Genomic DNA, 144179 nt, shown 5'->3' with positions numbered 1-144179 from the left:
AAAATATTTCTTTTATCATTACATTTTGTGTAAAATTGACTTGACTTGAGCCCAGTAATCTTAGCTCAGATTACTAAGAATATTGTAGTGGGAGAACTAGAATTAGACGCTAGCACCCTGTTTTTTTATTAATGCCTGTTGTGCAACAAAAATCCGTAATATCCTTTCGTTTTTTCTTATAATCCGGTGCTCCTTATGTATGAACTATACCAGTCAGGTATTAAGGAGCAGTAAAGCCACTCTAACGCTGAAGTACAGAGTTATAAGGGTGAGTTTCAGTGAAGTTTCTCCAGCACTAAGGCTGGAGCAGCAGTACTAGCATTAGCATTAGTCGCTAACCACAGCGCTAGCTCTTTCACCATTGAGAGTATATTGGATGCATGTTTACTGTGTTAAGACAAGCTATGTGGGACAAACCACTAGCTGATAGCATCCTGGGTTACAGGAACACTCAGGGTTTCTTAATGTAATGCTATCGGATAGTATTTGCTAGCGCTAGTGCTGTGGTTAGCGGCTAATTCTGCTGATGCTGCTGCACCCAGCCTTAGTGCTGGAGAAACTTCACTGAAAACTCACCCTTATAACTCTGTACTTCAGCGTTAGAGTGGCTTTACTGCTTTAAAGAGCACCAGATTATAAAGTGTAAAAATGTTACATTTTCCATTTTTTTGGATCCTCAAATAAAAATAAAAAACAAAACAAATATAAAAAAACAAAAATACAATCCATTATTATTATTATTATTATTATTATTATTAATTTATTTTTTTATATTATATTCAAAACCAAAAAAATGAAATAATTAATTATTTTTTTATTTTTGGATTCTTAACCGAATATCAAAAGAAGGAATAATACAGGGATTTTAATTGTCTGTCCATAATTATTCTTAATTTATAAAAATAAGAAAAGCATACTTTACAATAAAAACATCATATTTCTGCATTTGGGTCCTTATTCTTATCATAAGAAAAAAAGTACAAATCACATTAGATTGTAAGCAAAAAAAAAAACAAAACAAAAAGAAAGAAATCCTAATCAATTAATTTGAATATGGTCACGTGACAGTAGGCAGCTTGATGCCACTCACTATATAAAACACTGATTTTAGGGTCCTACAGCTTAACAAACTGTTAAGTTAACTGTTCTGACTCGGTCGGATGGTTTTGGTCATTTACACATTAGGTAAAATAAACTTTCTTAATAATAATAATAATAATAATAATTATAATAATAATTATAATAATAATAATGACACATTAAATACCAATATGTGTTCTTATAACTTACTTTATTTATTATTATTTTTTATTTCAGATTGACAAAAGCAGCAGAAGGATCAGATTTACTGATATCATGAGTGCTTTAAACTCCAGTTTATTGGAAAATCTGTCTTTTGTGCGTCCTGAGTACTTTTACATCACTGGATTTTCAGGAATTCCCTTTATTAATTATTATTTTGTGTGTCTACTCTTAATGTACATCATTGCCGTGTTCGGGAACTCATTCGTTGCTGTTATAATACTGACTGACCGGAGTCTCCATGTTCCTAAATACTTAGGAATATTTAATCTGGCTTTAGCAGATATTGGAGAAACTAATGCTCTGATCCCGAACCTCATTAAGACCTTTCTGTTCGATTCTCAGTTTATTTCTTATGACGCCTGTTTGGTCAACATGTTTTTTGTGTTTTTCTTCAGCAGTGTTCAGGCTTTAACTCTGGTAGTTTTGGCGTATGATCGATTTATTGCTATTTGTTTGCCGTTAAGATATCATGCGATTGTGAATAATTATTTTATGTCTGTAGTTTTAATAGGAGTTTGGTCAGTTTGCTCTGCTTTTAATGGAACAACAGTGGCTTTAATCACTCGACTCTCATTCTGTAAATCTAATGTAGTTAAAAGTTATTTTTGTGATTATGGACCAGTTTATTCTCTCGCCTGTAATGATAAAACTATAAACTCAGTTATGGCCAAACTTTGTTCAACACTATTCATCTATATCCCTTTAATTGCCATTGTTTTATCATATTTAGGTATTTTTCTCGCTTTAAGTAAGATTACAACCTGGGCTGGACGACTTAAAGCACTGAAAACCTGCGTCTCTCATCTTTTAGCAGTGGGAGTATTTTTCCTCCCTATAGTTATTATATATTTTGCTGGATATCTTTCTATGTCTCTGCATCCGAATGCTAAAATAATCATTTCTTCACTCTCAAATGTCATTCCACCCCTGCTAAATCCCATCATTTATGTCCTAAACACAAAGGAATTCAAAGTCTTCATATTGAAAATAGTTAAAAAGAGATCCAGTGTGAATCCTCAGGTTTTAGCAAAGTGAGAACGAACAACTTAACTAAACTTTATTGGTTAATTAGCCACAGCTGGATAAACTGGTTATTTTATTATATTGTATGCGGTACTATTTTAAATGGGAGGTAAATGCTCCCAAAAAATAAAACTAAAATTAAATAAAATTAAATAAAACGATATACATTTTTTTTGACTTTGTAAATATAATTACGTTTATTTAAGTACTATCTGCAAGATAAATCTAGTACAGTCTATAGACTAACTATAGTTAATTAAGAATTTTAATCGTTTAATTAAGAATTTTTCTCACCGAATGCAGCGGAGATTTTCACCGGATGTTCAGCAGTTCAAAATCTATATAAATATATATATATATATATTTTTCCTGCCCTATTTGGCTTGATTGTTTTAGTGTTTTAGTGTTTTTTAGTCCTGTAAAAAATTGCAAAGCATTTGTCATTTTATTTCCATCGTAACATACACGCAAACTTTGTCAGACTCTCTCCATAGAATATATATGGAATATCATGTGGTGCAAACATCAAGATACTACTTCTTTGGGACTTTTATTTTGAAACCAATTTAAAGACAGGAAGTTGCGTTATTTACTAGTTTGCCAAGGACCCATGGAAGCAGCAAGCAAGTTTCTAACTCTCTCTGATATGTAAAAACTATATATATATATATATATATATATATATATATATATATATATATAAGTGGTCTCTTGTTTCTCTAGTTAATTATAGGATTCTAAAATCACCTCACTGTTTCTAATAATCAAAGGGTTCTAAAGTGAGTACTGAAATGCAGCTGGTATTTTATATTGCTATTTATATGTGTATACTGCTTCTGATTTTTACTAATGCTTTGCCTCAGAGTATCTTTGGACTAGGATCTGTTTTCACTAAAATAAAAAAATAAAAAACTAAATTTTACAGACATAAAAGCAACAGATACATGCATACGTTTAATGTTTAATTAGTGGTGAAATAATGCTGCATTATATACTCTATGTGTATACTGAAAGAGTATGTATGTGAAATGTTTTTCCAACACTGTAAAAATCAGTAAATTTTAAAAGTGCTCATTAAAAGTGATCTTTTGTGAATGTCTCTTAATAAAAACAGCAGGTACAGCTCCATATCGTCTGAGTGTGTTTATTTTGTTTAGAAATGTGCATATAAATTTTTAAATATAAACTTTTTTCAACCCTATTTTTAAGTAATGTCAGTTTGAGATTTTTAGTAAAAATGACCAAGAATTATGTGCTAGTTTTATTGAAAAATTTAGTGCAACATTTTTTCAACCGTATTATTAAGTAACATCAGTTACAGTTTTTGTTAAAATGACCCAAACATTTTATGTTTGTTATCCTTAAAAGTACGTTTGCAAAAATGTTAAAATATAAAAACCCACTCTGCGTTCATCACTTGCCACTGTGAGGCTTATGCCGCCACCTACTGTTAGTTGTGTAAAATGTTTTAGAGCTAATTAAATATAATTACAGTGTGAAATAAAATATAAATAGCAAAATCAGAGAAACTGATTCAGAAACTGAAGTGGTCTCTTATTTTTTCCCATATATATATATATATATATATACACACACACCAATAAGAGTCCTTGGGCAAGACTACTAACACTACATTTACCCACCTCTATAGTGAAAATAATATGTTAAATGCCATAAAAATTTGTGAAAAAATAAGCACCTGACCTACAATTTAAAATTCCAGTTAAAAATCTTTTATTAATCCCACAGCATTAATGTTACAGCAGCACAGAGGAAAGAAACAGGTCAGGAAAATATATAAACAAATAATAATAAATATATATGTACAAAAGATTACAGAAAAAAACATATACAATACTTAAAATATAATAAAGAAAAAAAAAACAAAAAATATACATCTAGTGCAGAGGAGATATGATGATGATGATGATGATGGTTGGTTGTGAACAGTATTATTGCACAAGAACTAACAGTAAATAAACAGCAAATAAATAGAGAAAAATAATGCACGTTAAACATATGATGAGGATCCAACATGCAAATAAGATCTGGCAACAGCAATAAGAGACAGTTGTAGCTGGATTGGTGAAGAATACTGTTTGTTATTATTAGGAAGTTAATGTCTGAGAAATTCTCACTGTTATAAAAGCAAAACTTAGTGCAACAAATGTTTTTTTGAATTTTTTATTCAATAAAATTCACTTCAGTCATATTTAGTCAGATTTGTCCTCTACTTGATCTAAAAACTAAATTAAAGACTGGATCTGACAATTATATTATTTTTTTAATATTATTTTCCAATTTTCTTCCTTATTTCTTATTGCTTAGCAATGCATGATAATATGCTATGAATGTGGTTATAGAGTTTACTAGAGATGACATTCATAGAAATATATATAACCACATTCATAATTATTCATATTATAATGCATTCATAAAGCATTATAAGGCATTCCATCATCCAAAAATGAAAAAAAAAAAAATCTATATTGTATTCTATGACTACAAACCTACCTAGACATGGCCATGCTCCACCCGAACTGAAAGATCAAGCAAGAAGAGCACTAGTAAGAGAAGCAGCCAATGAGCTCATGGTCACTCTGGAGGAGCTGCAGAGATCCACAGCTCAGTTATGAGAATCTAGGCTTGTATAGAGAGATGACATTCATTGAAAGTTTTACCGAAATAACTTCCAAGTGCATCAAAATCTATACACATTTACATAAAAATTAAAATATTCCAGCATCTCAATGGATATTTTATCATTTCTATACAATGGTTCAGTAGAAAAAAAATCGGTAACACTTTCTATGAATGTCATCTTTATTAGACTCTATAACTACATTCATAATATATTATAATGTATTCATAAGGCATTATAAACATGGCTATAAATATTTATAAAAATGCATAACCCACTATAGCCATGTTTATTAAGAATTATGACTTGTGATTATAATACATTATAAGCTATGCTTATGATATACATGCTAAAATAGTTAATAATCCAGTCCTGCAATGAAAAAGTATGTCACTTTACTTAGAGCTCACAAAGACCTGTTATAATACATTATAATTGACTATAACTAATATTATATTCATATTAATATGCTTAAAACATATTTATAACATTACTGAGGGTGTGTTTATTTAAGTTGGAAGCTGTTTTAGTCATGATACAAGTCCACAAGCTGGGTATTAACGTTGGTTTTAACGTATAACATGTTATAAACACAGCTATTAATGCATTATAATCACAGTTCATGATGCATAATAAACATGGCTATGCTGAATTATAGAGTTTTATAAATATGTATGGCCATGTTTATAATGCCTTGTGAATGCATTATAATGTGTTATGAATACGTTTATAGAGTCTTATAGAGATGACATTCATAGAAAGTGCTACCAAAAAATCAATGCAACAATGCAATACCAATTTCTTGCTTCACTTTTGTAAAGAATGTGAAGATTCCTGTAAATTTCTAAGTTCCTGTCGATTCTTTCTCTTGTTTTTGAGACTGTGGTGAAATTTTGGATGGGTTAATAAATTTAATCAGCTTTTCTCTCAGTTCCTCGGTCTTTAAGCTGTAGATGATGGGGTTCAGCATGGGTGGAAGGGTGACGCACACCGTCAGAACAGCTGTGTAAAGATCTTTAGATTGAATTAATTTTAGATTCCCCAGGATATAAGCCATAATCACAGGCAGGTAGTAAATGAAGACCAGGGCCAGGTGAGTGACGCAGGTGTTGAAAGCTTTCCAGCGTTGAGCCACGGATGCGATTCGTAACACTGCGAAAACGACAATGATGTACGATAGAACGATGAAAGTCAGGGGGGCGAGTAAGACCACCAGGGACTTCGCAGTTACCAGTTGCTTGTTAAGCGAAGTATCTCCACAAGCTAGAACATAAACTGGGCCATGTTCACAACAACAGCTCTGAACCACTCTGGATCTACAGTACAGAAGATTACTGGCCAGAGTTACTGGAAAAATCTCAAGCAAAAACACCAGAAACCAAAGACCACCAATAATGAAGCTCATCCTGAAATTAGTGTTGATATAGGGGTAGCGTAGAGGAAAGCAGATAGCCACCAATCGATCGTAAGCCAAGAGAGCCAATGAGAAAGACTCCATATCACTGAAAAAGTGCATGAAGAACATCTGAGAGAAACAAGTTCCAAAAGAAATGTGATTGAGATTAAACACAAACACAGGGACCATCTGTGGAACGATAACACTGCTTATAGAAATATCCACCACCGCAAGATTACAAACAGCAAGAAACTTGGGATTCTGTAGACTGGGGTTCATGAAGACCATCACAAGCAGTACAAGATTACAGAACAGAGTGATCAAGTAGATAATCACCAATGCTAATATCAGATAGTTCTTGTTACCCAACGTATCAAAAGCAATCAGATAAAAACCATTATCAGATGGAGCAGTTCCATTGCTGACAAGAGCTGAAAGAGTTGTAACGTTCATTTGGGCAGCTTGTGAATACCTAGAGAGAAACACACATATCACAAATAAAAATTACACATTTAACACCATAAATACACAGGTATTCTAAAAGTACACTGTCTCATGTTTCACTAAAATATTTCTTGAACATAAAATAGCTCTCAATAGTTCTCAAACCAGTCAACCTCAATGTCCACCAGAAGGTTTTTTCAATTTCCCCATAACCTACAAAGAGCGTCTTGAGAATCTAGAGACATCCAGTCTCAAGACCAGTCTGAGAACCTTCGTCTTAAACATGCATAGATAAAAAAAGGCTTAAATCGAACAAGAAAAGCTTAAAAGGAACAAAAAAAACAACACGCTTAGAATTACTAAGATATAACACAATGCAGCATGCAGTGAATATCATGAGCTCTGCTCTAAATGACTTACGAAAGTTCTCCAGTCGCTCCAGTCTTTAGTCAGGCAAATTTAAATCTTCACAAAGGTCACACATATTATATGCATCTAAAAAAGATGCAAAAAGGTGATTTGGGATTAATTAGTCGCAGTGTGTGCAAACATAAAAATCATTAGGTTTGTTAAAGAGCATCTAATTAAACCCATCTTAATGTTTCTCTGGGGTATCTGTTAAGCAACATATTTTGAGTTCATGATTAATGAGATGAATCCAGTGGCTTTGTCACCTTACAACCACAAACGTACACGTATTTTATTATTATTAAGATTATTACGATTTATTTATTAAGATTTTTAATATTAAGTTATAGCTCAACACAAAGTAGCATCAACATAATTGTGAAGTAGAACAAAAATGATAATGATATTTTTCAAAATTTGGAAAGACTTTCTAAGAATGTCATCTCTATTAGACACTAATAGAGTCTTTAATCTCGTTTATAACATATATATTTTGTAATGCATTCATAAGACATTATAAACGTGTTTATTATGCATTATAAATATTGTAATTTTAATAGATTTGAAGTTGTGCTTATAACATTTATGTTAAAATAGAATACAGGATATCTATCATTAATAATCTAGTCCCACAATGAAAGTCCATCACTTTTTTACTTGGAGCACACACAGACCTGTTACAATACTTTATAAGTGCTTATAACTAATATTATGTTTAAGACGTAGTATTATATTTAAGAAGTATAATCAATGAGTGGTTAAATTATATTTAGACTATTAAAAAGGGTGTGTTTATAAGTTTATAAGCAGCTTTATTAGTTAGTATAATGCATAACTCTGCAAGCTGCGACTGAGTTTTTTTTTATATTGATGTATAAACATGTTATAAACACATAATAATAAACATGCATAAAAATAATGGCTATGGTTTATAATCATTAATAAATGCATTATAATGTGTTAAGAGTATGTTTATAGAGTCTTATAAAGAGATGGCATTCATAGACAGTGTTACCCAAAATTTTAATAAAATAAAAATCTGAAAAGTGTGACGTGCAAAACTATTCAACTCACTATTCATACTCTAAAACCTTGAAATAAATCCAATTCAATGGACTATCTTCAGAAATCACTTAATTAGTGGTCTCTACATAAAGTCCAGCTGTGTGTAATTTAGTCTCAGAATAAATACAGCTGTTTTTTGAAGGCCTCAATGGTTGGTTAGAGAACACTAGTAAACAAACAGCATTGTAATAAAGACCAAGGACCAAAGATAAAGGTGTGGAGAAGAGGTTTAAAGCAGGGTTAGGTTATAAAAACATATCCCAAGCTTTTATCAAATTTTATTAAAGAACTTCTTTTCAATCCATCATTGTAGGCCTATCAAGACATGGCCACGGTCCACCCAAACTGACAGACCGAGCAAGGAAAGCACTGAGTCAGAGAAGCAGCCAAGTGGTCCATGGTCACTCTGGAGGAGCTGCAGAGATCCACAACTCAGGTGAATCAGGAGAATTTGTCCACAGGACAACTATAAGTCCTGCACTCCACAAATATGGCCTTTATGGAAAAATAGCAAGAAGAAAACCATTGCAGAAGAGCTGTTTTTGTGTTGCTGAGTTTATATAGACTATATGCTGGCTGGGTCCAGCTGTTATAAGCTTTTATAATTGACAATACAACTGATATTTAATAGTTATAAATTCCCAGTTGCCAGTTGCTAATACATAAATTAACAAACAATCTTGTGTTGTATCCACTACGTAATAATCTAATTTATAAACCATTTATAAACCCTTTATAAGGGTAGTCTTATTTTAAAGTGGTACAATAGTTTGAGTGACTCTGAGAGGGATCTTAAGCTTAAACCACATACGGCAAAACTGCATAAGATAATACCCCCAAAACTGATTTTGTCACAAGGAAACCCAGCTGGATAGAGGTCTAGAAATAGGCTAAAGAAGCCAGACCAGCCTCTGAGAGCAACCCAGGTCCTGGTGGAGTACATTACATTGTGCACAAGTGCTGCCCAACATTTCTGAGGCAACCAAGCTCTCAAAACCTGAGGAAAACAGCAAAACAACAAGAATCAGCCCTTTAATCAGGCATTTAAAAATAATATATAAATAGGAGCGTTTTTCTGAGATTAAAAGCGTAAATTCAGCTGTAACTGGAAATATCTGCACTGATAAACTGTGCTGGACTGAGGAGCCCAGCTTTCCACACGTGCTCACGTTTACAAGCACGTGCCCAACCATGTGGATGGAGGCCATGCATGCGGTTACCTCGTGTTTACTCCCGCCCCTCCCCCTCACGCTTCTCAGGCAGCAGCAGCCTGTCACTCACACAGACACAGAGACAGCGCTGTGTATCTACTTCTTGTGTCAAGAATCAAAACAATCAAAACCATACTGTATGGTTCGCACTATTCAGACAGGCCTAAAACTCTGCTGTTCTTTTAAATGGCAGTGGCAGCATTAGGAGACTTTATTGTTTTAAAGCTAATTCTCATCCAGGTGATGAGCTTATCAAGGCCTTGAAGTATCTAGATGCTACCTGAGACAGATGTTGTGACTGTTACGTCACCATCCGTAAATGCTCTTATCGATGAATGTCGCACTATATTGGGAGGTACAGGGTCTTGGTAACTGGGCTCCTCACAGTCATGTTCATGGCTAGGGCAAAAAAGTATGACTGAGATGGTGCAGCTTGTTATAGTATATTTTTCAAAGATGTGGTTTCAATTGAGGCCTGGATGGATGGATGGATAAATCAAGTTCAAGGCCTAGATTTATTCGCACTCAAGGAAACATCACTTCTTTCTCAAATAACATAATTGGCAGAAAAAGCATTTTAAAATAAAAAATATATATTTTAAAAAGGCCACCCATTGCAATTCACATGCTGTGTTTGTTGTTAGCAACTGGCTCTGGTTGTTATGCTGCTATAATAACAATATACTGCAATAAAAAGGCTTCTGGGTAATGTCTTGTTCTGCTAACAGACTGGGAGGGTTTGGGTTGTCTAACAGTTATATGAACTGCTGCCAAAACTTCTCTATAAAAATGTAAAATTACATTCTTTGAATAAAAGTACTTCATCGTAAGAAGTGATTTTAGTAGTGCATTGTGTTCCAGAGTCACAACCTTGCTGTCTAACATTTCATTTCATTTCAGTTTAGCATTTAATTTGTTAGCATTATCCCACCAAAGAAAAAATACTGAAATACTAATGAACAGCAGTACAGAAAAAAAAAAAAAAAAAAAAAAAAAAAAAAAAAAAAAAAAATATATATATATATATATATATATATATATATATATATATATATTGTTTTTTGTGAGTAACACAGATTAGCAAACATGATTTTTTAAATTTAAGAACTTCCTATGAATGTCACCTCTATTAGACTATTTAATCACAATCATAACATATATATTATAATGCATTCATTAGACATTATAAACATGGCTATAAATGCATATTTATAAAAATGCATAACCCAGTATATAGCCATGTTTATTATGCTTTATGAATATTGTGATTATATAACATACAAAGCACTACTGAAAAAAGAAAAAAAAACTTTTTAATGTACATTTTTTTATAGAGATTTTTGGCAGCAGTTCATTTAAACGTTAATTCCACAAATGTTGTTTTAAGTCACTATAGGGTGGGCCTTGATTCATATTAGCAAATAGTGTCAAAACCACTCCAATGCCCCTCAATAACATTATGAACTTTACACATTTCATAATGTCCTATGTCAACCATAGTATGGTATCATGCTCTCATTCACTTATAGTCTTTCTTTAAACGGGATGCAGTGACGTTGCATGACTGACCTCAGAGAGGAACAAATGGGTAATCTGTGATATTTGTGCTGTCAACCACATGAACTGAGATCAATTGTTCTTCTCAGCAAGTTCTCTGCATTACAGATAATCTGAAATGCTTATACTGCTTATACTGTACCAAACAAGTGTCTAATGTCATGTTCTTCACTAATAACACTGTAAAAGAAGTATATTTATTCAAAAGCCTGGCTGTCACAGGTCATTCTGCCCATCCTCCATGATAGACAGCGTTATTTAAATTTTGCTGCAGGTACCTTATATCAAAGTGATAACTCAAGCCAGTTTATGATTGATTTGTATTTCTCTATGTAGCATTCTATATTTGTTTACAACTGATACCAACTAATAACCTGTGCTTAATTACTGCTGTATCATTATATCATCCCATTAGAGTCAGGCTTCCCTACTGGGAAAACTGGGCAGGGACCCCCTCAGCACACGGCAACCTCATAAACAAACCACCTCATTAACCTAATGAACGGCAGAAGAAACACAGTAGTGCACAGTAGTGATCTGGTTGTTACAGTACACAACTGGTCGTCAGGTGAGACTAACATTTAACAAGTCCCTGAGTGATGAGGATGATGTGGCTCTGATGATGTATTTTAGGAAATAGGGTGTTTAATAGGGCTCTAACAGATGACATCATTCTGTTGACCAGCGGAAGCCTTTTAGGTGACCTTCTCTGATTGGTAGATCTGTTGGAACTGTAGATGTGTACTCAGAGCAGGTTACAGAGTTTAAACTGTAAAAAAACAAACAAACATAATTTACAATATATTAAACTGGTGTCCACCGAATACAAAAAAAAATCAGTGTAACACTTCCTATGAACCCTGTATTCATAATGTATTATAAATGCATGTATGAGCAATGCATTATATGACATGCATAATAACTTATAATGACTGTAATAAGCCTGTATAATAACTTATAAGTACCCACAGCGGCATTCATAACACATTATAAACTACAAGTATAAGGGTTTATAAAGAAAGGGCTTATAATGCCTTATAATATAGGTTCATAAGAACAATGTGCAATGTAGTGTTGTAATGCACTATAACGCAGATTGGTATATTTTGATATAATGCATTATAATATGCAGCTATGATTTCTCAAATAAGCTTTTATATAAGTGCGTAACACATTATAAAGAATTATATACAGTCATTACTCTCAAGACATTATAATGAGGCATAATACAATTTACTTCATGTTTAAAAAGCATATGAAAACTCACTTCACTTAAAGCCATTAATGACTGTATATAAGGCTTTATAATGTGTTACGCACATTATAAATTATCAGTATTTTTTTGTTGCACTTGACAGATAATAAAAATAGTTTTGGGGTTGGTGGTCTGAAGCGCGGTGACTATGATTGGGAGATCGCTGGTTCGAATCCTGGTCATGCAGCTTGCCATCAACTGCCAGAGCCCTGAGAGAGCACAATTGGCCCTGCTTGCTCTCTCTCTGGGTGGGTACAGTACAGTAGATGGCGCTCTTTCTTTCCCCTCATCACCCCTAGGGTGATGTAGATCAGCAGAAGGCAGCGTCTGTGAGCTGATGTATCAGAACCGAGTTGCTGCGCTTTCCTCCGAGCGTTAGCGCTGCTGTGATGCTCCTTGGCAATGCTACAGCATCAGCAGCAGTTCAAAAAGAGGCGGAGTCTGACTTCACATGTGTCGGAGGAGGCGTGTGCTAGTCTTCTTCACCCCCCTGGTGTTGGAGCATCACTAGTGATAGGGGGGGATATACAGATGAGTAGCAGCTGAATGGGTGGGGTAATCGGCCTATAGCTAAATTGGGGAACAAAGCCGGATAAAAAATATTTTTTGCTGCACTCAATTGATACTTTAAATGTAATAAAAATTTATTTTATACAAATTATAACCCATCATAGCCATGCTTATTGTGCATCATTATGAATTGTGATCATAAAGCATTAATAGCTGTGTTTATAACATGTTTATAACATGTTAATACCAAGAAACTCTGTCCAAGCTTGCAGAATTATGCATTATGATGAAAAAAAATCCAACGTCCCTTATAGTGTATTATAACAGGTCTTTGTGTCCTCCAAGTAAATTAAGTGACATTGTATGTCTTAAGTGTTATTGTAGGTTTATAATGTATTACGGTCACAAGTCATAATGCATAATAAACATGGCTATAATGGGTTTCACATATTTATAAATAGTTATAACCATGTTTATAATGCCTTATGAATGCATTATGACAAGTTATAGTTATGAATGTGATTATAGAGTCTAATAGAGATAACATTCATAGAAAATCTTACCAAATAATCTATTTGCTTTTATAAAGTGTCTTTAAAACTAGAAAAAAACATTTAGAGGAATTACAAAAAATGATTTTTAATCATTGAAATAAGATATAAATGAGAATAAAAAAATATATAATGGTATTTTACATAGTAGAGAGTTTATAGAAGTTTATAGAAGTTTATAGAGCACAAGTCACGTGGGTTTCCAAAAATATATATATAAATATATATATATATATAATTAAATCACTCCCCACCCTATTTTATAACTGATCACGTGACAAAAAAAAACGGCATAGTGTCTCTATATATAAAACTTTGATTTTGGAGTACTGACTTTTCCTAGTTCAAAGATCCCATACAGATCCATGTGTGTGTGTCTTTAAATTTATATATAATTAGGTAAAATTAATATTTTTTAACAATAATAAGAATGTGTAAAACAACACATTTTTTAAAAAGAACTTATATAATTTTATAACTAAATATGTCTAAAAATGTATATAATGTTTTTTTTTGTTGTATTTCAGGTTGAAAAGAGCAGCAGAAGGATTTGATCAGATTTAGTGTAATCATGAGCTCTTTAAACTCCAGTTTAATGGAAAATTTGTCGTTTGTGCATCCTGAGTACTTTTATATCAGTGGATTTACTGGAATTCCCTTTATCAATTATTATTTTATCTTTTTAATTTTTACCTACATCATTGCCGTGTTCGGGAACTCATTCGTTGCTGTTATAATACTGACTGACCGGAGTCTCCATGTTCCTAAATACTTAGGAATATTTAATCTGGCTTTAGCAGATATTGGAGAAACTAATGCTCTGATTCCTGCTCTTATTAAAACTTTTTTTGTGGATTCTCAGTACATTTCTTATGACGCCTGTTTGGTCAACATGTTTTTTGTGTTTTTCTTCAGCAGTGTTCAGGCTTTAACTCTGGTAGTTTTGGCGTATGATCGATTTATTGCTATTTGTTTGCCGTTAAGATATTACATGATTGTGAATAATTATTTTATGTCTGTAGTTTTAATAGGAGTTTGGTCAGTTTGCTCTGCTTTTAATGGAACAACAGTGGCTTTAATCACTCGACTTTCATTCTGTAAATCTAATGTAGTTAAAAGCTATTTTTGTGATTATGGACCAGTTTATTCTCTCGCCTGTAATGATAAAACTATAAACTCAGTTATGGCCAAACTTTGTTCAACACTATTCATCTATATCCCTTTAATTTTTATTGTTTTATCATATTTAGGTATTTTTATGGCTTTAAGTAAGATTACAACCTGGGCTGGACGACTTAAAGCACTGAAAACCTGCGTCTCTCATCTTTTAGCAGTGGGAGTATTTTTCCTCCCTATAATAATCACATATTTTGCCACATATGTTTCTATGTCTTTGTCTCCTAATGCTAGAATAATCAATACATCACTATCAAGTGCTATTCCATCAATGCTAAATCCTGTTATTTATGTCTTAAACACAAAGGAATTTAAAGTTTATCTAATGAAAATGATTAAAAAGAGATCCAGTGTAAAGCCTCAGGTTTTAGCAAAGTGTCAACTAACAGTTTAACCATTTCCTTTTAACCTCTTCCTGTCCTAGTTCCAGCTAAATCACCCTGTAGTTTCCTTCGCTTATAGACATACACAGCTGAGACAATTATGGGCTGGATATATAGATAAATACTTCATGAAATTGCTGTATTTATAATGCATTATATCACATGCCAAATACCTTATAACCTTATATAAGTCATAAGCTTATATAATAACTAAGTATAATAACTAGTATAATGTAATAACTGTGTAATAATAAGTACTTCAAATTCCTCAAATAATGCAAAGAAAACAAGTTCATATTCATAAAGTGTTAAGAGTTCAGAAATCAATAACCCTGTTTTTAATCACAGTTTTTTTTGTTCATGCATCTTGGCATCATGTTCTCCTCCTCCACCAGTCTTACACACTGCTTTTGGATAACTTTATGCTGCTTTACTCCTGGTGCAAAAATTCAAGCAGTTCAGTTTGGTGGTTTGATGGTTTGTGATCATCCATCTTCCTCTTGATTATATTTCAAAGGTTTTTAACCCAAAAGTGGGTCTCAGACAGCTTGGAAACAGCTTGGAAAAAACTTAAAAATTATAAATTAAAATTAATTCATGCTCATCTGAGTTTTTACTTGTATTTTATACTGGGAAAAAAGAGACAGACACAGCATTCTTTAGCGTTGTGGTTAGCAGCTAATGCTAATGCTAATGCTGCTGCACCCAGCCTTAGTGCTGGAGAAACTTCACTGAAAACTCACCCTCCGACAAAATTCTGTAAATCTAAGTTTACTGCATATAACAAAAGCTCTTTATTCACCCAAATAAGCTGATTTTCAGGAGAGAATTACAGTTTTGTTTACTTAGAAGCTTCACTCAGCACACTTTATGGTTCGAAAAATATGATACATGTAGAAAAAATATAAAAAACAAAGAAAATCAATTGAATGAGGTACTGGTACTATAATTATATAATTCTGTGGCTAATTTTAGTTCTAATTCAAATGTCACATAGCTGATTAAAATGTTTATATGCACGCTCACCTCCTGTTTATATAAAATATAGCTGTATATTAGCTTTGGCCTGACTTTGGCCTGTTTCCCTTGAATGAAACATATTTTATTTCCTCCAGTTAGAAAAGAAAAGTGTAGATAGATGCTGAAAAGTTTTAAGGGACACTGATATAACACTTATTTATTTATATGAATATTAAACATCTTAATTAATTGTGATGTGAGATGTGAGTGGAAATTGTGTTTAATAAATTAGTCCTATTTTTTGTCCTTTTTTGATTTTTGATTTATGTCACCCTACACACCTGTATCACCTGCATTTGTGGGTCTTTTGCTGCCACCTGGTGTAAACAAAAGACTTTATTTATTTCAGATCAAATAAAGTCTAATAAACACGAGGAAATGAGGACAAAACATCGCAGATGTACTCTGTATTGTGCTTTTTTTTTTGGTAATTTATTTTATTAAATTGCATACGTTTTGGTGTCTTAAAATGAATCTACAATGTCAAACAAATATATTAAAGTATTTACACGCTCCTCAAATTCTGTTTATATGAAAAATGGCAGTATGTTTGCTTTAGTGTATTTATTTGGCTTTGGCTTATTTCAACTATAACAGTATATATTTTTTTCAGTATCTAACTAATAATTCTAGTTTAGTTTAAATATTATTTTTATACACTTTCTGTAAATTATATAAACTTCATTTCACTTCTCATATATCACTGTGTTCATCTGATATATGATATATTTAACTGAAATCGCTGATCTGAACAAACAATGATTTATAATAAAGGAAAATCATTAAAATTATCAGGGGTGAACATACTTTTTCATATCACTGTATTAGGCCCACTATATATAAAATATATATATATATATATATATATATATATATATATATGTGTAAAATATATTTCTAAAAGCTTTTTAAAAATGTATAAAATTGTTTTAAAATATATAAAAATGTAAATAAAGCTTATGTCCATATGTACATTTCCCATGTGTGGATAACAGAAAAGCAGTAAATACTGTAGTTTAATAAAATACATTATTTAAATTGTGACTTGAGCTGTGCAACTGCATAACTCATATGCACAACAAGATCATATATATATATATATATATATATATATATATATATATATATATATATATATATATATATATATATATATATATATATATATATATATATATATATATATATTGCTAAACACATATACACATGCATTACCAGTCAAAAGTTTGGACACAACTTATTATTTATTCAGTGTTTTTCTTTCTTTATTTTTTAAAATGTGTTTTCTACATTGTAGATTATTATTATTATTAAGGACATTAAACAACAGTTAAGGGACACATATGGAATTATTTAGTAAACAGTCAAAAAAGTGTCACAATCCTGTGATATTCAGGCAAAAAAAAAAAATATATATATATATATAGCCAATATAAAAAAAAATGTCCAAAATGTGCAGAAGTATAAGGTTACAATTCTTGTACAAGTCCTGTATGAATCCTTTATGGTGCAGACACAAAAGACATGTTATATTTGTCACGAATGAGGATGGAGGGATGGACGTAAGTGCACAATATTTTTAATTTAAACAAACTAGATTATAAAAACAGAAAACAAAACACGGGTAACGCAATAACTCAAAAAAACAAGATAAGGATATAAATCTAACTAAGACAAAGACTAGAAAAACTGAGGAAACATGAAACTCTAAATATAACTCTAAACATAAAATAACCTGAGAACACAAAGATTACAACCTGAACAAACTTGGACCACTTACATACAGAGGACAAGGATACAAAAGACTCAACACTGAACGCTCAAACAGAGGGGCTTAAATACATGAGGAGAGTGAGGAACACCTGGGCTTGGATAACGAGGGGGCAGGGTTACAAACAAGACACAGGTGAGAACACTAATAGTTAGGGCGGGACTAGGGCGGGCTAGGGCGGAAACAGGTACAAAAACACAACACAAGCACATGGCAGGGAACACATGACAGGTAAACAGAGGGGCAGGAGCACAAGAGACCAAATGAGGGAGACAGACATGGGCTAAACTGTGACAATATTATGTTGAATAATGGTGTCGATGAGGAAATCACAAAAAGGACATTTGTTTTTATATATTTATATATATTAGAAGACAATATTTGTTGTAATTTAAGTTGCATTTGTCTTAATTTGATCAAGATAAAAAAAAAATAGATGCAAAACTTGCTAAAACAAGGGGGGTTGAATAATTTTGAACACAATTGCATATTGATATTGACCCACATGTACAGTACTGTGCAGAAGTTTTAGGCACCAAAGCAAATCACACTAATCCGTTTATCTCAGCAATACAGTGTTTTTTTTCCTGAAAAAAGCACCACATATGATTTAAACAGATGCAAATAAACATTGATACAGTAAAGTGTAAAACAAGGAATTATCATTTTTAACTATAAGTATGTTTTATATGCTGTGAGCCGATTAAGCTGAAAAACAAAGTGTAGAGACTCCTGGAGATTTCTCCTGGATGCTCCTCAGCCAGCATGTGTATATTATATTATGTTCAGTTCCGTCAGCAGCTCACCTGATTTACCACATTTACCAATTTATTAATTTACCAAACCAGGTGTTGATTAATATGATGAGAACTAGAAATAAGACTCTATAACTCTAGGAGAGATGTTATTAGGAGATTTACTCACCCAAATTCTAAAGCTTTTTGTAAAATTGCTTAAGTTTGTATTTATTGTAATGCTGAGATAATGTGTTTTACTGAGATAATTAACAAACACTTACTGCACAGATAAGAAGCTTTTTCTTTACTGAAATTCCCACAGGTGCCTAAAACATTTATACAATACTGAACACACCAAACTCTATACAGTCAAGGATTGAACCCTAAGCTACCTGAACTGCATGAAACATGCAATCAATACCTGTGAAACCACTCTGCAAACCACCTGTAAAAATCAAAAATAAAATTAAAAATACACTACTGGGCATGAGCAAACCTTTGATTGGTGATGTCCATTACACTATTGGGGTACTACACTGAAAACAATGATGAGCAAATTTTACTTTTAGATTTTACTTTTAGACTTTTAGAACTTTTAGTAAACTTTATTTCATTTATTTTTGCTGAATCAATCCTTTCTTTTAGTAATCTTTACCTAATTTCTGCATACAATATTACCTAATTACAATTAATTCAATTGGTTCAATTCACTTATTTACTCTATGTATCATTTAAGTCTAAAAACTGAGTTAAAGTTAGTTAAATTTACCTGAAATTAAATTTACTTTAAAAAAAGCGAATGCAGAAAGTTGTGAAACTTTTTAAAGTAAATTTTACTCATCATTTTTTTTTTTCCCAGTGTAGAATCAAGCGTTATAGTGGACAGTAGAAAACACCTTGTCTTGTGTGTATCATCTCAACACAATGTTTTTTTTGTTTTTTTTTTGTAGACACACAATGCAATACAGTTCTTGATTTTTCCAACAAAAAAAAACAAAACAAAAAAAAGATGTGGAAAGTCCTCTAAAAAACGTTTTTCACCTCACTTCCTCCTGTTTTTGCAGCTGTGTCGTCACTTTGGACGGCTTAAAAGTTTTTATCAGCTTCTCCAGCAGTTCCTCGGTCTTTAAGCTGTAGATGATGGGGTTCAGCATGGGTGGAATCGTGACGCACACCGTCAGAACGGCTGTGAAAAGATCGACTGATTTAACTAAGTTCAGGTTGGCCATTATGTAAGCCATGATCACAGGCAGGTAATAAATGAAGACCAGGGCCAGGTGAGTGACGCAGGTGTTGAAAGCTTTCCAGCGTTGAGCCACGGATGCGATTCGTAACACTGCGAAAACGACAATGATGTACGATAGAACGATGAAAGTCAGGGGGGCGAGTAAGACCACCAGGGACTTCGCAGTTACCAGTTGCCTGTTAAGTGAAGTATCTCCACAAGCAAGAGCGTAAACTGGTCCATGTTCACAACAACAGCTCTGAACCACTCTGGATCTACAGTACAGAAGATTACTGGCCAGAGTTACTGGAAAAATCTCAAGCAAAAACACCAGAAACCAAAGACCACCAATAATAAGGACCATCCTGAAATTAGTGTTGATATAGGGGTAGCGTAGAGGAAAGCAGATAGCCACCAATCGATCGTAAGCCAAGAGAGCCAATGAGAAAGACTCCATATCACTGAAAAAGTGCATGAAGAACATCTGAGAGAAACAAGTTCCAAAAGAAATGTGATTGAGATTAAACACAAACACAGGGACCATCTGTGGAACGATAACACTGCTTATAGAAATATCCACCACCGCAAGATTACAAACAGCAAGAAACTTGGGATTCTGTAGACTGGGGTGCTTTAAAACCATCGAAAGCAGTACAAGATTACAGAACAGAGTGATCAAGTAGATAATCACCAATGCTAATATCAGATAGTTCTTGTTACCCAACGTATCAAAAGCAATCAGATAAAAACCATTATCAGATGGAGCAGTTCCATTGCTGACAAGAGCTGAAAGAGTTGAAACGTTCATTTGGGCAGCTTGTGAATACCTGGAGAAATAAGAAAGAAAAGATATATGATATTTCTTTTACAACGATAAAGTAATAAAATAGAAAAGAAAAGAAAAACACCAATTACTTTGGCTATTACAGTATATAAGTACCTTGTGTTTTTTTTTTAATCTTTGGACTTTTTTGTTTTTATGAAAACCAGTGGTTCTCAAACCAGTCATCAAACCACTTTACGTCAAACCAGTTTAAATGTACAAAATATATATGCAATATATGTTTTACAGTAATCATGGCATGGTATGATCAGATCTCTTTCACGCAAGCAAGATCTACAGTAAGATCAAGAGCAAGACACTTCCAAAAGCACCACAAATAGCCACCACAGAACATGTTATATGTTATAGATATATTAGAGACAACAATATATTGGTAGAATACTCAAGCTCCCCCAGATGGTCCACAATTTTCCTCCATTCACATTCAACCCAACAAAGAGCAAAACTGTGGACTGTCTAGAGGCTCCTGAAGACCAGTCTGAGAACCTTTTTTAAAAAAACAAAAAACAACATGGACATACAATGTACAGTTTCTTCATAATCATAATATACAACAACATGCAATATATGTATATATACAGTATATAATAATATATTTGTTATATTACTTACAAAAGTTCAGTATCCCGCCTTACTCTAGCCTCTGATCTAATCTCTCTCATCTCGATCTCTCGGTCAGGACGATCACACATATAAAAGCATCTGCAAAAAAACACAAAAAGGTGATTTGGGATTAATTAGGCGCTGTGTATGCAAACATAAAAATCATTAATTTTGCCAAAGAGCGTCTAATTAATCCCAAAGTTCCTCTGGGTTCCTGAAACAAACAGCTTTAGTAAATGATTAGTGAGATTAATTGCCTGTTTACTGGCCAATGTTGTATTTAATGATTGACTCAATTACAATTACTATTGTAATTATAATGTAAAAAGGTCTCTGAAGACATTAGCTAAGAATAGCTTAGCAAATAAACTCCAAGGACCTGATCCTGGAATTGGTTTAAACCGACACTAATACAAAATATAAATGTGTACAATGTGCTTTCTGTCAGTGATGACATTGAGGACCCACTTTTGTTCTTATAAAGAACCATGATTGTGATAAAGATGTGTCAGTGTGAACTTTTGGTAACAAAATAATAGATAAATAGACAAAAAGATAACAGATAATAATCAAGAGGAAGATGGATGATCAAAAGCCATCAAGCCAAGCTGAACTGCTGGAATTTTTGCACAAGGAGTAAAGCAGCATAAAGTTATCCAAAAGCAGTGTGTAAGACTGGTGGAGGAAACTGTGATTGAAACCAGGGTTATTCCACCAAATATTAATTTCTGAACTCTTAAAACTTTATAAATATTAACTTGCTTTCTTTGCAGCTACCTACATGTGGATAAAACTCACCTCTGAACGGCAAAGAGCTAACGCTTAGCACTGTTGTTAGTGGCTAATGCTAATACTGCTTCAGTCTCAGTGCTGGAGAACTAAACTGAACAACCTACCAAGAGTCTATTTTCACGCCTTACACCTGCTCCGTTAAAATAACAATTTTATGAGTTTACAAATATATCTACGGCAATGGGTGTGGTGGTGTGGAAGTGAGGTGTATTCAGATAAATTTCGAGTTTATTGCTATTAGCTTGGTGGAGGAAAACATAGGTGCACCACTGATTAATTAAAACCGTGACAACAGTCATCCATCAACCAATGTCCATACGTAGCTTAGCTACACAGGTCCACTGTGCGCATACACCCCTGCTCATAACACATACACAAGGATGAGCTGCAGTATGTAGTGCATAGCCCTGCTCGTTACACTATGAAAATTGTAATAATGAATGAAAAATAAAAAAAACACTCGCCATTCGGAGCCCCATCCCATGAGTACCACACCAGTTGCAGACCTACCTCTCCCAGCAAACCATCCCGAGTAAATTAAAAATGCAAAAGAAAAGTGGAAAATGAATAAGTAAACCACCAGCAGAGAGCGCTAATCTTCCTTTGCGTTTGCCTTTTTATTTTGACACTTAAAGCATCATTCACGTGTTTAATTCTGCAGCCATGCAGCCATTGCCTGTTGCAAAATAAATAAAAACACTACCATTGCATTTTGATTTTAGTTTAGCTATTTATTGTACAGTTCATCAAGAAAATTACATTTTTCTTTTTACAATTAACCGCTTCTGTAAGAAGGCAACCTATAACTCCAACCACCAGCAGAAGGTTTGGACGCTGCAGTAGAAGACCTGGTGGATCTGGGCCAAAAAACTCCAAGTCCCAGAATTCCCTGCAGCAATCAGCACTGACCAGACGCAGCCAAACCTCAGTTCTCTGTCGCACCTTTGTAGATGTGGTGACCGGTAACAGTGGGTTAAAAAGAAAAAAGAAAAAAGACAAAAACGTGACGAAAAGATCTAAAAAAAATAGAAGGCTCACAAAAGAAAGAAAAGAGATCTTAAAATAAGGCCACACAGACTTTCGTAGGTTTCTTTTTTACACAAAATCTTTCCTCAGTTTCTCTAAGTTTGTTTGGTTTTACTTGTGACATGTCCTTTGTTTGACCTTGCTGCCATTGTTCTACCTGACATTTTTAAGGCTTTGTTTTACAGCCTCTGCCCAAATTCCCAGTGGTGCAGTTGTAGTTTGGGAGTTAGCATGCCAAACCTCATAAACCAAGTGCAAAATCTGAAATATGTACAGCTCTGGAAAAAAATATTTAGCACTTGGAAATGATGAGTTTCTTTGGTTTTACCAAATTGAAAACCTCTGGAATATAATCAAGAAGAAGATGGATGATCACAAACCATCAAACCACCAAACTGAACTGCTTGAATTATTTTTTTGCACCAGGTGTAAAGCAGCATAAAGTTATCCAAAAGCAGTGTGTAAGACTGGTGGAGGAGGAGAACATGATGGCAAGATGCATGAACAACAAAAAAAAAACTGTGATTAAAAACCATCAGGGTTATTCCATTAAATATTGATTTCTGAACTCTTTATGAATATGAACTTGTTGTTTTCTTTGCATTATTTGAGGTCTGAAAGCTCTGCATCTTTTTTTTGTTATTTCAGGTGCACTGAGCTCCTGAAAGAGGCCCATTCTTTCACTAATGTTTGTAGAAGCAGTCCCAGCATGCCTAGCTGCTGCTATTATTATATACCTGTGATCATGGAGGTGATTTAAAAACAATCAATTGTTCGAATGGGTGAGTGAAGGTCATATGTAAGTTATATTAAGTTTTTTTTCTTTCTATTTTCTTTAAAGAAAATTAGAAAATTAACAAATTAATTGGAATAGATTTGGGCCTTTTACCTGATGTATGAAGGTAGCCTTACGGCAGAATACTGTCACATTTTCCCATAAGAGTCATTATCCTGACTTACAGTCCTACTGGGAGAACTGGCAGGAACCCCCTCGACACACTTTACCATCATAAACAAACCACTCTCATTAACCTAATGAATGACTAAAGAAACAAAGTGCAATAGTGATCTGGTTGTTACAGTACACAGATCGTTGTCAGGTGAGATTAATGTTTAACAAGCCTCTGGGATTAGCCTGATGGGATTAGACTCTGATGGGGTATTTTAGGAAAACGGTCACTGTTTTTCATAAAAGTGTTCAAGGCCTTTGCTCTGAAAAGGATATATTTAATATGGTGTGCAATGTAAAAGACAAGGAAGCAACAAGACCAGGGCACCAAAAAAGAGAAAAAAATGAGAAGTGTCCTTAAAAATACATATTATGTACTGTGGCGTGAGGAGGCGGGGGAGTTGTGGGTCCGCCCCACGCCAGAGCGCAAAGCCATGCCTGTCTCAGCTGGCCCGCATGAGGGCTGATTGAGCCGCCAGTTGAGACAGGCATATATACTCAGCCTCCGCCATCATTTGAGAACTTTGACTGGGGAGCGGAGGGCTGAGGCTGCGTGGACTCATAGTCAGCACTTTAAAAGTAGTTCTACAGACTTTAGAGCCCCATTGGGCTGGGCTATGTTCTTTTGAGTTGTTTTTGGGTGTGGTGGAGGGCGTTAAAAGCCGAATAAAGGTATGCTTTGAGTTTCATTTACTCCCCGTGTCTGTGTTCTCTGTGTGCTTCCTCCTTCCGGGTCACAGTGGTCACGCCCCTAACCCCAGGGGCCTACCACAGTGGTGGAGAATGCAGGCACCGCCCCATTGGGCTATGTTCTCCGGCGTGGGGCGGACCCACGATTCCCCCACCTCCTCACGCCACAGTACAGTGTTATAAAAATTGGGCACCACTGAAAATTTTCGTGATTTTTCTTTATAAATCATTGGTTGTTGGGATCACCAATGCCTAAATTTCCTTCAGGATAAATAAAGTATCTATCTATCTATCTATCTATCTATCTATCTATCTATCTATCTATCTATCTATCTATCTATCTATCTATCTATCTATCTATCTATCTATCTATCTATCTATCTATCTATCTATCTATCTATCTATCTATCTATCTATCAGTTAAATACTGTATATCCTCTTGAGAACCTGTGTCCTCATACGTGGACATCACATTTCTGCTTCTCTGCAGCACAATACTTTCTTCTTCTTTTTTTAAGTAGAGCCTTTGGCCTTATATGGGGGGACTCCAGAACCATCTAGAGGTTACATGACAACATAATGCTTAAATGATTGAAATCAAGTTGGTGGGAATCCCACTCAAAAAGTTTCTACAGCCAGTCCAGGTAAAAATTCTTGTTGATTTTTTTTGTTTGAAACTTATTACGTATATTCATAGAAAGCTTTTTATTTTTGGAATAATTCGGTCCTTCTGATCCCAGATGGCATGGATAATTTTAAAATGCAAACCAAGCAAATGTCCGGGTCTCAGGAGGATATCATATGTCAGATGAATAAAGTGATATTTGAGAAGTGAAATTAATTTTATAGGATTCACAGAAAGTGTGCAATAATTCTTCAAACTAAACTATGCAGGTACATACATTTAAACACCCTAGTTGTGTTTTATTGATTTAAACACCTTTAGCACTGATTATAATTATTGGAACACAAATTTTGTATGGTAAGCTCATTGACCCTTGATTTACATTCACACAGGTTTGAATTCTGGGATTTTGAGTCTAATAGTGAAAAAGTGCATGGCTGCTTTTACCCTCTGCTGGCAGCTGTAGGAACTGTAGTTATTTCTCTTAAATGAGATCAAATGCATTTTTTATCCTATCAGTAGAATAAACAGACTCTAATAGTTTACATCATACTGCCATCTGCTGTCAGTTATAGAAAAAAAAATATATATCACTTTTTTGTGATCTCCTCATTGACAAAATTATTCAACTCCCTACTAATCAAGATTATCAGCAGGTGTTTTTAATCAGGCATTGAAAGCACCTGTAGATGATGTGGAGAAGGCCTTCATGCCTGATCTCTAAAGCACACACCCCTGCTGACTCTAAAGTATAAGAAGACAGGTTTTGGGTTGCTGTTCTCTGACATACCATAAACTATTTGAGCTTATGGCTCATGGATATGTCTGGGGGATGAAGTCTTATACAGAAAAGAACACCTTTCCTACTGTAAAGCATGGTGGCGGGTCAGTCATGCTCTGGGGCTGTTTCGTTTCTTCAGGTACAAGGAAGAATCTCCACCATGCACACTAAGAAAAGTAAGTACAAATTTGTACTTAAAAGAGTATAAAGCTTGTCTCTGGGGCTGTACCTTATATTGAGTTACAAAAAAAGTACCTTTCAGTAAAAGTCCCTTTTTGTACCCATTATTTTTGTGCCAGTAAAGATTATTAAGATTATAAACATTATCATCAACTGAATATTGCTCAAAAACTTTATATTATAAAACTATATATTAAAATATATATAGTTTGTTACACTGTTAAAAAAAAAACGTATAATTTATGGTAAAATACTGGCAGCTGTGGTTGCCAGAATTTTAAAATGGTTGCCATGTAGAAGATATTACAGTATAATTCTTGGCAACCGTTTATTTTAATTTTAGGGTGAAATTCTGGCAACCACAGCTGCCAGTATTTAACAGTAATTTTTTTTACGGGTTTTTTTTTACAGTGTATATTTCATATGGTAAAACAATTAAAAATAACATTTTTGACAGTTTTTTAATTTATGGTACTTCACTGTTTATTCTACAACAATAAGCCTCTTCTTGCTTTACGGTTTAATTCTGTTGCCATTTCACAGTTTTTCACTGTAATTTTCACTGACATTTTTTACAGTGCACTCTAAAAAACAGAGGTACGATATAAGTACTTTTTTGTACTCAAAGGTACACTCACAATATTGGTCTTTACAGGGTCAGATTTGTTCCCTCTGAAGTACAAAGTCATTCCTAACAGCAATAAGTACAGATTTGTACCATTTACCCAGCCAAAGGGTACATTCAGTATTCTGTACCACTGCACGAAGGAACCATGAACATAAAGAAGGCAGTTGCAACACACAAGCCCGAATAAATACTAAAGAGCTGAAGGCCTTTTCCCAAGAGGAATTGCTAAAACTCTTTACTGCAGTGGCGGTTAAATAATTTCGAACACAACTGTAAAAAGATTCCCCTTAAATGTCATTATTTCTAACCCTGGTCCTGATCTTGAGCCTATACCTTAAACAGCTTAATTCAGTTAAACTCACTTTACTGACTGGTATCAGAAGCAGCTCTAAAATACAGTAAATATAATGAGGTTTGCTGAGATGGTTCGTTGTTGATCTCTTACATCTTTAGTCCTTTGTTAGGTTAAAATCTACAGGAATTAGTTTAGACTCTTTAAATAAAGTGAAAAACAGGAAAACAGCTAAATTCAACACATTTTAAACAGTCGCTAAACATCATGTGTTGGTAACACGTCACTAACTCTCCCTTTAGTGCTTATTTCAATCAAATTATTCAATTAATCAATCAATCAATCAATCCATCAACCTACATTGATGGTGACTTATTTTTTTTTATGTAGATGAGTACTGAAAAGGTTGGCAAATTCCATAAGTAAATGATTGCACACTATCAATAAACGTCTATTTTATTGATAAAAAAGTCAAAGAAGTGCTGGATGTTAATCTACACAGATTTCTCTCCTGAAAACTGTTTCTTTGTGTGAGTAAATTGCTTCTGTTTATTTACAGTAAGCTTAGATTTACAGATTTCCATTAAGGCTGGAGAATTAGCATTAGCATAAGCTGCTAACCGCTAATACAGCTTAACTGCCGCCCAACCTGAGTGTTCCAGTAAACCAGGGTGATATCAGCTAGCGGTTTGTCCCATATAGCTTGTTTTAACACGGTTAACACGCTACAGACTACAGTCCGATATATTCACCTCAGAACAGCTAAATGGCTAGCACTTAGCGAATAATGCTAATGATGCTTCAGCAGTGCTAGCCGGACTTAGAAGCAGATTACAAGACAATAATTCTCCCTTATGAACAGCTGAATGGCTAGCGCTTAGCTAAATACTCCTGCAGTATATAAATTTAAGTATTTTAAGTGAGCCTAATAGTCTGAAAAATATGGTCGTAAACTAAACAAGTATATTTAAAAATATATGCATATTTGATATGTGTTTTCTGTTTTGAATTTGGCAACATTACATTTTTAACTTTTTCCTTTTGACTCCTAAACTTCTAAAGGCAGGGTTAGGGATTTTTTTTTTTTTTTTTGAGTAAAACTTTTGGCCCAAAATGAAATCTTAGTAATATTATGGTACCACTTTAAAATAAGACTACCTTTATAAAGGGTTTATACATGGTTTACAATGAGTTTATTAATGGTTACTAATTAGGTTGTAAATGCCTTAAAAATCATTAATAATCAGTTATAACACATACGTAGAAAGGGCAACAATGACCTGTTGTTTACCAAATAGTGAACTATATTACACAGCCATCTATATTGTTTCCTTTCTAATTATGTGTTATAACTGATTAGTAATGATTTTTAAGGCATTTACAACCTAATTAGTAACCATTAATAAACTAATTGTAAACCATTTATAAACCCTTTATAAAGGTAGTCTTATTTAAAAGTGGTACCAATATTATTTTTTATAAACCCTTATAAAGGAGCTTTATTTTAATGTGGTTGTTTAACACATTTATCAGAAGGTGTAGAGATAGACTAAAGGACTCATTAATCCCAAAAGGGTTAATTCTCTTCTGAGAATTTATCTGAGGGTTTATGAAAAGCTTGAAGGACTGAAGGAGATTATTAGTATTACAGCATTGGTTGTAAGTGTGTTTTGAGCTCCTGATCTGCTTGATATATGCAACATTCAGGTTAGAATTCAGTTTAGAAATGAATGTTCTTGTAAATAGCACTTATTTCTTATTTTACTGATATATAGATTTCCTAAAATCAAGATGCTTACATTGTTTTTTTTGAACTTTTGACCTTTGAGCATATGTATGATATTTTAAATTAATATGTTTTTTAGCTCTATATACATACGTTGACTGGTTGCCTTTTTTGAGCTTTTGAGCTTTGAGCATATAAATTATATTTCAAACTCTGCTGCTTTTATGATTCATAGATTTCCTAAAATCTTAAAATCAAGATCATTGCAAGCTATTTTTTACTTTTTGACTTCTGGCACTGTTTAGTTTTTTTTTTTCAGATTTCCTACAATCCTAAAACAAATCCTAAAACAAATCCTTAAACTTAAACTTAAACTTAATTTTTTTACCATAGTGTATTATATTTCAAGTTTTATATCAAATTATATCAAATTTATATCAATTTTTTTAACTTTTGCACTTTGAGCATATGTATGATATTTTAACTTCTAGTGCTAATGAGCCAAATATTAATGTGCAGCATGATTATATGCAATTCATGCAGCACTCAGGTTAGAATTCAGTTTAGAAATTAATGTTCTTGTAAATAGCACTTTTTTCTTAATTTCTAATTTTTACAAATATGTTTTCAGTACTATATACATAGATAGGTTTACTGGTTGCCTGTTTTAAAATTTTTAGATTTCCTAAAATCCTAAAAACAAGATGCTTTTGTGCTTTGAGCATAATGCATGACATTTTAACTTCTGCCACTAATGAGCCAAATATTAATGTGCAGCATGATTATATGCAACATACAAACATTTAGGTTAGAATTCAGTTTAGAAATAAAATGTTCTTTTATGTAGCACTTTTTTCTTATTTTCTTATGTTCCTAAAATCCTAAATCAATATGCTTACATGGCTTCTTGAGTTTTGTGCATAATTTATGATATTTCAACTTCTGATTCATATATTTCCTAAAATCAAGGTGCTTACCACTTTTTTTTTTTTTTTTACTTTTGCGCTTTGAGCGTATGTATGATATTTTAACTTCTGGTATTTTTAAGCCAAAAATTAATGTGCAGCATGATTATATGCAACATATACAACATTTAAGTTAGAATTCAGTTTAAAAAATAATATTCTTGTATATAGCACTTATTTTTTTTAATTTTTAATTTTAACAAATATGATTTTAGCACTATATACATACATAGGTTGACTGGTTGCCTTTTTTGGGGGGCATATAAATTATATTTTCAATTCTACTGATTTTCTGATTTATAGATTTTCTAAAATTCTAAAATCATGATGCTTACAACATTTTTTTATTTTTTTTATTTTTAAACAACGCAATAGAAGAACTAACTTTGATTCTTTCCTTCATGAAGATTCAAATATATGCTGCAGAATTTACTTGAACTGTCATTTTAAGTTATTCTTAAAAACCTTTGGTCTAATATATATATATATTTTTTTTATTCTTTTTTTCAGGTGGAGTTGATTGACTGAATTGGTCACTGAAGAAGAAAAGCATTCAAACAAATGGCGAATGAGACTAAAGACACGATTTATGATCTGAACACAGTCTTTGTTCTGAAAAGCATGAATTTATCTGGTGAAATTGCGTACATAACTGTGATTATCGCTCTCCCTGCTTATATATTTGCAGTGGTGAGTAATTTACTGATAATCGTCACGGTGATATTTAACCGGGCGATGCATGAGCCCATGTATATACTGCTGTGTAATCTCTCTCTGAATGATATATTCGGGATCAGCGCCATGGTCCCAAGGTCTATTTTTAATATTATGTTTGAGTATGGCCTTGTCACATTCCCAGAATGCATCCTTCAGGCCTGGTTCCTCCACCTGTATGGTGGCACCACGCTGCTCATCCTTTCTGTCATGGCTTTTGATCGATATATCGCCATTTGTCATCCGTTAAGATATCATGCAATCATGTCCAAGACTTTTTTATTAGGTCTTATAGCTTTTTCTTGGCTCACCACCTGTTTCCTGTGTTTTATCCTGTTTTGCCTGACTTTACGGCATCCGTTCTGCAGAAAAGACCTGCCCAGCTATTACTGCGACAACGTGAGCATATTAAGAGTGACCTGCGCCACCGACATCACGGTGAACAACGTCTACGGCCTGTTTATAACCGGGTTCTTCCACGGTGTCGGTCTGTTCTCTGTCATCTTTTCCTACACCTGCATCATAATAACCTGCTGTAAAACCAAAGACTCCGAATCCAAATCCAAAGCCTGGCACACCTGCGGCACTCACCTGGCCGTGTTTTTAATCTACGAGATTTCCAGCTCTGCTGTCGTTCTACTGCACAGATTTCCCAACACCCCCCCTACAGTCCAGAGGATCATGGGATTGGTGTACGTGATCGTGCCCAACTGTTTAAACCCCGTCATCTACGGACTCAAAACCAAAGACGTCAAATCGAAGATGAAATTCTTAAAAAATAGAATTTTTGGCATGAATAAACTAAAACCAGCCAAAAGTGAACAAGTGAAGGCCATAACTACTATGTGATTCATAGAAATCTAAAAAAAAAAAAACATGCCGTCTTAAAATTAAGATGTTTACATTGTTTTTTGTGCTTTTAATCTTAATACTAAAATTAAGGTGCTTAGATTGTTTTTTTGTGCTTTTAATTTTAATACTTAATACTTAATACTAGCTTTTGTGCTTTAATTATTATATGCATATTTCAAATGTATTCATAGATTTCCTAAAATAAAGGTGCTTACATTGTTTTTTGAGCTTTTAAGCTTTTAGCATGTGTATAATATTCTAACTTCTTCTGCTGTTTTGATTCATATATTTCCTAAAATACTAAAATAAAGGTGCTTACATTGTTTTTTTTAGCTTTAAGCATATGTATATTTGCTTTTTCTGATTTATAGATTTCCAAGTTAACTGCATCTTTCAATTAGTTATCTAAAACTATTAAAAACTGAACATGTAAAGTTATTTCTTCAGTTTTATTGAGAGAAACGACTTATATTTGCATGCCATCCTAAAATCAAGATGAAATCAATTTTTTTGAGCTTTTGTGTTTTGAGCAAATGTATATTATTTCAAAATTTGCTTTTCTGATTCATAGAATTCCTTAAAATCCTAAAATCAAGATGCTTACAAAGTTTTTTGATCAATGCTATAGAAAAACTACAATTGATTCCATTAAAAGCATTTTTTAACAGACATACATAAGAGTGAAGAGCCTTTTAAATGTTTAATTGATGTTCACATGTTTTCCCCCCAAATATATTTAAATCCAGCCATTTATGGTCTGAAAATGTTAAATCAGTGATACAATTCTTTAGAAATAGAATTTTTGGTCTGACTCCACCAAATCTATCCATAACTGAATAAGTGAAAGCCATTTCTTCGGTTCATCAAATGTTTTTTGAGCAATTTCAAAATTGTTGTCACTATTTTTTTATTTTCTTTTAACTATATAAAAAAATAATGAGAATCAATTTCTTACATTTTTTATTTTTTTTTTGAGAAATGCCATAATGACATTAAATCTAAGGTAAGATTATATGAACAGTAGTCATAAAATATTTAATTATTTAAATATAAAACATAAAGATGTGAGAGTCTAATGCCCAGAAGATGGAGACATTTCTTTTCTCATAGACAGAAAAAACCCTGCCTGCCTTTTATTTTCACACATTACAGTTCCAGGCATTTCCATGATATTTAAAGGAACAGAACATTAATCACAGAAATAACAAGAATTCTTAAAAAATATAATTTTTGGCATGAATAATCTAAAACCAGCAAAAAGTGAACAAGTGAACTTTGCTCCTTAAAAAAATACAGAAATAAATTAAAAAAAATTAAAAAGGAAAAAAGAACAAAATAAGATTTATTTTCCATTGTAGAAAAAAAAGATCTGAAAGATAAAAATATAATAAACTTTAAATCTAGAAATAATAATGACGTGCATAACACAGCAACATAAATGTATTTATTTATTATTATTTTTTTTTGTTGCAGCATCTATTTCAGTAAACTTTTTTTTTAAATCCTTTTTTTGAGTGTCTTTTTTTATCTATTATTAGTTACATATTGATTTTATTTATTTATTTTTTTTTTTTTATGTTTTGCCATAACATTGAGTCTTGGGAATAGGAATGGGCGTACTCATAAATATACTGGATTTTGAATATTATTTCATAGTATTACACCTTTAATTACACAACAGTACATCTCAATACAACTTTATGCATATATAAAGCATGGTTAAAAGATAGCGCATGTCGACCAACAATTAAAAAAAAAATACAGGAATATTTAGGAATATTCAAAAATTCAAAAATTTCTAAAAAATAAACATAAATGAATAAATAAATAACGTAAAAAAATAAAAAGTCAATAAATAAAAAACAAAATCTGATCAAATAAATAATAATAATAAAAATAAAACATTTTTAAAACAATGCATAACACAGCACCACATATATACGTACATCGTTTTTTATTTTAATATAAATATATTATAAAAATGAAAAATTTATAAAAAAAAAAATAATATAAATAAATATAAAACATAAAGATGTGAGAGTCTAATGCCCAGAAGATGGAGACATTTCTTTTCTCATAGACAGAAAAAAAACCCTGCCTGCCTTTTATTTTCACACATTACAGTTCCAGGCATTTATTTTATTTTTTAAAGGAACAGAACATTTATTTTATTTAATGGATTAATCTTTTCTTGGAGGAATTTGAAAGCTTTAATTCTGATTTCTTTCGTTTTTAAGCCGTAAACCAGAGGGTTTAATGTTGGAGGTACGATCATAGCGATTACGCCGCAGAATCTTCTGAAATGAGGAGAAATATCCGTCAGTCTGTAGGAAATGATGGTGAAAAGGCCCAAACACTCAAAAGTGATGAAGACTATTAAGTGTGTGGCGCAGGTTTGGAGAGCTTTGCTTCGTGTGTCTGATCTTTTATTTCTGAAACAAGCTATAAGGATCTGTATATAAGTAAAGAGGATTAAACTCACACTTAAGGTCTGACACACTGCTACAGTCATCAGTCCGTAGATGTTATTAATGGTGGTGTTTACACAGATCAGCTGGAGTAGTGAGGGGTGATCGCAGTAAGTGTGAGTCAGTAGTGATCTGCACCGCGGTAAACGCAGTAAAAGTATAAAGAGAACGGCTATCATTAGAATATTAGTGACCCAGAAATAAGAGATGATTTTCATTAGATGTGAATTATTCATAATTGTATTATATCTCATAGGTCGACATATAGCCACATATCTGTCATACGCCATAGCAGTTAAAATAAAAACAGCACCGGTTATGTAAATATGAATAAAGAAAGCTTGAGTTACACATGTTGAAAAGGGGATGGTTCTGGTATCCCATAGAAGTTCCTTGATAATGTGTGGAAACAGAGCTGTAGAACCGATAAGGTCATTAATAGGCAGATTTAACAGTAAAATATGCATCGGCTCATGAAGGCTCTTATTCAGTAGGATAGTAGACAAAAGCAGAAGGTTGCAGAAAACAATGAAAATATATCCTAAAGTTGCAAATATAAAAGCAGGGATGACGGTTCCTGGAGGCAAATCATAACCTTGTAGATCCAGAATTGATGAAACATTCGAGATATCATTCATTCTTAGATTCTTCTTTGGCCTGGAAAAAGAAAAGTAAGTCGATTATAATACGTTTCATCAAGTTAACTCATTTATTTATCACAGAAAACTGTCTGCTCACATATATACAGGTCTGGAAATAAAATAAGAGGAAGATGGATGATCATAAAGTTATCCAAAAGCAGTGTGTAAGACTGGTGGAGGAGAACATGATGCCGAGATGCAAAAAAATAAAACTGTGATTAAAAAAACAGGGTTATTCCACCAAATATTGATTATTTCCGAACTCTTAAAACATTATTCGAGGTCTGAAAGCTCTGCATCTTTTTTTTTGTTGTTGTTATTTCAGCCATTTCTCATTTTCTGCAAATAAAAATGCTCAAAATGACAATATTCTCATGATATATCATAGCAATACATTAATACACTCATTCAGTACTCAAGGTATTCCTCAAGCAACTTGTTTTTGATCATCATACATACTTATTTAATTTTTTGAATAAAATCATTTTTTGTATCACTACCCTTCTAATGCACAACCTGTGTAAAAAAAAAAATAAGCTGTATTCGTTTTTTTTATGTAACTTCATGTATGGATGAAGGTTTCTATGAAATATCTTAGCAATAAATTAATTCAGTCATTCAGAATTTAAGGTATTTCTCAAGTAACTTGTTTTTGATCATCATGCATCTTGTCTTACTTTTTTTTTAATAAAAGCCTTTTTTGTATCAATACCCTTTTAATGCACACATTAATCTTCATTTTGATTTTATTTTCTTATTCATGAAGAAGCAGCTTTTGTATTTCTGCATCAGGTTTACACACACATGAAGTTACATAGAAAATATAAATAGGCCATTTTTGACCTATGTTGTGCATTAGAGGGGTAGCGATACAAAACAGGGCTTTTATTTAAAAAGTAAAAAGAAAAAAATATAAAATAAGGATGTGTGATAATCAAAAACATGTTATTGGAGAAATACATTAAATACTGAATTAATTATTTAATTAATATTTGCAATATTTATTGCATTAATTATTGCTGAGATAAATCATAAAAAAAAACACTCAGACATATATGAAGTTACATAGAAAATATTTGTGGGTCATTTTCTACCCATATTACACATTAAACTAGTAATGATACAAAAATGTTTTTTTTTATTTTTTTTTATCAAAAAAGAAAGAAAGGAAAACATAAAATAAGGATGTTCTACAATCAAAAACAAGCTCATTGAGAAATCTTAATCTTAATTACTGAATGACTGAATTAATGTATTGCCAAGATATATCATAGAAACACTGCTATACCTGAAGTTGAATACATATAAAATGAATATGAGCCATTTTTTTTAACCAATTTGGGCACTAAACAGGTTGTGCATATGTTGATAAATATATGGATAAATATATACAAGTACTAAATTGCATTTCTTCTCATGACAATCAATTATTTTACCTGTAACAATAAGATATGATGATGACAGATGAGATTTCTTACTTAAATAAAGATATTAATTAAATATATAAATAAATAAAACATAGAATGCAGGTGCACTAGTAGAAATGCAATGCAAAAATATCTATACTTTACGATTAAATCAATAAAAAAACATGATAACATATGTTAATATAATCTAAAACTCACCATCTGAACCTAGACGTCTAATATCTGGAATAATATCTGCCATTGTAGAAAAGCTTCAGACGTTTTCACTGCAGGTTAATTCTATACAGCATTATTCTGCAAGACCACACAGCCTATCTAAACTTCTTCTTCACTAAATGCATGCACTTTATACCTCTCAGAATGCTGGCTGTGCAGCAAGGGGTTTAAATATATATTTTCTCAGGAGAGTTTGGGGAAAAAGTTTATTATAATGCAACCATAACTCTCCTGATACATCATTTTATACAGCAGCCAAATATAGTATAGCACGAAGACACTCTGTTTGTTTATTCGTTTTTATTATTATTATTATTATTATTAATCATAAGGGAGCACTGTTAGCGTTGTAGTTCTATTAGAGCTTAGATCAGGCCCTAAAAAAAATAACATGAGCCCAAGCAGTGTGTAAGACTGGTGGAGAAAGGGAACATGATGCCAAGATGCATGGAAAAAAAAAACCTGTGATTAAAAACCAACCAGGGTTATTCTCTAAATGAGAATAATTTTATTTGTAATTTGGGAGAAATGTTGTCTGTAGTTTATAGAATAAAACAACAATGTTCATTTTACTCAAACATAAACCTATAAATAGCCAAATCAGAGAATCTGATTCAGAAACTGAAGTGATCTCTTTATGTTGTACAGAGCTGTACTTGGCCAGGCCTAAAGAAACATCAAGCAGGCATTTAGGACTAAGGGCTGATTCCCCAAACAGGTACTAGGCCTAGTCCTGGACTACACTCTTTATTTCAATGGGAAATCTCAATTCAGACTCAGAAGTCCAGGAACTATATTAAAGGCTATTAATTAGGTCGCAAATACTTTAAAACATAATAATAAACAGTTAATAAATACATAACAACACATCAATAAAAAGGGCAACAGTGAGCTAAAAAAATGTTTTAATAACAAATAGTGATTCCACACTTAAACATTTAAACGGTCAAATCTCATATATTTCTAGATACTGATCTTACTTTGTGTTTTCCATCAATCAGCATGTAATCAACCTGTAAAATTCATATATTTTAAGTATGTTTAATTATTTACTATAAATTACTACAAATAACTATGTTGAATTAAATGACTAAGCAAACAACGGATCACAGTTGTGTTATCAATGGATGTGTTGTATCAAATTGCTTATCAATGGTTTTAAGGCCTTTACAACCTAATCAATACTGTTTAATACTTTAATTTATAAACCATTCATAAACTCTTTATAAGGGTAGTCTTATTTTAAAGTAGTACCTAGAAGTTTATAACAAATTTTCCATTATCTGAATTAAGTATTAGTGTTTAATATGGTGTTAATAACAATATAATAACAATACAAGGAGAATCAAGGACAAAAGTACTATTTGTTTTAATTCTTTTGTGAAAGAAATCTCATGTTTTTATATATTATAACTGAAATGCATTGTTTTCATCCTATTTGAAAGTACAGTATCAACTATTTGAAAATTATATGTTGATATAAATTATTATTAAACCACCTGTGTTCCCAAGTTGCTGTATCTCTGCTTAATTGAACTTAATCCATTAGAAATCACACAATCATAGAAAGGTTAATCCATTGTTTTTTTGGACCATAAACATGTTTTAAAATAAAATAAGTTAAAAATAGTTATAGTTATAGTTATAAACAAAACAGCAGGTAATACAAAACTCGTTCCTCAAACTTTTTTCTTCACAATTATTTTAGAATGAAAAAAAAAAACGAGAGACATTTCTTTAAAATACATCATATTTAATAACAAGAACAAGAACAACAACAAAAATAAAGAAAAAAAAATGTAAAACAGTGAAGAAACTGTTTCAAATTCCAACAAAAAATGTCCTGTAAATGAAAAACCTTGTATATCCTTTATACGTACTGTAATTGGGTTGATAAAAGTTACAGAAATCAGAAAAAAGTCATAAAAATCACACTAATTGATACATATTATTTCACGAATACCTTCCTCTTTTTATAGAAGGCGAATATGTTTTTCCGTATTTCCTGTGTTTTCAGCCCGTATATGAGCGGATTCAGAAAAGGAGGAAATACCATCACTGAAACTCCGAAAGCTCTTCTTAGATAAGGAGAAACACTTTGAAACCTGTGAGCAACTAAAGCAAAGAATGCATTAAATTCCAAACACAAGAAAACAATAAGATGAGTACCACAGGTCTGAATGGCTTTACTTTTAGCATCAGTTTGCCTTTTAGCAACAACAGTGATTAAGATTTGGACGTATGTGAACAATACTATCAGTAGGGACAGTCCTTGGAATAAAGCTATTGTAAACAGACCATAAATGTTATTAAACTGCGTATCTCCACATATGAGCCTCACTAAAGAGGGATTATTACAGTACATATCCACTACATTAGTGAAACAGATTTCCCTGCGAAAGGAAAGTGCTAGCAGTAACCCAATGATAGTTATATCTAAGGTCCATATGCTCACTACTATTTTCAGCAGGTTATTTGAAGACATGAGGGTGTTATATTTCAGTGGACAACAAATGGCAATATATCGGTCGTACGCCATAGCAGTGAGAATGAGCAGTGACCCGGCTCCATACAGGTGTGTTAATAACGCCTCCACAAAACAGGCAGAGTAGGTGATCGACCTGTTATTGGACAATATACTGGAAACAAGCTGAGGAAAAAAGGACGTGGCGCCAATTATATCATTGATCGGCAGGTTAAACAACAGAATATACATCGGCTTGTGGAGTTTCCTGTTCAAAGCAATAGTTAGCAGCACAGTCATGTTAAATAAAAGAATAGCGCAGTATGTGAGAGTTCCAAAAATGAATGCTGGGAAAACATCAGACGGCAATAAGTTCAAGGATTCCATAGTCAGGAGAGTTGTATATATTGACAAGTTAGATTCCATTGTTTTAGGTTGAAAATATGTCTGTAGTTGAGAGAAAAAAAAAAGAAATCAAAAACATGGATAGATTAATTGCATATATTATATAAAATGTATTAGTCTATATAAGTGTAGTAGTCTATAAGTAGTGTAGTTACTTACTAAGTAGTAGCTTAGGAAAGTATGTATAAAGTAAGTAAAGACTGCTCTGAATATATTTTTATAAGCAACAAATGAGAAGAGGAGTGTCTAATTCAACTCCCATATGGTGAACCAGGTTCACATTTACATCAAATGCTCCACATGAAAAAAAAGAAAAGAAAAGAAAAGAAAAATGAGTGCTTCTTCATTAAGACTTTTAAAAAAATACAATTTTTAAAATTGTATCCAAATTTTTATCCAATTTTCTCACCTATTTACACAGCCATTTACCCAACTCACTAAATTAGGACTTCCCCTATCACTAGTGATGCCCCAACACACCAGGAGAATAAAGACTAGCACATGCCTCCTCCGATACATGTGAAGTCAGACTCCGCCTCTTTTTGAACTGCTGCTGATGGAGCAGCGCATTTGGAGGAAAGCGCAGTGACTCGGTTCTGATACATCAGCTCACAGACGCAGCCTTGTGCTGATCCACATCACCCTTTTGTAGTGATTTATTATCTACTGCGCTATCTACTGTACTCATCCAGAGAGAGAGCAAGGCCAACTGTGCTGTCTCGGGGCTCCGGCAGCTGATGGCAAGCTGTATAAACAGGATTTGAATCAGCGATCTCCTGATTATAGTGGCAGCGCCTAGCCCATTATAAAATTAGAGTTTATAAATGTCTGATCAGTTTTATACTGTACTGTACTGTAGTCCTCAAAACAGAACTGTAGCACATTTTTCAGAAATAAACTTGTTAATAAACTTTAAACTTGTTTTAAACTACCTGTAGCTCCAGGATCAGGTTGCCAACCAATCAGATCACACTAGCAGTAATGCTAGTGCTTTACAGTGTAAAATCTTTTTTTTTCTGTAGAAAAACTGAAATATTCAGGCACACTTTCTATGCTTTTTTTTTAGTAAAATACATTATTCTACTTTCTACAATTAAATAAACATTTAGATCAAGTAGTTCATTAATATTTTTCTAGTTTTTGGCTTTTAGCTCCATTCACCCCATTTATAAAGGGCTCACTTCAGAGCTCCCTTTAGAGAGATGTGTTTTGGATGCATAATTCTCTTTCTCCATAACTCCCAGTCACAGACTGGGGCAGATATCTAGCATAACAAATGGTGCACTAAGGTAGTTGAATTGCTTCTAAGCAAAGTTTTTGATGTCGACCAATGAAAAACTGTCAGAGACTGAAAAACTGGGCTAAAATCATGTAGTGTGAACCTGGCACTACTTTTGTGTTACTTTACTTGGAATAATATGTACAGTAGAAATGTTTATGGACACTCCTTCTAATAAATATATTAATCTTTGTTAACTTGCACCCATTGCTGACACAAAAGTGCAAATGCACACATAGTATTGCCAATACAACAGGACTTTCTGAAGCAGGTCAAAATGTAATTATTGCAGGTATTCAATCTCAAAAGTAGTGAAAAAGTATGGGTAACACTTTACAACGAGGGTCACAAATAATAGTACTTCTTACAGAAGAAAACATTGTTAAATGGTTAAGTAGATGAACTCTAGATGCACAAAGCTCAAAATACTTGCAGCTGTAAGTGCAGTGAAAGGTTTATAGAGGGCTGAATACTTTTGCATTTTTCTATTATATTAAAATTTGAAAAATCATGCATCATTTTCATTCCACTTCACAATGATGTGCGACTTTTGATGGTCTATCAATTAAAATCTCAATAAAATACAATATATAAGTTTGTGGTTGTAAGGTGAAAATGTTTAAGGGGTATGAATACTTTTGCATACCACTGTATCCCATCATTACTCATCAGAAACAAAAACATCAGAAATAAAATATGATTTCATTTCATTTCTAAAGATGCTCGGGTTACCTTCTATGAATTTTTAGGATCCTTGATCCTGTATCAGAAAAAAGGTTCATGTTTATTATTATGTATTTTTTTTATATTTGCCCAAACACTGTGAGCACAGAAATACAGAAACATAAACAAAACACTGTAATAAAATAGTCTAGGTTCAGACGATAAAGAAAAGAGAGAGAAAAGAAAGAAACCAATAAACATAAAAAAACAGGTTCTGTTTATAAGAACAGCATTATAAAAGCATATACGTGGCCTTTACAAGAAGTGGCCTTTAGGGACAGTAAGAATAAAGTAAGTAAAAATTACTTTTGATTAAATAAACATTGACTTTTGCTTCATTTCTGACAGTGCGTAAGCTGGTAAGAGACAAATCATTTATATTAAAATATATAAACAATGATTTGACTGCAGTGCATAATGTTATGAAACAATTGAATAAATTGATCAGAATTTCAGTGTGTAAAGTATTTTTAAACAATATTTTTATTGCTTTAAACACATAAGGAACATAATATAATACATGTGAAACATTTCTACTCATCTATCAGTAGAATACATATATTATTTTACAAACAATGCATTATTTATACATACAAAAAGGTTCATATTCACATAAACTCAAACTCGACTTTATAGAATGAGTGTGACATTTATGTAGATGTGACCTTGTGCTTTTTCAACACCACAAAGAATGCATTTCTAATATCCCTTGTTTTCATTCCATAAACAATTGGATTTACAACTGGTAGGAAAGTGAAAATCATTATGCCACAAATTTTCTGTGCATTAGGAGATGCGTTTTCAAATCGATATGAAAGTATTGTGAAGGTAGTGGCTATTTCAAAGATACATAATGTTATAATTTGAGCTAAACATGTATTAATAGCCTTAATTCTAGCATCTGGTTGTGAATGGAAAATGCAGGTGATGAGAATTTGGACATAGGACAATAACTGAACAGAAACACTAATTGCCTGAACGAATCCTGTTATGAATAAACCATATACATTGTTCACAGTAGAATCTCCCCCACATGCGAGTTTGAGTAAAGTATTATTACTGCAATAAACATTTGCAATAAACGTCTTGCATTTTGGTAGTCTGGCCTGAAGGGCAAACAAGACAAGGATTAAGGCAGTGGCAAGACCCCAGACTATACCTATAATACAGCCCACAGTTAAAGGTGTCATAATAGAGTTATATCTAAGAGGCTTGCATATGGCTATATATCGATCAAATGCCATGGCTGTCATAGAAAGAAGCACACTGGTTCCATACAAATGCAGCAAAAATGCTTGCAATACACAAGTTGGGTAATAAATATTGTTGGTCTGAGTAATGATATCCACAAGCAATCTGGGAAGAGAACATGTAATTCCTACTAGATCTGTCAGAGGAAGGCTGAAAAATATATAAAACATTGGCTTATGGAGGCTTCGCTGGGTCACAATCAGAGCTAGAATTGTTCCATTGCTCAAAACAGAAAACACATACATAAAAACTCCAATGAAGAAAACAGGGTATATAGCTTCTGTGGGGATATCAAATTTGTCAATTTGAAGATTGAATGAAAAAGTGCTGTTTGAAAATTGCACTTCCATTTTTTTAAAAAGATAAATATTTAAAAAATCATTTCATAGTATGAAAATATGAAAATAGAATGAAATTTTCTTCTGATTATAGTTGCATGTTAAATCTATATCTAAATGTCTTGACGCTTGACATATTCCTCCAAATCTTTGACTATAAAAGTATAAAAAGTCTAGTTTAGCTTTAACATGTAATTTCAGTTAGTTTCAGTTCATTATGTTGCTAAACAAATCTATACAAGATACAGATCTGAAAGATACCCCTTAGTCTGATAACGGAGCAGCGCATGGCAGATTTATGTCTGCATTCAAACCCTCCCAAGACTATGCAAATTACTTACACACAAAGGATTTATTGCGTGACATTGGTTTTTAACTGTAAAAACTGCTGGGGACCAAAAGTGTCCCCCACAACCCCCCCCGCCCCCCCCCCCCCCCCCAAAATACGTCTGTGAATAAGCAGCATAAAGATGGCCGGCGCCTTCATTAAACCAAAAGGTATGATAAAATACTCATAATGGCCTATTTGTTGTGATGAGATGAAGATGGATGTCTGCTTCAGGGCCTCAAAGCCTGTTAAGTTATGAGGGGTAGAAAGTATCGGAAGCTCTCCCAGACTCCCTGAGGGCGCCACAGAGCGTGGAGTCTTTTAAAAGATTATTTGTCTCTGATTTGTGAATTTTTTGTTGTTTTTACCCACTTGTTCCTAAAAGTTTGTTTCTGATTTTATATTCGCTGCAGCACTTTGAGATTTCTTTGAAATGTTAAGTGCAATACAAATAAAATTTATTATTATTATTATTTCTCAGGACGAGACAGGAAAATAGCTGGCATCTTGGAAAACTCGTGCTTTGAAGGAGCTCAATGGTCATGTCAAAGGATCACTGGAATGGCATGAATTTGACATTTTTAATCTGCAGCTGACCCCCTCCCTTGTTGGAGATCGAGAGGGCAGGGCCCTGTCTCTCCTTCACAGGCAGTTTTATCAAAGGTCTGGTGCAGGACTACTGCCATGTACTGGAAGACAATGACTCCCAAACTCAGGCGGCCCAGGCAAGGGCCTATCCTGAGGGAAAAGATATAAAAAAAATAAGATCCCACTTAAAAATGATGAGTTTATTTGATTTGACCAAATTGAAAACCTCTGGAATATAATCAAGAGGAAGATGGATGATCACAAGCCATGAAACCAACCTGAACTGCTTGATTTTTTTTTTTGCACCAGGAGTAAAGCAGCATAAAGTTATCCAAAAGCAGTGTGCAAGATGCATGAAAACTGGGATTGTCCAGGGAATATTGTCTGGGAGGGTCCATGCAACTCAGTAGGGATTTAATCCCTCTTAAAGACCTTTCAATTGGACAAGGCTTGGTCATATCTTCCAATAGCTGCCCCCTGTTGTTAATGGAGGCCTTTACCTGGTCCAAATCAGACCACTGTGCTGGTTCCATGTTATGTAATGGTCACTACTAAATATACTGCAGTTAGCTACAACTGTTGTATTAAAAATTGTATTAAATACAAATTACTATGAAGTTCATATTGTAAGAGCACATCTGATCCATTTAATGACGTTTGCTATTCCCCACCATTGGCAGCCCATTCAGTTTACACTCATTTCTCACTTTAAGTTAGTCACTTTGAGTTATTAGCATAATGGGCTGAAGTGCAGAGCTAAAAAGAAACTATGACACCTATAAACACATATATTATGTTAAATAATGTAAAATAATACATTTATATGCAAGCTATCGATAGTGTTCTGCTATAATGTTGTCATTATAAGACAAAATATAAGAAATTAAGAATGATTTTAACTTCTCTCTACAGACGCCAAGGTTAACTTATGTACAGGCAGAACTTGGCCTTTGGGTACAGTAATGGTAATGCAATGTATTGCAAGTTTAACTTCATTTCAGGCAGTATTAACACATCTTCTGTGTGTTTAACTTAATTTAATTTGTTAATATACATCCATAGCTCCATTTCAGGATGGCATCACATTAAAAAAAACTGAAAAAAGGGGCAGATCAGATTTATTCATGATACTTATAAGGTAAAACAAAATCTAAACAATTATAAGATTTCAAACAGGTGATTATATAACAATTGGAAGGGATTTGCATGTAAAGGGCAAAATACATTTTATATTGCTTCAAACATATAAACAGAACGAAATATAAATTACAACATGCATTTGAAACTTGCATTTGTACTTGACTAGTTATTTGCTTAGAAAGACGAGTTACTTAATGCAATTCATCTTTCTATCATTCTATCATTCAGTAAAATAATCAGTAAAAACATTAAAATGGTCTATGTTATTTTCTACATTAGAATATAGAATAGAATGTTACATTTATGTAGATGTGACCTTGTGCTTTTTTAACACCACAAAGAATGCATTTCTAATATCCCTTGTTTTCATTCCATATATAATTGGATTTACAACAGGAAGGAAAGTGAACATGATCATGCCACAAACCTTTTGTGCAATAGAAGCTGTGTTTTCAAATCTGTATGAGAGGATAGTGAAGGCAGTGACTGTTTCATAGAAAAAGTATGTAATAATCTGTGCTAAACAGGTATTAATAGCCTTAATTCTAGCATCTGGTTGTGAACGGGAAATGCAGGTGATGAGAATTTGGACATAAGACAATAACTGAACAGAAACACTACCTATCTGTAGAAATCCTGTTATAAATAAACCGTATACATTGTTCACAGTAGAATCTCCCCCACATGCGAGTTTGAGTAAAGTATTATTACTGCAATAAACATTTGCAATAAACGTCTTGCATCTTGGTAGTTTGGCCTGAAGGGCAAACAAGACAACAATCAAGACAGTGTCAAGACCCCAAACCAGAGCTATAATACAGCTCACAATTAAAGGTGACATAATAGAGTTATATCTAAGAGGCTTGCATATGGCTATATATCGGTCAAATGACATAGCCATCATATTAAGACATATACTGCCTCCATACAAATGTATCAAAAATCCTTGCAATACACAAGTTGGGTAATAAATATTGTTGGTCTGAGTAATGATATCCACAAGCAATCTGGGAAGAAAACATGTAATTCCTACTAGATCTGTCAGAGGAAGGCTGAAAAATATATAAAACATTGGCTTATGGAGGCTTCGCTGGGTCACAATCAGAGCTAGCATTGTTCCATTGCTCAAAACAGAAAACAAGTACATAAAAACTCCAATGAAAAAGGCAGGGTATATAGCTTCTGGGGGAATATCTAATTTGTCAATTTGCAGGTTGAATGAAAAAGTATTGTTTGAAAATTGCACTTCCATTATTTTAAAAAATAGAAAAAAATTAAAAAATCATTTTAAATCATAAAAATAATGTATCTTCTTCTTATTTCCCAGTTTTGATTATGGTTGCATGTTCAATCTAAATATCTTACGCTTAACTTATTCTTTCAAATATATTTTAAATACAATTCAGCTTAAAAATGTAACTCAGAATAAAAGGCTATAAAAGTTATAGATCTGAAAGCTCTATGAGTCTTGGATAGAGGAGCAGTGCTCTTATTTATATCTGTATTCTAGCTCTCACAAGACTATGCAAATTACTTACAAACACACAAAGGATTGAACGTAGGGAACATAGGATGATGTCGAGCTTATCTGATATTAGCTTTTCTGATATTAGTATTGTAAGACTTTTTTATTGGCAAGGTTCTGTGCACAAACAAAATTTAATATCATTAGCATTTTAGCATTAACTGAAATATATGTATATAACTAAAACTATACACACAAACTAAGAATTATGAGTTAGGATAATTTTATTTGAATACTTGGCTTACTTGAATACTGAGAGCTTGGACCATAACTATTAATGTATTAATGTGACTCCACCTAGCGTCCATCTTAACAGCTTCACTGATCATACAAGAACATATATTTATTCTATAATTAAAAACTACAAACCTCCTGTGTACTGCACAGATGTCTGAGACCTGCTAAGCTACCAGATATATTTGGAATAGAACCTAAATGCTTAGAAATCTGAATATGGAACAAATAATTAGACTTTTTTTAAATAGGATTATAACCCAGGCAAGTAATCTAGTACTCAGCCAAGTAGGAAAAGATTACAACTCAGGTGGTTTATAAAACAATGGACTACAATTACGGCAATGTGAAAGTGAGGCAGGCAACATGAACTGTGGGGTGGACATGCATGGGGACTCATACACCTTTTAAAAGGTAAAATTCAAGCACTTTCAAGCAATACTTTTACTTCATTTCAGATGGTTTGAACACAGCATATTTCATGTTTTGTCTGTTTAACTTAATTTTATTTATTAATACACATCCGTATACACCATCTGTAGATTTCAGTACTGCAGCACATAAAAAAATGGACAAGAGCCAAATAAGCTATTTTGAGCAGGTGTTAAAAGAACAATTGGGAGGGATTTGCATAGTTTCCCCTCAATTTAAAAAGACAGTGTGTAAAGGGCTAAAGTCATTGTATATTGCTTGAAACACACAAGGAACACAGTATACAAAATACACAATATAAAAATACATACATTTAAAAGAGTACTTCATTAGTTACTTGCCTAGAATGATCAGTTATTGTAGTACAATTCACATTTTATAACCATTTTGTATTATTTAACAGTAAATCAGTAAAATATTAAATGCACAACAGTTGTATATGTTGTTTTCCACATTAAAATAATAAAACAAGTCGGGATCCCATAGAATTGACTTTGTAGAGATAATGTGACATTTATGAACATGTGACCTTGTGCTTTTTCACCACCACAAACAATGCATTTCTGATGTCCCTTGTTTTTATTCCATATATAACTGGATTTACAACTGGAAGGAATGTGAACATTACTATGCTGCAAATTTTTTGTGTATTAGAAGATGCATTTTCCAATCGATATGAGATAATATTGAAGGCACTGACTGTTACAAAGATAAAGTATGTTATAATCTGTGCTAAACAGGTATTAATAGCCTTAATTCTAGCATCTGGTTGTGAACGGGAAATGCAGGTGATGAGAATTTGGACATAGGACAATAACTGAACAGAAACACTACCTATCTGTAGAAATCCTGTTATAAATAAACCGTATACATTGTTCACAGTAGAATCTCCCCCACATGTGAGTTGGAGTAAGGAAGGATTATTGCAATAAACATTTGCAATAAATGTCTTGCATTTTGGTAATCTAGCCTGAAGGGCAAACAAGACAAGGATTAAGGCAATGTCAAGACCCCAAACCAGAGCTATAATACAGCTCACAATTAAAGGTGACATAATAGAGTTATACCTGAGTGGCTTGCATATGGCTATATATCGGTCAAATGACATAGCCATCATATTAAGACATATACTGCCTCCATACAAATGTATCAAAAATCCTTGCAATACACAAGTTGGGTAATAAATATTGTTGGTCTGAGTAATGATATCCACAAGCAATCTGGGAAGAGAACATGTAATTCCTACTAGATCTGTCAGAGGAAGGCTGAAAAATATATAAAACATTGGCTTATGGAGGCTTCGCTGGGTCACAATCAGAGCTAGCATTGTTCCATTGCTCAAAACAGAAAACACATACATAAAAACTCCAATGAAGAAAACAGGGTATACAGCTTCTGCAGGGATATCAAATTTGTCAATTTTAAGATTGAATGAAAAAGTATTGTTTAAAAATTGCACTTCCATTTTCAAAAAACTGATTTTTTAAAAATATATAAATTAGAAATTTGAAAAAAAAAACAGTTCTTTCCCAGTATTGATTATAGTTGCATGTCAAATCTTAATATCTTTCTATCTATTCTTTCAAAAAAAAAGCAAATGTTGCTGTACAAAGTCTAGAAAAGTCACAGCTCTGAAAGACACCCCTTGGTCTGGTTAAATGAGCACCGCATGTCAGATTATATCTGTATTCAAGGCCTGTAAAGACTATGCAAATTACTTACACACAAAGGATTTTCAATGACCCTAAAACATAGGATGACGTCTAGCTGATTTTTTGTACGGCAGGTTCTAAATTAAATGTGTTACAACATGAGCTGAGGCCTAGGAAAATAACTGAAACAATACACACAGTTGTAGATTAAAGATATTATCAGTTAAAATATTTATTCGTGCCACTTTACTTTAAGTTTGAATGAGAAAAATGACTTTTATTTGGTTTATTTGAATAAGGCGAGCTTGTTGCATGACTCCATACACACAGTGCAGTCAGAATATTATGACCACCTCCTTGTTACTCCACTTAATGTCCATCATATCAGCTCCACAGTTCACATAGTAGTGCTTTGTAGTTCTATAAGTACAGACTGCAGTCCTTCTTTGCATACCAGCACAGAGCAGCCATTATTATTATTATATGGGTGTTATAACCAGTTATTATTTTGACAGATGTCTAATGAAACACCGGGTGGACCAGTGTTGTGCCAAATTCAACACCCCAGCCAGGAAAATTGGGGAAAAGGGGGTGCTGAATTCGTCACAACACCGGTCATAAGGACGCTGTGTGAAGAGGCTTTGTTCCGATCACAAGTACTTCCCTCATTCGCCAGTCTTTCACATTTTTGTTTAGTTTTTATTATTTGACAAAAAGGGAAAAAAAAAATCGTCATATTTTTTGTTGTCAAGTATTTATTTTTATCTAGTTTTCTTCTCGTTTTCTTCATGAAAAATAGGTCGTCACAGAAGCCTTCAAGTTTGGGCAGAAGCACTATGAGTCTGGACCAGGTAGAGTTTAGGCCATAGGTCTAGTTTATACAGAGTTATGGCACGATAAGCTATATAGCTTAGTGGCACAAGTGTAAGGGTTCAACTTCCACTTCCAGTTGCCAGCTGTAGGGGCAGCAGGGAGAAACTTTTCCTTACTGGGACTCCAAATCCCAGAGTTCCCAGGGGCAATTATTTCCAACTAGCCTCACCTGCAGGTTTCTATATTTTTAAGGCTGTGGTTTCAACTTGTGTTAGTCACTGTCACGTCGCCATGCTCCTTCCACACTCCTGGACTCCATTTCCCAAAAAACAACGGGAAATGATGTCACTGTCAGCCACTCGCCTTCACCCAATCGGGTTACTCTCCTAAAACAGAATAAAGAATAAAATAACATTGCCGTTTCCTTTCCGAGCAAGTCAGTATCCTCTGCTGAGACGCACAAAAGCACCATGTTGTTAAGATATGAACATGCCAAAGTCAGAGCTCACCCGGCTCTTAAAGGGAATGATGAGAAAGTGACTCACTGATTGGTTTATTTCATGTTACGCCCAAAATCAACCACTCCCATGATTCATTAAAATAATTAGTTCATGCTTTTTGCGTACTTAAAGCTGTGAAAGGCTTAATTTTTTGCCCCCTTATGATACCAAGGACACACCAACACACCCTAAATCCAACTGCATTATTCACAATTGCCCGATTCATTATAGATAGATATAGATCGCTAATGTAGGGTGCCAAGTGTTTTCAACACTTTCTACTGATATGATTATTGAATGATTATGTTCTATAAAGGCCCGCAAGGTCATATTTTTGTGTTATTATTTTAAGGAACATTATACTTGTCAATACCCTTGATTTGGATGAAGTTGAGACATTAGACACATTTTATGACAAATCTATGCAGAAATACATGAAATTCCCCTAAGCTTAGGGTTCACCTACTTATTTTTGCCACTGTATGTTCCAACTTCTCCTGAGGAAATACATACACATATTAGTCCCTTGCTGCACAACCGGTACTCTGAATAGTATAAATGCAGGCGGTGAGCGGTGAAGAATTTAGTAAGACTTGTGTGTTTTACTCTTTGAGAGCATGCTGCTCGAACGGGTCGAATACTACAGACTATAATGGCAGATATTAAACCAGATTTTAGAAGTGTAGGTTTAGAGGGTGAGTTTTTGTTTTCCTTGGCAAATGTGAAAGTTATGCACTTGTTTTATGATGTTTAAAGATATTTGGATCTTATTTTTGCTGTAATAGCAAATTAATTAATTAACTAACTAATTGTGCATTTGTATCTATTCGTGCACTTGTTTTCTTTCTTATTATTTCTACAAATTAGGAAAATTCACTTTGTTGTTTTGGTGCTGGTTCAATGTAAACTGTATTATTTCTATATTCTGTATATTCATTTATATTTAATTTCTACTGGAATGATAACCATCTTGTTTCTCTGAAATATGAACATTTCTATTGAATCCTCTTCCACTTTGACATTGCAAGGTTTTAATTTGTCTTCTGAAGCCGCCATCCCTGCAGCCATATTTGCTATTCTAGGATATGTTCTCATTGTTTTCTGCAACCTTGTGCTTTTAACCACCATCATTATGAATAAGAGCCTTCATGAGCCGATGTATATTCTTCTGTTAAACCTGCCTATTAATGATCTTATCGGTTCTACAGCTCTGTTTCCACACATTATCAAGGAACTCCTGTGGGATACCAGAACCATCCACTTTTCAACATGTGTAACTCAAGCTTTCTTTATTCATATTTATGCAACCGGTGCTGTTTTTATTTTAACTGCTATGGCGTATGACAGATATGTGGCTATATGTCGACCTATGAGATATAATACAATTATGAATAATTCAAATGTAATGAAAATCATCTCTTTAGTTTGGCTGTCTAATATATTTATGATAGCCGTTCTCTTTATACTTTTACTGCGTTTACCGCGGTGCAGATCACTACTGACTCACACTTACTGTGATAACCCTTCCCTGCTCCAGCTGGTCTGTGCCAACACCTCCATTAATAACATCTACGGACTGATGACTGTAGCAGTTACTCAAGTCGTAAACGTAGGATTAATCGGTTTTACATACATACAGATCCTTATAGCTTGTTTTAGAAATAAAAGCTCGGACATGCGAAGCAAAGCTCTCCAAACCTGCGCCACACACTTAATAGTGTTTCTGATTTTTGAGTGTTTAGGCCTTTTCACCATCACTTCCTACAGGTTAGCCGATATTTCTCCCCATTTAAGAAAATTCAGTGGAGTAGCAGCTATGATTTTGCCTCCCACATTGAATCCAATCATATATGGCTTGAAAACAAAAGAAATCAGGACTAAAGCTTTAAAGTTTTTTCATCGAATAGTTCATCCCTCATAGGTTTATGCTATAAAACATATATTTATGTATATTTAACATATTTAAATACTTGATCTGTGTGGGCTACTATTTATTTCAAAGTAATCACATGAGTGTCTTTATATTATTACTAGATGTAAAAAGATTGTGTTATTATTCTGGCTTATTTTTCTGTTAGATCTGTCTTTCACAATGGAAAACAAATGGAAAACAAATAATTATATTTATGTACATTATATAATTATGTAAAACATTTTTCAATAAACATGAAGACCTGCTTTATTTCACTTTTCTAAGTTTGTCTCCTTGCAAGCTGACAGTAACTTCTTTTTTCTTTCTTCATATCCATTGAAAGGTTTCTCTAAGAGTTCCCTGTTTTAAATTTCCCCAATTTTCACTTTTAAAAATAGAGGTGCTTCAATAGTTTTTTCTCTTTTGTGTGATGTCATAAAAAGCCATAAGAGACCAGATTCACTTCTGAAAACGTATGCCCATTTTAGAATTTAATTCAGTGAGCACTGAATTCATGTTTTTCTTACTATGGGAACATGACTGTTAATATTTTAAGATTAAAATCTTGATGTAACATAAATGGAACAGCAACAACTTCATATATTGTATTTTAACAGTTTGTTCTATCAATCGTATCAGAACTTAATGAACTTAATGAATGCATTTGAAATGTTAAAGTAGTATCTCAGCAAAGGAGACTTTCTGACTAACACAGATTTAGACCCAATTGTAACATAATTTAAGAGAGAAATGTATTTTATGAACATAGGAAAAGTTTTAGATCTTTGAGTTCAGCTCAGGAAAAAATGGGAGCAAAACCAAAAGTGTTGTGTTTATATTTTTGTTTAGTGTATGTCTTGTGGTAGTTTTATATATGTTATATTTGTTTTTTATAAATCACAGCTGAACTTAGAAAGCCTATGTCATGTTATTGAAAAACGAGATGTAATCAATATTAGTTTCACTGCACTTCAGTGCCAAATGGGACACCAGCCAACCAGCTAAGATTCAATTCTATTCAATTCTATTCAATTCTATTTATATAGCACTTTTTTACAACAAAGGTTGTCACAAAAAGCTGCTTTACAGAGAAAAACAGGTCCACGCCTTTTATGAGCATCACCACGGAGATGCCAATTATTTGTAGCATCATGCTTTTTTTTTTATGTACTCAATGTTAAACTCCTAAAACTGTCTCTACCAGTACATTAATGCCCTTACCTGTACCTCAAAAACCCTGGTCCCATATTTCTGTAGATTTCATCACAGATCACTCAATATTGAATCTGCAATATTGTAGATTGAGTTTATTAATTTTCCTCCTTTTTGCCTACATCATTTTAGACAGCTTAGGTGGTATTTGATCATATTCTTCACAGTCATGGCCTACCAGAGGAGATCCTCTCAGATAGAGGTACTCAATTTACAGCCTGTGTATGGAGGGTATTTTCGAAGCAGTAAAGATTATACAGATTATAAACATTATCATCAACTGAATATGTGTCAAGAACATGATGATCCAAAATTGTCTGGCTTTCACATGAAAAATCTGCAATTAAAATATATATACACTCTAAAAAACAGAGGTACGATATGAGTACTTTTTTGTACTCAAGGGTACACTCTTCATTATTGTACCCTCAAAAGTACAATATTGATCTTTACAGGGTCAGATGTATTATTCCCTCTGAAGTACAAAGTCTTTCCTAACAGCAATAAGTACAAATTTGTACCATTTATTCGGCCAAAAGGTACATTCAGTATTCTGTATCACTGTACTAATAAACAATATATATTTTAATTACACATATTTTATTTGAAAGACAGACAATTTTGTATCATCAAGTTCTTGACACATATTCAGTTGATGATAATGTTTATAATGTTTATAATCTTTACTGGCACAAAAAACATGGGTACAAAAAAGGACTTTCACTGAAAGGTACTTTTTTGTACTTCAATTTAAGGTACAGCCCCAGCGACAAGCTTTGTACTCTTTTAAGTACAAATCTGTACTTACATTTCTTAGAGTGTAGTTTATTAGTGCAGTGGTACAGAATACTGAATGTACCCTTTGGCTGGGTAAATGGTACAAATTTGTACTTATTGTTGTTAGGAATGACTTTGTACTTCAAAGGGAACAAATCTGACTCCGTAAAGACCAATATTGTACCATTGAGGGTACCATTATTAAGAATGTACCTTAGAGTACAAAAAAGTACTCATATCGTACCTCTGTTTCTTAGAGTGTATGTGTGTTGTAGGGTTCCAACCACTGCTGTATCTCTGGAATCTAAGACAAGAGTAGGTACCTTTAGTTAATTAGTAGATTTAGTTAATTAGTAGATTAGTAGTTTTCTCAGGCCTGAAGATGTTCGGGAGGCTACTAATCTGAGACTGGACCAAGCTCTCGGTGGATACAAAGGGAATTATCATCGCAGCAACATTCCCAACTACCAACCTGGAGACAGAGTGTGCTTGTCTTGCATCATCCATGCAGGAAGTTAATTCAAGCAGGTTATACAAAAAGGTTATACAAGGAATTAAACAAAAACATGAAATTAACAGCTTTGTATATTTTAGATAGAATCATGTGTGTGCTTTCTGGGTAATGGGGTCCATGGGTAGTTTGTTTTCAGGAACAGTGTCATTGAAATGTGTCATTAAATGTTTAATTTTTCATATTTTATCTTTTATCAAGTGACAGAGGCAATATTTTGCATTACAGTGTAAAAAAATGCTTTACAGTTTGTCCTGATGAAAGTCTACAAACACTACATTCAAATGCTGTGTATTTTTAACCAATTACAATATATGAAATAAATACAAAAAAAGTAATGCAGAGAGGTTTGGCTTGAAATTGTTTATTGTACAAACAAAACATTATAGACTCTGAATAACTCTTATGTACAGCTGAAAATGTGTTCTTATTTATGCAATAATAAAGAAAAAAGAGAGCTGGATTGTGTTGTTCATGATTTTAGATCCTTAGTCAACAAGACTAGTTGGAAAAGCTGATAAATAAAATTGCTAGAAAAATGTCTCTTGTGGACAAAGACAATGAAAGGTCCTTTTAAACCACCTGGGGTCTACAAACCTTACTGGTTGTACCATTGTACCTTTATATATTTGTGATAATACATTGCAGAAATATGGTTCAAACATGTTCTAACTCTGTAGAATTTACGTTTAGACTCATATTTACATATTTATGAGATTTCCTTCCTTTAGCATGGAAGTAAGAGTACTTGGAAAGCTCCATTGGTCCATTGGTCAGTTTCAGACAACACAAAAAAGGTCAGTGTTCTTTATTTACTGAACTGAATTGTTTTTTGTTAGAGAAACCTTCCTCTTGGAGAGGAATATTAAACAATGTCGTATTTCTTTAGTTTTCAGTCCATAAATTAGCGGGTTAAGTATAGGAGGAAATATCATAACAGAGGCACCTAGGGCCCTTCTTAGGTTTGGTGATGCTGCCTCAAATCTGTGGGCAATCAAGGTAAAGAGTACATTAAATTCCAAGCACAGAAAGACAACCAGATGAGTTCCACAGGTCTGAATTGCCTTACTTTTAGCATCAGACTGCCTTTTATAGACGACGGTAATTAAGATTTGGATGTATGTGAATATCACAATTAGCAGAGGAAGTCCTTGAAAAAATGCTACCGTAAAAAGTCCATAGAAGTTACTCAATCTTGCGTCTCCACATATAAGCTTCATCAAGGACGGGTTATTGCAGAACATATCGACGATTGTTGTGCTGCAAATGTCCTTGCGAAAGTTCAGTGCGAATGCTAAACCGATCATAGTGAAGTCTAGACACCACATTATGATGATTATTTTCCACAGGTTACTGGGAGACATCAAGGTGTTATATTTCAATGGGCAACAAATGGCAATATATCTGTCGTAAGCCATAGCAGTGAGAATAAGAAATGACCCAGCTCCATAGAAATGTATTAGTAAAGCTTGTACAAAACAAGCAGAGTAGGTGATTGATCTATTCTGAGATAATATACTGAACAGCAGATGAGGAAAAAAGGCTGTGGTGCCTACAATGTCATTAATCGGCAAATTAAACAACAGGATACACATTGGCTTATGGAGTTTCCTGTTAAAAGCAATAGTTAGCAATACAGTAAAATTGAAGAACAAGATAGCACAATAGGTAAAAGTTCCAAATAGAAAGGCTGGGATAATGTTAGATGGAAGTATGTCCAGAGACTCCATAGTCAGAAGTGTTGAATATATAGAGAAATTGGGTTCCATAGTTCCAAAGCTTTGCTATAATTCAAGTCATAAATTCTATAAAGAGGAATGTATACATCAATATATTATACAGGAAGAGAACCACTGGTTAAACACGTTTACTATGTGGTCGTATCTTATTATAATAAGCAATAAGAACACTGATTACCCAAAAGAGGTTTTCATGACAAATGCTCTGACTGCAAAAAATAACTACACAAAAAGCAGTATGAAGAATATTGCCTCAAATGTCCTACAATCCAAAGACATGTAAATATATGCAGTGTGTTAGAATGCAACCTTGCTGTCATGGCTGTTTTATACACTTGCTTTGTGGGGCAAATGTTTTTCAAATCCCAGCAGATCACTCTGTCATTTGCAAGGTTTAGGAAGGCAAAAAAGCATATCTGATGCAAGCAATTCAAGCAATTCTGCAATTTAACCATATAATGCTATTTGGCATGATAAACGTAGGCACAATTTTGTTCTAGAACTTTCCAGAAATCATTGGATGTGAACAGAGTTTTCAGTGCTGTCCAAAAAAATAGTATAAAAAGTCAAAGTTGTATCACACAAAGACTAATCCAGGTAATGTCTCTATCAGGTAAAGCCTTGCATATTTCAGTAAGGCAATGCTAAATCACATTCTGCATCCATCACAGCAGCACGGATTTGAAGAAAAAGAAGAAGAAGAAGAAGAAGAAGAAGAAGAAGAAGAAGAAGAAAGCTGCTTAGTTTACCTGTCTGAAGTCCATGAAACAAAAATCTGGTAAATAAGACTGATAAATAAGAACGTGCACTAAGGGCTGCCTTCATGTAATACTAAAAAGAAAGACCAAACAATTATTTGGCCCTATTGGTCAAGACATTTGTTGATGCTGGGTTGGCCCAGACTCTTGGGACGGTCATTGTCTCAGTCCCTTGCCCTTGGTAAACTCTTGGGAAAAGGCCCCTTGGGTCAGGGATGGCTCCTTTGAAGACCCATCCAACCACAATGCAGCCTGAGAAAACACAATCCACTAATTTGATTGTGTTAGGAGCTTTCCCTGCATTCCAGGACCATAAACACCATCTTGACTGGATGGATTTTCTTTCCAATTTTTTTAAGACCCCGAAGGAATCATCTCTTGATTGATGGCTCCTAAACCTTCCAGTCAGGAAAGTTCTGATAATTCTGAATATCCTGAGTCCACAAAGAAAGCAGGAGCCTCCAAGAGGTGTTTGTCTGTAGGCTCCCTACCTCAAACTAGTGCCAGTTTGAGACAGAATTACATTCAGGAGGCATTAGCACTAGGATTTATCCAGCCAGCAATTTCTTAGTGGATTTAAAATTGTGTTGATTATTGGGTATTAAACAAAAAGTCAGGCCAGGGATGTCTCCCATTAATTGTTCATGACCTCAGGATTTGTGCCACTACGGCAGGAATTTAAATTTTGTAGTCCAGTAATGAGTAGAAGAAGGTGTCCATCATTTATCATCATTTTTGAGAATTTGGTCATGCCCTTTGGACTATGTAACCCTCTGTCTGTATTCCAAAAGAAATATCAATGATGCCCCGAAGGAGGTTCTTGAGGTTTGTCTACCTGGATGACATATTGATATACTTTTCCAATAGTATAGGTTCGCAATAGTGCAGCGGCTTCTCACGCTCCTAGTGCTTTGAGCTGTTTTTACGTCAGTTATGAACCCAACGTAATGCACCCTATGCTACGCATGTGAGTTATAGCAAAACTGATTTTTGTAGGATTAGGAACAATTGCTCTTTAGGTGTAAACTGGACCGTGAGATCACAATTTTGTTCATGTGTGATGTGAATGACAATAAAGTCTCTTTGATCCTTGATCCTTAATCTACAGAAAGGTCTATGACTTGCTCATGGACCTTCCTTCTTACTAGCATCACTTAAAATGCACCTTATAATCTGGTGCTCCTTGTGTATGAAAATAAACCAGAAAATAGACGTTCATTGATAGTGCACCTTAAAATATGGTAAAAATACGGTAATACAGTTGTATTAAGCAGCACATATATGATTTATTCTCTTTGCCAACAGATACAGGTTTATGTAAATCATTCATACCTTTTATGTGTGTATATTTTTTTATTTTAATAAGATTTTAGGGGAAATCAGTAGAAACATACTTTGAAATAAAGAATTATTTGTGTGTATCGTCGCTGTCCTATAAAAAAAAACACTTTTCTCCATGTTTGTCGATTTTTAGTTTACTACACTATTTAAACAGACAAACTGTCCCTTACACTGTGCATAAATTTCTTGACGAACGGACCAATAGAAACTCTTCAAAATTAACTGAAATAAACTCTTTTTACATTGACTTCCATTGAAAGTTTACAAGGTTTTTTCTCTCTCCTGTAAAGTTGCTCTTTTGGAGATAATTGTTTTTCATTGGACAGCGACGATATGTATTCCATATGCCATTTGCAAGTCAAATCAGCAAGAATGCAAAGCTTTGAATCACAAAGACAATTCTGAATCAAATAGTTATGGTACTTAATTCTTTTCTTGCTGTAATTCTTACTTCACCTTCTATTTTTATGTTTCGTTGGGGAAACTTTTCTCTTAGGGAGGAAAATAAGATTCTGTCGAATTTCCTTCATTCTCAGTCCATAAATTAAGGGATTAAATATTGGAGGAAAAATCATCACAGAAGCACCGAAGGCCCTTCTCAGGTTTGGAGATACTGCCTCAAATCTGTGAGAAATCAAAGCAAAGAGCGAATTGATCTCAAAACTTAAGAAAACAATAAGATGAGTACCACAGGTCTGAATGACCTTACTTTTAGCATCAGACTGTCTTTTATAGATGACCGTGATTAAGATTTGAATATAGGTATATATCACAATCAGCAGAGGCACTCCTTGGAAAAATGCTAAAGTAAAAAGTCCATAGTAGTTATTCGCCCTCGTGTCCTCACAAATCAGCTTCATTAAAGACGGATTATTGCAGAACATGTCGACTATTGTTCTACTACAGATCTGTCTGCGGTAATTCAGAGCAAGCATTAAACCAATCAGAGCCAAATCTAAACTCCATAACATGACGATGACTTTAAACATGTTATTTGCAGATATCAGTGTGTTATATTTCAATGGTGAACATATAGCAATATATCTGTCGTAGGCCATAGCAACGAGAGTGACGTTTAATCCAGCTCCATACATATGAATCAGAAAAGCTTCCGCAAAGCAAGCAGTGTAGGAGATTGATCTGTTCTGAGTCAATATACTAAACAACAGCTGAGGAAAGAAGGCCGTTGCTCCCATCATATCATTGATTGGCAGATTAAACAACAGAATATACATTGGTTTATGGAGTTTCCTGTTGAAAGCAATTGTGAGCAATTCAGTTATATTGAAGAACAGAATGGCAGAATATGTTAGAGCTCCGAATATGAAAGCTGGGATAATGTTAGATGGATGTATATCTAGTGATTCCATAGTCAGGAGAGTTGTAAAGATGGACAAATTGGATTCCATTGCTTGGTTTCTTTCAGCATTTAAGTCTTTAAGTTTTAAAGAATCTTAAGTGGTAGAAGCATCCGATTAAACAGTCCCATAGTTCGTTCATATCTTCAGTAGTAGGATAATTGATGATGCATAAAAAAGGAAAATGGAATGGGCTTAGATGTCCATTGGTTTAGATGTATAAAGAATAAAGAAATGTGCAACGAATTTACTTTGTGTGGCGTTTTATACACTTGGTAAAATCTAAAATCTGTCCTAAATCCCAGATGAGATGGTGGCTAGAGAGGACAAGAAGGTGGTGCAGTCTTGAAGAATAGACATTCCTAGAAAGCCATTACTGTGTTTAGACGGTATTATCTATTATTTAGATACTGAAAAATACCAGTAGGAGGCCTAGCCATATGTCACATGTAGTCCTTAAAATCACTAACCAATACCTTTTAAATTGTCTCATCTTTTGTATTTATTGTATTTATTATCTTTTTTCTGAGTGTTCCTTCACGTTAGGTCCTGACTTAACAACACAATACTTATAATATTTAGGTGTGCAGGGGTTGGACAATGAAACTGAAACACCTGGTTTTAGAGCACAATAATTGATTGTGGTGACGGACAGTTCTGGTGGAAACAGGAGAGTTGAGGTGCACATTGAATTCTGCGTGATTTGATCAGCCGTGGTTTTATATTTTTTGGATACAATCCGGGTTAGCACCCGAACATCCCTTTCAGACAGCTTCCTCTTACAGCGTCCACAGTTAATCCTGTTGGATGTGGTTGGTCCTTCTTGGTGGTATGTTGACGTTACCCTGGATACCGTGGCTCTTGATACATCACAAAGACTTGCTGTCTTGGTCACAGATGCTCCAGCAAGACGTGCACCAACAATTTGTCCTCTTTTGAACTCTGGTATGTCTCCCATAATGTTGTGTGCATTGTAATATTTAGAGCAGAACTGTGCTCTTACCCTGCTAATTGAACCTTCACACTCTGCTCTTACTGGTGCAATGTGCAATTAATGAAGATTGGACACCAGGCTGCTCCCTCTTTAAATAGGTTTAAATATCTGGAATCTTATTGATCCAGATAATAAAGGGTGTTTCTAAATTTAAGGATAGCAGGAGGATTAACATTACTTATTAACAGTACTAAACCTTATATTTATCATTTCATACTTTCCCCCCTACTTTTTCTTTTTAGGTTTTGCTTTTTAGGAAAGTACATAAATTATAGGACTCAATATACAAGGAAACATGCAAGATAAAAATAGTAAAAAGAAACAAGCTTGAGGTGCCAGAAAATAATAACTGTAAAAGAACTGTTGCCATAAAATTGCTGCCGTATAGTGGCATGAAAAAGTTTGGGCACCCCTGATAATTTTCATGATTTTTTCTTTATAATAAATCATTGGTTGTTCAAATCAACAACTTCAGTAAAATACTGTATATCATATATCAGACGTGAAATGAAGTTTTTAGGATTTACAGCTTTAGGTGTGCAGTAATTTTTTTTACTAAATTAATCAGGTGCATAATTTTGGGCTCCCTTGTTGTGTTTTATGGATTTGAATTCCTTTAGCATTAATAATTATTATTATTGGAATATAAAATTAGTTTGGTAAGCTCATTGACCCTTGACCTTCATGCACAGGTGAATCCTGAGAATTATGAGAACAAAGGGTTAAAGAGGACAATGACAAGATTTTTTAAGTTGGGTAAGAGTATCTGCCAAATACTCTTATATGATAAAACAATGATACAAATAAGAAAAAAATCAATTCTATAAGAAGATATGTGTTCTAACTTTTGACAGGTATGGTATTGTACTGTACTGTATATTGCTGTTATTATGACATTATGGTCTACAGTATATGAGCATATATCTTTTTTAACATAAGACATAAACAGAAACAAAATTTAAACTGTTTATTTTAAACAATTATTTTGTTATCTTTTGTTTTCTCTTCTATTGTCATCATCAATAATCACAGGGTTAATGTCACCGCCAGGATTTACAGACTAGGACACAACAACAGTTACACAAACATGAATGTATTTGTCTTTAGGGAGAGTTTAAACATCATCTAAATATAAAACTGTTCATTAACGATACAGGTGGGGAATTGTGTTAATGATGTTGTTTTATTAGTGTTAGTATACTGTAATTAACCCTTAAAGATTTCAGAGTGATATTGTACACATGCTGCTAATAATGCCTTTGGGATTATGGGCTCCCTTTACACTGAAGCTGATTGAGATCATTTTTATATAATTTGTATAACTTGGGTTTATTTGCTTTGCCTTAAAATGTATAAAACATATCTGAAAATTATAAAAAAAAAACTATTTTTGGTAGACAGACAGACAGACAGACAGACAGACAGACAGACAGACAGACAGACAGACAGACAGACAGACAGATAGATAGATAGATAGATAGATAGATAGATAGATAGATAGATAGATAGATAGATAGGCAAGGCAAGGCAAGTTTATTTATATAGCACCTTTCATACACAACGGTCATTCAAAGTGCTTTACAAATTAGAAAATACACAGAGAAATCAAAAAAAAAAAAAAAAAAAAAAAAAAACATGTAAAAGATTAACAGTAAAAATGGAAATAAAAACTAAAATAAGAATAAAGCATGATTGATTAAAACATGATTAAAACAAAGAGAATTAAATTAAAAACATGTAAAAGAACAACAAGGATAACATGTAATAAGAATAAAGCATGAATAAAACATAATATAAAAGTGCCGTTACAGAATAAAAGTGGGCGGAGCTGCAGTGTTTTAAGCTGAGCTAAAGGCCTGATCAAACATGTAGGTTTTTAGTCTGGATTTAAACATGTTTAGTGTTGGAGCTCTTCTAATGCTCTCTGTTAACTGGTTCCATTTAAGAGCAGCGTAGCAGCTAAACGCTGCCTCTCCGTGTTTAGTTTTTACTTTAGGCGGCTCTAACTGAGCAGTTCCTGATGATCTGAGAGTTCTGCTCGGCTCATACTGCTGGAGCACATCAGATAAATATGCTGGTCCTGCACCATTAACACATTTATAGACCGATAGTTATAATTATAATAGTGTAATTACAGTGTAATTATATCTATTTTATGTGTGCGATAATATCTCATGGATGTTTACTCAGTACATCTATCTACCTTTTATGACCCCAACTGCCCCTTTTATTCTAATTAAAAAACAATATAAATAAATAAAAATAATAATAATAATAATTCTTGTTTTTTTTTTAAATAAAACAATGTTCGAATTGTCTGTACATGTCAGGTAATTGAGTAAATCAAATCAATAATAATAATAATCTTAACAATAAAACCTCAGAATTTAAGAAAAAAAAGAGTCTTTTTACTATACAAAATAAATAATGCCACAAAATAAGATATTCCACTTCTCTGCATATCTCTGCATTCAGAGAACATTTGGATGAAACTCTCTCTGTCTGTTTTCTCCCCAATATAAAAGACAAATAATACAAAATCAGATGAGATTAATTATTTTAATTAATTTATTATTATTATTTTGTATATATTTATTTTCTACAAAAGTGTCTGCGACCCACCCACCAGTTAAGAATCACAACTGTAAGAAGTGAGGAAAATGGGTCCACTTGTGGTAAATAACAAATAACAAAAAAAAATAGTAATAATAATAACAAAAATTAAGAACCTGTGCCTATTTAACTTCATTTCTTCATGAAGTATAATTCAGAATAATTTGGACATTTTTGTTGTTGGTCTGTGGTCAACCGGATTAGAATGTTAAGGCCTCGAAATTACACAGTGATGCTAACTACAGTACGTTGCCTAATGTAGTTTTAAAGTCAAATGGACTAGAATGTTTATTGTAATTTATAAATGTGGCATATATACGCCTAAATAATCACAGGACAGTCAAATAATTTGATTATTTTATTCATACCTATTTATATATGTATTTATTTTTAGTTTTTTTATGGAAATGTTAAATAAAACATCCCAAAACATAAAGTAAATGACCAACACTAATCCACGGTATAGAGGTTATGGGATTTCCTTCATCTGTGTGTCTCCATCCTACTGGGACTGGGGACCAAGGGTCCTTTAATTATATGTTAGTCCACTGGTCAGGGGACCACAGAGAGAGACAGTGCAGACACTGGCTTAATTCAATCAAATGTTAGGTGAGGTTACGCATGATGAAGGCCTTTGAGCCTGGCTAAATTACCTAATCTGAGGCTGAGACTTTTTCTTACAACATCCACATTATATATTTTTGATGTTTTATGACTTCAATGTGTATTTGCTTATATTTGCATATCTAATACATGAAAAAGTGTTTGCTCCATTCAGGATTTAGTTTTAGTAGCTTTAGTTTGAGTAAAGCAGGTAGTTTCACACTTTTTCTGTGAACAGGTGAATACTATTGGTTGGGGAAAGAGATTTTCTCACTTTTTTTAGATGTTTTTCTCAAAAAAAAAAAACAAAAACACTGGTATAAAAAGATTAGAAAGAGTAACTAAGCTGAAAACACAAGTTGTGATTTTGGACGGAAAATCCATCCATAGGGTTCTAAATGTTAAATCCTAACTTTAGTGTCACAGCAATGTTTAATTTCACTTACTTTTCAGGAGTGTCCAGCTGACCAAAGTTACCCCAAGAGTGCAGCATTATCTCATCCAAGAGGTCACAACAACTAGACCCTATAACAACATCCAAAGAACTGCACGCATCACTTCTCTCAGTTAAGGTCAGCTTTCATAATTCCACCTTAAGAAGGAGACTGGGAGAAAATGGCCTGCATTGCAGGATGCAAAAAAAAAAAAAAAAAACTTTTATTTAAGCAACAATATCAAAATAACATGCATTTTATATCCTTTTATGTTTGGAGAACAGTTATTTAATCGCTGTGAACAGTGTTTACCAATTAATACTCTGTATACAAAATTAACTGTGAATTAATACATTATTACACATATATAAAGATGTTATTACAACATTTTATGCTGTTTTCTTTAAAATGAGGTGGCATTTTAGCTGTATATCAGATATTTACGAGTTAAAGGCCTCACTCTGTGACCTATAGTCCTGGGCCTTGTGATCGATGGGTTAATGTCACAGATAGGACTGTTATTTTGAAACAGTTACACAAACATGACTGTATTTGTCTTTAGGGACAATTTGAACATCATCTAAATATAAAACTGTTCATTAACGATACAGGTGGGGAATTGTGTTAATGATGTTGTTTTATTAGTGTTAGTATACTGTAATTAACCCTTAGAGATTTCATAGTGATATTGTACACATGCTGCTAATAATGCCTTTGGGATTATGGGCTCCCTTTACACTGAAGCTGATTGACAAACTGGATGTTTTTGTGTTTGAGAAATTCTCATAACCTGGATTCATGTGTGTATTTCCTGAAATTGTCTAGATAATGTTATTTATTTAAGCGTTCTATTAAAATTCTGACTAAAACTAAAACTATGTTGCTTTACTGTGAACCTAATGGCAGTAAGAATCTTTATAGAGTCTTAAAAATAAATATTTTCCCAAGCATTCATTTAGAGATACCAAAGAAAGGCCTTTACCATGTGAAGAACATTTAGTACACAAGTTCTTAATAGAACCAAAAGTTGTTTTTAGGATCCAACAGGTTTAGAAACACTAATAAAACACCTGAACACATTTTGGACCCTATCTTGCTCATTGCTATCTTAATTTTGGGAATTTAAGTTAATTTTTTTGGAAGATGGGTGTTCCGTTACATTTAATTTAAAAGTAACAGAAAAAAAAAACATCATATCTACAATAAAACATGGTGGCGGTAGTAATGATGATGATGATGATGATGATTTTGGGCTGTTTCCTGCTTCAGGATCTAAAAGACTTGCTGTGATCAAAAAAAAAAAAAAAAAAAAAAACATGAATTCTGCTGTCTACTAATATCTATCTAACTAATATCTGTTTGTGAACTCAAGCTGAAATGAACTTGGGTTCTACAGCAGGACAATGACCCAGAACACACCAGTTAGGCCAAATCTGAATGGCTGAAGAGATGAAGAAGAAAACAAAGTGAAGAGACATGTCTGTCATCTGCTGGTGTTGATCCACTGTGTTTTATTATCAAGTCTAAAGTCAGTGCAGTTTTGTTTTCCCACAAAATCTTACAGCACTTCATATCTTACAGCTTCCCTCTGCTGATAACAACTTTTATAGAGATGCGGATTTCATTTTCCAGCAGGACTTGGCACACTGCCCACACTTCCAAAAGTATCAATTGATCTTATATAATATTCTAATTTTCTGAGACACTGATTTTTGGGTTTTCATTGGCTGTAAGCTTCATAATATATTCATATATATATAAATATATATGGAAGTGATTGCAGATAGTAGTTGAGCATGTTATTTATAGACGTTATGAATTTTGTTCAACTTGTTTCCAGTGTTGCAGGATGCAGAGCTTCTGGGCTACTGGGAACAGGGACCAAGGGTCCTTTAATTATAGGTTAGCCCACTGGTCAGGGGACCACAGAGAGAGAGAGCAGATAAAGACCTAATTTAATCAAATGTTGGTGATTACACATAATTAAAGCCTCTGGGCATATATAAATCAGTGGCAAGTGTTTAGCATCTATATACAGTATACGTATATATATGCTAAAAAAGCATTTATATACAGTATAAGTATATGTGCCTGATAAAATCTGTGTAACTACAGTGCTGAGAATAACAGTTGCTCTGTGGTGGGTAAAAGGAGGATAATACAGTATACAGAGAAAAAGAAAGGCTGTACTGTTTTTAATAAGAATAGAACTACAAATATAATCTGTGAAGCACAATGCTATGATGAGGAAATGTCATGGGTTGAGTCTGTTTTCTTACAGGTAGGCCTGTCATGCTCTTCATTATAGACCCACTATGAATTGTTTACTGCATCAGAGGGAGCTTAAGAAAATGTTGAGACCATCCATAAAAACAGTGTCACACCGCTGAAAGAATTCTGCATAGAGGAGTAGGAAATCAAACATTCTTAGTAGTAGTAGTAGACTGGGCCATTCAAACACATAAATATTCTCTGATCTAAACCATAAAGCTATGGCTGTATGTTTAGGGTCATCGTCTTGCCGGAAGGTGAATCTCCTTCCCGGTCTCATTTCTTTTACAGCCTCCAACAGCTTTTCTTTTTCCAGGATTGTTCTGTATGTATTTATCTCCTTCCATCTTCCATCCATCATCAACTCTGACCAGCTTTCCAACTCTGTCCCTGCTGAAGAAAAAAAAAGCATCCCCACAGCATGATGCTGCCACCACCATGTTTCACAGCACAGAGGGGATGGATAGTGTGTTCAGGGTGATGAGCAGGAGTGTTACTTTTCTGCCACACATAAAGCTTTGCATTTAGACCAAAAAGTTCAACTTTGGTCTGATCTGAACACAGATCACATATGTTTGCTGTGTTTCTACATGACTTGTGTCAAATGACTTTCTTACAACAATGGTTTTCTTCTTTCCACACTTCCATAAAGGCCATATGTGTGGAGTGCATGACTTATGAAAGTTGTCCTGTGGGCTGATCCTCCTGATCCACCTGATACATATAATTTTTTGAGTCATTTTTTGTGGATGCTGATTTGAACAGTGCTGCTTGGGATGCTCAAAGCTTGGGATATGTTTTGATATATATATATATATATATATATATTTTTTTTATATTATTATATTTCAGTTCTAAAATACTTTGACTTCTCAACACGTTAACTTTTTAAAAAAAACATTTTCCATTTTATGGAGCATTGTTAGGGATTATTATTTGCTTGTTTTACAAATGGGAATTTTTTTCAGACTTTGACTTGTTTTGTTTGGTTCCAAACCCACGGTAGTGACGAAGTGATCTGCTGCGAATTGGGAAGGACTTGCCTCGTCTCAGAAGTGTATAAAACTGCCGTGCATGGCTGCATTCTTACATGTCTGGATGGTTAAACATCTGAGGCAGCTTTTTAGGGAGCAAAAGTTATGTTTCATTTTTTAGCTAATTAATGTAATCACTATTAATGGTTATTAATGGTTATTAATGGTTATTAATGGTTATTTGGCATGAAGACCTCTTCTGAGTAAGCAGGGACCATTCTACTGATCTGTTGATCTGCTTGGACTATATTTTCTCTATATTTCTGTAATGTTTAATGTGTTTTCCTTCCTCTTTAGGTCTTCGAATCTAACAAATTAGATAATGGAATCTAATTTCTCCATATATTCGACTCTTCTGACTATGGAATCACTGGAAATTCCTACATCTAACATTGTTCCAGCATTTATATTTGGAGCTCTTACCTATTGTGGCATTATGTTTTTCAATATGTCTCTAGCGCTAACTATTGCTTTTAACAGGAAACTCCATAAGCCAATGTATATTCTGATGTTAAATATGCACATTAATGATATGATGGGTGCCACTGTCTTTTTCCCTCACCTGTTGTTTAGTATATTGACTCAGAACAGATCACTCACCTACACTACTTGCTATGCAGAAGCCTTTCTAACTCATATATATGGTACTGGTTTAACTAATCTTCTCATTGCTATGGCTTATGACATATATATTGCCATCTGTTGCCCATTGAAATATAACACACTGATGTCCTCCAATAACTTGCTGAAATTAATCGCTATTGTATGGAGTTACACCTATTTTATTGTTGGTGTAGTATTTATACTGAGTTACCGTGAGCGAATCTGTAGCACGAGAATTATCGACATTTTCTGCAATAATCCATCTTTATTAAGGCTCATATGTGGAGACATAGCAGTGAACAACTACTTTGGACTATTTGTGACATTTTTCCAACAATCATTAACAGTGCTGTCAGTGGTTTTCACATATGTTCAGATCTTGGTCACAGTCGTCTATAAAAGACAGGCTGATGTTAAAAGCAAGGCCATTCAGACCTGTGGTACTCATCTTACTGTCTTTTTATGTTTAGAATTTTGTATACTCTTTTCCTTGACTGTGCACAGAATTGAGGGAGCGTCACCAACCCTAAGAAAAGCTTTAGGAGCTTCTATAATGATATTTCCTCCTATACTCAATCCTCTGATTTATGGACTGAAAACGAAGGAAATCCGACAGAATCTCATTTTCTTACCCAAGAAAAAAAAGGTTTTACCAGAAAAACAGAGAAAGAAAAATAATAAGATGAAGTAAGAGATCCTGTAAGTTTCAGTTTCAGAAGTTCCATAGATGAACAGAACAATCCGTCCTGCTTTAGTAAAGTAGAGAAGAGCTGGTAGAACCAACATGCTTGATTATTTAATTCATAAGCCATTTGCATTTTACACATTGATATAAATTTGTTCATTGAAATTGTTGATTAGAAAAGCTAAATATCGTATGTAAAAATGTCTGTAAGCTCTATTACAGAAGCTTGTTAAAGCAACTTCCAATTTTAAGGTTTTCAAAGCATTAATGTTATTTATTTTTTTGGGGTATTCATAATGTGAATTATTTCATTAAATATAATTGCTTGCTAATGTATCCAATGCTTTTAAAAGACAAAGCAATAGTTAATCTGTCACATATTAGCCTGTCTGTCCTGTGTTTTTCCCTCTTTTGGTTTTCTGTGCTCCTGCCCTGTTTTCCTGTCTTGTGTTTCCAGCCATGTGCTTTTTTGAGCACATGGCATTGTTTTGTTATTGTTCTGTCTCCGCCCTAGCCCCGCCCTAGCCCTGCCCAAGCCATTAGTGTTGTCACCTTGTGTCTCATTTGTAACTCCGCCCCCTCATTACTTCCACAGGTGTCCCTAGTGTGTGCCTGTGTATAAATACCTCATGTGATCCATTGTTCTCTGTCGCGCTTTTTGTTTGACCGTGTTCGTTAATCTTTCCAGATCGTGTTTAAATGTTTTGTTTAGCCACAGACCTGCTGTGTTGTTTGTCCTCAGTGTCTCAGGTTTGCTTTATTTAGTTTGTTTCTTTGTTTGCTTTGTTTGCTTGTTTGGTTCAGTATTTTAGTTTATCCTCTGTTTCATAGTGTTTTGTTTTAGTTACCTTTTCTTTTTTTTACTCCCTAGTGTTCCTTTCTTTGTTAGTTTAAATATGGATAGTAAAAAAGACTTGCACTTGCATCCTGCCTCCTCCTCCTTGTTACATAATCATCAGGCCATAATTTTTGTCAATGTTTTCTTTAATAACCTGCATGTGTTCATGTGTTTTCTATTCCCATGTATAGACAAGAAATATTGTATAAACCAAAACACTAAAAAACACAAAACAAAATCATGTTATTCGGGATTTTTTTTTTACTACATTTTATTGTTACACTTGGTTTAAAATCCAGAAGTAGTTTAACTAATAGTAGTATCTTCCAATGTGTTTTTTTTTGTTTGTTTTTTCTTCCTCTTCATGACTCTTTAGAGCCTAATTTCTCCATATATATACAACTCTTCCGACTATGACATTAAAATATATGTACAAATACATGAATAAATTAAATTATATGAATATAAGATGTTATGGCTAGATTAAAGCTATAAAGAAATACACAAGGGATTGATTTGTAAATGTTAAACAAACCAGAATATGCTTTATACTTTAGATTATTTTAAATATCAGATTTATGTTTGAGGACAGATCTGCAGACTCTTGGTATTTTAATCTCGTCACAATTTTTTTAGGTTTTTATTTGATTCAAATTGTGAAACTCATGTAGGATTCCGTTCCACTTCACAGCCATGTGCTACTTCGTGTTGGTGTCTTAGTTAAAATCTTGATAAAATATATAATATATATATATATTGTGGCGTGAGGAGGCGGGGGAGCCGTGGGTCCACCCCACACCGGAACGCTCAGCCCTGTCTGTCCCAGCTGGTCTGCATCAGGACTGATTAAGCCTCCAGCTGGGACAGGTATATAAACTCAGCCTCACGGACCTTAAATAAAGACTTTGAGTAATTTCTACAGACTCTAGAGCCCCATTGGGCCGATGTATGTTTATCTAAGTTCTTTTGGGTGTGGTGAAGGGTGATTATTGCCAAATAAGGGTACGTTTTTGAGTTAATTTACTCCCCGTGTCTGTGTATTCTGTACTTCCTACTACCGGGTCACAGTGGCCACGCCCCTAAACATCCGGGGCCGGTCACAATATATATATATATATATATATATATATATATATATTATAAGGTGACAAAATGTGGAAAAAGTTCAATAGGGTATGAATACTTTTGCAAGCCAAAGTATAGAACATGGAATGGTTTAAATCAAAGCACAATAATGTGTTAGAAAGGCGCAGTCAAAGTTCAGACCTTAATCGAATTAATAGAATTAATGAGTTTTATCAAAATTGCTACATTACTATAAAAAATGGTTAAATCATAAATAAAAAAGATATATATATATATATATATATATATATATATATATATATATATATATATATATATATAGTGACCGGCCCCGGATGTTTAGGGGCGTGGCCACTGTGACCCGGTAGTAGGAAGTACAGAATACACAGACACGGGGAGTAAATTAACTCAAAAACGTACCCTTATTTGGCAATAATCACCCTCCACCACACCTCCACCATACGATCAAATATGAAAAAAGACGCTTTTATCCGTTTAATTTTGGAATTCTATTGTTATTTTGTAAACAAGATTTACTGAGATGGATAAAAAAACATAATGGAAAGCAAATTTCTCAGTACTGCTCAAATGAAACTCTAATGTTCATTTGATTAAATTTGCTCAAAAAGACATTTTACAAAATAAGAGAGCACCTAAAAATTATGAGTTTCTTTGATTTTACCAAATTAAAAACCTCTGGAATATCAATCAATCAATCAATCAATCAATCAATCAATCAATCAATCAACCTTTATTTTGACTCGGATATACATTGAGGGCAACCCTCATTTTCAATGTAACCAAGCATTTACAGAAACAGGGATAAATAACAAAAATAAAATAACAGTAAATAAAATATAAAAATAGATAAACAATAAAAATAGAATTAGATTAACATAAGAAAATCATTTTAATTGTTAACAAAATTAAGATTAAAAGAACATAAGATTAATACAACAAAAATGAATTAAAATGAGCTAATACTAACTTTTACATAATACAATAAAAATACAAATAAATAAATGAACTTAATAAATTAATAGTAATAATAAAAGAAAATCAAAATAAGTTAAAAAGCAATAATAAAAAATAATAAAAAAAAAAAAAAAAAATAATAATAATAATAATAATAATAATAATAATAATAATAAGGAAAAAAACTAAAAAGGAAATAAAAAAACTAAAAGAAGAACTAAAAATAAAAATAATCAAATATAATCAAGAGGAAGATGGATGATCACAAGCCATCAAACCACCAAACTGAACTGCTTGAATTTTTGCACCAGGAGTAAAGCAGCATAAAGTTATCCAAAAGCAGTGTGTAAGACTGGTGGAGGAGGAGAACATGATGCCAAGATGCATAAAAAAAAAACTGTGATTAATATGAAATATTGATTTCTGAACTCTTAAAACTTAAATATGAATATGAACTTGTTTTTTCTTTCTTTGCATTATTTAAGGTCTGAAAGCTCTGCATCTTTTTTTTCAAATATTTTTGAGATGAGAATATTTTTATTTGTAATTTGGGAGAAATGTTGTCTGTAGTTTATAGAATAAAACAACAATGTTCATTTTACTCAAACATAAACCTATAAATAGCAAAACCAGAGAAACTGATTCAGAAACAGAGGTTTGACTTGTTTCTTGGTTCCTTGGTTCCATGGTAGTGATCTGCTGGGATTTGTGGAGGACTTGCCTCGTCTCAGAAGTGTATAAAACTGCCGTGCAACTGGATGCAACTGTTAAAGATCTGAGGGGGTTGTTATAAATGTTATATTGAATTGTTTAGCTAGTTGATGTGATCACTGTTAATGGTTATAAATGGTTATTAATGGTTATAAATGGTTATTAATGGTTATTAATGGTTATTTGGCATGAAGACCACTTCTGGGTGAGCAATATTGTTATTGGTTAAGATAAGAAAGCTGTTGAACTAGATACTAGATGTTCTCTATTTTTTGAATGTATAGTTTTTATTTTTCCCCCTTTCTCTTTAGGTCCTTTACAACTTAAAATCTAACACATCAGATAATGGAATCTAATTTCTCCATATATACAACTCTTCTGACTATGGAATCACTGGACATACCTACTTCTAATGCAATCCCAGCATTTATATTCGGAGCTCTTACATATTGTGGCATTATGTTCTTCAATGTGTCTATATTGCTAACTCTTGTTTTTAACAGGAAACTCCATAAGCCAATGTATGTTTTGCTGATTAACATGCCACTTAATGATATGGTTGGTGCCACTGTCTTTTTCCCTCACCTGTTATTCAGTATATTGACTGAGAATAGATTTGTTTCCTACTCTATATGCTTTGCAGAAGCCTTTCTAACTCATATATATGTTTCTGGGTTAACTAATCTTCTCACTGCTATGGCCTACGACAGATATATTGCCATCTGTTCTCCATTGAGATATAACACACTGATGTCCTCCAATAACTTGATCAAAATTATCATTATTGTATGGTGTCTTGACTATAGTCTCATCGGCACTGTGTTTATACTGAGTTTCCGCAAGCAAATCTGTAGCACGAAAATTGTTGACATTTTCTGCAACAATCCGTCTTTACTGAAGCTCATATGTGGAGACACGAGTGTGAACAACTATTTCGGACTATTTGTGACATTTTTTAAGCAGGGAATCATAGTGCTGTCAGTGGTTTACACATATGTTCAGATCTTGATCACAGTCATCTATAAAAGACAGGCTGATGCTAAACGTAAGGCCATTCAGACCTGTGGTACTCATCTTATTGTCTTTTTATGCTTGGAATGTAATTTACTGTTTGGTTTGACTGCGCACAGAATCGAAGGAGCGTCACCAACCCTAAGAAAAGCTGCAGGAGCTTCTATAATGATATTTCCTCCTATACTCAATCCTCTGATTTATGGACTGAAAACGAAGGAAATCAGACAGAATTTGGTTTTCCTGCCTAAGAAAATAAAAAAAGTTTCAACAGAAAAACAGAAAAAGAAAAACTGTAAGATGAAGTAGGAAATCCTGTTTCAGAAGTTTAAGTTTTAGTTTTAGTTTTAATTTTACTTTTAGTCCACTTCCTGCAGGTTTTCATGCTTGATTACATGCTTGATTGTAAACTTGAAAAATGACTTTTCCTGCTGTTATCACTGATATTCAAAAATTAATTAAACAATGCATATTCATATTCAAGTCTATATATATATACATATTGTTTTACTATATAAGAATATCATTAGCATCAGTAGCTCTTTTGTTTTTTATAACTGACTCGTGTCCTTTTTGTTTTTAATGGAAAAATTCAAAAGGTTCACCAGCATCTCAGTTCACATCCCCACACCCCCTGTATTACTTAAAAAAAAAAAAAAAAATCTCCTCCTGCCCCATTTTTCCCACTTTTAGCTCCAAAATGAAAATTTTAAACCTCATTCGCAAATCCTAGACATTCACTTGTCAGCTCGACTCTCTCCCTAAAGTTCTGGTTAAAACAGACCTGGATTTTTTCAAATTTACAGCCTGACATTGCACCACTAAATCTTGAGGATTTCTATTCAAGAATTATATAAAAACCTCACATGGTCTGACAATGGAAAGCCAATGGGCCTGATGAGTACGATGCTATAAAACCTGCTAGTAAGAGAGGATATGAGTGTGGCTGTAGTTTTCTGTGGCTACGGCTGAAAGCCTTAGTAATCATGACCCCGCCCACATCCTCCCTGCTAGCTAGGCCATAAAAAAGCTTTGTAAGCATTGAGTAAAAAAAAATAAAAAAGCCAAACAGCACTAGCTAGGTTTCAGAGAAGTTTCAGAGAGTTGAATAGTATATAGTATCTAAATAAAAAGGTGTGGCTACAAGGATAGGTCTGCTTAATGCTATAGATTTACTCCTAGCTGTTGAGATCGTGCACAATTTCACAAAGCACTGTTGCAAACCTGCAGTGAACCAGTCAAGAGTGAAGGTGTAGAAGGAAGCTGATAAGGACCAGCAGCTGTTCTTGGTTTCAACAACATGCACAACTGAGCACACTGAGGAACTATGGTTGAACTGCTATATAACTAGAGCATGTCTAGGTATAAATACACAAACACACCTTAAATTAAAATTTTCGTATTGTTTTAAAATGATCTGCATTGCAAATTAATACTGAAATCATCTAAACTATACAGAAAAACATGGGATTCTCCCTTAGATGATCAGTTTTGCACATTTTGGCTGCATTTTCTCAGTCAGCTTTATGAGGTAGAGTCATCTGTAATTCAGGCTTTCAGTTAACAGCTGTGCTGAACTCATCAAGAGTTAATTGCTTGCTTAGTAGTGCATATTTGAGTAATGTTCTAATCCAGATCATGAGAAGCAACAACTCAACTCAACTAAGCAAAGAAACCAAAAATGACTTTAAGAAACATTTTAAGATCTTTAGATTTAAGTAAAGTATCCTTAATTGCGGTCACATTATGATGAAACTGGCACTCATCAGGGCCGCTCCAGGAAAGGAAGAGCGACAGCTTCCTCTGTTGTACAGGATAAATTCATCAGTTCATCAGAGTTACCAGCCCCAGAAAATGCAAGTTAACAAACAGCTCATCAGATAAATGATTCCTTATGTGTTCTTTCATCATCTAGATGACTTTAGTGTCTATTTACAATGTAGGGAAATGGAATAAAGAAAAAAAATGAAATAAAGAAGAACTTTGGCATTTGGCAGTAGGAGAAGTCACTGTCAAACACTTCAGGAACTGCATGAATATTTGAATATTAGGATATATTATAGCAACAACACCCTTAGGAACCTCTACAACTCCATGATGAAACTTCACCACAATCTGATATTTACTTCTGCGCTTAAGTATTTATTTGACGATGAGTGTATATGTACACTTTTCTGTATAATGCTGTAGTACTAGGTAAAACCACCAATAGACAGAGCCAAATTTGTGCATGCGTGTGTGTGGGTATATCTAACATATAGATTCTGAACAAATTAACTTTACATCACTTTTATGCTGTGGTTTTCATTGCTCTACCTGTTCATCACCTCTTTTTTCAGTACACCAGTGACGACTTTCTTCTTTAGGAAATTCCATACTGTTGGCAATATCTGATTAATGGTTCTGTTTGATTTTTCATCTATTCTCACCTGTGTCCTGATACATTAATTATTCAAACATTCACAAATTTAGGATCTTAGACACACCTGGGCAACACACAACACACCTGACGGTCACATGTTTTTCAAAAACTTTGCTCACAAGAATAATGGGTGGGTTCAGACTGAATTGTATATCAGATCCAGATGTAAATACCTGGAAATAAAAACTGAAGTATTGATCTTTCGTGTCGTATTCATCTGACACCCCAGCTATAAATTTACTCAGATTAAAATGCAATGTTTCTACATTTCAGAATTTCTAAACAAAATATACACACACACAATATTCAATATTGGGCTGTATTTGCTGTTTTATTTAAGCAAAGTTCACAAATGATTTTTTCAGGGAAAATCATTTAATGCTCATTTAATGAGCAAATTTGACTAGACTTTTGTAATGTAACTGTAATTTATTTACTTACTTTTTCACTTTAACCGTAACAGATTACTCTTACTATTTTGTCGAATCCTGATTATGTAACACAGTTATATGTAATTCATTGTGAACGCAGTATTAAGAGTCTTGTCCATGGCCTTTTGTTGGTGTAGTTTGGTTTGCTTGTCCACCGTAATGTTACCCACAGCACTGCAGCACTGTTGCTACTTTTACAGGTAAAGTTTGAGGTTTGTGAGGCGGCATGCGTTCGTATTTGTCATGAAAGTTCTGGTAAACACAACCTGGCATCTTCCTGAATCATCTACCAATAATGCACTTCCACTGAAACTGAGAACTCGGCTGCAAAAGCAAAAACACCACAGAATCGGTTGTGCAGGGCTTTCGGGCGGGAGCAGTCACACACTCAAAAACAGCAAAAACAAAAAACAGCAAAAACAAAAACTCTAAAAACAAATGCGTCTCTTGCGAAATTTGGTGAAGAAGACGTGACTTCCAGTCATGTATCAGTATCTGTTCTCATGTGCAGTTTTTTTTAGCAGTTTCCCGCTAAATCTTACAGCACTTCATGATTCTCTCTGCTGATAACAACTTTTATGGAGATGCAGATTTCATTTTCCAGCAGGACTTGGCACACTGCCCACACTGTGTACCAAAAGTATCAATTGGTCTTATATAATATAAGATTCTAATTTTCTAAGACACTGATTTTTGGGTTTTCATTGGCTGTAAGCTTCATAATCATCAACAATAAAAGAAATAAACACTTAAAATAGATCACTCTGTGTTTAATACATCTATATAATATATAAGTATCACATTTTGAACCGAATTACTGAAATAAAGTAGCTTTTTAATGATATTTTAGTTTTTGAGATGCACTACACTCTAAGAAATATAAGTACAGATTTGTACTTAAAAGAGTACAAAGCTTGTCTCTGGGGCTGTACCTTATATTGAGGCACAAAAAAGTACCTTTCAGTGAAAGTCCTTTTTTGTACTCATGGTTTTTGTGTCAGTAAAGACTATAAAGATTATAAACGTTATCATCAACTAAATATGGCTCAAAAACTTGATGATACAAAATTGTCTGGCTTTCAAATAAAAAATGTGCTATTTAAATATATATTGTTCATTAGTACAGTGATACAGAATACTGAATGTACCTTTTGGCTGGTTAAATGGTACAAATTTGTACTTATTGCTGTTAGAAATGACTTTGTACTTCAGAGGGAACAAATCTGACCCCGTAAAGACCAATATTGTACCTTTGAGGGTACAATTATAAAGAGTGTACCTTCGAGTACAAAAAAGTACTCATATCGTACCTCTGTTTTTTAGAGTGTACTAAATTTAATGAGGTATAGTTAAATTATGTAGATATATGGCAATGAGCCATGAACTTTATTAGGGACTAGCAGTTTTCAGCATTCACAAAGTTTGGACTAAAATAATTTAAGGCAAAATGATTGCAGAATCATAACTTTTTTTGAAAAGGAATTAACAAATATATATTGTATTCTTGTGGATAGCATTTACATTTTTCAACAGTAGTATTTGCTTTTTAATTTGCTGATTATTCCTCTCCATACCCGCTCTCGTACATTGGCTTTAAAGCTTCAGAAGCAAGATTAGTAAGACTGCAACTGCAAATCGACCAAGACATGGACATGGTCCACCCAAACTAATAGATCCAGCAAGGAGGAGCAGCCAAGAGGTCCATGATCACTCTGGAGGAGCTGCAGAGATCCACAGCTCAGGTGCATCAGGAGAATCTGTCCACAGGACAACTATAAATCGTGCACTCCAAAAATCTGGCCTTTATGGAAGAGTGGCAAGAAGAAAACCATTGTTTAAACCTGTTTCCAGATCAGACCAAAAATTAACTTAACCTAAAAACAAAGCAAAAACATACAGCCAGAGCTACAGTGAATGTTCATTTAAAGATCACTTAAATCTCAAAGAAAAACAAATACATTTAATTTATGGTTGTAAGGTGACTAAATGTGAATATGTGCGAGGAGTATGAATACTTCCACTGTAAAATATGATTTAATATTCATTATTTATTCTATAACTATAATTAAGAAATAGAAAATCATTATAAATACAAGCTGTAGTTGAAATACCAGTACATGTTGAAAAATATTAAAATTATTGAAATTGTTGAAATTATGTTTACTATGGAGACTGGCCTCAAGAGGGTGCCAAGTGACTAACAATCATATGAGCCTCGGTGAAGGATTAATAAAGACACTTTCTGGATTAATAAAGACACTCTCTGGATTAATGAAGACATTCTGGATTAATAAAGACACTTTCTGGATTAATAAAGACACTCTCTGGATTAATGAAGACATTCTGGATTAATAAAGACGCATTCTGGATTAATAAAGACACTTTCTGAAATAATAAAGACACTTTCTGGATTAATAAAGACACTTTCTGAAATAATAAAGACACTTTCTGAAATAATAAAGACGCATTCTGGATTAATAAAGACACTTTCTGGATTAATAAAGACACTCTCTGGATTAATAAAGACGCATTCTGGATTAATAAAGACACATTCTGGATTAATAAAGACACTTTCTGTATTAATAAAGACACTTTCTGGATTAATAAAGACACTTTCTGAAATAATAAAGACGCCTTCTGGATTAATAAAGACACTTTCTGTATTAATAAAGACACTTTCTGGATTAATAAAGACACTTTCTGGATTAATAAAGACACTTTCTGGATTAATAAAGACGCATTCTGAAATAATAAAGACACTTTCTGGATTAATGAAGACATTCTGGATTAATAAAGACACTTTCTGGATTAATAAAGACAATTTCTGGATTAATAAAGACGCATTCTGGATTAATGAAGACATTCTGGATTAATAAAGACGCTCTCTGGATTAATAAAGACACTTTCTGGATTAATAAAGACACTTTCTGGATTAATAAAGACGCATTCTGGATTAATGAAGACATTCTGGATTAATAAAGACACTTTCTGAAATAATAAAGACACTTTCTGGATTAATAAAGACACTTTCTGGATTAATAAAGACACTTTCAGGATTAATAAAGACACTTTCAGGATTAATAAAGACACTTTCTGGATTAATAAAGGCACTTTCAGGATTAATAAAGACACTTTCAGGATTAATAAAGACACTTTCTGGATTAATAAAGGCACTTTCAGGATTAATAAAGACACTTTCAGGATTAATAAAGACACTTTCTGGATTAATAAAGACACTTTCTGGATTAATAAAGACACTTTCTGGATTAATAAAGACACTTTCTGGATTAATAAAGGCACTTTCAGGATTAATAAAGACACTTTCAGGATTAATAAAGGCACTTTCAGGATTAATAAAGACACTTTCAGGATTAATAAAGACACTTTCTGGATTAATAAAGGCACTTTCAGGATTAATAAAGACACTTTCTGGATTAATAAAGACACTTTCAGGATTAATAAAGACACTTTCAGGATTAATAAAGACACTTTCTGGATTAATAAAGGCACTTTCAGGATTAATAAAGACACATTTATTTAGGTGGCAGTTATAATAATGCTTTATTCATTAATTCATTAATACACTCCATTAAAATAGCTCACAAATAAACTGAAAATAGTTTTAAAATCATTATACAACTGTTACAAAGAGCAAAACGAGCACGAGAACAAATCCCACATGCTGAGAGACACTGAAATGGTTTGAGCTACTGCATTTAAAATGCAAATGACAATGTTTAAAAGCAGCAATCATGAAGCACGCAGTATCAAAATCTGATCAAATCAGGATTATAGACTGTCCATATTTATTCCCAAGCTTACTTCTCTTTTTGTTTAGTCTGATATATAAAAGGGGTGTGCATATTTTCCATATATATGGGGAAAAAAAATAAGAAACCACTTAAAATTATGATTTTCTTTGATTTTACCAAATTAAAAACCTCTGGAATATAATCAAGAGGAAGATGGATGATCACAAACCATCAAACCACCAAACTGAACTGCTTGAATTAATTTTTGCACCAGGAGTAAAGCAGTTATCCAAAAGCAGTGTGTAAGACTGGTGGAGGAGGAGAACATGATGCCAAGATGCATGAAAAAAAAACTGGTAGTTTATAAACTCTTTTATATAAAATAGAATGAGGTGGACGGTTTTTATAAGGGTGAGAATATTATTTTGACCTGTTTTAATAGCATGCTACATCTATTATTATGTACATTTATTTACTGTAACTGTAGCAGGCAAACACTGTGGTGAAGGAAACACTGAGTGGAGGATTTGTGACATATTATTATTATTATTATTATTATTATTATTATTATTATTATTATTATTATTATTATTATGATATTATACACATATTACAATATAAAATGATTAATATTAATAAAATAAGTTATTAAATGTATTGTGGTTGTAGATGTTTGGTGTTGAAAGCGTGTTAAAGCTTGGCCTGTGTGCGGAGAGCGGAGCTGGGTGTTAGGTGTGGCAGGTGTAGAGGTAGGTGCTGCTCAGGCTCCAGTTTGGGGGGAAGTCCTGGTTGGGGTGGCTCTTCAGGTGCTTCTGCATGGTGGCCAAACTGCTGCAGAACTCCAGGCACAGGGTGCACTGGTAGGGCGTGGCCCCGCCGTGCGTACGCAGGTGTTTGATCATGGCTGAGTAATCGCGAGATCGCTGACCACAGAGACGACACTCGAACGGCTTCTCACCTGGAGAGAAAAAGAGATCAAATTTTTTTAAAAATTAAATAAAATTCAGATAAAAATTACATTAATACAGATAGCGTTTTAGCTTTTTAACCCTTAGATAGATAGATAGATAGATAGATAGATAGATAGATAGATAGATAGATAGACAGATAGATAGATAGATAGATAGATAGATAGATAGATAGAAATGGAGGAAAATTTAGGAACCCTACAGACTGATTTCACGTCCAAAATCTCACCTTGTGTTCTCAGCTTAATTACTCAGGAATCCCTTCACAGATAAACATAATCCATATATGGTTAAAAAAGGGCGGAGCTTACTCTTTCTAAAAATAGCGATGAATGACATCCCAGTGCGGTAAAGCTAAATCTACAAGAAACCCATTGAAACAAAAAAACACCTAAAAAAGTGAGAAAAAAAAATCTCCTTCCCCAACCAATATTATAATATTATTTACCTTTAGTGCTTCAAACACAATATTTATATGATGTTTCTAAAACCAAATAATATCAGTAAAAATCAGACTCAAAAGTGTCCACAGAAAAAAAGTGTGAAACTACCTGCTTTACTTAAACTAAAGCACTAAAGGTATGGTGTGCGCACTACTTTTAAAGGGTGTAATAAAAGAGAGAAGCTCTTAAGAGCTTGATAGGGTACATATACAGTACATTGTGCTAATATGATATTGAAATCATTAGAGCACAAGGACAAACAGAACAGGAATGGGAAAAAAAAAACATTTTTGATTCAGAGTATTTATTTAAACATAATTTAATTGCTTCAGCTTAATATAATTCTTTTTTTTTACTTCTTCATCAAGTCTTTTATTTTAAGATTTTTTTTTTTGTATGACAAAAGTGCTGTGAAATCAGGGCTCACGATTAGTGTGTTTAAAATCAGACAGACAGTTTTCTAGTAAGTACAATAACCGCACAGGTGTGATGAAGCAGCTTTTACTGCTTTCTTCCTGCATGCACGCTGCACACACAGCTAATCAGTGTCTGGATCTCTTCAACTGCACCATAAGAGAGTGAAAGAGTGAAACTCCACATCATTACATCCACCAGAATGACTGGCTCTTCTACAGAAAGTGTAGATTTCACTGTTGTTTAGATCAGTGTGTGATATTCTAAAAGCTGTTAATCGGCTTTACAAGAAATTGAGTTTTAACGAGCAGCCTCAACTTAACGGCATGACTAAAGACGTTACAACAGAAGATATAAATGCAGAAAAAAACAGAGTGGCTAGCTCAGACTTAGCTCTTGACTGGTATAGGGCATGTTTGATGGTTTAGTTAATCTACAAGTTAGACCGTCATCATCAAACTGGTTAAAGAGTATGATCAAGATTGACTGTATTGTTTTACTAGCATGATGAAGCTGATAAATTAGCATGACCAAGTGGGTAAATTATCATAACCAATGTTGCATGACCAAGTTGGTAAACTGGCATGACCAAGACGGTAAATTAGCATGATAAGTCTAGCAAGACCAAGCTAGGAAATTAGCATGACCAATCAAGCATGACCAAGATGGTAAACTAGCATAACCGAGATGGTAAATTGGCATAACTGAGATTAAATTAGCATGACCAGACTGGTAAATGACCAATAAAGCGTGAGCAAGATGGTAAATTAGCATGATCAATCAAGCATGACTAAGATAGTAAATTACAATGACCAGGCTGAAATATTAGCATGACCAATCTTGCATGACCAAGACAGTAAATTAGCATGACCAAGCTGGTAAATTAGCATGACCAATCTAGCATGACCAAGACAGTAAATTAGCATGACCAAGCTGATAAACTGGCATGACCAAGTTGGTAAATAAGCATTACCATAATGGTAAATTAGCATAACTAAGACAGTAAATTAGCATGACCAATCTAGCATGAGCTAGACAGTAAATTAGCATGACCAAGCTGATAAACTGGCATGACCATAATAGTACATTAGCATGACCAAGATGCTAAATTATCATGACCACACTAGCTTGACCAAAATAGCATGACCAAGACGATAAATGAGCAAGAAAATGATCATAACTAATGTTGCATGACCAAAGTGGTAAATTAGCAACACCATACCAGTAAAACTGACCCAAATATCAAATGTCTTTCAGGAGGTTTTAGATGGTATTGGAAGGAGATTAATAAACTAAACTAAACTAAAAACAGGAGTGTTTCATACTAATCTTTATGACTGGAAGAATAATAACTACATTACTTTTGTACATGTAGTATAATTTGCTGTGTGTTGTACCTGTGTGCACTCTGAGATGTGTGTCCAGCTGGTGTTTCAGGCTGAATCTCTTGCTGCAGTGTTTACACTGGTAGGGTTTCTCCCCCCCTAGTCCTCTCCGAAGTGACCGCAGAGATCTCTTCTCCCTCATCCCGCTCCTACAGAACTTACAGCCGTGATACTCCTCTGAACCTGGCAAAGAGAATGAGAAAAAGAGATAATAAAATATACAGTAACATTCAAAAGTAATACAGTAATAGTGGTCAGCAGGAATATGACCAGTTCCATTGGAACTGCGTAAATCAGAAACCAGTAAAAGATTTAGTAACGTTTGCTATTTGCCATAAAACTCACAAAACTATTGTGTCTGTCTAGACCAGCTCTTATTGATGTCCCTACAATGGTTAGATCTTTTTGTTAGAGACCAACAAAGAGTTGCATAGTGTGCCTTTAAAAATGTACACTATGTGAAAAGTTTATTTGTAATATAAGACATTTTAACCCCCCATAGAGTTATGTCCCATATAGACACTTTTAAAGTCTTGCAAAAAAACATAGAGTTAACATAGATAGATAGATAAGAAACATATTCAACATAAATTAAACGCAGAAGAAACTAAATAAAACATATAAGGCTATAAAAAAACTTTCTATACAAGGTAAAAAACTCTGTAAACGAAGCAAAAAGTAAAAAGTAAAACATGTAAAACATGTTGACTCTATCTTTATGGTGCCTTATCCAGATTTTTGGGATGACCTGTAATTTGCAATCAAATTCTCACAGTGATGTTCCAAATATGAAAAGAGACAGTTACTCCAACAAAAGCAGGATAAACTCTTTTTAATACTCTATTTAATAACTGTTGTCCACATCAGTCTGTTAATGGCTGCTGTGGTTGCAACCTTATTTCTGCAGGGGTTAAACACGTGTTAAATCAATGTGTGTGTGTGTGTGTGTGTGTGTGCACGCGTTAAAGAAAATGTGTCAATTATAACACTTTATCTTATCATGGGTCAATCTGTGACTTTTATATTAAGCCAATGTGTGATGCTGTTTCCAGTAACATCGACTGGTAAATAAACTACAGATGAGTTTATATATATTTCTAAAATCATTTTTAAATGTACACTGCCGTGAAAAAGTATTTGCCCCTTACAGATTTCTTTTGTTCTTTTGTTTCTTACATTTTTCAGATTATCAAACAAACTTCGATAACAGAAAAAGGTAACCTAAGTAAATATTAAAAGCAGATTTTAAATTATGATTTATTTTATAAAAGGAAAAAAAGCTAGCAAAACAAACAAATAAATAAATAATCCTATGTAAAAAGATCTTTGCGCCCAGATCAATAAACTGTAATTAACCACATTTTTTGGGAAGCTTTAATTTCAATTTCTTTAGCCATACTCATGCCTGATTACTGTCAGACCTGTAGAATCCAGAAATCACTTAAATAGAACATGTTTGACAACATAAAGCAGATAAAAGATCTCAAAAAGCAGCACATTACGTTGTGAGATTTAACAAATTCAAAAAACAGATTAGAAAATAATGTGTAAAAGGTTATAAAGTCATTTCTAAAGCTTTGGGACTCCAGAGAACCACAGTGACTCACTATTATTCACTAAAGAAGAACACCTGGAACACTGGTGAACCTTCCCAGGAGTGACCGGCCGATCGAACAAATTTACTCCAAAAGGGCATAAAGAACTCATCCAGGAGATCCCAAAAGAACCCAGAACAACATTTAAAGAACTGCAGGATCTCACTTAAGCCTCAGTTAAGATCAGTGTTAATGATTCAAAAATAATAGGAAAGAGACTGGGTGAAAATGGGTAACCATGGGAAAGTTCCAAGGCAAAAAATTGGATTTTTTTGGAAGGTGTGTGTAACATATTGAATGTAAAACATGGTGGTGGTAGTGTTATGATGGTCTGGGGCTGCTGGACAACTTGCTTTAATAGATGAAAGCAGGAATTCTGCTGTTTACCAGAAAATCCTAAATGGAGAATATCCATCTATCAGTTTGTGACCTCAAGCTCAGGAGTACTTGGGTTCTGCAGCAGGACAATGACCCAAAGCACAAAAAAACAGTCCACCTTTAAATGGCTTAAACAAACAAACAAACAAACAAAAAAACTAAATAAAGGTTTTGGAGGGTCTAGTTAAAGTCTGATTGAGATGCTGTGGATGTGTCTGAATTAAAACAATTCTGTTAAGAAGAATGGAATAAAATTCCTCCACAGAGATGTAAAAAACTCTTTGCCAGTTATTGCGAATGCTTAGTATTAAGTTTAGAGGCAAATCATTTTTTTTTTCACACAGGGCTGTATTGGTTTGGATCGTTTTTTGTTTGTTTTTATATTTACTCAGGTTATCTTTGTTTGATATTAAAATGTGTTTGTTAACCTGATGCAAGTATGATAAAAGTATAATAAAAAAAAAAGCAAACACAAACGAAATCTATATAAAAGAACTGTATTTGTCATTAAAAACTAAATAAATAATAATAATAGTTTAATAATAATAGTTATTGTAACTGGCCTCCCAACAATGCAATTGAAAGTATAGTATAATTAGGTCAATAGTTCATAATGCAAAAAAAAAGAAAAGAAAGAAAGAAAAAAAACATTTCATGAAGAATAACGGAAATAGACAGTGATGATGCTGGCGTGGTGCATATTTTCACACATGCACTGACCAGGCTTACTTTCTTCCCTGTTGACACCTTAACATTTGTGAACGCACTAAAGCTGCTTTGAAGTGGAGAAAACCGTTTCACAGATGTATCTGTGATAGGTAGCCTTGCTGTGTAAAAGGGTGTGTGAGGCAATTCTAATTCTTTAATACAGAGATGCCATGATATCTCTTTCTTAATACTGGCTGATACTGATCTGATATATATATATATATATATATATATATATATATATATATATATATATATATATATATATATATATATATATATATATATATATATATATTTAAATGCTTTAAAATGAGCAGTTGGTATTGAAGTATAGTATGGTAACATTGAATTTTTAGAGTAGTATAGAGAGTATAGTGACCTGTAGTGTAGGGTCGAGTATACGCTATACTATTTATACCCACTACATAACTCTATTTTACATAATCTGTAATCCCTATACTTCCCAATGCTCTCTATACTAGCCTATATTTCCTATACTGCCTATATTACAACATACTCTCTATACTACTCAACCCTCTCAAAATTCCCATAACTACTATACTATCTCTATATTACTCATTACCTAATACTACCCTATACACTATATACTACCATATACCTCCCTATATGTACTGCTATTTATTACCTTATACTGTCTATATTACTAAACATTACCTAGTACTACCCTATACTTTTTATACCAGCATATACTACCCTATATACCCTAAACACTGTACACTACCCTATACTAATCACCACTACGTAGCACAACCCTATACTGTCTGAATTGCTCAACATTTTCTAGTACTACCCTATACACTCTATACTACCATATACTACCCTATACTCCCTAAACACTGTATACTACCCTGTACTAATCAACACTACTTAATGACACCTTATCCTGTCTATATTATTCAGCATTACCTAATACAACCCTATACTCTCTATACTTCCATATACTACCCTATACTCTCTATACTACCATATACTACCCTATACTCCCTAAACACTGTATACTACCCTGTACTAATCAACACTACCTAATAACACCCAACATTACCTAATACAACCCTATACTCTCTATACTTCCATATACTACCCTATACTCTCTATACTACCACATACTACCCTATTTTCTCTATACTACGATATACTACCCTATTATCTTTAAAAACTGCATACTACTCTATACTTTCTATACTACCCTATAATCTTTATTCTAGTGTGTACTACTCTATACTAGCCAACACTACCTAGCACTACCCTATACTCTCTATACTACCATATACTACCTTATGCTCCCTATACTATTTATACTCACTAAACAACTCTATTCTACCCTATCTATACTCCCCATACTCATATACTGCCTATTTTACCCTCTACTGTCTATACTACTCAACCCTCCCAATGCTCCCATAACTACCCTATATTCCCTATACTACCTATATAACCCAACCTTACCTAATACAACCCTATACTCCCTATACTACCATATACTTTCTATATTACCCAAAAGTACTTTCTATTCTACCATACACCAGCTATAGTACTCCATGCTAACATAAACTACCCTATTTTAGTAAGGGTTGTTTCAGACATTTTGAAATGCTGAATCCTCTGCAGTGACCTCCCGAAAACTGTCTGGTGTGTTTGGACTCCAGACTCCAGATAAATTGAGGACATTGTCCAGGTGGCAAAGTGATTTCAGCCCTCGTTAAAGGCTGGCTATTGCTCATCGTGCCTCGTAACAGCCAAAAAGAAATATTGCAAATAATTATATAAAAGTGATGCTGCTTCTAATCCCAGCAGACTAATGTAAATCACCTGTAGGTACTTTCCTATCCTGCACATTCTGTTAATATAATCTCAATATTCAATGTAATATTTCAATGCTTTGATATTGATACTCTGCCTACATACAATAATAGACTTTCTATTAGTAAACCTTCCATTGCAGTTAGACAGTCACTCCATCTATATTCATTGACTGGTGTCGATGCCATGCGAAAGTCAAATAAAATGCATTATATACAATTCGTACATGCTAAATCACACAATCAGGGTAAAATAAGTTCATATCCTCTGATAACTTGAGCCTGTTTTCGTGCGCAGGAGAGAAGCAGGTCATTGTGGTCAGTCGACTGACACGACTGACACGACTGACGTTTTTTTAAAGGGCTAAACTGACCTATTTCTCTTCCCAGGCAGCGGTTGACTGGTCCATTTATATATTTAATTATTTGTCTATTTATTTATTTATTTATTTATTTATTTGACCAGGTTCCCAATTTGTTCTGAGTTGAATAGTGTACAGTAGTTGGTCCACTACAGTATGGCAGATACTATATTATATATTATATAAGATAGGATATAGCTTTTTTTAACAAAAGTGAACACTAGATACTTAAATAAAAAAAATAAAAAAAATAAAAATGGTCATTCAGCTCCAGCAAAGGGCTGCGGTGATGCAAACCAACTTTATAACCTGTTGTATATGGTTGGTCCAGGCTTTTCACACGAACCTGATAGTATAGAAGGTGAGATATGATAAAAACTCAAGGCCTAAAGTGTCATCCCAACGTTGCCACCGTGCTGAGAAGGGGCCCATTTTTAGATAAGAACATCCTGTGGCAACTTTCAACATGCGACCTGCTGTACTGCTCTAAAGTGTACACACACACACACACACCACATCCTCTCTCGTACAGCTGAAAAGATGAAGAAGAAAAGCGTGGTTAACACTTTTGTCTTTGTTTAGACAGTTTGTGAGAACTAAGGACACATGGAAGCTGGCGTCAACTTGTGCCGCTGCGAGAATGACATAAATCTTCGGGTGGCCCGTCACCTATTTTTCAAACATATCACCTCTCTCTCTCTCTTTCTCTCTTATTCTTATTCGTTCTCTTTCTCTCTCTCTCTCTCTTTCTTTTTCTCTTTCACTCACCCACTCATTTAAAAGTACCCCTTCCACCCCCTCCACCCAAAAGACACACACATAGAGACACACACAGGATGCTGCGCTGAAAAGCATTAAAACCTGCAATACCTAATAGACTAATACAGATGGAAGTTGTAGAATTAAAGAAATAGGTAGTGCATTAAATAAAGGAAAACATATTTTAAAAATGCTGTTTCAGATGCACAAAAATACAAATGCAACACAGAAAAGGTGACTGGTACTGTGTGTTTTCGGAGTGCACTGTACAGCCAACCAGCAGGCAGTGCAGAACGTACTGTACAGTTCCTTTTACCAGTCAACCACAGTAGTGCACGAACGCACCACAAGAGTGAGCCACAATGTATACATATACAGTATATACAACTCAGGTTTGAGTTTTATTCAGTCCGAATGTATAAAATTAAGCCCTTAACCTTGCAGTCCATCTTTACAGACATTAACCCCTTAATAAAAGGAATGAAAGAGTGAATGATGCTAATTGGCTCAGGTTTTTACACCTGTAGTTGTGAAAGTTTCTATGATCCAGATCAGTTGATACGTTTATTTGGTTTATTTGGAGGTTTATCTACCTCTGTTTGGTTTGGTTTCACACAGGTATAAACCTAAACGCACCAAAATGACCACCAATACATCATGCGAGCAAATCGTCTCTTTTGATTGGACAGAGCTGTCTGGTGCTGGAGCGAGAAAGTAAATATAGCGAGAGAGTATAATTCTGTGTTTCAGTGTGTATATATGTGTATCAGTACAGTGTGAAGCTGCTTTAACACAGAATGCTGAAAATTTGCTGCTGCGCTTCGAGCAGTGAACGCGGCACATACCGTGCTCTTAGTGTGTAAACTGCATGGAGCAGCAGCAGAGACAGTGTTTGTTCAGAGCTGTGTTAATTGGCATTGTTTTTTGCTAATTTATCAGATTAAACTGAGCCTCATCAGCAGTTTAGCTAAATAAAAAAAGGAGTATATTTGATAGCTGGGTCGAATCAAGACCAGATCATGTTCTCACCACAAGCGAAACGGAACCGGATTGAGATCACCTCCACTGCTCAAATGAACTGCACTAAGGGTACAAACCAATCAGAGTCTGTTTAAACTGAACCAAATGCTAATGCATAAGCAAGTGCTGGTGTGAAAACAGCCTTGGCCATGAAATGAAGTTACAAATTTGCATTTTCTAGCATTAACACGAGCACAAAATGAAGTGCACAGAACCATGCAATAAAAATGTGGTACTTTTGGCATTGTCCTGCTGGTAAATGAAATCCATATCTCCATAAAAGTTGTTTTTAGCAGAGGGAAGCTGTAAGATATGAAGTGCTGTAAGATTTTGTGGAAAAACAAAACTGCACTGACTTTAGACTTGATAATAAAACACAGTGGATCAACACCAGCAGATGACAGACATGACTCTTCAAACCATTATCAAATTATTGATAATGAGAATATTTTGAGATGCACTAGTACAGTATATGTGTGTGATTTACCTGAGGGTGGTGACCTGGATGTCTGTCTCCATGCGTTTTCTACAGCTGGTTTGCTGCAGTGTCTACAAAGTGTCTCCTTCTCTGACTGAACGTTTGGTTTCCTGTGGAAAAAAAAAAACAAAAAAAAAACAGAATACGATAAAAGCCTCAAATCTTCTCTATTTTTTTTTTCTTAAAGCAAAAACCTGTAAATCTGTCCAATTTCAAGCTTGTTTTCCTATCCCATAAATCCTAGGTGTATTATTCACATTTTAAACCGAACGCACTTAAGCTAATACGATTTATTTATTAACCCACATGGTTCCTCTTCAGGCACTATGAAACTGATCATAATTAAGATATGACTGTAGTGTGGAGATTAAAGTGTGGGCGACACAAAGCCTACATAGAAATATTCTAGTTCACAGGTCATTAATAAAGCTTTATAGGCACTTGACTTAAAGTGGTTTAGCATCTGCTAAAAAAAAAAAAAAAAACTCTAATTGCATGCCATCAAAAAAAAAAAAAAAAAAGTGAAGTAAAGGTGAGTGGATTGGAGGCATCTGACCAGGTGCAGGTGGTTTTCTGCTGGTCTCAGAAACACCTTGACCGTTTACTCGTATAAAACTGACCGCAGCTATAAGTGACCAGTGTGAGAACAGAGCGTAGTCCACTCTCACACGGACACGAAGAAACGAACGGTGGCTGTAGTGGCTTAAAGTTGAGTTTGGAAGATGATGAGTGTGATAAAGCACTGTTTTGCACTGTTGCTTGTGCTGCTTGCTGTTTACACAATCATTCTCACCCACTGCACTGTCCACTGTGGGTGGTAATAACGATTGTTTTATTTTAAGGCTGTTACCAGCTTCAGAAAATGGAAAATCCCATCCAAATGCACCCACTATTGCAATAATTCACCATAAGTCACCTTGCCATAAACATGTTGCCCAATGTTCAAACTAGTTAGAACTAGTTAGATAGCACCTCACCACTTATGACTTATATGAACTATATATGAATATGAAATCTATTAATCTGCTTGTTTTGATGAAATTGTACAAAAACTGATGGTTTCATGTAACCTTAAAATTAGGCACAGACGGAGGCAACAATCAGTACTGATACCTAACAAATAGAAATAACCATATATAACAGATATGCTCAACATATACATTACTACACTTTGTATGAATGATTTTTTTTTCGATTGACTGATCTTCTTTTCTTTTTAAAACATAACTCAAATATTCACTATTCACTGTATACCTGTAACTCTACCTCTTCACTACTTTACTTTAACTGATGCTCTCAAACTAACTTTATTAAGAGACAAGAAATTCAAGCACAAGCACAGCTGTTAACTGAAAACTCATATATTAAGTAGATGTATTAAACACACAGAGTGATCTATAAGCGTTCTTTAAGCGTTTATTTCTTTTATTGTTGATGATTATGATGATTATGAAGCTTACAGCCAATGAAAACCCAAAAATCAGTGTCTTAGAAAATTAGAATATTATATAAGACCAACAGGTACTTTTGTACACTGCAGTTTGGGCAATGTGTCAAGTCCTGCTGGAAAATGAAATCCACATCTCTATAAAAGTTGTTATCAGCAGAGGGAAGCTGTAAGATATGAAGTGCTGTAAGATTTTGAGGGAAAACAAAACTGCACTGACTTTAGACTTGATAATAAAACACAGTGGATCAACAGCAGCAGATGACAGACATGACTCTCCAAACAAACCATCACTGATCATCATTTACATTTCATGGAGGTGCGGATTTCATTTTCCAGCAGGACTTAATAAATAGGCCATAATAATCAACAATAAAGAAAATAAACGCTTAAAATAGAGCAATCTGTTTGTTTAATACATCTATATAATATATGAGTTTCACATTTTAGGTCGCATATATGTACAAGCCATATACGCTCTTGGTATGGCCATATACCCACAGTCATATATTGCACTTCAGTGTGAGTTACATCATCAACACCTTCAACGTGTGTAAAGGTAGAGAGAGAGAGAGAGAGAGAGAGAGAGAGAGAGAGAGAGAGAGAGAGAGAAAAAAACCTTGAAAAAGTGTGTGTTTATTGGGGCAGCAACCTGTGTGCGTGCGCTAGTGTATGCAAGGGTGTGTGTGTGTGTTAGTTCTTGTGTTGTGTGTGTATATATATATATATATATATATATACGTGTGTGTGTGTGTGTGTGTGTGACAGGAAGCGAAGCAAGAAGGCGATGGTTTCCTCTGCCAAAGTGAAGGTGGACACAGATAGCATCTACAGAAGGAGGGAGAAAAGATCTGCGGGTTTGATTCTTTCCTCCTCTTCCTCCCAAAATAGAACAGGAGGGGTAGTGTTGCCTGGCTGCTCTCTGACTGGTTAAACAGCGGCTCCAGACTGTTAAATATAAGGTGCATAAGGAGCGAAGAATGATAGAGGGATGCTACACAGGTAAATCGTGCAGTAGTGAAAGTAAAAAACAAAAATAATAATAATAATACAGACAGTTCTGTTTGCAGATGTGCAGATATCTTATTATTAAAGCAGCATTTCTTGAATTATGGCGCAGACAGCTCGTAAAAAAAAATACAGTATATTTACAGTAAGCTTAGGTTTCCAGATTTACACTAAGGCCGGGTGCAGCAGCATTAGCATTAGCCACTTACCACTAGCGTTAGTGGGACGTAAATGCCACCCAACAGCGCTACACTGAGGAACGCTGAGTGTTTTGGTAATCCAGGGCGATATTAGCTCGTACTTAACTTTTAACTGGTACTGTACTTATTTATTTTTTATGCACCTTACAAAATAACGCACTAAAAACGATACGTTTTTTTTTTTTTTTTTTTTTACAAAATTGAAAACCTCTGGAACATAATCTAGTCTTGCATGGAGACAAATGAGAACTGAACGTTTTCTGAGGAGCTCCTGCTGCTGTTCCTCGCCGTATGAGCGCTTTTGTCAGATTAAAATAGAAAAACAACAGCAAAAAGCGATTATTCATTCAAGAAAATAAATGATTCCCCCAGACGAGCCCAGAATCAGAGACTCAGAGTCCTGAGTTTATAATTATTTAATCAGAACAAAGTGACAAAACTCCATAAAACTCTGGATATGAGGTGAAAATAAACTTCAAGAGCAGTAACTATAGCCCTATAGATTTATTATTATTTTGTGTTTTCCACCAATAAACATGAAAACTGTCATAAAAATATATTTTAAGTAACTATGTATAACTTTTTACTGTAAATTATATCTAATAACTATGTTGAATGAAATGACCAAGCAAACAACAGTAACTGCTTATCAATATTTTTGTTTTTTTTGTTTGTTTTTTAACGAAGGCGTTTACAACCTGATCAATAAAAATTAATTATATAATGTTTATAAACCATTTATAAAACCTTTATAAACACTTTATAAGGATAATCCTATTTGAAAGTGATACCTGGTGGCTATTTATGTGTTAAATTTTTTAAATGTTAAAGTGTTAACATATTTCTCTTTTTTCAATATGTATATATTTTATTTTTAAAACGTTGAATCAGGAATGGTTTGGGTTGGATTTACTGCTGAACTGCATGATAAACACATTTTAAATACCCATAATAAATACGATAACATATATATTTTGTGTTTTCTAAAATACAAAAAAAAAAGTAGTCATTATTTATAGGGAGGTGTCAATTTACAACATTTAAACCCTTAACCCCTAGGTTATGAGTTCACTAATCTTAAAATTAATCTTAATCTTAAATGCAAGATTAAAAATAAGAATGAATGAATGAATATGAGGTGAAAATAAACTTCAAGAGCAGTAATAATAGCCCTTCCAACTATATTAACACTGTATTGAAGCATGAATTATAATTTTAATGCACACTGAAGTGAAAAAAAGAAAAAAGAACAGGGTGAAAGGAGGAGAATGATATAATAAAAGTATAGAGAGAAACAGATAAACAGAACTACAGTAACAGTCTGTAATTGTGTGTGTGTGTGTGTGTATATGTGTGTGTGTGTATATGTGTGTATATATGTGTGTGTGTTTCTTAAGAAGAGGCAGACAGTGGCTAAGAATGAGACTGAAACACCACCCCTGTTTCTAATGGAGAAAAAGAGAAGCTTTCATGCTTGTTTTTTGAGTAAGGAGGGAAAATGAAGGGGTCTCCCCTCCGTTTCTCCATCCAGATACGATTTAGCTCTTTTGCTCCATAACAGACAGGAATCGAGTGGGCAGTACAGTGCAGAGGGCTCACACAGCCGTACAGTGCATCTGCGTAAGTGAAGTTTCAGGCTGATTTGCATGGGCGGTGGATCAGCAGCGGCAATTTAAAATTTTCACTGCTAAAAAAACAGTATATAACCAAAAAAACTAATAAAAAGTAATTTTAAATACATTTACTGACAAAAATATTGTTCATTTTTGTGATAACACAGCTAGAGTTAGTCTAAATAATTAACGGATTGATTAGTAACTCACTTGTGCACTTGTGATAAAGCTGTGCATGTGTGTGTGTGTGTGTGTGTGTGTGTGTGTATGTGTGTATGTGTGTGTAGGTGAGCAGTAGGTAGAGAGGTGGTTAAGGAAAAAATGCATGTTGGAAAGTAAGACGTTTATCAGTCAGGACGTGTTTGTGCATCGATGATGATACGAAGTAGAGATTGATGTATCACACACTGACGATAAGATCCACACTAACATTAACCCTTCAGACTCCAAATCTGAAGATTCTGTTTAATTACTCTTATTATTGTTGAGTTTTATTGGGATTTTATATTCTTACCATTTTTTTGGTTTGCATTTTAGTGAGTAAAACAGATACAGCAAGTTTATAAAACTAGCTAAAATTGCTTTTAATAAGACTGGATTTACAAAAAAGGCTTATTAATGGTTTATAACAGAGTTTATAAATGGTTAATACTGTAAAACAGCTACAGTACGTTCATAAAACCAGCTAGAAATGCTCTAAAATTGCTTTAAAGACTTTTATAAGACTACATTTAAAAAAAAAATATTAATGTTTATTAATGGTTCATAACGGTGTATATTATTGTCAATAATTAGATTGCAAATACTTTAAAACCCATTAATAAACAGTTAATAAATATATAAAGACATAGGTAGAAATGGCAACAGATTCCACATGCATTAATACTGTAAAATCATTAATATAAATTACCATAAATTACTATGAAGATTAATGTATTACACACTGACGATAAGATACACACTAACATTAACCCTTCAGACTCTAAATCTGAAGATTCTGTTTAATTACTCTTATTATTGTTGAGTTTTATAGGGATTTTATATTCTTTTTTTATATTCTATTTTTTTTGTTTGCATTTTAGTGAGTAAAACAGATACAGCAAGTTTATAAAACTAGCTAAAATTGCTTTTAATAAGACTGGATTTACAAAAAAGGGCTTATTAATGGTTTATAACAGAGTTTATAAATGGTTAATACTGTAAAACAGCTACAGTACGTTCATAAAACCAGCTAGAAATGCTTTAGAAATGCTTTAAAGACTTGTATAAGACTACATTTTAAAAAGGGTGTATTAATGGTTTATAACAGAGTTTATTAATGTCAATAATTAGATTGCAAACACTTTAAAACCCATTAAAAAGCAGTTAATAAATATATAATAACATAGGTATAAATGGCAACAGATTCCACACTCATTAATATGCTAAAATCATTACCGTAATACCTCAAATCTGATCTTATTTTGTGTTCTCCATTAATTAACATTAAAACTGTCATAATAATCTATATTTAAATATGTTTAACTATTTACTATAAATTACTATAAATTACTATGAAGATTGATTTATCACACTAACGTTACACATTAACGTTAACCCTTCAGACTCTAAATCTGAAGATTCTGTTTAATTACTCTTATTATTGAGTTTTATTGGGTGTTTTTTAGTATTGCATTTTTTGTTTGCATTTTTGCGAGTAAAACAGCTACAGTAAGTTTATAAAACTAGCTAGAAATGCTCTAAAATTGCTTTAAAGACTTTTATAAGACTACATTTTTGAAAAGGGCATATTAATGGTTATTAATCAGGTTGCAAATACTTTTGCAAACTTATTAATAAGCAGTTAATACATATATAATAACATACAAATAAAAAAAATCGGCAAAATAGTGATTCCACCCTGATTTATACTTTCAAAACTCAAAAAAAAAACTTCAAAAATATAATTCTAGATACTGATTTTAGTTAATATATTTTACTATATATATTAAATGATTATGTTGAATTAAATGACTAAGCAAGCAAGGGATCACTGTTGCTTATTCAATTGATGTGTTTATCAATGGATTTTGATAGGTAAGGTATATACAACTTAGTCAATAATAATATTTATATACTATATAAACGTATATACTTATTTTTAAGTGATACCTGGTGGCTATTAATGTGTTAAAATGTTAAAATGTTGAAGTGTTAACAGATTTCTCTCTTTTCGATATCCATTTTATTTTTAAAATGTTGACCCAGGAATGCTTTTGGGTTGGATTTACTGCTCAACTGAATAATAAACACATTTTAAATACCCATAATTAATTTAAATAACATATTTTTTTATGTTTTCTGAAAAACTTGTGATTGAACTTGTGAAAAAAATGATTGTGATGTGATTATTTTAGGAAAGTGTCAATTTACAACATTTAAACTCTTAACCTCTAGGCTTAGGATTGCACTAATCTTAAAATGAATCTGAAAATGTTATATACTAATCCAATGCATTCACTTATAGGGTTAAATAGATTTAAAAAATATATGTATTAAAAAAATAATATGCTACAGTTTTCCCCTGATAAAAACGCTAAAATAAAAAACACTCTCCTAAGGGTCCTGTACCTCACTCACAGCATTTTTACCCAATCAAATGCAACATCAGTTCAATATCTATTTTCAAAAGAAGTGTGTACGCCATCCGTGCAGCGCAGTGGTAGATTTTGAGGCTTCAAAGCGCTCTGGTAATCAGCGAGTGGGGTGTTTATAGCAGAGCAACAAGCCACTTGGGGCCTCGAGTTACGCTGATTTTACCACAGTAAAAGAGTGATGCATCACGCAGAGAGTGAAGCAGTGAAGTCTGCTACGACTCAGGTGACAAGCAGCTATAGACCAGCCACAAAAAAAATAAAAAAACAATATGATAAATTATAGTAGTGCAGCTTAACTAAATAAATACAAATAAATGAACTATTATTACGGTAACACTTTATAATACAGTACTTATGACAGTAATACACTTTGTTAAATAGTTAAGAAATGGATGAATTCATTGCACAAGAGAAAAAAATATATATATGCAATACAAACATGCAGATAAATATAATTTCAATATCATTTTGTTTTTTGGAATTAGTGATATATGCTGAACATCAGCTGTTTTGGTGGATTTTAAACAGTTTTCTCCCAGTGAATTGCTTTTATCAAAATCCCATTGGAACAATCTGGCAACCCTGGTGGCTCGCTGTCTGCTTCCTTTGTTCAGCTGTTTGTTGCTGAGTAGTGAGACTTGCAATGCATTCTGGGACAGATTCAGCTTGTGTAGTAAGCAGCGATGTTTATTCCAAATCATGATGCATTATGGGAGTTTTTAGTGCCCTCAAAATCACGCTCGAATTCCCCTTTGTGATTCGAACACTCAAGGAAAAATTAATAAATAGTAAATAGGGAGCCATTCTTTTAAGTTACTACATGATGTAATACAAATAAAAAAAAGGTTCTACTTGGAGACTCTTATCAATAGACCTTTTAAATCTTTAAAAGCAATTTTCCAGACAGGGATTAAATCTTGTCTTGGACTAGAATTTTGCATTTTAATAGGACATTTTCCATTAAAATTAAAATATAGTCTATTACTATTTATAAATCCATCTCTGGGAAACTGTCCCTCACTGTTTCCTTACCTTTCCCGGTCCTGTTCTCCTCCAGCCAGAGCTGCCGTGATTGCATCGCTCTTCCCCTTGAGGCCTGGCACCAGTGGACTGTCCAAAGCCAGAGGTCTGGGGCGGAGGAGGTGGTTGTAGGGATGGACGAGAGCCGAGTAGCCCAGAAGGGAGGAAGGGACCTGGGGTTGGATGGACCGGTGGAAAAAGGGATACATGGGCGTGGGGTAGGAACATGCCATCATCTGCTGGGAAGCTCGGAGAGTGTGGACCGCCATGATGTCTCTATAGCTGAGGACCATCCGGCGAGACGGGTTTAGAGAGGACCAGTGGAGAGGCGGGGTTGGAGTTGGCGACGTGGACAAGCTGGAGAAGATGACTTCTCTGGAAGGTGCAGTAGGTGGCTCAGGGAGAGCCATGGGCAAGGAGGGCTTCTGTGGTGGTGGAGGTGGAGGAGGTGATGGACTCGAGACATGCCCTGACCTTTCTGAGAGGTCTGAGTGTGTCACAGGTGGAGAATCTAAAGAAGAACTGAGAGGGGATGCCTCATCAGAAGAGGGGATTTTCTGTCTTGCTTTTGAATCACAATGTCCCACATTGACGTCAGGGGACAGCCTCTGCTCTGCTTCCAGGACGCTCATCTGCACCTGACACTGCTCCACAAGTGACTGGACCTCCAGGTGCTGAGCTCCCCTCAGAAGCTCTGGAAGGTCCCCTTCAGGAACCTCCACCCACTCGCTGTACACATAGTCCAGGATTTGCTTCAGTGTCTGGGGAGAAACGTTGCCTACGCTGCAGCGATAACCGAGTCCTGGGTTCTGGCTGGTGAGCTGCCGCTCGAGGTTCTTGCTGGCCCAGGCAAGAACCAAGGCATGAGCTTTGAAGACGTGACCGTCCACCATGAGGACAGTGTCGCAGAGGGTCCCCCTCTGCAGAAATGTCTCCGTCTGGCGCAAGAAGGGTAAATGATGGGGGTTGTGAATACGGATCATCTCAGCTCACTCGGGAAAAGAGAGACGACTGGATTGCGGAGAATGGGCGAGGAAAAGTGGGGAAGGTGTTCAAGGTAGACCACAGGCTGGGACTCTCCATTCAACCTGAAGAAAAGAAAAGAAAAGATGCTGGTTCAATGAAGAAACATGTTTCTCAATTACTCAAAAAGAACAATGGATGTAAAGCCACTGTTTAAGAGAAACCACTTTTCTTGGATTACATTTTAAGTCCAAATCAAATCAAACTGGTCTGACCAAAAAAAAAAAGAGGTGGTTTTACAGTATCGATCAAATGAACCATGTTTCGGTTTGTATGCAGAGTTAAAAAAACAAACAAAAAAAAAAAAAAACTTTCTTGAATGGTTCAGACTTACAGATCAATATTGTACAAAGCTAAGGCAGGCTATCATCATAATCATCAGCCATTAAACAATAGAAGAAGAAAAAAGAACTGGTGTTGTGTCGACGCCAGTCAACTAAGCAGTATGGGTTCAAAAGTTTAAGGTGCTGGTGATTCTGTATCTACTGTAACTGTAGATTAATTACAGAGCAGTATGGGTACAACAGATTACGGTGCTGGTGATTCTGTATCTACTGTAACTGTAGATTAATTACAGAGCAGTATGGGTACAACAGATTACGGTGCTGGTGATTCTGTATCTACTGTAACTGTAGATTAATTACAGAGCAGTACGGATAAAACAGATTACAGTGCTGGTGATTCTGTATCTACTGTAACTGTAGATTAATAACAGAGCAGTATGGGAACAACAGATTACAGTGCTGGTGATTCTGTATCTACTGTAACTGTAGATTAATTACAGAGCAGTACGGATAAAACAGATTACAGTACTGGTGATTCTGTATCTACTGTAACTGTAGATTAATAACAGAGCAGTATGGGTACAACAGATTACAGTGCTGGTGTTTCTTTATCTACTGTAACTGTAAATTAACCCTTATTTATTCACAGAAAATATCTAAAAATATTAAGGAATTATCCAAAAAAGGCCACTGTTTTATAGAATCCAATGTTTTTTGGAAATTTTGAGCACTTTCTGATTTTTAACACACAACTGGTTACTGATTATGAAATAGACGAATTGAAGAAATTTAAAGATCACAAAATATATCCGTTATGTGTTCACACACCTTAAAAATAGTCATTTGTTGGACTTAAGACAAAAATAAAGAACTGACTTAACAACGGCCAAGTATTTAACCAATGATGCTCTTTGCTTTATTGTAAATGAAGCTCGTGCTTAAAATAGTTCTATGAACAATGCTGGTTCCATGAAGAAACATGTTTATTACAATCAGACGTAAGTGTGTGAAGAAATGTTAAATTTAGACCTTTACTGCAGTGTAGTCTACAAAAGTGTGAAATTGAAACTACCTACCAATGGGAGATGCACAGTGTTCAACACTTACATTAGACATTTACATGGTTTAGCTGGCTTTATATTGAACAGGTCAAATATGTGATATACAGGTCTGAAAAATAAATAAATAAATAAGAGAGCATTTCAGTTTCTGAATCAGTTTCTCTGATTTTGCTATTTATAGGTTTATGTTTGAGTAAAATGAACGTTATTTTTTTTATTCTAGAAACTACAGACAACATTTCTCCCAAATTCCCCCCTAAAATATTGTAAATTAGAGCATTTATTTGCAGAAAATTAGAAATGGCTGAAATAACTAAAAAGAAATATTAGTTCATATCATATTCATAAAGTTTAAAAATTATATAAAGTTCAGAAATAATCAATATTTGGTGGAATAACCCTGATGGTTTTTAATCACAGTTTTTTTCATGCATCTTGGCATCATGTTCTTCTCCTCCACCAGTCTTACACACTGCTTTTGGATAACTTTATGCTGCTTTACTCCTGGTGCAAAAATTCAAGCAGTTCAGTTTGGTGGTTTAATGGCTTGTGATCATCCAAAATCAAAGAAACTCATTATTTTTAAGCGCTCTATTTTTTTCAGAGCTGTATAATATATCCGAAATATATATTTAATAGATCTAGAATAGAAAGCCCATATTTTAGTGATCTATAGCCCACCCGTCAATTGCCTAAATATGAACTAAAACATCCTAAAAATCCTAAAATTAGATAAAGAGAATCCATATATTTTTAGGATATATTTAATAATATTTTATAGGAGATAATGTAATGTTTTAGGTTATATTTTTGGAGAAATATAGAAAATTCTTAAAGGTTCACAAATTTTAAGCACACTCTACCACTCAAATGGCTGTATATATTAGGCAGCAAGCGAACAGTCAGTTCCTGAAGGTGATCTGAGCCTCTTTGACAAGAACCAATTAATTTAAAATATTTTCTAAACATCTATTGCCAATGTGTTACAACCACAATGTTTAAAAAAAGTTAATTTATTCATTAAAGGGTGTAAAGTATATTATCAGTATAATAGTGGCATAAAAGTTCATTTCAAATTACAGTAGTATCATTTATGGTACTGGAGAATTTGATGGTTTCTGGGAAAATATATTGTCCAACAAAAAAAGTTAACATGATTGGCTCAGTTCTCTTTTTATCTTTCTCTTTCATTCTTGATGTTGGGGCTCAAAGACATGTGCAAAACAAGCCACATTAATTTCTAGATCTTCCACGGTTTACGTCAAGCTTTAGTGATGAGCTTTTTCCGTGGCTGATGAAGTCAATATACCCGAGCTCTTTTTGTTCTCCCACGACAATTCTAATCAATTTGCATACAATTATAATGATGTTATCACAAACTAAAGAAGGTCAGGACATTGTTTTGATGTGTTACATACTCATACTGCAAAAAGAGTGTCTTCAGTTAGCATTTTTACAATTCTTTCAAAAATGACGCAGGCTAAACTGCATTTTATGTAGGCTAATTGATTTAATGCAGTTTAATGCAGAGATGATACTCCAACTACAGTCCCACACGTCCTTGATTCCCCAGCCTGATCAAGCATAACATTATGACCACCTCCTTGTTTATACATCCATTATCTTTTTTTTTTTTTTTTAAGCAAAAAAACAGTATATTGGGCTGCTCTTGCAACTTTTTTGGGTGAGAAAGCAAATGTGTGATGGACATATGGGATTTTGTTGTGCTCAGTAGACCTATCACTGTACATGTGGGCAGGATTTACATCCTGATTGGTCTCTTCTCGTAAGAGTCATTGGTCAAAACTCAGAAGACTCACACTCACTAGACCTATCACCGTGTTCTGTGGGCGGGATTTACATCCTGATTGGTCTTATTTCCTGATCAGTAGGCCAATCACTGCACTCTGTGGGCGGGATTTACATCCTGATTGGTCTCTTCTTGTGCTCAGTAGACCTATCACTGCACTCCTTGGGTGGGATTTACATCCTGATTGGTCTATTTTCATGCTTAGTAGACCTATCACTGCGCTCTGTGTACGTGGGATTTGCATCCTAATTGGTCTCTTTTACTGATCAGTAGACCTATCACTGCGCTCTGTAGGTGGGATTTACATCCTGATTGGTCTCTTCTTTTGCTCAGTAGACCTATCACTGCACTCCTTGGGTGGGATTTACATCCTGATTAGTCTGTTTTTTGTGTTTAGTAGACCTATCACTGCAGTCTCTGGGTTGGATTTACATCCTGATTGGCCTCTTCTTGTGCTCAGTAGACCTATGACTGTGCTCTGTGGGCAAGGTTTGCATCCTGATTGGTCTCTTTTTATGCTCAGTAGACCTATCACTGCACCCTGTGGGTGGGATTTGCATTTTGATTGGTCTGTTTTTGTGCTCAGTAGACCAATTACTGCACTCTTTGGGCTTGATCTACATTCTGATTGGTCTCATCTTGGGTTCAGTAGACCTATCAGTGTTCTATGTGGGTGGGATTTAATATCCTGATTGTTTTTTTTTCTTGATCACTATACCTATCACTGCGCTCTGTGGGAGGTGGGATTTGCATTCTGATTGGTCTCTTCTAATAAGAGTCCTTGGTCAAGACTCCTAAATCTACATTCTCTTACCTTTGTGCCTTGGATCACATTTACTAGCGCTAACTTGGTTAGCTGCTAATGGTTAGCTGCTAATCCTAATGCTGCTGCACCAAGCCTTAATGGAAATCTGGAAATCTAATGGCTATTGTCACAAATACGACATATAAGTGTAATGTATATATATATTCACTTATATTCACTTATTTCAACCACAATAAAAAAATCAAGCTGTTCCAATTCAAACTCCATCAGTAGTTACACTTATTAAATAAATTGTTACTGTGTAAGTACACAGTTATTACAGACAGTTTTATAAAAAGGGAAAATTCGTTTTTTTGACACATTTTTTTCAACTTTTTCCTTGTGTTAAACTGTATAACAAGCAGTAAAGCGCTCTAAGAAACTTGTTAACTGATTTGTTAAAAGGTGTGAAAACACTCCTAAAAATGAAGAAGCTATTGGTGATTTTCAGAGCGATGACAGTGACTAACCACATTTGGTCCCTTTTTTAAACGTTTGAAAATGAGATGTGTGAATGTGAAAAATCTTTCCACCGATTGAAGTTCCTCACAACCTCTGAAAGATGTTTCACACTTACACACTTTTCTTTTTGCAGATTTGCAAATTGTGAACAAACAGATGAAACTCAGCAGTGTGATTCTCAGAATCTCAATAGTACTAGGTTTAGGGTTAGTATAAGAACTTGGACTAGGGTAAGGACCGGAGTAAGGTTTAGGATAAGGTTAAGATTAGGTTAAGATTAGGCATAGGGGGGAGAAATTAAGTAAAGTAACATTTAAGTGCATTCAACATCTATATTTAGTTAATATTAAGCTTGATAATATTTATTTACCTATTTATATGCAGTATTATGTGGCTGGAACTCAATATGGGTTTGTATCTTATTCTAGAAAGTATTTATATATATATTTTTTTTTTTATTTTTTTATTTTATTTTATATTAATTCATTACGAAATAACTAAAATAAAAAACACAGGCCATATGACAATAAGTTTACATGGTATACTGGAGGCTCAGCATCACTAGTTAAAAAAGTATATATATATATATATATATATATATATATATATATATATATATATATATATATATATATATATATTTATTTATTTACAAAAAAACCTCCTGTAAGTAGAACTTTAATAAATGCCATAGAAATGCTATTGTTGGATCCATAAAGAAGCCTGTTAAAGATATAGATTTGTAAGTGTAAGGAATGATCACATTTGTAAGGAAACGTCAAATATTAAATCCAGATTCTGTAAGCACTTTAGGGGCTCAGCAGACGAAGAAGACACTGACACTATGGCCAGAAGATCACTAGTTAAAGTCCTAGATTGCTTCACCATCAGCAGCCAGAGTCAGAGCGAGCACAAATGGTTCGGCATCTGCTGGCATATATATCAGAGCTGGGGATCTGGTGCTTTCCTTTAAATGCGCTATACACTGGAAATCTTTGAGTTAAATCAACTTATAATAACTAAGTTTATTCTGTTGCCATTGGCAGCTTCTTTTCTATTGGCTTCTGGCACAATCTATTCACATACTTTGTGTTTCCTCCACTTAGATAAACTTGTAGATCATATATTATGATGATAAACTGGCTGGTCTCTGTGTTGTAGGCTGTAAGAACAAGCATTTTTCTTTTGTCTATATGCTCTACTGTTTACTCAACAGTATTTTCTATATTTAAAAAAAATCTATATTTTATTTAAATGAAATGAAAAAAGGAGGACTAAATACAAATCTATTTTATTCGTCGGACAAAAAATTTGAAGTAGAATTATTATGCAAAGCAATTGATTTAACAAAGAAAGGCAAAATAACTAAACTTTTTTTTGTCAAATAAACTGAAGTTTTTTGAGTTAACATTACTTAAAATTCTTAAGGCAACTGATTTTCTAAAAAAAAAAAAAAAATTAAGTAAATGCAACTTATCCAGGCTTACAGTGTACTGTTGAGTGTACATAGACACGTATACTTAGACTCGGCAGAGCCTGTGGAGGCAGGCTATGTGGATTCTATGTATATATGTCTGTCATTATCAGTACAGTGATGGCGGCACCAGGAGCTAAAGCTAGAGTAGGTATAGATCCCTCCCTCAGACGAAATCGAACCTAGCGCTATGGGATGTAAATAGAGTTTTTTTAATAAGCTTATTGTGAACTTTTTAAGTTATTAGTGCCTCATTTTAAATGTCAGGGCTCTCTGGATTCTACCAAAGAGTTGCGGAGCTACTTTGAGCTGGATAACGGTGTAAAAAGTCATTTATCTGGGCAAAATATGCCCCAATATGGTCGTTGTGCAGAGTCCTGGGCAAAAGCACAACATTAGTGGAGCTCAGAAAGCTGTGGGAGAGCAGAGATGGGCTATTCAACAAAGGAGAATACTCTTTTTCATGTTTTACAACACTAAGGTCAAATTTTCTCCTTTAAAGGTGTACATTAAAGGTAAGTGTCTACCAATTTTTAGAAATATTCTATCTAAAGTAATCTTCTGCTGTACATTAGAAGTTTTAAGCACTCTAAAAAGACCTTGATGCTTCAGAAGAGATAAGATAATAAGATAAGGTGAAAGAAACGAGGTCATTATATAAAGTAATCAATAAAGTAATCAATACAGACAGTTTGTTTTCCTGTGTTACTGTAAGCAAGGCGTCCCACTCAATCTCACAATATAAAAGGCTGTTTATGCTTTTGATGCACCTTTACCCTACATAATCTGCCAGCCAGCAAACTATAGATAACGGTCTGAAAGTCTGCCGCTGTTGTTTAAGGGCAATTCCTGCTCATTTTTACAGAGAAAGCGATGTGTGTCATCTGAGCGAAGCAGACTGTAGGAGGTGCGTCTGCTCGTCTCGCCGGAGACTCAGCCGGAGAGCAGCTTTCGCAGTTTGCATCATCTCTGAAATTTGGCTCGACAGATCGGAGCTGAAGCCACAGACCTGCTCAGAATATGAAACTGTGACTAATGCCTGTACGCAGCTTCTCATAAGACAAAGCTCAGAGTTTGTTTGATCAACAACAACTGTATCAAAGTGATACAGTAGGTTGGTTAAGATACACATCTACTGTAGTAACAGTGTGATGTGGTGAGTGGTACATCGTTTGATTACGGGGCCAAACGTCACAGGATTACGGAGAACTCGCAGAACTGCCGTACGCTCTAGTTCTGGAACAGAGGCAAATTAGGGGGCATTCAGAGTAAAGACAGACGTGTTACATGGCTGTGTTTAAACCCCTATTCAATTTCCTTTTCTATTCAAGCATTACATAAAAAGCTTTCATGTTTTTAATTTATAAGAAACATAGCATAATTGTAAAAGCAATAGAAGTAAATCTTCTAATATCAAAACATATCGAGTAAAATCATAAAATTGTGAAACGAACTTCATTTTAAAATCAATATTTAATAAGGATCTCACCAGTTCTATATTTCCATATTATATATTGCTGGCCAGGCCCCACGTTTATGCTAAGCGTTTACCCCAAATTAGCATTAGCTTGTGCTAAACAGCAAAACATGAACAAGCTAGTTCATGCTTAACTGAGATAGAAGCACTAAGTTGCCATGGAGAGTAGGTACAGATCCCTCCCTCAGACAAAGTCTACTGCATAATCCTGCTGGGTACTGAATTTAAGTTGATTTTCTCAACCAAAACCAAATAAATAGGGTGTTTCTTCTACTGATCTAGTGGGCGGGGCTCTGGAAAGGGTTGGCAGGTGAGGTTTGGAGCCAGGGTGGTTCCATACAGGTAACCTTATTGTGATGTCACAAATAAGGGAGCCATCAAAAATGCCCTATAGAAGATTAGGATTCCTTACAGCAAATTCTTTCAACTGATTCACAGAAAAATCTTGGGTGTTTATAAGTGAAAAAAAGCACAAAAAAGTAAATTTTGCTCTTGATATGTAATATGACTCTTTTAAGGGTAACAGTGTCACAGAACAATAACTAGATAAAAACTGCTCAAAAATATTTTTAAAGTATCCTATTTTTCTAACTATTAAGCACACTTAAAATTCTTTAATTATTTATTTCAGAAATTGACAGTATGTCCTATAATCTGGTGCTCCTTTTGTATAAATTGTAGAAATCTGTGTAGATTAACATCCAGCGCTCATTTAACTTTAAAATATTTATAATATCTATATATTTTTATAAGAATTACAGTTTTGTTTATTTAGGCGTTTCCCCCAGCTTCCCCATTAGAAGAGAAACATGGCGACCCCCTTGCTCACTTCGATTTAGGCATCCTTACTAGTGTCCCTTAATGCACCTTATAATCCGGTGCGCCATAAAATATGAGAATCCTGCTGGAATTCATGGCATGACTTTTACAGTGCCTTGCAAAAGTATTCGACCCCCTTGAACTTTTTTTTAATCTTTTGCCACATTTCAGGCTTCAAACATAAAGATATGAAATTGTATTTTTTTGTGAAGAATCAACAACAAGTGGGACACAATCGTGAAATGTAAAATGAAATTTATTAGATATTTTAAACTTAAAAAAAAATATATATACTTTCAGTGCAGCAAACTCACTCCAGAAGTTCAGTGAGGATCTCTAAATGATCCAATGTTTGACCTAAAGGACTGATGACGAATGTGTCCCACAAAAAAATACAATTTCATATCTTTACGTTTCAAAACTGAAACTTTTGCAAGGCACTGTATCTTTTATTTTCATCAATTTAATCAATTGTGTTTCACAAGTTCCATGAACCAAATCCAGATTTGTGCAAATGCAATTAATGCAAAATATAGATTTTTATCAAATATATTTGAACAAATATCTATTGGATAAAGACACACATCACACACACACACACACACACACATACACACCTCACACACTATATGTACACTATACAAATGCTGCTAATATATATTTTTTTACTGTTTTACTAGAACTGAAGTTTCATTTTGTTGAAGTAACTGTCTCTAGCATCCAGGGAAGACTCACTACTAGATTTACGTGCGTTGCTGTGAGGATTTGATTGCATTTAGCATCACACACTTTAAAGGGGGGAGGTGAGGATGTAGGATGATCTTAAAGAAAGTTGTTCTTAAGGAAAGAATGTGTTAATAAGTGCAGAACCATCAGAAGTGCATATTAATGATACGATCACTCCCCCTCAGTCTGGCTGTGATGATGACAGATTGGGTGGAAAGTAGATGTGGTGAAGTGTTAGAGGTCATTTTCCAAATTACGGGAATTGACATCAGATGGACTTAACCCTTTAATTCTCACTGTAGTCGTGAAGCCCTTAAGATAACACTTTACATTAGACAATTAACATGAATTAATGCATTAATTACCAACAATAAGACGTGAGGTAATACATCAACAATTTGCTTATATGCTGCAGTTATGCATACAGTAACTGTTAAATATATATGAATTAAATATTAGTTACAAATATATGTGGTTGTGATAACACTTGCACATGCAGTGGTAGCCAGTTACTTCTTTTGGTACAACTTTACAATAAGACTAGCTTTATAAAGGGTTTATAAATGCTTTACCCATAGTTTATTAATGGTTATTACTAGTTAGGTTGTAAATGCCTTAAATTAATTATCATTAATAATCAGTTATAACACATACATAGGAAATATATATAGCAACAATATAGATGGCTGTGAGTTCACTGTTTGGCAAACAACAGGTCATTGTTGCCCTTTCTACGTATGTGTTATAACTGATTGATAATGATTTTTAAGGCATTTACAACCTAATTAGTAACCATTGATAAATGATATATATATATATACAGTATATATTCATATATATTGACAGTGTATGTAAGTTTTTTTTTGATGAAATGAAGCTCCATCCAGACGAATATTTACTTAAATATAAATATATAACGATTACCGCATGCATAACTGCTGCAGTACACAAGCAAACAACAAGAAGATTAACTAAAGCACTAAAGCAGTTGTTACTTGTTTACTTAACATTAGTAAAATATATGATAATAATGAAGTATATGATTTATTGTTCATCTTAACAAATGATTCACTTGTAATGTGAAAGCAACAATAATTAATGCTGTAGTTCCGTGTTTAATGAAGCATCATTAATGTATTATTTCGTAACAGTTTTGTATTGTTTTACTGTACAGTATATCAAAAATACATTTGACTGGCCACCAATAAAGTCAACTCAACCCTGATAAAATACTGATAAAATATTGTAGGAAGTGTTTGAAGCAATAGGACAGCACTTTTGTGTAGCAGCAAAGAGTGGTGTTGCTTTGCAAAGAGAATATATTTATGTATATATTTTGTGTATATGTATTTATATATATATGTATTTATGTATGTAGAACTAATTTGCATTCACCTCAAACCATTTTGTATATTCCTTTCTTAGCATAAAGGGAAGCATAAGCAACTTCTTCTATTCAACAAATATATATTTGACTACATGATGCACACTTTTAAAATAGATAAAGTGCTTTACCTTGCACTACTTGCACTAGTGGAAGAAGATCTGAGAAGCAGAAAGGTTGTAAATTCCCCTCACAGGTCAATTGTCTTTTCAATTTAGCCGCTTCAGTACCTTTGGTATACTTAACTGTAAAAAAAAAAAAATATATATATATATATATATATATATATATGCATGGTATTTTAGCCTATTTTAGCATGCACTACCTGCAGGGGAAGATTCACCACAAACGTAAAATGTGCTAATGACTTCATGCACACTTTCATGTGTAATGGTTAACATTTGTGCATCATCGTTCTTTCTCAGCATCTCTTGTAGGTGTGTGAATATACAGCTCTGAAAATTATGAGTTTCTTTGACTTAACCAAAAATTTAAAACCTCTGGGGTTGAACATTGGCAATTAAACATTGGGGTTGTAACACATTGGCAATAGATGTTTAGAAAATATTTTAAATTAATTGGTTCTTGTCAAAGAGGCTCAGATCACCTTCAGGAACTGACTGTTCGCTTGCTGCCTAATATATACAGCCATTTGAGTGGTAGAGTGTGCTTAAAATTTGTGAACCTTTAAGAATTTTCTATATTTCTCCAAAAATATAACCTAAAACATTACATTATCTCCTATGAAATATATATATATATATATATATATATATATATATATATATATATATATAAAGTATAATGTTTATCTAATATGTTTATCTGCATTCTCTTTATCTAATTTTAGGATTTTTAGGATGTTTTAGTTCATATTTAGGCAATTGACGGGTGGGCTGTAGATCACTAAAATATGGGCTTTCTATTCTAGATCTATTAAATATATATTGTGGATATATTATACAGCTCTGAAAAAAATAGAGCGCTTAAAAATAATGAGTTTCTTTGATTTTGGATGATCACAAGCCATTAAACCACCAAACTGAACTGCTTGAATTTTTGCACCAGGAGTAAAGCAGCATAAAGTTATCCAAAAGCAGTGTGTAAGACTGGTGGAGGAGAAGAACATGATGCCAAGATGCATGAACAAAAATAAAACCAGGGTTATTCCACCAAATATTGATTTCTGAACTATTAAAATCTGTTTATGAATATGAACTTTTATTTTTGCATTATTTGAGGTCTGAAAGCTCTGCATCTTTTTTTTTTGTTGTTATTTCAGACATTTCTCATTTTCTGCAAAGCAGTAAAAGCTCTAAATTACAATATTTTTATTTGGGAATTTGGGAGAAATGTTGTCTGTAGTTTATAGAATAAAAAAAAACAATGTTCATTTTACTCAAACATAAACCTATAAATAGCAAAATCTGAGAAACTGATTGAGAAACATACCAAGATCCAGAACATTGTTAAATATCATTAATTACGGATTGATTTTACTGTAAAAAAGTATAGGAATTGGTAATAGTGTAGGATAAGAAGTATAGGACAGTATTTGAATAGCTGCTATTAATGCATTTTAATTATTATTATTATTATTATTATTATTATTATTATTATTATTATTATTATTATTATTATTATTATTATTATTATATTGCAGTAAATGCCATATATATAAAAAACCTTTAAATATTGAATATATTCATATAAACTACCTTTCCTTATATGGTGAATGTGGTCAGTGCTTAAAGTGCACTGTTGAACTGCAGATTTTGTTACAGAAAGTAATTAGCCATGTTTAACTGATGCAATGTTGCAGCTCTAAACTAATTCTAAATCTTTAACATCTCTTAATGCACCTAAACACATCCTCAATAGAGTTTCCTGGCAATATATAATAAAAATCAAAGTGCTAACCTTTAGAATATTTAAGTAGCAGTTTATTACAAACTGCTACTACTGATAAATTTGGTCTACGTGTCAAAAATACTGCAATAAATATAGTGAATAGTGGAAATCTCTTTATATATTGTGATATAGTAATTAAATATTATCACCCACTTTTACTTAAGAGCAATATTGTAGTTATAAAATTGCTTTTTGGACACAGATTTGTGCACCAGTCCAGGCATGGCACATTTTAGTTCACAACTTTTTGTAGTACTGTTAATAAAAGCACTTCTGCATTTGATTAAAAGTAGCAAATGCACCTTGTTAAAAAAAGGAAAAATAAATAGATACACATAGAAATAACATAGAAACAGTAAAATTAGAACATAATAGAGTAGAAACTGCAAACATCAGAAAATAAAAATCTCCTTGCAAGCATGTACTTTTGCTATTTTGTTCAGATTTTTAGGTATTTAGGTAGATTTAGATACATTTAGGTAGAATATTATTTTTCTTTAAGTAAAATATCTTTAATTTCCTTCATTTTTTCATAAAAATGTTGAAAGAAAGTTAAAAATAAAAGAAAAATCTTTTTTTGTTGTTGTTGTTGTTTTATTTGTTTCAAACTTGCTTAGACTTTGTTTTAAAACAAATAATGAATGAGTGTATACATGTATTTTTACGTATGCAAATTTTATTTGTTACTTTTAAGTTATTTATGAAATGAAAAATCATTGAAAGCAGGTACTTTTGCTATGTTGTTCAGATAGAAATTGTGGTACAATTCTTCAAAGTATTTTTTATATATTTTTTAATTTTCTGCATTATTTGTCAAAAAAAAGAAAAAAGAAAAGTTAAAAATGAAAAGGAAATCAACATTTTCTGTTGTTTTATTGTGCAACGCGCTTGGACTCGGGTTTTACAGACTGTTAACGAATGAGTAAATGAGTGAATGAGTGTTCTTCCGAACGCAACTTCGGAAAATACTACAGACAATACTTTCCGTAGTGATTCATCGAGTCAATTCAAATCACATTTGCATATATATATATATATATATATTTTTTTTTTTTTTTTTTACCAGCACAATTTAGCCTTTTTCTAAACTTTATCTTAATTTTAATTAACAATTGCTCTATAAATATGGTTTATATTGAATATTAAAGCACATAAAGCATGCAATATTATTTATTATGAACTATAAAACATTTGTATTAACCTAATTGACCTGTCCAATAAAAACCTGTATCTCCAAAGCAACTACTTTTCAGGTCATTTTGAAGTTTCAAAATTTCTATTGGTTCGTTCATCAATAATTTTTAACACAGTATAAGGAACAGTTTGTGTGTGTTTAAATTATATAATAAACAAAAAAAATGACAAAAAATATATATTGTGATAATTTATTTTTTTAATTATTGGGTAGTGATGATATATTTATACTTATATTTATACTAAAAAAGATTAAAAAAAAAAATAATAATATTATATCAACATCTTATACTGTAGGCCTGTTGTGGTCAATACATTATCTCATCCTATCGTGCAACATATGGTCATAACCGCAATATTAAAAAAATAAAATAAAATATAAACATTTTGCTAATGCTAAAAATACGCAGATAATGCACATTGCACGTTTTGCCTTGTCAGATAAGTCTATGAACATCAATGCACTTATATGTCAACTTATATTAGTTGTTTTATTAAATGTATTTCAGTTCTAATATCTGAATATTCATAATAATTAAAAGCATTAAATTGGATAATTATGCTATTATATAATCATTAGTGCAGTGGCATATAAGAGTCTTACTGTAGCGATAAAACTGCAATATAAAAAATGCAATATATTCCCAACAAAACGTAGATATTATTAAAAGTCTAGCATCTGCAAATCTCTAAATCTCTTTTGTACCATGCTTTTATTATGCTAAATGATGGAATAGCACGAAGCTAAATAGCTTAGCACAAGTAAAAAAGCAATACTTATGATAAATATGCTGCACAGCTCCGCACAGTTGCGTTTTTGCGCAGCGACTCATATTGTTTGTGATGGTTTGTGAAGAAATGAAGCTGATCTTTGTGTACGTGGGTTTGACAGACGCAACAATGAAGCGGAAATGAGGCCACTTCTGAAAGCATCAAAGCCTAAATCCACGACATGCTGTAAAATACAGTGTGTGATAATCAATGTTCTTCAATAAATACGTCATATCTGTCCTAGACACATGAAACCGAGCCCTGAGAAGTCCCACAGTGTGTTTCTATCCACTGCAGAACATCTGTCTCCCTGCTTATCAGAATCAAAACGCTTCAACTGAAAAGATAATAAGATAAATAAAAGCAACAGCTATCGTAAATATATGTGGTTGACATTCTCGGATCGATCTCGCAAACTGAAAAGTGCAAAGGTGTGATACTATAGTGATGCTATGAAGAATATTAGACCATATTAGTGTGAGAAATGCATCGTTAACGCCCATCTTAATCTTAGTATGCAGAAAAAACAACAAAAACTACAAAAACAACAACCTAAAAACATATAAAGACATATAAACCTTTGTTTAGCCACTGCAACTGACACTTACTGCAACTGTAACAGTTTATTGTAAGAAGACATGGGCCTGTGGTCAGTAAAGAGTTCCACATTTGAATCAAGAGATATATTTACATATATATATATATATATATATATAAATGTCCTCATGATACTAATGATACTAAAAGCTCTATATTCACGCAAATATATACAACAATTAACAGCTTTTAAAAAGGCTACAACAGATATGACAGAAAAAATAAACTACAGGTGTAAATTAATTGTCTATCAATCTCTGTTGATACCCACTTGACACATTAACAACCATCTTAATCTCAATATGCACAAAAAAAACGCTACAAAACAACAACCAAAAAACATATAAACATATAAATACATAAACATTTGTCTATTCGCTCGAGCTTCTGGATCTGCACGCACACTAACTGCAGCCTGTAAAGAGTTTAATGTGAGAAGAAATATATATACGTACAAAGATGTATAAGGTGTGATAGTGATACTATGAGCTATATATTCATGCAAATATACAACAATTAACAGCTTCTGAAAAAAGTCTACAACAGATATGACAGATACATAAAATATAAGTGTAAGTTTATTGTCTATCATTCACTTTTGTTAAAAATATTGTTTAAATTTGACCCATTTGACACATTAACGACCATCTTAATCTCAATATGCAAATAAAACCAACAAAAACTACAAAAAACAACAACCTAAAAACATATAAAGACATATAAACCTTTGTTTAGCCACTGCAACTGACACTTACTGCAACTGTAACAGTTTATTGTAAGAAGACATGGGTCTGTGGTCAGTAAAGCGTTCCATATATATGTATATGTATATATATGTACATAGGCATGATAATGATACTAAAAGCTATATATTCACACAAATATACAACAATTAACAGTTTTTATAAACTATAGGTGTAAATGAATTGTCTATTAATCTCCACAAAACGTATAAAGACATATAAACATTCGTTTATTGACTCAAGCTCCTGGATCTGCACACTTACTGCGATCTGTAAAGCGTTTGATGTAACAAGAAATATATACGTACAAAGATGTATAAGGTGTCATAGTGATACTATGAGCTATATATTCATGCAAATATACAACAATTAACAGCTTCTGAAAAAAGTCTACAACAGTTTCAATCTATTGTTAAAATTTGACCCATTTGACCCATTAATGACCATCTTAATCTCAATATATATATATATATATATATATATATATATATTAATAAAAACAACACATTTATAAATATATAAATGTTTGTTTATTCACTTGAGCTCCTGGATCTGCACACTAACTGCAACCTGTAACAGGTTAATGTAAGAAGAAACGGGCCTGTGGTCAGTAAAGAGTTAAACATTTGACTCGATCAATCACCACAATATACTGACAATCTATATCGTGATATTATAAGCTATATATTCACAGACATATACAACAGTTACCAGCTTCTGAAAAGGTTAATGTAACCCATCAACATTTGCCACCCCCCAATTCCTATTCGATTTTAGTAATTTATTTATTTTTTTCCCTACAAATATGTGCAATTGTATATGTTCACGCACATATACAACAGTTAAAAGTTTGCGAAAAATCTGACCGATACACAAACTAGAGGTGTAAACTTATTGTCTATCAATTTTTGGACACATTTTGGACTGAAACAAAAAAAAGAGAGCACTTAAAAATTGGATTTTTGCACCAGGAGTAAAGCAGCATAAAGTTATCCAAAAGCAGTGTGTAAGACTGGTGGAGGAAAACATGATGCCAAGATGCATGAAAAAAACTGTGATTAAAAACCAGGGTTATTCCACCAAATATTGATTATTTCTGAACTCTTAAAACTTTATGAATATGAACTTGTTTTCTTTGCATTATTTGAGGACTGAAAGCTCTGCATCTTTTATGTTATTTTACAATGTTTATTTTACTCAAACATAAACCTATATATAGCGAAATCAGATAAACTGATTCAGAAACTGAAGTGCTCTCTTCATTTTTTCCAGAGCTGTTAATATATTCACACACATATACATATATATAACAGTTAACAGTTTGGAAAAAGGCTACAACAGATATGACGGATACACAAACCATAGGTGTAAATGTATTGTCTATCAATCTCTATGCTTTAAAAAAAGTTTCAATTTGACCTGTTTCTTAAGGCAAGAAATATATTAAATGATCAGTGCAATAAAAATGGTGTAAAATGAAATGGTAAAAGTGGTTGACAAGTATGAATAACGCTCTATAAAGACAGAAAAGAGGACACATAAGCTCTACTGTGTTTTTATGTATAAATTCATGTCTAATTGTTTAATAGAAATGCTGTGATATAGATGTTGTACTGGAAATGCAACTCTATCAACATCATATTCTTTACATTTATTTTTACTTATTTTTATTTCATTTGCAAAGATGTGCAATGGTGTGTATTCTACGGGCCTTTAATCATCTTCTTCTGTCTCTCTCAGTACCAGTCAAAAGTTTGGACACACTCCTTCTCAATAAATATGCTTTTTTTCTTAGTTTTCTTATTTGAAACATATTTAAGCACCTTTTGTTTTGATGCCTCCTATTGGCATTATTGGCTCCTATAAGCTTTGGGCTTTAGGTAGAACCTGGAACGGTTCTCCAACCGTCTTAAAGGAGCTTCTAGAGGTGCTTAGCTCTTATTAACTGCTTTTCCTTCATTTTGCACATTTTTTTATGTACCACCTAATTGCATATTGCATATTGCATTGTTCCTTTATATATTTTAACTATATTTAATAATAATCTACAGCGTAGTAAACAATGCAAATGAAGAACAAATATTAGAACTGAGGATGCGTGTGCAACTCTCTATTGATAGGTACTGTACATACAGTATAAATACATGTTACAGGAAACAGTTAGTTTACAGGCAGAAAAGCTATTACAAATATATACAGTACTATAGGTGTAAATCTAAATTGTCTATCGTTGGCTATTGTTAGAATCTGACCTTTTCTATAAGTCAGGAAATTAACTGAATTAACTAAATTAAACTGAATGAACATTTCAATAAAAGCTGATAAAAAGTTATTGGTTGATGTTTAGTATGAAAAGAGTCTATAAAGAGAAATATATATTCTGAATGTACTTAATGTTTGTAAAAAAAAAACGTGGAAATACTAAAGTATTGTACTGCAAATGGGAACCCCCCCCCCCCATTCTTTCTATGTCGTTTTAGTAATTTCTTTATTATATATTTATTAATATATTTATATATATATATATAAATATATGTGTAATATATATTTTTTGCTCAAAAATATGCACATAAGCTGTGATAGTGATATATACATATATGAGTCATATTACTTTTGATTTGTTCATATATCTCATCGCTGTCCAATGAAGAAAACATGTATCTCCAAAACTTTGCAACTTTACTTTACTTTTCTATGGAAGTCAATGTAAAAAAAAAAAAAAAAGGTTATTTCAGGTCATTTTTATTTGAGGTATTTCTGTTATTGGTCCATTCTTTAAAACATATTTAAGAACGTTTAACACAGTGTAAGAACACTGAGTTAGTTCGAGTGTTTAAATATTTAAATTATTATGTAGTAAACTAAAAATCAACTCAAATAGAAATACTTATTTATTTATTTTTTTATTATTGGTCAACAACGATGGACATGCATACATTGCATAGATTACATAAAATATATAAGGTTTTCAGCAGAAAAGCTACAACAGATGTTTACTATAGGTATAAATGAGCTATTATCTATATTATATATCTATATCTATTAATCTGTATTGTTTGATTTAAAAAAAAAACACTTTGAAATTTGACCCATGTGACCCAACACAATTTAATGCATAGTACTGAAGTCATATTGTATGTATATTTATTTATTTAATTAATTAATTAATTAATTATTTGATAAGCTTGGTTGGTTTAATTGTATTTATATTATATTATATATTATATTATAATATATATTATATATTTCCTTCTCTGCTGTAGTTATTATTTAAAAAAAATCAAAGAAAAATAAAGAGTTACGTGATTAAACAAATTATAAAAGTTGAAAAACTCACCCGTTCGCCCGCTGTGCACTTCCTACAGTCTGATAGGCCGATATCAGAACTACAGTATAACTTTATCTGAATATCTGATGTCTATGCGAGCGTGCGGATAATTAGTGCATCATCAATCGGCGACGAATGCTGTAGATTTCTTAAGAAATCGTATATATTGCGTCATTCTGATCAGATCAGTCATATATTTCTTGTCATATATAATTTCACTACGCTCTTCTCCAGAACTCACTAGCAGTGCGCGCACCTGCCGCTCAGCATTGAAAGTTAAAAGGTCATTCGCAGGGCGTTCGATCGACAGGCGTCTTTTTTTTACGACTTTACTGAAAAACAAAAGTGCTGAAATGAGGTGCTGACTTCACGTCCAGACAGAGAAAAAGAGATAAAAAGAGAGAAAGAGAGAGAGAGAGAGAGAGATCATGAGTAAAAAGGGGAAAACCTCTCAGCAGTGACACATCCTCTCCAGGCCTGCAAGCCACGGCTCCCCACCAGCAGCAGACTGACGATCAAATTCACCTCTTTCTTTTTTCTGCACGGAAGCTGCTTTTGAAATCTATGATGCTTTACTGTTAACAAGAAGACGAGATGAAGAAAGAAGGAAAGAGAGAGAGAGAGAGAGAGAGAGAGAGAGACAGAAAGAGCCAAAAATAGAGAAAAAGAGAGAGAGAAAGAGAGAGAGAGAGACCAAGACTTACCAGTCAGTGCACTCGAGGTTCAGGCCATGTCCTGATGAAGTGGCTTTTAGAGTTTACAGATACACACACACACACACACACACACTCAGATACACACACACACACACTGAAACACAAACACACACACACACATACACACACATGCACTGTGGCTTTGCCCAGAAATGACATCGACCTGTGGAGGACTAAATGTAGGTGAGTGACAGAACATCACTACATGGCTAACTCTGCACTCTGGCCAACCCCTCCCCCTCACTCATCAGCTTCCTCTCATTGGTCTGCTTCATGTCTGGGGGAATGCATTAATTCTGTATATAGACTGACTGTGTAGGTAATGTAGTGGCAGCAATCGATAAAAAAAAAAAAAAGAAAAGTGTAATCAGATTAATAGCAACAGTTAAAAAAGTAAAAAAAAAAAAAAACATTAATCACACTTGTTCTTCTGAAGACGATTTGAAGTTTTCATAGCGGATACTTAAATGTTAAAGATATCAAAAATAATCAAATCCTGGTTCGAATCCTGGTCAAGCAGCTCGCCATCAGCTGCTGGAGCCCTGAGAGAGCACAATTGGTCTTGTTCTGGCAAAATCGATGTAACAGCCAGTATTCAGTAAAGTTGCACAGCGTCCCTTTAAGGGACTCTTACGCTAGGTGCATGGGTACTTGTGTAGCTACATTGAGAGAGTAGAGAAAACCTCCCCTTTAATAAAAAATAAAAAATATATATATATAAAAAGCGTCAAACAGCAACAGTGCTGTTTTATTTTTTTTTAATTGTGTGTGTGTGTGTGTGTGTTTGAAATTGTAGCACTCTATAAATAAAATGAGTTCAGAGAACTTCAACCTGAAAATTAAAAAATTCTTGTTGAGCCAATGAAAAGATGGGATTTAAACCATATTTTAATACTGTATACTACACCTGTCAATGCTCTTTCCACAGTGTTGGTTCATACAGCTTTCCTATAGGCTCCTGGCACCATATATTTGCATATTGGGTGTGGCCTCTCCGATACTTAACATCTTTGTTTTTTCTGTTCCCCAAAGTGACCTTATGCTAGGCATGCGTTGTATATATGTGTAATATATGTGTTGATTGGCAGGTCTCGGCGTTGTGGGCTGTAAGAGCAAGTTACCTTTATTCTGTGCTCCTAGTCGTTGCAGTATGAGTTCACTCTTATGCTGCACCAGTGTTATATAGTGTTATATATGGCAATATAAATATATGCTAAATATGTTGAGAATACACATATATATATATATAAATTAACTAAATTCTTTGTGAACAATAAATTACTGATTCAAGTTATCATCTAGCTTTGACTCAGTTAAGTCGAATAATATTAAAATTAATTGCATGTATTTACAACTTATCTGAGTCAAATCTAAAGGATAACATATATATATACATATATATATATATATATATTTTTTTTTTTTTACAGTGCATAGACTGTGTAGGAAACTGAAACACCTGTGATTTTAGTGTGGGAGGTTTCATGTCTAAATTGGAGCAGCCTGGTGGCCAATCTTCATTAATTGCACATTGTACCAGTTAGAGCAGAGTGTGAAGGTTCAATTAGCAGGGTAAGAGCACAGTTCTGCTCTAAATATTACAATGCACACAACATTATGGGAGACATACCAGAGTTCAAAAGAGGACAAATTGTTGGTGCACGTCTTGCTGGAGCAGCTGTGACCAAGACAGCAAGTCTTTGTGATGCATCAAGAGCCACGGTATCCAGGGTAATGTCAGCATACCACCAAGAAGGACCAACCACATCCAACAGGATTAACTGTGGACGCTGTAAGAGGAAGCTGTCTGAAAGGGATGTTCGGGTGCTAACCCGGATTGTATCCAAAAAACATAAAACCACGGCTGATCAAATCACGCAGAATTCAATGTGCACCTCAACTCTCCTGTTTCCACCAGAACTGTCCGTCACCACAATCAATTATTGTGCTCTAAAACCAGGTTGTAAAGTCAAATTTGGTTGGATTTAACTAAAGAATAAACTGTAGAAGAAATAACTGTAATTTTGCAAATGTTGTTCTAAGACACTATAGAGTGGGCTTTAATTCATTTTAGCAAAACCCTCTCCTACGCTTTTGCACGCACTGATTTTAATTCTTTTAGCACAATCAACAAAATTACTGATAAGAATGACGTACGTCCTCCTCCAACATTATGGAATCTGCTCTTACTTTCTCTGATTTGTTTCCGTATCGACTCATTCTCACTCAGTCAGTCCACAATTTACAAAAGGTCAGGAGATGGAAACGAGCCAATGAAGGAAGAACAGAGCGATTGTTCGGCGTTGAGCCACAACTGAAACCTGTCTCAACATCACACAACATCCTTCAGAGATACGTCTAAAATCCCCCAGTCGATCTGCCAAAGTGTCACCCTGATCCTCACACCCATCTCTGCTCCCGAAGGTGTGAACACACACATGACCTTTTCTACAATAGCTCAGCCACGTTCTCAAATATAACAAAGGACCTCTACCGCACCTTTCGGACAGTTTAGTACTAATCTACTGTCTACTGTCTATCTGTAGTATAATATAGTATAGTAGAGTATAGTAGAGTATAGTGTTGGGCACTTCTAGCCTCTGGTCAAATGGTTCATGCACGCTTCATGACGTCTATTGCCCACTCTCATTCTTCAGAATGATCACTATCTTGTCTCAAACCACAGGATCCTTCTATAGAAGCGGAAACAACCACTTTATCTACACGGTAAATTTCTGCACACCTACTGTTATACTGGTACACTGAGCAGCTACACCTAAAACCACTGACTGATTAATAACACTGAAAAAAAAAATAACTTCCTATAAGGGTGCACCATTCCGCAAAAAATTATGATGCTTCAGATATGAATGCTCTTACAGTATATGGTTACAGTAGCATAAATACAAAAAGTACTTGTCTCTTTAAGATTTATTTTGATTTTATTATTATTATTATTTTATTTTATTTTTTTGCAATACTTAGATAACCAAAGATAACCTGATTTTTTTGCATTTAATGGTGATTTAATTTAATACATGGAAAAAAAAGCAATCCAAACCGACCTGAAAAGCTGGGTTCAATTTCACTACTAGCAACAAACAGGTCTAATCACTTAAATAGAACCTGTTTGACATTTTCTATGGCTTTGGGACAGTGAGACTGTTACTCACAAATGGACAAAACATAGAACACAGGTGAACCTTCCCAAATTGACCGAAATTACTCCAAAAGGGCATGGACAACTCATCCAGGAGGTCCCAAAAGACAATCCAGGACAAAGAGATAACATGGAACACTGGCGAACCTTCCTAGGAATGACCCACCTACCTAAATTTCTTCAAAAGGGCATGGACAACTCATCCAGGAGGTCAAAAAAAGAACCCGGAACAGCATTTAAAGAACTGCAGGTCTCACACCACAGTTAAGAAGAGGGTTAATTATTCAATAATAAGAAAGAAAGTTTCCAGACAAAAAACTTTTCAGAAAAAGAACATCATGCTGAATGTAAAACATGGTGGTGGTAGTGTGATGGTCTGGGGCTGCTTTGATTTGCTTTGCTGCTTTGCTGTAATAGATGGAATGACTATGAGTCATATTTAATAGTTTATTTAATCAAGTTAGCTGTGTCTGATATTAAAGTATAACAAAGAAGAAAAAACTAAATTAATATTTAAGGGGGAAAATACATTTTCACGCCACTAAATATTCATTCCACCCCTTGATAGGCGGTGCAACTTTTTAAATGCATTAAATGCCAATAAAAATTGTTTCTGTGTTATGTTATGAACATTGATGAGTAATAAAAATATTTAAAACTCTTTAATGATGATTTTTTTGAAAGTTATCAGGACAGAAGGGCACAGTATATACTATATATGGTAAAATAAGAACCAAAAAAAATTCTTCAAAATGACCTGAAGGAAACTCTTTTTATATTGACTTTGATTAAAAGTTAAGATGGTGTAATCTCTGTCTGGTAAGGTTGCTGTTTTGAGGATATATGTTTTTCATTGAACAGCAAACAAAATACTGTATATTTCTGTATTTACCTACACTAAAAAATAAAGGTAACACACAAAAAGTAAGTGCCAACGTGTTTCTCATAAAAATAATCTGAGATCCAACATGATATCTTAATCTGACCACTGGAAATAGTTCTTTCATCTCTTGTGAACGAACCTGTGGCACATCTGAAATAGTGTTAGGTGTGAAAAGGTTTTTACAGGGCTATAGTTCACAGGAAACAGCACCTGAGAACAGCTCTAGAGGTAATGGTCACTGACCATACTTTCTATTTCAAGACACAGAAACTAAGTGCCACATACACATATCTCCACATATCTTTAATTATAGACAGTTGGACAGTTTATTGGACAGTATATATATATATATATATATATATATATATATATATATATATATATATATATATATATATATATATATATATATATATATATATATATCCAATTAAATTATACAGAATACTGGGTACCACTTTAAAATAAGACTACCTTTATAAAGGGTTTATAAATGGTTTAGTTTATTAATGGTTACTAACTAGGTTGTAAATGCCTTAAAAATCATTAATAATCAGTTATAACACATACGTAGAAATGTACGTAGACCTGTTGTTTGCCAAATAGTGAACCCACAGCCACATAACTGATTATTAATGATTTTTAAGGCATTTCCAACCTAATTAGTAACCATTAATAAACTAATTGTAAACCATTTATAAACCCTTTATAAAGGTAGTCTTATTTTAAAGTGGTACAGAATACTGTATGTAGAATACGAGTTCTGTACGCTAATACATTAACGAGATTTACAATTTAAAAGCAGTCACTTAATCTATTTTAACACTTAGAATGTTTTACTATACTGTAAGATATTCTGATTTTTCAGTTTGATCTGATTCTGATCCAAAGTAGCAGATGTCAAAACTGTAACAAATAATGGTCTAGACCAAAAAATAAATAAATAAATAAATGAAGTAGTCAGTGTTTTTTCGTTGTATACATTGCAACACGAATGATATATAATATATAATATATGTAACAGATTCAACAGATTGGATTTCTCAATAATGAAATTCTAGGGCTTTTTTCTTTATTCATTTCAAGAATGTACTGCTGCAACAAAATAAGTATTAAAGTTTATTATTTAGTATAAAATACATTGTGTTATACATTGTGTAGAAAAAATATGATCTGAAGAAATGCAAGAGGAGATGAGAAAACAATGACATTTTTTTTAGTCTGAAAACGTTTACATTTTCTAAACCCCAGTGAGATCTGTTATTCAAAAATTAAAAAAATATGTTACCCAGGTGAATCTTTCCAGGAGTGGCTGGCTGGAATTGTTTCAAAAGGGCATGGGCAACTCATCTATGAGGTCAAAAAAGAACAATATGTTAAGAGCTACAGCTCTGAGCGCCGCCATCACTGAACTGAAAATAACATAGACATATATATATATATATATATATATATATATATATATATATATATATATATATATACATATGCTCCACACAGCCTGCCTCCTGGCGCCGGCTGCTACGGTATGCGAAATCTATGTATATATATATATATATATATATGTCTATGTCATTATCAGTACAGTAATGGCGGCACTCAGAGCTGAAGCTAGTAGCATTATAGGATGTAAACAGTGTTTTTTAAAAAAAATTCTTGTGCACTTTTTTTAAGTTATTAATGCCTAATTTTAAAAGTCAGCGCTCTCCAGATTCTTGCAAGGAGGTGTGGAGCTACTTTGAGCTGGATAACAAAGCTGGAAAAAAGCGATTTATTGGAGGTGTGCTGTTTATCAAAGATAAGTACTTTGTATCATGTTTTACTACAACAAAACTCCGTTGTTAAAGTTCTCCATTAAAACTGCTAGAGTCAAATTGACTCCAAACATAATTTTTTTTTAGTAAATTTGAAGGTAACAGGAGGGATATTTCAGAAATGGCCCTAATACTACATTTCTCAGGCTTTTTTTAATGCACGGCACGGTTCCTGGTCTGAATGGTCCAGTAATTTCCAGGCGGTCCCCACAGTTTAAGAGGAAATGTCAAGTTTTGCATACTGTACTCAACGGCTTCTGTGGCTGTATGGAGGTGATACACTCTGAAACTGTACTATTGGGACTGAAACCGCTCGGGGAAACTGCCACTATAAACCTCACTGTGTGCTCTGAAAGAGGGGTACCCTGCCTTTCAACATCACACGCAGCTTAACACAGCTTTACAGGGTGGGTGTTGTTAATATTGAAGAACAGTAACAGCAGTGTGGGAGTTCAGACAGTATTTAAATGGGCAGAGATCTAATGGAAGTACCCTAATCTTTCTGTCTCTATGTTGAAACTCTGATTTTTTTTTTTTAAATCATGGAAAATATGTTTTACACAGTTTGGAAAACACCAATATACAGTACAGCTCAAATTTTTCATGAAATCCCTATTTTTTTATTTTCCACTAGAAGTAATGCACAACCCAGAGAATCTGATTTGATTTTATTACTGCAGTTCTTCACCTTAACTAACTTTAATTCTTCTCCAAACTGCTGAAACTTCTGAAACACTAACAATACACTTAGCAACACCATCAGCAATAGCAAGTTTTGGAACCCTCCTATAATTTTACAACATACAACATCACATACAGTAAAAAAAAAATACCATGGATGATCCTTTTAAAATGGTCAGTAGCACCACAATAAAAATCACATGAAAAAAAGAAAATGTAGCTGAAAATCACCCAGCGCTAGCGTTGTAGAGTTAATCTGAGCTAAAGAATAAAGCTGCTGTTTCCATGTGGGTCAGCCAGACGTGGCCTTATCCACAAGTGGTGAAAAAGTGTAACAGTGGTGAACCTTCCCAGGAGTGGCCGGCTGACCAAATTTACCCCAAGAGTGCAGCTATGACTCATCCAAGAGGTCACAAAAGACAGTTAAGTTACCTCAGTTAAGGTCAACGTTCATGACTCCACCATTAGAAAGATACTAGGAAAAAATGAGAAAAAACACGTTTTCCAGCATAAAGAACATTAAAGCTCGTCTCAATTTCACCAGAAAAAATCTTGATGATCCTCAAGACTTTTGTGAAAATACTCTCTGTAAACTAATGAAACAAAAGTTGAAATCTTTGGCAGGTGTATGTCCCGTTACATCAAGCATAAAAGTAACAACACAAATCAGAAAAAGATCATCATACCTACTGTAAAACATGGTGGTGGTAGTGTGATGGCCTACTGCATTTTTGCTGCTTCAGGGCTATATAAATAAAATTGGTACAACTTTAAAATAAGGCATCTTTATAAAGGGTTTATGAATAGTTCAGAACTTAGTTAATTAAGAAGTTTTAATACTTTAAAAACATTAACAAGCACTTACAACATGTAAACAGAGAGAACAACAGTGAAAACTTTTAACATAAGTGATAAGATAATACAGAACATCATTTTAGTAATTTAATATGTTGTTATAGTTAAATGAATAAAGGTATTAAGATGAATTAGGTTAGTGATGACTGATGGAAAATGGACAGGCCACTGTTGACCTTCCTATTTGTGTGTAGTAAATGCTTATTAATGCTTTATAACCTAATTAATAACCATTAACTATAAACTCCTATATAAACTATTTATAAATCCTTTATAAAGGAGCCTTATTTTATTATTCACAGTTAATAACAGAAATTACATTAGGATGACTTGTGGAAAAGACAAAGTAAGATAAGCAACTAGTTAAATCTGAGGTTTAACAGTATGAGTGAATGTGGAATTATTATTATTATTATTATTATTATTATTATTATTATTATTATCACTCTTTGGTACACAACAGGCCACTGTTGTCCTTCCTATGTATGTGTAGTAAATGCTTATTAATGTTTTATAACCTAATTAATAACCATTAACCATATACTCCTTTATAAACTATATATAAACCCTTTATAAAGGAGCCTTATCTTAAAGTGGTACCATACAATTGATTTCAACTCTTGTATATGCAATACATCCCCACAAAAGCTGTATATATTAATTAGAATGGGCTCTTTTAAACAAGTGGGACATTGTATTGGGTCATACAGTGTATCTCGGAGAGTCATATGACCTTTTAAGTTAAGCTAAACTGCATATCTTTCATACTGCATGCATTTATTTATTTGGCAGCATCATAAAATAGCATTAGCGAAGAAGAGGCATGAGCACATAACACAACTCATTACAGGACCGCCGGCCCGTACACAATCACTGCTGCTGACTGATCATGTGGTTATGATTAATGTTAGCCTATATACTACAAGCTATAACTGAAATGTCAGTAGAAAAGGAAAGATCAGATGGAGACCACCGGCAGGGTTTTGGGGGACTCGACAGTAAACTCAAGAGCCACCTTTGCAAACCTCAAGCGCAGCGTAACCTGCTAACCTGCAACCGACAGTTTAACACTTAAAGCACTGAACCATTAACCAACACACGCTGACTCACTACGAGATCCGAAACACCAGTTTACTCAAACAACAATCCGTGTACGTGTGATCACTATTGCAGCCATAAAGACAGAAAGTTAAGAGGGTTAAATGTACAGCTTTTATTCTTAATGTGACTATTTCATACATATTTCCAGGTATTTACATACAGCTCTGGAAAAAAATGAAAACCTCTGGAGAAGTTATCCAAAAGCAGTGTGTAAGACTGGTGGAGGAGAACATGACACCAAGATGCATGGAAAAAAAAAAAAAACTGTGATTAAAAGCCAGGGTTATTCCAAACATACATTTTATGTAAATACAGGGAAAGTATATTTAATGTGTATTTTCATTTAGTATATTGAATAGAAAATGTACTTTTAGTATTCTTTGCATACAGGGGTTGGACAATGAAACTGAAACACCTGGTTTAAGAGCACAATAATTGATTGTGGTGACGGACAGTTCTGGTGGAAACAGGAGAGTTGAGGTGCACGTTGAATTCTGCGTGATTTGAATCCGGGTTAGCACCTGAACATCCCTTTCAGACAGCTTCCTCTTACAGCATCCACAGTTAATCCTGTTGGATGTGCTTGGTCCTTCTTGGTGGTATGCTGACATTACCCTGGATACCGTGGCTCTTGATGCATCACAAAGACTTGCTGTCTTGGTCACAGATGCTCCAGCAAGACGTGCACCATTACATTACATTACATTACATTACATTTGGCAGACGCTTTTGTCCAAAGCGACTTACAATAGTCAAGTACAATGTAAAATAAGTTTAAAGGTAAAACATCTTTGGATAGGGATAAAAGGAGGTCAAAGGGGAATAATAGGATAGAGGAGTGAAGGAGAGGAAGAAGGAAATGAGGTTAGAAGTAGTTAGTGTGTTAGAGGTGTTAAGAGAGTAGTTAGAGGTGTTAAGAGAGTAACAATTTGTCCTCTTTTGAACTCTGGTATGTCTCCCATAACATAATGTTGTGTGCATTGCAATATTTAGAGCAGAACTGTGCTCTTACCCTGCTAATTGAACCTTCACACTCTTACTGCTCTTACTGGTGCAATAATGTGCAATTAATGAAGATTGGACACCAGGCTGCTCCAATTTAGCCATGAAACCTAAAATCCCACACTAAAATGATGACAGGTGTTTCAGTTTCATTGTGCAACTCCTGTTATTTAACATACTTTTAATGCTCTTAAAAGTATACTTCTTTTTCACAAGGAAACTAAATGAATCAGCTCAGAGTTTCTGATTACTGTATGTTGTCACCGTCCTATGTATACATTTTTGTCCGTTTTTAGTTTACTACATAATTTAAACAGACAAACTGTCCCTTACACTGTGTCACAATTTTTGGATGAACGGACCAATAGAAGTACTTAACAACGAACTGAAATAAACTCTTTTTACATTGACTTCCATTGAAAGTTTACAAGGATTTTTCTCTCTCCTGTAAAGTTGCTGTTTTGGAGATACTTGTTTTTCACTGGACAGCTACGATATGAACTGTTATTAACTGTAAAGTAATTCTATCTATCTATCTATCTATCTATCTATCTATCTATCTATCTATCTATCTATCTATCTATCTATCTATCTATCTATCTATCTATCTATCTATCTATCTATCTATCTATTCAGTATGTATTGATGGGTTTTAAACAATATATAGATCAGTCTGGATTGGCTCAGGGGACAAAAAAAACTAAATGTGGCATTACTATCTACAAAAATAATAAAGAGCGTATAGAGCTTATATAATATAACCTCAATAAATAATGTAATAATATTAATCATAATCATATCATGATAGCTAAAACTGAGACTGACCTTGATTCACAAACACACACACACACACACTCACACACACACATATACAGACAGAGCGATCCTTGTAGGTTGTGGTTGCACACACATGCACTGTAAACTCGAAAAGTGAGTTACCACAGTGATGCTCATAAACATTATCGTTGCTGAGAACTGTAGCTGCACTACCTGCAATTTATGTGTGTGTGTGTGTGTGTGTGTGTGTGCCAGAGAGAGAGAGAAAGAGAGAGAGAGAGAGAGCCAGGCTGTGAAACCATAAGAGAGAAAAAGAAAGAGAGAGCGGAGTCGAATGAATGGATGTGTTTTGGAGGAATCTACAGTGGTGTCTCAATGTGAAATTCTCTGCAATGTGTGGGTTTCAGAGCGAGAGAAAGAGAGAACAAGAGAGAAGGAGAAAACGAGAGAGAGAGAGAGAGCGAGAGAGAAATCGACTGACTGCCCGGCGCTACTCGTCAGTCGTACCACAGCATGGGAAATGTGACGTTTTCCTGTTCATGCTAAAATTAAGTTCTCTTCATGCGCACCTCTTCTCAGGGAACTTTTCTGGTCTGGCCTCATTACAGACGAGGTAAAACGAGGTGATGGTAATAAATGCCGAAACAGACAGTGGCAACATACTGTAGACTGTACTTAAAGGAGAAATCCTGTGTAAAATGGACTTTTGTTGTAGTAAAACATGATAAAAAGTTCTTATCTTTGATGAATAGCACACCTCCACTCTCAGTTTGTCCAAACACCCTTCAGACTGGGAGATACGGGGCATAAGTTACCCTGATAAATCACTTTTTACACCGTTATCCAGCAGCTCAAAGTAGCTCCACACCTCCTTACTAGAATCCAGAGAGCCCTGACATTTAAAACGAGGCATTAATAACTTAAAAAGTTCACAAAAAGCTCATTAAAAAACACTGTTTACATCCTATAACGCTACTAGCTTCAGCTCTGGGCGCCACCATTACTGTACTGATAATGACATATACATATATATATATATATATATATATATATATATATATATATATATATATATATATATATATATATATATATATATATATATACATAGACTCTGCATAGTGTAGCAGCCAATGCCAGGAGGCAGGCTATACAGAGTCTATGTATATATATATATGTCTATGTCTATGACATTATCAGTACAAATGTGGTGGCGCTCAGAGCTGAAGCTATAGCATTATGGGATGTAAACAGTCCCTGGAGAGGTGGGATGTCTTTATTGACCATTTTTTTGTAATAATATACCTGGATGATCACAAACCATCAAACCACCAAACTGAACTGCTTGCATTTCTGCACCAGGATTAAAGCAGCATAAAGTTATCCAAAAGCAGTGTGTAAGACTGGTGGAGGAGAACATGATGCCAAGATTAAAACCAGGGTTATTCCACCAAATATTGATTATTTCTGAACTTTATGAATATGAACTTGTTTTCTTTGCATTATTTGAGTTCTGAAAGCTCTGCATCTTTTTTTGTTATTTCAGCCGTTTCTCATTTTCTGTAAATAAATGCTCTAAATGAGAATATTTTTATTTGGAATTTGGGAGAAATGTTGTCTGTAGTTTATAGAACTAAACAACAATGTTCTTTTTTACTCAAACATAAACCTATAAATAGCAAAATCATATGGTCTCCTATTAGCTGTATAAAACATTAAGATGTGCTGTTAAAAAATGCAGAGGGAATTAATAGAAAACATTTTTCCAAGTTATCTCACTTTATATCTAAGCTGTATATATTGCTTTTAGTGATTTTATAAGCTTGGTTTAGTTGTATCATAGCCAGGATGGTGTGCAAAACACACTGATTTTGCTGAAGAGATTCAGATTTCTAAGAACATGAAGAAGTTGATGCTCTAAGCATTCATAGAAATGTAAATAATGAATGATATCATTGTGGTTATTAAAGTTCAAGTTCACAGTACTCAGAACCCACACGCTACATCATAGTTATAACACAGTAATAAAAACACTGTAGTCACAAGCTTAAAGGCCATGCTGCTTTGCTGCTCGTCTTCCCAGTAAAGACTGTGATGTAACAGTTTCAGGGTTTTGGAAACAGCCTGTTTTTCAGCTCTGTTTGGAGTATGCTGGAATTACTCTTTTTTTTTGTATTTCAACAGCTCTGCATCTTTTTTTTTTTTTTTGCTGTCATTTTAGACATTTCTCATTTTTTTGCAAATAAATGCCCTAAAATTTGAAGTTTGGGAAAAATGTTGTCTAATACATATTATGGCAAACAATACTCAACTAATTAAAGTTAAAAATATATATGTTTTATATATTTTAAGAAAAAATTAAGGTCAGTCAATCCGACAAATTTTAAGAACACAAAGACCATTACAAATGATATAATGATGGAACTGGCACTCATCAGGACTGCCCCAGGAAGCATTTCCATTGTTGTACAAGATAAGTTTATTAGAGTTTCCAGCCTCAGAAACTGCAAGTAAAATTAGATAAAAGTTTCTAAATGCTTTTTGATTTGTTTAACACTGTTTTTAAGTTACTACATGTGTTCCTTTATAGTATATATATATATATATATATATATATATTTTTTTTTTTTTTTTTCTTCATATATTTGAAAAATCTATATTTTTTAATAAAAAAAAAGTTCCTTTGCTCCACACACTTCTGAGATGAATAGACTAAAGAAAAAAAAGGCTGGTTAGAAGGCGTTAAAAAAAAAAAAATCAAGATGTACCTATTTGATGATTGAGATAAGTGTTTTAGAACAGAGATACTTATCTGAGTGATGCACTGTAGATTCAGAGCACGTCATGGACACACTTAGTTTAAGTGTGTGTAGAGTTTACTCATGGCTGTTTGAGCTGTTACTCTGTGCCTACCTATGGAAAAAAAGGCCCTATCATTCGATTCAGTGCCACGAGGTTTCATTTTTAGGCTTTTGCCAAACCTGGGTTACTATTGGTCCAGTACACTAATCAGTGAGCCACTACTGCCCTAAATTATAAGAAAATTAAGAAGTAAAGTTTTGTTTCCCTTTGTGTCCCTTTTAACTAACTCAAAGCTTTAGAAGAAGAAGGGATTCAAAGCTTTACTTCTTATTTAGAACTAAATTTAGAACTAAATCAAGAACTACATTAAGAAATACATTAAAAACTAACTAACTAAATCTCTGTATCCCTTCTAACTTACTTATAAGTTAGTTAGAATGCATACAAAGCTTTAGTTCTAAATTAGAACTAAATTAAGAACTCAATTAGGAATTTAAAGTTTGTAATGTTTTAAATGCCTTCTAAGTAACTTCTAAGTTGGTTACAAGGGATACAAAGCTTTAGTTCCTATTTTAATTTTTACTTTAGTTCTCAATTTAGTTCTGTTTAAGAACTTAAGCTTTGTATTCTGTCTATAGAAAAAAAAGATAAAAATAGTTCACTTTGAGAATAAAGTCGTAATATTATAGAGAGAAAAAAGTCGTAATATTATGAAAATAAAGTCATAATATTACGAGAAGTCCCTATTTCCTGCCTTTAAGATGTTTTTTTTCTGAGAACAAAAGAACATAAATATCAAATATGCCTTTGTAATATTATGACTTTATTACACCTTTAATCTGGTAATATTGTAAGTTTATTCTCATAATATTACGACTTTAATCTTGTAATGTTACAACTTTAATTTCGTAATATTATGACTTTAATCTCGTAATATTACAACTTTATTCTCATAATATTACGACTAATATTGCAACCTTATTCTTGAAGTGAACTGTTTTTATTTTCTTTTAAGACTGGCCCTAAAACACCATAATAATTTTATTAAAAAAATAATAATTTAGGAGCTTCTTTACTTCTAATCTTTCATTCTGATCTTGTTAGAAATTGCTAGAACTAGATATACCTCTTAGCTAGTTAAGGAGATGTGTCGTAATCAGCTGTGTTCTCAGTCAAGAAAATATAAAAATATATGTATATTTGCATAATGTGCACAAACATATTGCATAGATGGCTGCTCCCACTGAAGACAGGGTCTGCGTCCCAAACCGCACACTACTGCACTACATGCAATGCAATTAAACACCAAATCAACACTTTATTTACGATACACTGATGAAAAAATACATTTACCAGTGATTATTTTAACTGAATGTTAGCCCGATCAGTAGTATAGTACCCTAGATAAAGTAGAGATGATTAATAATAATAATAATAATAATAAAATTAAATGTAATAGGGAAATCTGTCTATCTAACCAATTAATTTAAATACACCGAACCCTCTAACCCCCAAACTCAGACCCCACAACAAAAGGAAACCTGTCGCTCATTGTTCAAAGGAAGTATGATCTCGCTGTTCGAGACAGCGGGGGTCTCACGTCCCGTCAGACCTGTGGGTGGGCTGCACCCCGCCAAAACTGAGTAATGCTGTCCACTGACACATGTCTGTACCTCACACCCAGCCCCCTTTACTGACCTTTACCATACGGTGGAAAATGACAGCAGAATCAATAATTCTGAAGAGAGCACTTCAGTTTCTGAATCAGTTTCTCTGATTTTGCTATTTATAGGTTTATGTTTGAGTAAAATGAACATTGTTGTTTTATTCTATAAACTACAGACAACATTTCTCCCAAATTCCAAATAAAAATATTGTAATTTAGAGCATTTATTTACAGAAAATGAGAAATGGCTGAAATAACAAAAAAGATGCAGAGCTTTCAGACCTCAAATAATAATGCAAAGAAAATAAGTTCATATTCACAAAGTTTTAAGAGTTCAAAAATCAATATTTGGTGGAATAACCCTGGTTTTTAATCAGTTTTTTTTTTCATGCATCTCAGCATCATGTTCTCCGCCACCAGTCTTACACACTGCTTTTGGATAACTTTATGCTGCTTCACTCCTGGTGCAAAAAAAGTGTTCTTTATCACTGTATATCAGTAAAGTGTTCTTTATCACTGTATATCAGTAAAGTGTTCTTTATCACTGTATATCAGTGTTCTTTATCACTGTATATCAGTAAAGTGTTCTTTATCGCTGTATATCAGTAAAGTATTCTTTATCACTGTATATCAGTAAAGTGTTCTTTATCACTGTATATCAGTAAAGTGTTCTTTATCACTGTATATCAGTAAAGTGTTCTTTATCACTGTATATCAGTAAAGTGTTCTTTATCACTGTATATCAGTAAAGTGTTCTTTATCACTGTATATCAGTGTTCTTTATCACTGTATATCAGTAAAGTGTTCTTTATCGCTGTATATCAGTAAAGTATTCTTTATCACTGTATATCAGTAAAGAGTTCTTTATCACTGTATATCAGTAAAGTGTTCTTTATCACTGTATATCAGTAAAGAGTTCTTTATCACTGTATATCAGTAGTGTTCTTTATCACTGTATATCAGTAAAGTGTTCTTTATCGCTGTATATCAGTAAAGTATTCTTTATCACTGTATATCAGTAAAGTGTTCTTTATCACTGTATATCAGTGTTCTTTATCACTGTATATCAGTAAAGTGTTCTTTATCGCTGTATATCAGTAAAGTGTTCTTTATCGCTGTATATCAGTAAAGTATTCTTTATCACTGTATATCAGTAAAGAGTTCTTTATCACTGTATATCAGTAAAGAGTTCTTTATCACTGTATATCAGTAAAGTGTTCTTTATCACTGTATATCAGTAAAGAGTTCTTTATCACTGTATATCAGTAAAGTGTTCTTTATCACTGTATATCAGTAAAGAGTTCTTTATCACTGTATATCAGTAGTGTTCTTTATCACTGTATATCAGTAAAGTGTTCTTTATCGCTGTATATCAGTAAAGTATTCTTTATCACTGTATATCAGTAAAGAGTTCTTTATCACTGTATATCAGTAAAGAGTTCTTTATCACTGTATATCAGTAAAGTGTTCTTTATCACTGTATATCAGTAAAGTGTTCTTTATCACTGTATATCAGTAAAGTGTTCTTTATCACTGTATATCAGTAAAGAGTTCTTTATCACTGTATATCAGTAAAGAGTTCTTTATCACTGTATATCAGTAAAGTGTTCTTTATCACTGTATATCAGTGTTCTTTATCACTGTATATCAGTAAAGAGTTCTTTATCACTGTATATCAGTAGTGTTCTTTATCACTGTATATCAGTAAAGTGTTCTTTATCACTGTATATCAGTAAAGTGTTCTTTATCGCTGTATATCAGTAAAGTGTTCTTTATCACTGTATATCAGTAAAGAGTTCTTTATCACTGTATATCAGTAAAGTGTTCTTTATCGCTGTATATCAGTAAAGTGTTCTTTATCGCTGTATATCAGTAAAGTGTTCTTTATCGCTGTATATCAGTAAAGTGTTCTTTATCACTGTATATCAGTAAAGTGTTCTTTATCGCTGTATATCAGTAAAGTGTTCTTTATCGCTGTATATCAGTAAAGTGTTCTTTATCACTGTATATCAGTAAAGTGTTCTTTATCACTGTATATCAGTAAAGAGTTCTTTATCACTGTATATCAGTGTTCTTTATCACTGTATATCAGTAAAGTGTTCTTTATCACTGTATATCAGTAAAGTGTTCTTTATCACTGTATATCAGTAAAGAGTTCTTTATCACTGTATATCAGTAAAGTGTTCTTTATCACTGTATATCAGTAAAGTGTTCTTTATCACTGTATATCAGTAAAGAGTTCTTTATCGCTGTATATCAGTAAAGTGTTCTTTATCACTGTATATCAGTAAAGTGTTCTTTATCGCTGTATATCAGTAAAGTGTTCTTTATCGCTGTATATCAGTAAAGAGTTCTTTATCACTGTATATCAGTAAAGTGTTCTTTATCACTGTATATCAGTAAAGAGTTCTTTATCACTGTATATCAGTAAAGTGTTCTTTATCACTGTATATCAGTAAAGTGTTCTTTATCACTGTATATCAGTAAAGAGTTCTTTATCGCTGTATATCAGTAAAGTGTTCTTTATCACTGTATATCAGTAAAGTGTTCTTTATCGCTGTATATCAGTAAAGTGTTCTTTATCGCTGTATATCAGTAAAGAGTTCTTTATCACTGTATATCAGTAAAGTGTTCTTTATCACTGTATATCAGTAAAGTGTTCTTTATCGCTGTATATCAGTAAAGTGTTCTTTATCACTGTATATCAGTAAAGAGTTCTTTATCACTGTATATCAGTGTTCTTTATCACTGTATATCAGTAAAGTGTTCTTTATCACTGTATATCAGTAAAGTGTTCTTTATCACTGTATATCAGTAAAGAGTTCTTTATCGCTGTATATCAGTAAAGTGTTCTTTATCACTGTATATCAGTAAAGAGTTCTTTATCACTGTATATCAGTGTTCTTTATCACTGTATATCAGTAAAGTGTTCTTTATCACTGTATATCAGTAAAGAGTTCTTTATCACTGTATATCAGTAAAGTGTTCTTTATCACTGTATATCAGTAAAGAGTTCTTTATCACTGTATATCAGTAAAGTGTTCTTTATCGCTGTATATCAGTAAAGTGTTCTTTATCACTGTATATCAGTAAAGAGTTCTTTATCACTGTATATCAGTAAAGTGTTCTTTATCACTGTATATCAGTAAAGTGTTCTTTATCACTGTATATCAGTAAAGTGTTCTTTATCACTGTATATCAGTAAAGTGTTCTTTATCACTGTATATCAGTAAAGTGTTCTTTATCACTGTATATCAGTAAAGTGTTCTTTATCACTGTATATCAGTAAAGTGTTCTTTATCACTGTATATCAGTAAAGTGTTCTTTATCACTGTATATCAGTAAAGTGTTCTTTATCACTGTATATCAGTAAAGAGTTCTTTATCGCTGTATATCAGTAAAGTGTTCTTTATCACTGTATATCAGTAAAGTGTTCTTTATCGCTGTATATCAGTAAAGTGTTCTTTATCACTGTATATCAGTAAAGAGTTCTTTATCACTGTATATCAGTGTTCTTTATCACTGTATATCAGTAAAGTGTTCTTTATCACTGTATATCAGTAAAGTGTTCTTTATCACTGTATATCAGTAAAGTGTTCTTTATCACTGTATATCAGTAAAGTGTTCTTTATCACTGTATATCAGTAAAGTGTTCTTTATCACTGTATATCAGTAAAGAGTTCTTTATCGCTGTATATCAGTAAAGTGTTCTTTATCACTGTATATCAGTAAAGTGTTCTTTATCGCTGTATATCAGTAAAGTGTTCTTTATCACTGTATATCAGTAAAGTGTTCTTTATCGCTGTATATCAGTAAAGTGTTCTTTATCACTGTATATCAGTAAAGTGTTCTTTATCGCTGTATATCAGTAAAGTGTTCTTTATCACTGTATATCAGTAAAGTGTTCTTTATCACTGTATATCAGTAAAGTGTTCTTTATCGCTGTATATCAGTAAAGTGTTCTTTATCACTGTATATCAGTAAAGTGTTCTTTATCGCTGTATATCAGTAAAGTGTTCTTTATCACTGTATATCAGTAAAGTGTTCTTTATCGCTGTATATCAGTAAAGTGTTCTTTATCACTGTATATCAGTAAAGTGTTCTTTATCGCTGTATATCAGTAAAGTGTTCTTTATCACTGTATATCAGTAAAGTGTTCTTTATCGCTGTATATCAGTAAAGTGTTCTTTATCACTGTATATCAGTAAAGTGTTCTTTATCGCTGTATATCAGTAAAGTGTTCTTTATCGCTGTATATCAGTAAAGTGTTCTTTATCACTGTATATCAGTAAAGAGTTCTTTATCACTGTATATCAGTAAAGTGTTCTTTATCACTGTATATCAGTAAAGTGTTCTTTATCACTGTATATCAGTAAAGTGTTCTTTATCACTGTATATCAGTAAAGAGTTCTTTATCACTGTATATCAGTAAAGAGTTCTTTATCGCTGTATATCAGTAAAGAGTTCTTTATCACTGTATATCAGTAAAGAGTTCTTTATCACTGTATATCAGTAAAGAGTTCTTTATCACTGTATATCAGTAAAGAGTTCTTTATCACTGTATATCAGTAAAGTGTTCTTTATCACTGTATATCAGTGTTCTTTATCACTGTATATCAGTAAAGAGTTCTTTATCACTGTATATCAGTAAAGTGTTCTTTATCACTGTATATCAGTAAAGTGTTCTTTATCGCTGTATATCAGTAAAGTGTTCTTTATCACTGTATATCAGTAAAGAGTTCTTTATCACTGTATATCAGTAAAGTGTTCTTTATCGCTGTATATCAGTAAAGTGTTCTTTATCGCTGTATATCAGTAAAGTGTTCTTTATCACTGTATATCAGTAAAGAGTTCTTTATCGCTGTATATCAGTAAAGTGTTCTTTATCACTGTATATCAGTAAAGTGTTCTTTATCACTGTATATCAGTAAAGTGTTCTTTATCACTGTATATCAGTAAAGTGTTCTTTATCACTGTATATCAGTAAAGAGTTCTTTATCACTGTATATCAGTAAAGAGTTCTTTATCACTGTATATCAGTAAAGTGTTCTTTATCACTGTATATCAGTAAAGTGTTCTTTATCACTGTATATCAGTAAAGTGTTCTTTATCGCTGTATATCAGTAAAGTGTTCTTTATCACTGTATATCAGTAAAGAGTTCTTTATCACTGTATATCAGTAAAGTGTTCTTTATCACTGTATATCAGTAAAGTGTGTGTGTGTGTGTGTGTGTGTGTGTGTGTGTGTGTCTGTACTGTAAGTGTGAATAAAGTGTTTTAAGTTTCTTATTCCTGGGAAGTGTCAGTAGCCGTACCTGATCAGTAAGTGTGTGCTGTACCTCTCTGTATCTCTGACTGGTGTGGCTCTTTTGAGTCAGAGGTATTTCCCTGAATCTTCACTCAGCACACACCCACAAGCTCCTTCTCGCGTAGATGAAACATACCCAATATTTAAATCAGGCAGCAATGCTGTTCAATTTTCACTTTTAAAATAAAGGGTTTACAAAGGGCTCTTTTGATTTCAGAAAGATGCTGAAACCTACAGTTCTGAAAAAAAAAGAGACCAAATTAAAAGCCTCTGGAATATAATCAAGATGAAGATGGAGGATCACAAACCATCAAACCACCAAACTGAACTGCTTGAATTTTTACACCAGGAGTAAAGCAGCATAAAGTTATCCAAAAGCAGTGTGTAAGACTGGTGGAGGAGGAGAACATGAAAACTGTGGTTAAGCATTTCTAAAGTCTTAAACTTTATGAATATGAACTTGTTTTCTTTGCATTATTTGAGGTCTAAAATCTCTGCGTCTTTTTTGTTATATCAGCCATTTCTTATTTTATGCAAAACAGAAATAAACATGTCTGTAGTTTATAAAATAAAACAACAATGTTCATTTAACTCAAACATAAACCTATAAATAGCAAAATCAGAGAAACTGATTCAGAAACTGAAGTGGTCTCTTCATTTTTTTCCAGAGTTGTGTGTGAAAAAAAAACAAACAAAAAAAAAAAAACCTGTGTTTGGGAACAGATTATTTAAGGTGGATGTTTTTTTTTTTTTTCATATTTTAAAGCTCACCTTCCGTCGTTTTTTCTTTCATTTTAAAATGTCTAGTTGTGGTCTCTAGTATGAATGAATGACATGTGAGCCGTTTTTGTACAAAAAAAGTGCTCAGGTGTCTCTGTATAGCTCTTTTTTAACGGACTGTTTTAGGGGTGTGTCCAAAATGACCGGATTCCAGCTTTGCTCATGAATATTCATACATGCAAACAGCATGCAAATATCTCTCCTCTGATTGGCTAGGAGCACTGCGACGCCCCTCCACCGCTCTGCCGCTCACTGCCTCCCACCTCCTAACTGATGAGCGGTGATGTTGCGTTGCTTCAGCTCCGCCTCTGGGAGTTTCTCGAGCCAAGGTGGGCTGGTCTGTGAGTTTCTGCCTACGTAGGCAGAAAGATAATTCAAAATTCACCCGTTTTTCGGAGGGGGGGAGGGGGGATTTCTTTGCTTAGCTCCTGCAGACAATGGGGGCTGCAAAACAGTTTAATGTGCAGGTGTACACATTCAACTCGGAGAGACCTACTGTCAGGGCCGCCGCTCTGCATACGCAGACAACGCAGCCAGCGTTAGGCCTCAACCATTTTGCAGTTGCAGGGAGCCAAATTGACTGAGAATGAAATGTGTTGAAATTATGACATTATTAAATTTAAAACCCAATGTGAATTATTTATGATACGCTCATCTTTTTTGTCTTTAAACATTGCATGGGGCACCTACTCTACTACTTAAAAGCGGCACGTTATTATTTTTGTGCATAATATAATGCCCCCACCCCTATTGCCTGAAATGGCACGGCTCGGTTTGCTCTGTTGGTTGTTGCCAGATGTGACATTTTCCAGTCAAATAAATAATCAAAAAATGCATGGAGGCGCTAAATCTTGCGCATGTTTAACCATTTTTAAAGTGTATGTGGCCATTCTATACAAAAACTTGTCCAGTGCAATATTTGTGTAAGTTAAAAACTTAAAATAAAATAAACAAATAGGATGAAAAATCGTAACTTATCTGGCAACCTTAGTCCTAACTAAAGTAGCAACGCTACTTGAGTTTGGCAGGAGACAAGTTCACCGCGCGAAGTTGCTACTAAATGGTAATTCAACTATGAAGCGACGGTTTGAGTCTGGAGCTGAGAAGAAGAAAAAGAAGCAGAAAGATGAGGCCCATGCATCCCTTTCTGGTGAGTAACTTCGATGATAAAGGTTTAAATAGTTTTGATTACTTCATGTTCAGTGGTGTTGCCTGAGCTAGTTACGTTGGCTTTGCTGATTTGGTAGCTTTAAACGCTTAACTAGAAACTAATCTGGGTATTGCAAGGCACGTGGCACGTTTGCAAATAGTAGTAGTGTAGTTTGAAGATTTTTAGTGACTTTAATAAAAAATTAATAAACAGAGTAGCCTACCTATTGACTAATGCCGTCAGTGCACTATCCAAATGGTCTGTATGACAGCAGGATCAGACAGCTCTATAGATTTTGACAGGCTGATATAAATACACCACGAATATAAACGATAATTTCATAACCTTTAAGGCTGGCTTGTGTAAATGACGTGTCCACTGCTTAAAATAGACATGCATCGTTTCATTTATTATTTATACATTATAAATAGTACTCTTGTGCTGTTCTTCACTGTTATTGGCCTTACTTATAATGTTGTAAATATTCACAGTTACATGTGTAATTTTAATAAATAGTAAAATTTTGCGTAAACCTTTTGTGTTTGTGTGTGTGTGTTTTTTTTTTTTTGGGGGGGGGGGCTCCCTGACCAGTTATGCTTAGGGCCTCCAAAACCTTAGCAGCGGCCCTGCCTACTGTATTCCACAAAAAACAAGAAAAATCGGATTTTCGCGGAAGGTGACCTTTAAGGCAATCACTTTTGGTTCCATAAAAAAGCATCGTATGTTTAAAGAAACCACACGTTGGTAATGAACCCTTTAAAATGTTAAAAAAACAAACAAAAAAAAACTTAATTTCAAATATTCTTATAAAGATATTTATGGAACTTATTCTTAAGTTAAATTGGTTCTTAAGAGGCTTTGCCCAATTTATTAAGTTCAATTCATTGGAACCATTTTAGTCCGTAGGTATATAAATAAAGAAATGCATACATGAAATAACGTGTTTCTTTATAATATTTTATGTATTAGAATAAAAATGCAAAGTTAACACTAGCGATCATGAATAGTGCAGATACGAATAAGATACGAATAAGAACTCGCATCACAAAACTTTACTGACATCTAGTGGTTCAGAATTATATTGCATGCAATGATTCAAGGATTTATGGAGAATTTATTGTAATTCACATCACATGTGGTAAATGAGGTGGAACGAAATTGAGACCTTGCGGTCCAGTTTACACCCAAAGAGCTGTTGTTAAAATAGATCAAATAAAATGATAAAAAATAGAATAGAATAGAATAGAATAGAATAGAATAGAATAGAATAGAATAGAATAGAATAGATATCAAGATAAATACACAAAAATAGGAAGAGTATGGAGGTAGCAGCAACATGAAATCCTAAAAACTTTTAAGTAAAGCTTCGTAGCCTGTGGAACACTGTTCTGATTCAACTCAGTTCTGTCATGGTTTTTGGTCAAGGTGTATGATATATACTTTTTTCCTCCAGGTCTGTTTACTTACTTCATTACTATTTAAGGCCCTCCTTCAAAAGAAAGATATTATACTTGTTATAAACTGCCTTCTACCTTCACAACATGCCATTATGCAATATTAAGGTAAGACTAATTTTGGTATACATCCATTAGAGAGGTGTTCTACACAAAAAAAAGCTACTGACTGTACCTTTAAATCATAAAACTCTCTTTCTCACTCTGTGTCTGTATGTGTGTGCCTGTTTTTTTTTTTTAAATAGGGATTCATTGCCCTCTAGTGGTTAAAGCATGGAAACCCTGAGTAAAAATATGTTTAGTCTGTCATATCGTTAGGTTAATGTAAAACTACTGGTCAAAAGTTTTTTTTTATTTGTATTTTATCTTTATCTTATCAATAACTTTATTACTGCACTCCATCCGTCAGCCCTTCAGCCCTTCTCTAATTCTTCTCTTCACTGATGAAACTGGAAACGAGTCATCGTTACTTCGAATCACTGGGTATGAGGCAGCGAAGATTTAAACTTAACCCTTTCAGACCCTGCGTCCATTGCAGTGGACGTCATGTTGTTTTTTTTCTTTTTTTTTATGTTTAGTTGAACATAACACTGATTGAATCCTGTTGTCCACCACAATAGACACTTTTAAACCAATAAAAAAAATGTTACCAGCCAATAAAACATTAGCATGACCCAATCAACTGCACTGGAAAAACAACAGCTGTAGTATGGAAAGGCAGCACTATAGTCAAGAAGGAAATGTAAGGGTTTATTCTAATTTATTTCATCTAATTTATAACAACTTTTTTAGAATTTGATCAAGTTTATTTGGTTTAATCAGGGTTTGTGAAGTAAAAAGGTCAATATCAGTTATTAAAATAACAATGTTAAACACAGGATTCCAATGCAAAAAAAAAAAAAGTTAAATATTATATGGTAACATTAAGAATTGCAGTGTCATAGATTTTATATTAGAATACTTCACTGATTCTTGTTTTGTGTGCATTAAAGAAAACAACATTCCTACCATCACTTGGAAATAATTCAGGTCTGAAAGGGTTAAGGTGAGCATTAGTTAAAGCACCTCATTAGTAGTACAGCTTCACCAAAGTTCCATAGTGGAGTAGCGGTGTTCAGACCCAGAGCAGTAGTGATAGCTATTCTTATTACTGTCTGTGCACCGTCAACGTGATTCTGAAGCTGATATATTTAACTAAAACCACAACATAATATCTCTTCACATTTAATTTACGAGCATTGATGAACGTTACAGCCAAGGTAAAGACCAAAATATTTATTTTATTAATGATGTTAAACAGTTCAGCCTGTCCTTTTGTTATTTGATCATTTGTTTTATTTTATTTAGATACATGAACATAATAAAATACTAGTGACACAAAAAAAAAAGTTTATTAGCATAAAAACACATTTTATACACAATTTAAAGAGATAATAGTGATCATTAAAATAAAACACAGGAACACTTAAAGAGAAATAAAAACATTAATACATTCATGAGATCTAACATTTCAGAAAGGCTAAAATAAAGGACAATTAAAATAATGCTAAGTGAAAGTTTTAACCCACACCCTAAGTAAGAGCAATAAAATGTACCACTTTATTTGTTATATAGCACCCAAAACAATCAAAGTTTACTATAAAGTAGTAAACAGCCTTAAAGCAATTAATGAACCCTTTGTATACATGATCTAGCAAAACAACAAAACCTTCAGGATGAATATTATGATGTTTACATTTACATCCAACAAGCAAAATTTACAAGCATTTGTAAATAAAAACAATCAAAAAATCCATGAATATATACAGTATATACAGTACTGTGCAAAAGTTTTAGGCACCAAAGCAAATTACACTAATCCATTTATCTCAGCAATATTAGGGTTTTTACCTGGAAAAAGCACCACATATGGTTTGAACAGCTGCAAATAAACATACATACAGATACAGTAAAACATAACAAGGAATTCTCATTTTTAACTATAAGTATGTTTTATCCTGTGAGCTAAAACTTCTGCACAGTACTGTATATTAAAAAGCTAAGTATAAAGTAAACCTAATTAGA

General features: G+C 33.6%; 16 protein-coding genes across 16 annotated transcripts; 6 read left to right on the top strand and 10 right to left on the bottom strand.

The window, feature by feature from the left end:
• Positions 1–1356: 1356 nt before the first annotated feature.
• Positions 1357–3002, top strand: LOC111192151 (olfactory receptor 5B17-like). Its single transcript, XM_022668775.2, has one exon. It carries the CDS (start codon positions 1357–1359, stop codon positions 2338–2340), a length of 984 nt encoding a protein of 327 aa, XP_022524496.2. The 3' UTR covers positions 2341–3002.
• A 1319-nt stretch (positions 3003–4321) lies between these two features.
• LOC111192149 (olfactory receptor 52K2-like) lies at positions 4322–7278 on the bottom strand. The gene is made up of 2 exons (XM_049467059.1): positions 7230–7278; positions 4322–6837 (listed from the first exon to the last, which is right to left on the bottom strand). Exon 2 carries the CDS (start codon positions 6816–6818, stop codon positions 5814–5816), a length of 1005 nt encoding a protein of 334 aa, XP_049323016.1. The 5' UTR covers positions 6819–6837; positions 7230–7278; the 3' UTR covers positions 4322–5813.
• A 6659-nt stretch (positions 7279–13937) lies between these two features.
• LOC111196744 (olfactory receptor 5B2-like) lies at positions 13938–15095 on the top strand. Its single transcript, XM_049467060.1, has one exon. The coding sequence runs from the start codon at positions 13938–13940 to the stop codon at positions 14934–14936; it is 999 nt and encodes a 332-aa protein (XP_049323017.1). The 3' UTR covers positions 14937–15095.
• A 4343-nt stretch (positions 15096–19438) lies between these two features.
• On the bottom strand, positions 19439–21184 carry LOC103042858 (olfactory receptor 1361-like). Its single transcript, XM_015603524.3, has 2 exons — positions 21135–21184; positions 19439–20505 (listed from the first exon to the last, which is right to left on the bottom strand). The coding sequence occupies exons 1-2, from the start codon at positions 21182–21184 to the stop codon at positions 19491–19493; spliced, it is 1065 nt and encodes a 354-aa protein (XP_015459010.3). The 3' UTR covers positions 19439–19490.
• Positions 21185–28733: 7549 nt separating this feature from the next.
• LOC103042555 (olfactory receptor 24-like) lies at positions 28734–31797 on the top strand. Its single transcript, XM_007240804.4, has 2 exons — positions 28734–28795; positions 30290–31797. Exon 2 carries the CDS (start codon positions 30341–30343, stop codon positions 31340–31342), a length of 1002 nt encoding a protein of 333 aa, XP_007240866.3. The 5' UTR covers positions 28734–28795; positions 30290–30340; the 3' UTR covers positions 31343–31797.
• Positions 31798–32831: 1034 nt separating this feature from the next.
• On the bottom strand, positions 32832–36179 carry LOC103043790 (olfactory receptor 52Z1P-like). The gene is made up of 2 exons (XM_022687171.2): positions 36080–36179; positions 32832–34470 (listed from the first exon to the last, which is right to left on the bottom strand). Exon 2 carries the CDS (start codon positions 34449–34451, stop codon positions 33492–33494), a length of 960 nt encoding a protein of 319 aa, XP_022542892.2. The 5' UTR covers positions 34452–34470; positions 36080–36179; the 3' UTR covers positions 32832–33491.
• A 1555-nt stretch (positions 36180–37734) lies between these two features.
• LOC103041638 (olfactory receptor 52K1-like) lies at positions 37735–39002 on the bottom strand. Its single transcript, XM_022687170.2, has one exon. It carries the CDS (start codon positions 38985–38987, stop codon positions 38046–38048), a length of 942 nt encoding a protein of 313 aa, XP_022542891.1. The 5' UTR covers positions 38988–39002; the 3' UTR covers positions 37735–38045.
• Positions 39003–40823: 1821 nt separating this feature from the next.
• Positions 40824–42772, bottom strand: LOC103041942 (olfactory receptor 51G2-like). Its single transcript, XM_007243437.4, has one exon. It carries the CDS (start codon positions 42567–42569, stop codon positions 41619–41621), a length of 951 nt encoding a protein of 316 aa, XP_007243499.3. The 5' UTR covers positions 42570–42772; the 3' UTR covers positions 40824–41618.
• Positions 42773–44490: 1718 nt separating this feature from the next.
• Positions 44491–46075, bottom strand: LOC103042245 (olfactory receptor 151-like). The gene has a single exon (XM_015603527.3). The coding sequence runs from the start codon at positions 45863–45865 to the stop codon at positions 44915–44917; it is 951 nt and encodes a 316-aa protein (XP_015459013.3). The 5' UTR covers positions 45866–46075; the 3' UTR covers positions 44491–44914.
• Positions 46076–47318: 1243 nt separating this feature from the next.
• LOC103043478 (olfactory receptor 52J3-like) lies at positions 47319–48291 on the bottom strand. The gene has a single exon (XM_015603525.3). It carries the CDS (start codon positions 48267–48269, stop codon positions 47319–47321), a length of 951 nt encoding a protein of 316 aa, XP_015459011.3. The 5' UTR covers positions 48270–48291.
• A 2083-nt stretch (positions 48292–50374) lies between these two features.
• LOC103041934 (olfactory receptor 52E4-like) lies at positions 50375–51778 on the top strand. The gene has a single exon (XM_007240802.4). The coding sequence runs from the start codon at positions 50755–50757 to the stop codon at positions 51688–51690; it is 936 nt and encodes a 311-aa protein (XP_007240864.3). The 5' UTR covers positions 50375–50754; the 3' UTR covers positions 51691–51778.
• A 2806-nt stretch (positions 51779–54584) lies between these two features.
• LOC103041628 (olfactory receptor 7G1-like) lies at positions 54585–56126 on the bottom strand. Its single transcript, XM_007240801.4, has 2 exons — positions 54779–56126; positions 54585–54668 (listed from the first exon to the last, which is right to left on the bottom strand). The coding sequence occupies exon 1, from the start codon at positions 55948–55950 to the stop codon at positions 54994–54996; it is 957 nt and encodes a 318-aa protein (XP_007240863.3). The 5' UTR covers positions 55951–56126; the 3' UTR covers positions 54585–54668; positions 54779–54993.
• Positions 56127–57939: 1813 nt separating this feature from the next.
• LOC103043177 (putative gustatory receptor clone PTE03) lies at positions 57940–59598 on the bottom strand. Its single transcript, XM_007240805.3, has one exon. The coding sequence runs from the start codon at positions 59426–59428 to the stop codon at positions 58472–58474; it is 957 nt and encodes a 318-aa protein (XP_007240867.3). The 5' UTR covers positions 59429–59598; the 3' UTR covers positions 57940–58471.
• A 7808-nt stretch (positions 59599–67406) lies between these two features.
• On the top strand, positions 67407–68627 carry LOC103041327 (olfactory receptor 52Z1P-like). The gene has a single exon (XM_022687166.2). The coding sequence runs from the start codon at positions 67649–67651 to the stop codon at positions 68618–68620; it is 972 nt and encodes a 323-aa protein (XP_022542887.2). The 5' UTR covers positions 67407–67648; the 3' UTR covers positions 68621–68627.
• A 3668-nt stretch (positions 68628–72295) lies between these two features.
• On the top strand, positions 72296–73632 carry LOC103041016 (putative gustatory receptor clone PTE03). The gene is made up of 2 exons (XM_007240799.4): positions 72296–72429; positions 72536–73632. The coding sequence occupies exon 2, from the start codon at positions 72570–72572 to the stop codon at positions 73542–73544; it is 975 nt and encodes a 324-aa protein (XP_007240861.3). The 5' UTR covers positions 72296–72429; positions 72536–72569; the 3' UTR covers positions 73545–73632.
• A 6568-nt stretch (positions 73633–80200) lies between these two features.
• zbtb32 (zinc finger and BTB domain containing 32) lies at positions 80201–118593 on the bottom strand. The gene is made up of 5 exons (XM_022687169.2): positions 117976–118593; positions 98110–99185; positions 90183–90283; positions 83063–83233; positions 80201–80798 (listed from the first exon to the last, which is right to left on the bottom strand). The coding sequence occupies exons 2-5, from the start codon at positions 99078–99080 to the stop codon at positions 80569–80571; spliced, it is 1473 nt and encodes a 490-aa protein (XP_022542890.2). The 5' UTR covers positions 99081–99185; positions 117976–118593; the 3' UTR covers positions 80201–80568.
• Positions 118594–144179: the final 25586 nt, after the last annotated feature.

This window comes from Astyanax mexicanus, chromosome 18 (genome assembly GCF_023375975.1).
Source record: "Astyanax mexicanus isolate ESR-SI-001 chromosome 18, AstMex3_surface, whole genome shotgun sequence".
NCBI lineage: Eukaryota > Metazoa > Chordata > Actinopteri > Characiformes > Acestrorhamphidae > Astyanax > Astyanax mexicanus.
The sequence above is the reverse complement of the archived record's forward strand: the minus strand, read 5'-3'. Positions and strand labels throughout refer to the sequence as shown.

Excerpts from the sequence above, each read along its gene's own strand:
- LOC111192151 (XM_022668775.2), top strand. The coding sequence starts at position 1,357 with ATGAGTGCTTTAAACTCCAGTTTATTGGAAAATCTGTCTTTTGTGCGT.
- LOC111192149 (XM_049467059.1), bottom strand. The coding sequence starts at position 6,818 with ATGAACGTTACAACTCTTTCAGCTCTTGTCAGCAATGGAACTGCTCCA.
- LOC111196744 (XM_049467060.1), top strand. The coding sequence starts at position 13,938 with ATGAGCTCTTTAAACTCCAGTTTAATGGAAAATTTGTCGTTTGTGCAT.
- LOC103042858 (XM_015603524.3), bottom strand. The coding sequence starts at position 21,184 with ATGAGAGAGATTAGATCAGAGGCTAGAGTAAGGCGGGATACTGAACTT. Across the intron at positions 20,506-21,134 it reads AGGCGGGATACTGAACTTTT|GTATTCACAAGCTGCCCAAA; the intron begins GTAAGTAATATA and ends TTATTTCTCCAG.
- LOC103042555 (XM_007240804.4), top strand. The coding sequence starts at position 30,341 with ATGGCGAATGAGACTAAAGACACGATTTATGATCTGAACACAGTCTTT.
- LOC103043790 (XM_022687171.2), bottom strand. The coding sequence starts at position 34,451 with ATGAATGATATCTCGAATGTTTCATCAATTCTGGATCTACAAGGTTAT.
- LOC103041638 (XM_022687170.2), bottom strand. The coding sequence starts at position 38,987 with ATGGAATCTAACTTGTCAATATATACAACTCTCCTGACTATGGAATCC.
- LOC103041942 (XM_007243437.4), bottom strand. The coding sequence starts at position 42,569 with ATGGAAGTGCAATTTTCAAACAGCACTTTTTCATTCAATCTTCAAATT.
- LOC103042245 (XM_015603527.3), bottom strand. The coding sequence starts at position 45,865 with ATGGAAGTGCAATTTTCAAACAATACTTTTTCATTCAACCTGCAAATT.
- LOC103043478 (XM_015603525.3), bottom strand. The coding sequence starts at position 48,269 with ATGGAAGTGCAATTTTTAAACAATACTTTTTCATTCAATCTTAAAATT.
- LOC103041934 (XM_007240802.4), top strand. The coding sequence starts at position 50,755 with ATGAACATTTCTATTGAATCCTCTTCCACTTTGACATTGCAAGGTTTT.
- LOC103041628 (XM_007240801.4), bottom strand. The coding sequence starts at position 55,950 with ATGGAACCCAATTTCTCTATATATTCAACACTTCTGACTATGGAGTCT.
- LOC103043177 (XM_007240805.3), bottom strand. The coding sequence starts at position 59,428 with ATGGAATCCAATTTGTCCATCTTTACAACTCTCCTGACTATGGAATCA.
- LOC103041327 (XM_022687166.2), top strand. The coding sequence starts at position 67,649 with ATGGAATCTAATTTCTCCATATATTCGACTCTTCTGACTATGGAATCA.
- LOC103041016 (XM_007240799.4), top strand. The coding sequence starts at position 72,570 with ATGGAATCTAATTTCTCCATATATACAACTCTTCTGACTATGGAATCA.
- zbtb32 (XM_022687169.2), bottom strand. The coding sequence starts at position 99,080 with ATGATCCGTATTCACAACCCCCATCATTTACCCTTCTTGCGCCAGACG. Across the intron at positions 83,234-90,182 it reads ATCCAGGTCACCACCCTCAG|GTTCAGAGGAGTATCACGGC; the intron begins GTAAATCACACA and ends TCTCTTTGCCAG. Across the intron at positions 80,799-83,062 it reads ACATCTCAGAGTGCACACAG|GTGAGAAGCCGTTCGAGTGT; the intron begins GTACAACACACA and ends TTTTCTCTCCAG.